Source organism: Diospyros lotus, chromosome 4 (genome assembly GCF_014633365.1).
Source record: "Diospyros lotus cultivar Yz01 chromosome 4, ASM1463336v1, whole genome shotgun sequence".
In the NCBI taxonomy this organism is placed as follows: domain Eukaryota; kingdom Viridiplantae; phylum Streptophyta; class Magnoliopsida; order Ericales; family Ebenaceae; genus Diospyros; species Diospyros lotus.
Window position 1 is genome coordinate 6,840,720 of NC_068341.1, and position 116,918 is coordinate 6,957,637.

The window sequence follows — 116,918 nt, forward strand, 5'->3', positions numbered from 1 at the left end:
AACCAATTAGATGGCCAATCTTGAAGGTAACGGTAGCAAACCAGCCTTGTGACAGTGATTAGGGGTTGTCCGTGGTTTGGAGAGCAATCGAAGAACACTAAAAGTAACTTGTACCATCCAACAGCAATTGGAGCAAATCAACAATCAATTGGGCGTCTTACTACGAGTTGATGATGACAGAAACCTGAATAATGGGGTAAATCAAGTCGGAGCGGGGAAGACCCACCCATTAATCATGTCCTTGTTAATTCTAGAAGACTAGTGATTGAAGATAGCGATGAAGAGGATGATCTTAGTCGAGCAATAGCTAACCTTGGTAGTAGAGGGGTTAGGAGAAATGCGTATTAGAACAACCATTAGGGCAATGATGAGTATAAACTAAAGGTTGATATTCTTACCTTTAGTGGAGATTTTGATATTGAGGGGTTCCTGGATTGGATCACCGAGGTTGATCGATTTTTTATACATGGAGATTCCAAAATGAACGACAAGTAAAGTTAGTGGCTTACAGATTGAAGGGCGGTGCATCTATTTGGTGGGAGCGATTGAGATAGACGAGATTGAGAGAAGGCTGATAGCTAGTTCAAACATGGAGATGAATGAAGTAGTTGTTAAGGGGTAGGTTTTTAGCCCCGACTATGAACAATACATGTTTGAAGCTTATCAAAGATGTGCACAGGGAATGAAGAGTGAATGAATATACCTCTTGAGTTTCTGAGATTGGTGGAGAGAAACCAATTGTCAGAAAGTGATAATCAACAAGCAGCTCGTTACTTGAATGGATTGAAGCCTGTTTTCGTGATAAAATTGGAGTTCAGATGGTTCTGAGTGTGCAAGAAGCAAGGAATTTAGCTGTAAAGGCTAAGTTAATGTTGAGTGAGAGAGCCCGTAATGAAAACTATCGCCGGTTATAGAGGAAATGAAAATAAACAAACAACTTTTGATAGAGGCAAGTAGATTCAGGAAGCCCAACCCCCAATCCACCTCATACAGTCAACCCTAATAAGGCTACAATGGGGGGAAATATTCGAGGTAGGTACTACTATAATCTTACAAAATCCCCAAATCTTTATGCAAAGCCTATTCTTTTAAAGTGTTTCAAGTGCAATAAGGTTGGGCATCGATCTAGTGATTGCCCAAGGAGGAAAACAATTAACATTGTAGAAAGGGAGGAAGATGTTGCTGAAGAGGAAGTATATTGCGGGCCTGATGGGAAGGATGACAAAGAAGAGTATGGATAGAGAGAGTATGCCTGTGTAGTGAGGAAGTTAATGCTATCTCAAAAGAATGAAGATACTACTCAACGACATAAGCTTTTTCGTATGAGATATACGGTGTGAAAGGAAAAATCTTTGACTTGATTATTGATAGTGGAAGTCAGGAGAACATCGTAGGAAGAGACGTGGTGGCGAAGATGTAGTTAACTCCTGAAAAACATCCAAGTCTTTACATGATTGGATGGATCAAATAAGTGGTAGCATTACGTGGTATGAGAGTTGTTAGGGTGCCCTTTCTCTATTGGTAAGTACTCTGACGTAGTTTATTGTGATATTGTTGATATTGATGCTTTGCATATTTTATTTGGGAGGCTTGGCAATTTGACGTGAATTGTTAAGTACTAGGGTAGGGAAGAACACATATCAGCTTGAAAAAGAGGGTGTGCGTATATTTTGTTACCCATAGTGAAAAGAACCAAACCAAAGCTTCTAAAGGGGAGGGCGAGCAAAATTTTCTTTCCATTACACTAGAGCACATGGAGTTGTAAGGGAGTGTAGGGATACCCGAGAGGTTCACTTGTTAGTTGTCAAGGGGGAGAGTGTGAGTGAGCCATTGAAGGTGAATTAAATTCCAGTGGAGGTGCAGGGATTGTTGGAGGATTTCACGATGTGGTTTTTGAGGAGTTGCCTAATGAGCTACCTCCAATGAGGGATATTCAACACTACATTGACTTGATTCCTAGTGCAAGCTTGCCTAACTTACCACACTACATGATGAGTTCTAGGGAGTGAGATTTTGCGTGAGCAGGTAGAGGAATTGTTGAGAAAGTGCCCTAGACTAGTATGAGTCCATGTGCAGTGCCAACATTATTGACACTAAAGAAATGATGGGAGTTGGAGGATGTGTGTTGATAGCAGAGCTATTAACAAGATTACTATTGGGTACAAGTTTCCAATTCCTAGGCTCGACGACATGCTTGATCAACTTGATGGGGTTGTGGTTTTTACCAAAATTGATTTTAGAAGTGGTTATCATTAAGTTAGAATTTGACCTAGAGATGAGTGAAATACAACTTTCAAGACGAGAGATGAGTTGTTTTGAGTGGTTAGTCTTACCTTTGGACTAACCAATGCATCGAGCACTCTCATGAGACTAATGAATCATGTATTATCTTTTCATTGATAAATTCGTTGTGGTGTATTTTGATGATATTTTGATATACAGTAAGTTTATTAATGAGCATGTGGGGCATATTTGGGAGGTGTTGAGTGTGTTGATGAAAAACAAACTTTATGCCAATTTGAACAAGTGTACTTTTATAAGTAAGAGCTTGTTATTCTTGGGCTTTGTTGGAAGCAAAGAGGGCATAAAGGTAGATGAGGAAAAAGTGCGAGCTATTAAAGAGTGGCCAACCCCTAAAAATGTCAGTTATGTGTGGAGTTTTCATGGGTTGACAACTTTTATAGGTGATTTATCAAACACTTTAGTAGTATTGGGGCTCCAATTACTAAGTGTTTAAAGAAAGGGAAGTTCCATTGGAGTGAAGAATAAGAACAAAGTTTTGCCTTGATAAAAGAGAAGTTATGTACCGCTTTGCCAAGCTTTGACAATTGTTTGAGGTTGAGTGTGATGCAAGTGGAGTGAGTATAGATGTTGTGTTGTCCCAAGAGAAGAGACCAATTGCATTTTTTAGTGAGAAGTGTGTGTGAAGCTAGAAGAAAGTGATCTACTTATGATAAGGAGTTTTATGCAGTGGTGAGGGCTCTTAAAACATGGGAACATTACTTGATTACCAAAGAGTTTGTTCTTTACACAGATTGCCAAGCTCTTAAGTACTTGAGTAGCCAAAGGCAGCTGAGGAGTGATATGCATGCTAGATGGTTTGCTTTTGTTGATAAATTTTCATATATAAAATTGTGCATAAGTCTGGACAACATAATCGAGTGGTGGACACTTTGAGTAGGCGTGTGGATTTGATCAAGACCCTTAGTGTTGAGATTGTTGGGTTTGAGTGCTTGAAAGAATTATATGCGACAGACGATGATTTCAAACATGCGTGGGAACAATGCATGTCTCAGCAACCGTCAGGAGATTTCTATGTGCATGATGAGTTTCTCATGAAGGGAAATCAGCTTTGCATCCCTTGCACATCTCTTTGTGAGAAAAAAAATATTTGGGATTTGCATGGTAGTGGCTTAGCAGGGCATCTTAGCAGCATCAGCCGAAATATCACTATTCTTAAAAGAATTCCTCACATATATTTTCTTCCTGCCAGGAATTGTTGGTAATGTATTAGGATTAAAATCCATTGTTCTTTTACTAGGCTTTCTTCCATCTGGCTGTGTCCTACTCTAGAAGATAAGAAGGGGGGAAATATACCCTATTGCCTATCGGTGACCGCACACGTCTTCATGCTGACAGACGCCATACGTTTGTGGTCAATTTTTTTTTTTAAATACTACAGTTAAGAACTTATTAAAAAAAATGCTACAGATCTTACAATCTGAGATTCCAGGATGGAGGCTGACCCAGCATGGCAGTTTTGCCAAGTGAATGTTGCTATTGGTAATAGCTAGATTTAACTAATCTCACTACTGGTAGTGACACTAAAATAGGGCTGTGGCAAGTTACACTGGAATACAGAAACAATAAAGAACACATAAAAATAAGTCTGCAACACAAAAAATTAAATAAATAAAAGAAAAAAATTGCTGCTACGCACAAGGCCGAATTTTACTGATTCTCACTACTAGCATTAGTGAGGTTCAGTCGTCCAAAATTGCCATGCTGGCCAGCCTTCATTGTGGAATGCCAGGTTAGCAGAATTGTATTTTTACAGATAGTTATAAACCTGTAGTATTTTTTTTAAATAAGTTTTTTAATTGTAATATTTAAAAGAAAAATTCCAGTCACAATGCAGTGTTTTCCATGAAGTTTATATTCCCTTTGAGATGTTCAACCAATCGAAAAAGCCCAAATGGTGGAGTCCTCCTGGTTGAAAGGGGGTTGGGGGTTAGACATTCAATTGAGTTGTTTCTGAAGGAAGTGGGCGCATAGATTATTTGATAGAAACATTGCATTGAGATGGAAGTTAGATGTTTTTGGTTGGCATTAAGATGGGTTTGGAAAAGTGGTTTTGGGATATTTGGTAAATGCGAAAGGGAATCTTTTTGTAACGTTCATTTTTCCTGAGTTAGTGGTCTCCATTGGCCTTTTTTTCTCCATAGTTGGTAAACCTGAAAAGTTTTGGGTCAGTTTGTTGGGGAGCTCAGCGGATTTGTGGGATGAGGTAGTATATTTATCAATGCATGAAAAATCAAGAGTCTTCTGGGGTTTGATGATTGTTCCAGAATAAAATTTGTTAGTTTATGATAAAGATAGTTTGGAATGGTTGGTGACTAGTTTGAAAGTTATTTATGGTTGGAGAAATAGTTTTGTAAAAGTTGAGAAGATATAGGACAATAGTGAAAGAAAGTGATAGTTGAAGACAACAGTTGTATTTAAGAAAGTTGGAGTTCACAAATACAATGGTCACTGGCAGAAGCTATTTATAGGCATTGCCACCTCCTTGATTCCACTGCCTAGAGTTTTCTAGCTTCATTAGTTTTCTAGACTTTTCTATATTAAACTAGCAAAACTCTTCTTTCCATTTTTTTCGTGTCTTGCATAAAGCTTTTTCTGCATTTTTCTACAATAGCGGAAAATATCTCTTGCCGTCTAGAAGTATCAAGAGACCATTAATTTTAACGCTCCTCCTTTCAGTTGGTTTGTTCTTGAGAATAGCCTTAATGCTACTTTTAGGTTCTGATCCATAAGGTAGGTACTTGTAACATTTCGGTATATTAGTCTTTTGTTAGAAGTGTGTATACACTTATGGGCAAGACACTACCTCTTAGAACCAGGGAAGTTGTCAGTAATATTGTGTCCTTATTTCAGAATGCGTGTGTGAGAGGGGCATTAAATTTGGATGCAGCTCTATTTTTTTAGCAAGTATAATGGTTCTAGAATTAAGAACTGGATACCTGGTCATGCTTGTAAGCTTGATATTGAGAAGGCTTGTGACCTTGTTAATTGGTGTTGCCTTCATTTTGGATGGAATGTGTTTTGGCTCTGGGTAGAGAGAGGTTGATTTTATTTCTGCATATCCTTTGTTGAATAACAGAATCCCAGTGGTTTTTTCCATAGCTCTAGAGGTCTGAGATTGGGGGACTAGTTGTCGACCTTTCTTTTTATTCTTTTTATGGAAGCTTAAAGTTTGGTGTTAATGTTAGGTAGGGCTAAGAGAGCTCACTGCTTCTCTGGCTTTTGTGTGGGCACTTTGGAGGACTATGTTTTTATTTCACACTTTTTTCCGATGATACTCACATTTTTTACTCTTAGGATTATTGAACCTAGATTTTTGAGATTGGTTTTGAGGTTGTCAGGTTTATATCTAACTTTTGCTAAAAGTGAAATAATTCCTATGCAGGTAGTGGATAATATTGCCTCTCTGGCCGTCTGTTTTGGTTGTAGGGTTGGATATGGCACATTGTGATACAGGTCTGACATTGGTGTTGGAGTTATTGTTTGCTGGGGGTGGGGGAACCACTTTCTCATCAAAGATATATGTGGGTGATACCTTCTTTTGTGATGTGGCATCGTTGGCAGGAATATAATAGGAGAGCCTTTGAGGATTTGGAGCAGTTGACCTTTTCTCTTTAAAACTTTAATATGATTTTGTTATATTTGTGGCATAATATGCCCATTTTTTTTTATTTTTTTCCATCTTTTGCTCATTTTCCTGTCAAGTTTTTGTGCTTTGTTTCTTCTGTTTAGCCTTTACGTAGGCCTTTTGCATATGGACTGGCCCCCTTTTGGTGGGTTTTTTTTCTTATCTATCAAAATATATATGGGGCTGTTTAGTTACAGAACATTTTCCAGTTTTTCATCTGCAATTTTCTACTTAATCTTTCCTTGAAGGAAATGAAAAATTGAAAGATATTTTCCGTAATTAAACAACTGTGAAGCTTTTTTTTTTTATTAGGAAAAATCTCTCGTCTGAACATATTTTCCAGTTTTCTGTTGTTTATTGAAAAACTTTCCAGAAAACAGGCTTTGTTTTCCATAATTCAACTGCCTCCATAAGTTATCAGAAAATGAAAATGAGTGAGCGTGAATGCATGAAATAAGGTCAATAAGATGTAGATAAACTAAGTCTTAACATTTTCTTGCTTTGTTTTCCAGTTTTTATTTATTTATTTATTTTTTTGTCTTAGATGATTTATTTATGTTTTTCTATTTCCAATTTCTAAATGTTTAAGCCTCAAATAATGGATGCTGGTGACAAGTAGTGTATCTTCATGGAATTAACGGGAGCCAACATGGTGAAGGCTGACCATAGGATAGGTTTTATATAGAGAGAAAAATGGCAATGGAACCAAACTTTGGAGGTTATTCCTTCCTTCTCTCATGTGGAGGTGGGGACCACCTATAAATAGGAAGTTGGGCCTTGCACATGTGAAGCCACTTGTGTTAGAGGGATAGGTGGTGCCTTCACTGTCATTGGCTTTCAAACTAGAGGGAATGATTATAGCATCCATATCCTTAGAGGCGGTTTGATGTTTGCCAAGACTGCAGGTAGTCTTGCATTCTATAATGGTGTGTTGTTGATAAAAGAGGACAGTCTTAGACTCTTAGCAAAGTGTATAATGTACCATCAAATATCCAATATGATTCAACAAAATTTAGTTTTAGGGAGCACGTGTACATCTTTTTGTAGAATCTCTTTACAAGTATGAATCTAGAATGCTATATTTTCCTGGAGGTTCTCTCAGTGGTTGCTTCATGCCCATGGCCATAGAAACAGTCCCATCCTCAGTTTGAGGTTCTTCTTCTATTCATGCTAATTGCATCATCTTTCTCATTTTACTGGATCCTATTCCTCCCATGTTCTTATGTATCATTATTCTCATTGAATTTTGTTTTTTATTTGGTTGGTAATTTCTGATTCAATGATTTTTTTGATTAACTAATTGAATAACTATGGTAACTTGTATTTTTTTATCTATCTTTGTTCTATCTGGGTTCTTTTCCTCCCAATGTTTGGACATCTCATTCTAACTGAACTATGTATTAATATGGTATGTAATTTTAGATTCACTTAATTCTTTCCTTGATTAACTACTTGCATCTTTGGAAAAATGATCTATTTTTTTGTATCATTGATAAATTAATATGTTTGTTTGCTAAACCAAAACTCAAACTGTCTGCTCACTAGTGGCTTTGAAGGAGTATACGCTGCCTGATGCTTTATATGAATATTTATCCTTTTGTTTTATAGCTTCTCTTGAGTTGAATGTTATTATATTTTTCTGGAATAGGTACTGTTCTTCCATGAGTTTTGTAGTCTGAGCAGGAGTTTGCAGATGGTCCAACAACACCGTTTTTACAGGTATGCATCAAAGAAGTTAAGTCTTTGGTCCTGAATATGCTTTATTTATCTATTGAACTTCTAGAATAGAAACTCTAATTTAATGCAGATCTTGGATTATATATTATTTCCTTTGGAGTCTTGTTTAATGATTATAGTTCTTATATTTGCTACACTATTATTATGTGGGATAATTCATATTGAATTTTTATTGTCTAGGGATCTGGTTAATGAAGGGATATTCGATATCATCTCTGATATTTTGCAGGGTCAAGATAAAAAGCTTGTATTAATTGGGTAATATCTTAGATTATCTCGTGCTTTTAGTATTTAGTTATGCCTTTTTGTTAGATTTTCTACTATTTAATGTTACTGTTTTAATGATAAATCATTCTGGTGGATGCAGGACAGATATCCTTATGCTCTTCCTCAATCAGGATTCAAATCTTTTGCGTTCTTATGTCTCTCGGCAGGAGGGGATACACTTGCTTGGATTTTTGGTATGTATGTTTTTCACCCCTCTCCATTCCCTTTCTTCAGGCTCTCTAGAGTTTACATGTGATGTATTTAAGATAATTTTCTTTAGATAATTAAAATATGTGACACCCCTGCTATTTTACTCATGTAGACATTTTAATGACTTACCAGATAGATGTAAAACAATTGGCTGTACTATGGCTTTTTCCATGATGAAGCTTTTTTATTTTGGATATTTTATATTCTTTACAAACTGGAAATAAATGGGTCTTTGTACACGAAGGTTGGATCATGTACGTGCATGCTTGACATGTGTCTTCTCATTTTGCTTTTTCTTATTAGGGAGTAAAACAAAATAGCAAGCTTTAGCATGGCCAGCCGTAATGTGGGTATATACATGCATGTGGGACCATCGTGAGATACTTGTCTAGGAGAATAATGTGTCTCCTGATGTGTTGAGCTCAGATAAGGGGCATAATATTTGCCTCATTTTTGTCAGAAAAAACACCCTTACATTTTTTATGCTCCATGGTAGTTCCTGCTAAGGACATAAGAGACATATGTTGAGAAATCAAATCCAAGTATGTCTGTTAGCCTGCAAATTGGAAGAAGTTAGGGGTTTTTGGTCGAAATACCTACGAGCTGTAACTAGTTGATTTGTCCCTGCCTATATTATTTTAGTTAGGCTCTAGTCATCCTTTTGTTACTACCTTTGCTGTTACTGCTGTAGCTGCTTCAATACTTGTCACTATGTGCAATGCATCAGCGTTTCTGATTTAGAATTGTTAGATATGCATTCCTTTTCTCCTCTTCCTTTTTCACTTCCTTTCGTCAAGAGAGTACTTGCCGTTGTATTTTTTTTGTAGGTTAAAGGTATGATGACAGATTTTGGGGATAATATGCATTGCCAGTTTCTTGAGATTCTTCGAAGCCTTTTGGATTCATATACATCAGCATCACAGGTGTGATATATTCAAGTTGCCTTCTCCCACCCCTGCCTATGTTTACTATGTATGATGGTAGCAGTTAAATTTTCTGTTGCATATGTTTCTTTATTAACTATGTTGAATTCTGTGCCAAATATGAGTGCTGATCCAGCACTTTGGGACTTGAATTTTGTCACATTTATACCCACTCAGTATTCATTGTTGAGTTAAAAAGAATGTACAAATTTCTGATAGAGTGAGCCAAATTTCAGTTCAAAACTAGTGAATGATTTCATATTTCAAGCTAGAGTAGTAAATAGCACATGCTGAAATAGTAACAGTGTTGAAGATGATGGTGAAATAATTTCTTTATGCAGATGGAGATTATGTATTTTCTTTTGTGTACGGTCATATACTTGCTCACTTATTTGTATTTTTTTCTTATCCTGTAAGCCATAAGAAATATATATACTTATATATTGCAGTCACCACTGCAAGTGAAGATGTCTTCTTTTTGTGCTTCATCAGCATCTCATTGGTGTTGTACCATGAGTTTCTTTTGATAATAGAAACTATGGATCCAAGTTGTCATGTTTCACATTGAATATTTTTAACTTACTTCTTTCTTCTGCAAAAAATGAAAAATTACCATTGATGTATACCTGGCTGTGCCGATCAATATTGTTACAACTCTCGGATAGAACTCACCCTCAAAAGTTAGTTGTTAAGGGAGAGGGTGCTCAAGAGGTTATAAACCCCACATCAGGAGCCTGAGCTTCCAATGTGGGTTGCGCTGGGAGCCATGGGGCCGACTCTGATACCACTATTACAACTCTCGGGTAAAATTCACCCTTAAAAGCTAGCTGTTAAGGGGAGGGTGTCCAAGAGATTATAAACCCCACACCAGGAGCCTGAACTTCTAATGTGGGACAAGTCTCATTCTCTGTAGTGGATCATAACAAATATCATGTATAATTGTTATTGAACTAGTTGGTTTGCAACAAAATATACTCTTGCAATTTGTACCAAATAAAATAGAGTTTGAATTTGAGTATATAGATTGTTTACCAAAAAAGAAACATGCTTAAATCGGACACTAAAATCTTCATTCCAAACAGACAAGAGCTAGCCTTTTATACTTTTTTTTTTTGACCTGGCTAGTTTTGGAGTTGTTTCCTTAGTTATCTTTTTCTTAAGGTACACATTTATTTACATTGTGCTCTAATATTTACTTTCTATCTTAAACACAGATTTGTGTTAAATCATGGTCATGGAATGTTTGACTTCTTTTGCTTCTTCTTTGCAGAGAGATGCTATAATTGAGATTTTCTATGAGAAGCACTTAGGTCAATTAATTGATTGTATAACATCATCATGTCCTCCTAACAGCATTGATCAGTCAGTCGGCAAACCTGATGGCTCCCAAGGAAGCACTGAAAATCGAATCCATGCGAAGCCAGAAATACTCTTAAACATATGTGAACTATTGTGCTTTTGCGTTTTGCACCATTCGTATAGGATAAAGTAATTTGTCACTGCTTTTCCTGGTTCCATTTACTTTCACCTATTGATGCTGACAATTATATGTGGATTCATGCCTTTCCTCCTGTTGCAGGTGTGACTTTCTTCTTAATAATGTGATAGATAAAGTTTTATCGCTGACTCGAAGAAGAGAAAGATACCTTGTAGTTGCCGCTGTTCGATTTTTAAGGACCCTTCTTACCCGTAATGTGAGTGACTTTCTTAGTACTTAAAAAAGCTTGATGGCTAAGTTGTACACTGCGAGTAACTTTATGCATATTGTACAGGATGAGCCCTTGTCGAATCATATTGTGAAGAACAACCTTTTGAAACCAATTGTAGAGGCTTTTATATGTAATGGAAGTCGTTATAACCTGTTGCACTCTGCTGTTCTAGAACTTTTCGAGTATATCCGAATGGTGACATTCTCTCTTAAACTTGTTAAATATTACTTTCCAAATGGATATATTTGGAAGAAGAATCTGCTGATAATTATGTTTCATCCAGGAGAACTTGAAGATATTACTAAAGTATTTAATTGATTCATTCTGGAATCAGTTGGTTAAATTTGAGAATCTGGCCTCCATTCAGTCTCTGAAAGCTAAATATGAGCAGGTATTACCTAATTATTATTGGCTAGTATTTCCATCTTAGTTCTGGGTTTTCTAGATCTTTGCTTGACGAATGCATTTGCAGTTCTTGGAGAACTCTGGAACTGAAAGCTCCATCAATGCAGTAGACCCAAAAAAGTGTGTAGACGAGCGTGCTCTAGAGAAAGAAGAGGGAAACTTCTTCAATGAGGACAGGTGTGTTAATTGTTTTCTTAATAGAGATTTACTTTGGAAACTTGAGCCAATGATCACTTAATGTGGATGCTTGAGCAGTGATGAAGAAGATTCAGCTTCTGCATCTTTGTTGCACACCCCAAGCATAAAAGCCCAACCTGTTCTATCCAATGGTTCTGCTGCAAACTATCCGTCATTAAGGTATTCAAATGGCCTCCCATGAGATATAATCTTTCTTTTTCATCTTCTAAATGAGGAAGGGTAGTAGGATGGCCATTTGTACTAGTGAGCCCGCCCTGCCTAAGTATGAACGTGGAACATGTTTTTGCATTACTTGAGAATATGGTGTGCTGTAATGTGTTGTATTTTCTTTTTTGCAGTTCAAGATCTGGTGGACTTGTTGATTATGAGGATGATGAGGATGATGAAGACTACAAGCCACCACCTAGGAAACAATCAGAAACTATCGATGAAAATGACAGAATAGTTGAGTCCTTTGGTATGAAACGGAAGTTGGGTGCAGAGGAGCCTGACCTGATAGAAAAGCAACGGATAGGTAAGAGTTCAAGATCTAAAGATACCATAGTAACTACCTCATGTTCAACACCGGCTCAGGCAGTGCTGACCAGCAAGAAAACAGCAACCACCTCAGAGTCTGAGGATGTAGAGAATCACTCAGAGAAGGAATCCGTAAACTGTTCTGGTAAGTATAGGAGCTCAGGTGAAGAGAACCATAAAGATAAAGAACCCGCTGATCCGAGAAGCTGCTCTGATACCTTGCGCAGTACTCCGGGTACTGGGCAAACGACTGGGGATGACTGCCCATTTATACCATCAAACTCAGCAGAAATGGCCGTAAATGGATCTTAAAACGATTTTTAGCTTGGCAACACCTCGCGCACTGGGCCACTGCAATATTCTAGCTGGCAGTCAGCTTCATGCTACTTGAGCAACTTTCTTCTCTGGAGGGGGAAGAACAGAGCTGACGGAACAGAGAAAACTGATATACAGCGTTACGGGTGTGTATGCTTGAAGAGGATATTGTACATTGCCATGGGAAGTACTGGGTGAAATTCTGCCCCGTTTTAGCTTTTCTGGTGCCTTGAGCCGAGTAATCCCTGTTGTAATACGTTGGTTCAGTAACAATAATTTCTCTCTTTCCAGTTTTCTCGTGCTTTGATAGTTGATCCTTGTTGCCTTTTGAACCCTAACACCCCCCTTACATAATAATATATAATATAATATATATATATATATTTATGTCATAGATAGGGCACTAACAGTTGGCCCTGTATAGTTAGTTTCTCTTCATTTTTGCTTTGCTTTTAATTTATGAGTGTGGGATGTAACTAACTGACAAGACATTTTAAATGAGCAGGTATCAGGTCAGTTTCTTTTTGAGCGTAGTGTAATCTTGAGTTGCAATTATAGAATTCATTCATGATATAGAGACTTCAATCAGGCTGCAACTGAAGTAGGAAATTTTGGTTGCTACTGAATGTTATGATACTCTGTTGATATTTGTGAGTGATATTGCATCAATTAACGTACGTGAGAGTGAGACTTTAATTCAGTTCTTTTCATTCTTCTTCAAGCATGATCCATTTCAAAGTGTAATAAGCTATGTAGTTTGCAGCATTTCATGTTCCTCGCTATAATTTTAATAATGAATTTGGAGTACATGACATATTGGGTGGGCAGATATCGAGTATTCAATCCAGATCATTTGTTTTGTTAAGAATTGCAGCAGATTTTGGTCCAATTTGGGTATATATGCTTTAATATTATGTTATTTTATACTCTCATAATAATTGTTTCCATTTTGTCGTTATTTTTATTTGAATAGAAATTAAACTACCAAAATGTAATGATAGATAGATCCCATCCACCTGAATTATTACGAGAAATAAAAAAGTCTCTTAACCATCCATCAAATTAACTTCTAATATATATAAAAAACAGTAATCAAGTTATCACTAAAATACAAGCACCTTCTCGCTAAAAGTTTATTAATTAAAATATATAATTCATTTAATAAAATTTTATATTACCATAGTTATATATTATATAGGTCCTATCAGTTTAATATATAAATTTCAATGACATAAAAAATATTTTACTTTTTTAATTAAGAATAAAGTATAAGCTTACTTAAAAATAAAACGCATTTTATTATTTATTTTTACTTTTACATTAACCTATGGCTATGAGAAAAATGAAATTAAAAGAACAGTGCAAGAAAGGCCGTGGTGGTGTTAGCATCATAGCTCTAGAAAGTGGCCACGACGAATCGCAGCTTCCGGCGTGATGGGTCAAATACGCAGAGATACGTAAGGCCACCCTCCCACGTGTCCCCCCCTCTCTTCCTGTTTGTTTTCTCCTTTCTCCCACTTCTACCTTCCTTCCTTTCCTTCTCCCCCCCCCCCCCCCCCCCCAACCATCTCTGCAGCTCCCTCGTCTCTGTCCTGTGGATACAACAACTTGCAAGGAAGCAACCAAGTCTAAGAAAAGAACGACAATGAGCGGCCACAATAGCAATATGGAAACCAGAACGCTGCTTGACGAGCTCCGCAGCTTCGACAAGGGTGGCCTCTTCGACCTCGGTCATCCTCTCCTCAACCGCATTGCTGAATCCTTTGTCAAAGCGGCCGGAGTAATTTAATTTACTTTAACACACTTATTACATCTATATATACATATATGAATATGAATCACTGATTTTGTATTTCCAACAGATAGGAGCGCTCCAAGCAGTATCGCGGGAGGCTTATTTCACCGCCGTCGAAGGTCCCATTCATTTCCTCTTTTTTTTTTTTTTTTTCTTGTGAATCGTGAATTGTAATGTTAAGAACGTTGTGAACGATTCGAATTTGCATGTTTATATGTAATGTTTAAATATGATGTGCGTATGTATTTATGAATGCTTGTGGTTAAATCAGGTGCAGGAATGGATTCGACGGGTGGCGTGCCACCGGAGATCGCTGGCGGCAAGAAAAATCGCTTCCCCGATCTCAGAGGTATGCTTGTTTTCCACACGTTGCTATTATTTGCATTTCATTTCATGGTATGTGTTGAGAAAATTAATGAGATTTTTTACTAAGATTTACTCCATAGCTTTGAAATAAATCATATACTTATCTTTGTAAATTAGTTACCACCTCTATAGCGTTGTTGCGGATTTTTCTTCTATATCATCAGCAACCTTTGAGTGAAGAAAATTTAATGTGCCATGTTTTTTGTGATAACATAAAAAGATCAGCATATCTTCCATATTACAGCACATTGAACGGAATGAGCATAGACACGGTCGGTTTCTAGTGGTTAAGACATCTTTATTAGAAACGTTTCCTTTCCAATTTAACATTCTCTCTAGGTGCAAAAAACTAATATTTTTGGAGATGGTGGCTCTTTCGGTTGCGTAATAACAGTAATGCAAAAAGAGTTTGGCATTGTTGATGCTATGCATAAAGAAAATTCTGTATTTGAATAGTCCTGTAGAATGATTTCTCGTACAAAAATTGCTTCGTTTAGTTATAAATAACATCCCTCCTATTTTAAAAAATTTTAAGATTTTATTGTTGTTCAAGCACGATTTCTATGTAATTAATTTGGTGAAATAATCTTTTTTATGACAGATCTATGTGTGTTTTTGTATTCCGCACACAAATTTTATTTATAATGACAGTTCATTTTTTCCAACCAGGACCTGTTTTTTAGTACCCAAAATGATGTGTCCATATTACCGATTACAAATTGGATTGCTGGGCTGTATATAAAGATATAGCAAATGTGGTGAAAATGTACTCTTATCATTTTCTAATAACATGTGTACTATGGAATAAAATTTGTTTACCAGAAAAGGAAATAAAAATATGTTGCATACTAGCTTGTGTCATTGAAACTTGGATGCCTGCCCTATCAGACAAACAGAAACATTTTAGAAATTTTAGTATCAACATGGATAAGACAATGATGATACTAAAACATAATGTTCATTAAAATCAGTGCAGCAGTCCTTTCTTTTTGGATAAATCATCAGAGAAATGTTCCAATTTTTCATTGAATATCTCATTCTGTCTTGTTTCTCATAAAAGAGAAAATGAGGTCAAGGAACAGTAATTTGAATAATTTAACACCCCACTATCCTTAGACTTCCCCTCATTTATATAAACTCTTCCCTTTATTCAATCCTGGGTTCTGATCTTTTCGCACATGGATCACAGTTCTATTATCTTTCCTGTTGACTGCCAGATGAAGGTATGGTCAGCAGATATATAAGAATAATAACATGCATACACTGCTAAGGCAATATATGGTCAGTAGACGTATAGCAAGAAGTATTGTTAGTCCTGCCCATGCTGGTGTGGGTAAAGGGATGTTCTTTTGGGAAGATTATGTAAGCTAATGAATCAAAAATATTGTACCACTTCTTAACCTCATGGATATTGATTAACATCATGGCACAATGGATTGAATCATGAGTTTGTCTTTTTCACTCATGTTGGATTGACTTCCTGTTTGATTACCAGAGTGAAAGGCCTGATAGCATAGTATTACATTCTTATGCATGGATGCTAATGCTTTTGAACATGGGTTTGTTAGCCATGTAATTCAAGCTCCATTATGTGCTTTGCAGGAGAAACCAACAGAAAGTCTCTTGATGCCTTGGTAAGATTTCTAGTAGTATTCTTAATTTCTTCTTTTAAATAATTAGCCCAGAAGAAGGAAGGAGAAGAGGCGTGCCTGCAGTCCTTTCATGGTGTCATGGACACGTGATGTGTTGGTGAAGTTCAATTTTATCCAGTTCTGGTTACTTTTATCTGTGGGTAGCCACTTACTCTTCGCTTCTTATGACAATACTTGAAGGTAAAGAACACTGGAAAAGAATCTCTACAATGGGGTAAGTTAATAGTCTGAATTGGATCTATTTCTTCCTTTTTTTCGGAGTCCTTATTCTGATCCAAAGATTTGTTGATGAATGGAGTCTGGCCACCAGCTTAAATGACTTTACTATATTTGTTGAGATGTCAAGTTGTACATGCCAAGTACGATATTCATGTTGAAGCAGTTAGTGAATTGATCTTTCGCATTCACCCTAAAAGCTTGGATGCCAAACAAAATAAAATGCAAAAAAGGTAAATGGAGAAGAATTAGGAGGAGACATGTAATGGACTTTTAACGGACTATCCATGTAAGCTTTCAGTTATTGAGTTGGGCATTGACCAAACAATAGAAGTGAATGTTAAATGTAAAGTTTGATATTGGTACCAGCTCAAAAATTGGCTATTCAAAGGAATTATCTTCGCTTCCTGAGAAAGATATCTAGATTGCTATTTGAATTGTTGATTACGTCGCGGTTACACTGACTCTGGTCTGTTTGAATGATGATGAAGGTGAAAAAGGTTTGCTAATCGTCATTCTTCTGCTCCAGGACTAGCTGCTGGAATGTATTCAGGTCTCACCTACGGGCTAAAAGAGGCTCGTGGAACTCATGATTGGGTAATGCCACTTATCCTGGCTTTTGACCTTAATTATGTGTATATGCGACTCTCTGTTTTTTCCCTTAATTTCTTAGAGAGGATAAAGAGCTTGTCCTTAGAGCTATTGTTATCTCCCATAATATTTTATTGTCTTACTTAGTGCGCATATCCTGCTTTTGGTACAGAAAAACAGTGCAGTGGCAGGAGCAATCACAGGAGTGGCGCTAGCAATTACATCAGAAGATTCCACACATGAGCAGATTGTGCAAAGTGCCATCACAGGTGCAGCTATCTCCACTGCAGCCAACCTTCTGGCTGGGATATTTTAAAGTTGGGCCCAGCCCAGGAAGTTGGTTTCTTTTTCTCGTTCTCTTTTGAATGATGTGATGATTAGAAGGTTTTCAAGGAGCCTTAGGTCCCGAAGTGTTTCAAACACCAGAACCAAACGCTTTTTAACTATTAGAAAGAGTTTTTTTGCATTATCTTCTTAGCTTATATGAATCTGATAGTTGAATGGATGTCAGTGTGTTATTTCTAATATTATTCATGTCAGCCTTCCAAGCAAATTTACTCATGCTTGTGACCTTAATCCTGGCCTGTGACCTTAATTGTGTGTATATACGACTCTCTGTTTTTTCCCATCAAATTATTATTTCTGGGCAGAGCCACATTTGTAAATCATAATATACAATAATCAATCTTTTTGAAATGGGTAAGCAAGCCAGCCCAATAATTGTTACAATTATACAATCATATTTGTTAGAGAATACATAAATCTTATTGTAGTCTTAACTCATACATAATCTCTTAAAGTAAAATATGAATATATTTTATTAGATGTAACTGTGATAACTTACCGTTGTAAATATTTAAACAGCACGAGAGTTACCTACTCAAATATTGCAATATCTTATATTAATTTTCATGAAATTGCCAAACTATAATTTTTCTCGTATTTTATGTTGAATTGAGCCTCTCTTTTTTTTTTTTGGATGAGATAGCCTAAAGTTCTTTTTAAGTTTAGGATAGGAAATTAATTTTTCAAACCCATCTTGTGAGAGTTCATTCCTTGATGCAACTGATCAATTTGGTCTTTAAACCTTTATTTTTCTAAATTGCCACTTTATTGGTGAGCCTTCATTTGGGTTTCGCAGATTTGAGTAGATTTGAACCAATGTCATTAGGTTACCTTTATTTAAGTTTCTTTTTAATACGACTCATTTATGATTCAATTCTTTTAAATTTAATTAATATGGGCCCTGATATTATCCTAGACCATGAAATTTTGTAGATTCAACCCAAATCCACTAATATAAATCTCATGATTTCTGAAATTACATTTCTTTTATAATTTTAATTAGATTAAATCTGTTTTTTTTCCAAAATTTATATTAAAATAAGTTTCATAAATTCTAATACTTTTGTGTATTGGTTTTAAATTATAACATTTTGTTGTAATTTTATGAACTTTGAAACCCCCCATGGCCTACTAACCCAAATATAATTATATTGACGTATCTAAAATTTACTTTATAATTAAACCAATTCTAATTTATAAATATAAATTTCAAATTTAAATCATAATATATTTAAGGGTCTGTTTGATTACAAGCATGGAACTCACGTAGAAAGAAAATAAATTCTAAGCAATTCAATTGTCTGAAACTTATTTACATGGAAATTATAAATTAGAAGTGTTTGATTAAATTTTATTTTTTATGTAATTTCCTCTCCAAACCCACCCTCGTCTTCTCCCTGCCTTCTCCTCTCTCTTTCTCCCCTTTTGCCTCCCAAACCTAGTTCTTCGCCTTGCCATTCTCTATCGCTGGAGAATGGAAAGATCCAACAGCACGAAACCATGCTGTCCTACCTTCTCCTATCGTTGCCATCACTGGAGAAAGCATCACCACCATCATTGCCTTCTCTCATCAGGACCTGGAGAATAAGAAAGCGCTATAGGAAGGAGATGAGGTCAATGAGGTGTCCGTTGACCGAATTTTTGACTCCAAGAAAGTGTCGCCATGGAAGGAACAACTCATTTTCAAAGCCTTCATGGTAAGCTACCCATCTCTTTCTCTCCCAAACCCAGTTCTTCTCCTTGCCTCCCCCAATCGCCACCATTGCCAGTTGTAACTGCCATCGTCGCCGCTGCCATCTTCATTGCCCATCGTCAATGGTCGTTGCAATTGCCAATGGTCAATTTTCACTGGCTGTGGCTACCATCGTCGACCACCCTTCGTGCTTTTCCTCGTTCCCTTCTTCTTCACTGGTCGTGGCTGCCATCGCCGCTGCCATCTTCGTTCCCTTCTTCTTCTCCTTCGTGCTTCCACTTTTCTTTTTCTTCTTCTTCCCTAAAATTTCTTTTCCAACCCCTCCCTAAGAATTGATTTTCCAACAAAAGTAGGAATTGGGCATCACATGAGCAAAAGTAAGAATTGGAATTATTTAGAAAATATGGCTAATCAAACAACACCAAAACTAGATTTTACATGAAAAATGACTATTTTTTTATGAAAAATATGACCAATCAAACAGGCCCTAAATTCATATTGATATAAAATTCAAGGTACATTAACCACAATACAAACTCCCTTAAATTTTAGTCTTCAATAGGATTTGTTAAAATGAATAAGATAAAATTATATCAAAATAAGATTGAAATATTTTTCGATTCAAGATATGAATATTAAGATAAATGTAAAAAGTATTTTAAAATTTTTATCAAATTATTTATTAAATTTTTTAAAATGTATTGGAGAAGACATGCATCATTTTTTTTTATATATAAGGACTAAGATAAATTTATTTGAAGCGAGACTTATTTTTTAATAATTATTAAATAAATTTAATAAATATAATAAAAAATATTTTTATTTAAAATATTTTTTATATCTTACTTTTTTTTAATCAATATTTTAATTAACAAACACTATGTTAAAATATATCTAATCTATAATATAAGGAAACATCTTAATAATATTTTTGTATATTTTAGTTCACAAAATAAAAATTAATTATGTGAATAAAATTTAAACTAACAAAACTTAAAAAGTTGTGATTTAAATAAATATTAAATATTAAAAGCTATTAAAAAATTATTAAACATTAATTGAGTGAGTACGGAAAAGCCAGTGGACTGGAGGCGAACGTTTTTCCATGCATTATAAGCCCAAGTCAGTCGTGTAGGGTATGCGACCGCATCCGAGGCGGCGTAGTCCACGCGACCCTCCCGGTTTGGGACGCGGCTTGCTCGTGTGGTGTGGTTTCAAATACCCGCCTTCTCTTTCTTTTTTCCTCTCTCTCTCTCTCTCTCTCTCTTTCTGCCTCTTGTATCGCCCGCTTCTCGCTCTCTGCTTTCATTCGCTTCGCCAATCCGATCTGATCTGAGACGGTATGTACCTTCCTCAAAACTCTGGGGGTTTCTCATTCGATCAAGCTTTTGCCCACCAAAAACCGTGTAAAATCTGTTCCTTGATAACAACCTCCGTAATTAGGGTTGGTTCTTTCCTCGCGCAAGATCTGAATCTAGGGTTTTCTATTCTTGCCGTGCTTTTGCCTTTTCGGGCTTGGGGGGTTTCATCAGAGATATTATGGTTTTTCTGCTTTGCTAATGGGAGGATCAATTATGACCTGTTATTTGCCCCTTAATTTTGCTGTCTGAATCGTTTTGTCAATTTTGGTACTTGCATTTTTCCTTCTCGTTGTGTTCTTTTTTTTTCCCCTTAAAGAAGAATGAATAATTGTTCTGCCTATCCTGGGTTGTCTTTTATCCGTAATTAAATGGTTGAATTTATTTGGGCTTGTATTTCTTGTAATCTGCCATCAATTTTGAGTATTATTCATGTTTGGTTAAGTCGGTTCTTTGAAGTTTCATTCGTATGCTTTTACATGAATGAGTTGGTGGGAAGTGACGACTCGCTGATTCCTATAGGGGACTAATTAATTTGGTTTTTGAATTTCAGTGTTTCAAGGGAGTATGAAGAACCCTACATTGATACTCGTTTAAGTTAAAGATTTGGGTTTCTTGGAGGTACATCTAAATATTCTGATCTTTTGTTGGTATAAAATGTCAAGTAACAAAGAAGAAAAAGGTGCTCAGGATGCAGCAGAAAGAATCAAGGCTGCTGCACTATCAGCGGCAAAAGGACTTAGCCGTGCCCAAGCTGAGCGAGCTGCTGCTGCTGCAGCCAGAAATGTCAATGCCTATGGGCAGAAGGAAGAAGGACCCAGTAGATGGCAGGAGAGAAAAGAAGCAAAGAGACAGATGTATCTTATGAGTACTGAGAAACAAGTAAGGCTGGGTGAAAGGAAAGACCCGAAGGCATCAATGTTGACCATTGGTGGGACAGCTTCACAATGCCAGAAATGTTTCCAGACTGGGCATTGGACATATGAATGCAAGAATGAGCGCGTTTATATATCGCGACCTTCTCGTACCCAGCAACTTAAAAATCCAAAATTAAGGATGAAGTTCTCAATTTCTTATGATTTGGATAACCCGGACATTCCAAAGGATGCGCAGAAAGAGAAGCATTCCAAGAAAAGCAAGAGGAAGCATAGGTCTGATACTGAATCTCGCAGTGATAGTGAGGCTTCGGTTTTTGAGTCCGACAGTGGGTCATCATCTGTTACTGGTTCTGATTATTCTTCAGAAGAGAGTGATTCAAGCTACAGCTCATCTACTGATTCTGAGGAAGAGAGGAGGAGGAAGAAGAAGAAGAAAAAGAAGCAGAGAAAGAGGAGGCACAGGCGGTACAGTTCCAGTTCCGAATCTTCTGATTCAGAGTCAGATTCAGAATCTGATTCTGAGGATAGGAGCAGCCGGAGGAAGAGCAGGAGGCATAGCAGAAAACGCTAGGCAGTCAAAAGAAGAGGAGAAAAGTTGTGGTATAATACCTTTATGTTGCCTTTCTACCTTTGTTTGTGTCTACAAGGTTTTCATAACTGTGGGGATTACTAGGTTGTGATATTAGACGTTATCCTTTCAGTCTTCTTAGCAATTATGTGGGCATGTAATAATTTTGGACAAGTGGTTGCTCTTCTTTATTAAACTTGTATTTGATGCTTTACTACTTGACTTCATAATGATACATCATGAGCATTATTATTGTGTGAAATTTTGGTCATTATCTACAAAAGGTAATATTTTGTCCACCTTCCACAATGTTATTGGTTTCTTGTTTTTGTTTTGGGTGAGACTAAGATCCTCAACTATCAGAGAATGTATTGCTGTAGGGAAGGGGGTGTCGTCGTTGTAGGAAGTTATTTGCCTCATTTGTTATTATACTGGCTAGCAGATCTATGAACGGGAAAAGGCAGGGAGCGAGAGGGTGAGCAGTGCAGAGGGATGAAGAAAGAAATTATGGTAAACATTAATTGTTTGAAGAACTCTCCTGCTAGTTGATAACTAAAGAAAAATGACATTGTTGTTTCTTTAGGTCCTGTTACCTGTTAAAATCATTTTCCTGCCCAATGAGAGAGAGAGAGCTTGAAGGAGGTAGATTGGACAAAGTCATGAAAATACTTCAAATAACCAATCATTGAGAATGCCTTTCATTTTTCTGGCCATCGCTTTGCCTTGGTTCCTTCTTTGTTTTGCATTTCCTGAGTTTTGCGAGGTGTCTCAAGTTTGCTAGGTTTGGACATTAAGAAGAAAACTGGCAACAAAAGAGGCCAAAAAAAAAAAAAACAACAGAGAGGATGGAACACCCTTAAATTGATGAAAATATTTTTAAAGTTTACCCATGAATATTGATGCATATTTTATGAATTACACAACCCCCCCCCGGAAATGCAGATATTACTCTTTTAAGTTCAAGCAGCACTGAATAACCAGCATATCCATATCATCAAATTTTACTAGAAATGCTAAAAAGATGATCTTTGGTATGGACCCAAATAGGTTAGAGACAAATTTTGAACATTTTCTCCTCTTTTTTCTTTTTTAAAAGTAACAATTCTAATTTTCTATATCTAATGTTCTAAAATCTATACACCAATTTCCTTATGGAAGCTTTTGCTCCACTAACAAGCTGATTCTCCTGTAAACTCTCTCTCTCTCCACTCTACTTGGAATTCCATAAGAACACAATTCCTAAATAGTTACTAGTAGAGGAGAAAAGAAAGATAAAAAGAATCAACAAATGGAAGAGGAAAATTATGTACAAGAAGAAGAACATCCAGAAGAGGGCTTGGTTAAAGCTCAAAGTGACTGAAAATTCCTACAAAATTGCATCCAAGGAAACAACCTACAAAGATGAGAACATCCGTCCGAACCAGTCTCCTAGACGCCTCATCTTTGAAGTAAGTTCTCCATTTCTTCCAAAATAAGCCTCAGCATTTGAAAGCATGACCGAAACATCATGCCTCATCGACTCCAGGCTTCGATAGTAGTTGTTCTCCAGTCTAGACTGAATGACGTCAAGTGACATAGGTACAGGGAACCTGCAAATTTTCAATAGAAACAAATCCAGCTTCAACTTCCTTAAATCAACATGCCACCCAAAAAAAAAAAAAATCAAACAGTGAAAAACATCTACAACTTTCTGCGGGCAAAAGGACAAGTCTCGTCTCGTTCATGAGGAAGAGATTCTTTCCTACTTAGCCATGTCCGATGCAGCATTCAAAACAAATAGGAATACGCTAAAGAAGTGCAATACATGCCTGTTCAAAAAACTTGACTTCTGGGACACTTGTTTTAAACTTCGAATCCCGCAAGGGTCCTGCAATTTTCCAAATAAGATCAGTGGAGTCCTTGCTGGAACACTCAAATAATGCAGTAAGTATGAAGCTTAAACAAGATTACCTCGTCTTCAGCCCCTGTTTCGTCCAATTCATCAAAAGAGCAGAGCAACTTTTCTCTGATTTCATCACTGATGCGAGGTGGCTCCCATTGAATCTCAGCATCATGAAGTTCCCAAGGACTATGTAGAATTTCTGCGGGATCACTTTTGTACAAAACGACATACTTCTCCCAAGGACTGTCTGGAAATTCTAGAGATTTAGGCTTCACTTGAATGATCCGACCTTCCCACCAGCTCCCATTTTCCTCGCCCTCATTTTTCCACCAGACTTGGCATTTATCCCTGAAAGTCCAATTTCTCTGCATAGCAGCGTCATACCTACTTCTTTCAACGAGGAAGTCTGGAAAACTAGTCAGTTCAGGCAGAGTCAATGTAAATGATTTCCCAGCAACACTGGAAGAGGAATCCACAAACTTCAGGCTCATTTTACAGCAACCATCCCCAGAACCTGAATGTGCTGTATACTCTAGAGCTGCTACCATACAAAATTCCACTGCTCTGATGTTTCCCCTTATTTTTCTCCAAGGGCGTTCATCTTTTGCACTACTATGGCTACTATAGTACTCCTCATGACCCTGAGAAACAGTAAAGGTTTCAACACAAGTTATTAAATTTTATCAACCAAAACAGTAGACCATCTGTAGCAAATTAAGTATGATGAATCATCAAATAAGCATACCTGTCTCAAGTATACAACTTCATCCCCCAATTGGGGAATATATCGGGAGCCCTCCTCGTGTGTTGACAACATCAACCATGAGTTTTTCGCTGGATGGTGCGATTTCCTTCGATCTGGCAGACTATAGTCATGAAAACGGTAGCTGCTTCTCCTATTCCTTGTAGACCTCAATCCAACACCAACGCCTGAGACCGATCTCCCTGATCTCCATTGTTCACAGGGAAGTTCATTGCAAGCACTCGTGGAAGATTTCTGGATACCTGCCAATGCATCTTTTGATTCATCACGGTCTTCCCTCAATATGATATTACAGCTGGCAGCATTTACATCATCAGAGGCTGCCCTCAATCCCATGGACCGTGTCCGGCGAACCCCATTACTCGTGGCTTGAGGGGATTCAACTCCAACGTCAAGATTATGATTGCTCACACTTGAGACCTTTGTGGTTTCCACACATCCACTGTCACCTTCAGGATTACTTCTATCCTTAGATAACTTTGATCTTCTATAAACAACATTGTACATTTTATCGTGTGAATTTGACTTCCACGATTCTTGTAAGACAGAATTGGAAGTTCCAACAATCTGAGCTTCTGATTTCTCTAGGCCTTTCTGGTCTCCATGATCTGAACTGGGTCCAACGTTTCCATCATCATCAGGGACTTCAGAATTTAGATTGTGCTTTGCATCTGGGCTTTCAGGTAAAGCATTAATTCCACCCTTTCTCCCATCAGATCTAATTTTCGCCTCGGGGCTTTCAACTTCCTTAGAAATCTTTTCTGACATTATCCTCAATAATGTTGAACTTGACAATGGGTTTTCTTGCAATTCTGGAGCACATATAACTGCATTTGTATAGGGGACTGGAGATGAGATTGTATCAACAACCTTATGGTCTTGCCTTGACAATCCATCATAATCCTGGTGTTCATTGAGGCTAGAGTGCAAATCTCCAGAGTTTGCATTCTCAACAAGTTGCTGGTTTATAGGAACCATCTCATCTGTCTGACTTCCAAAAAATTGGCACTCTGTACTAGTACAAACTTTGCCACACTCCTTTTCAAGAAGCAGCTGCCCATTGCCTACACTGTTGATTTTAGCATTGGAACCTGATCCAGCACATGCAGAGAGTTCCCCCATTTTCACTCGTTTGGCTGTGCGAGCCCTGAATCCGCCCCATTTAATTTTTTGATTGTATCCTTCAAACAAACGTGAATGACAGTTAACTTCAGATTTTTTTCCCCTCTCGTTTCTTTCAATTCTTCTGTGGTTCATTTCACCAGATGAGTAATCTGGATCCTGAGAGTAATTCTCATTTATGTCATTAGCTTCCCTTGGAGATTTAGATGATGATGCTAAAAGACCAGGTTTCTTGTCATCTTCTAGTTGTGCTTTACCTGTAGCTACAGACTTATTTAAATCACGAATTGGAAGTTTCAAGACCAATCTCCTCCTGTTTCCAGCATCAATACAAGATTCAGAGTGGTCAACAGTTTTGTCCAAATCCTCAGACTCCACCAGTACTTCTTTCCCTTTTGAATGATCCTGCCTTTTATTTTCCCAAGTTTTGTCAAATTCATCACTACTGATGTCAATGTCCTGTAATGTGGATTCACTTTCTGATAAATCACCTTCTGATCCATCTTCACCTTCTCCTTCCTTGGACATTCCTGTAATTCGGGAAAACAAAGTCAGAGCATTGCGAGCAGCAGCTCTCTGAGGTCTCATTGACTTAGACGACAAAGCCTTCTTTCTTGATGCTTTTCGTCCATGTCTTGACTTCCTCCTTTGATGATGTTTCTGTGACTCATCTAGGCACTCATCCAAAATTTTCCTCTTAACACGCCTCCCAGAAGAGGTCATGATCTCAACCTGAAAAGATAAAGATTAAAGATCAATTTCTGTATGAGCAAGACAACCAAGAGTCAAAACACTATCAACAAGAAAATATTTACTTCTATCTTCGGTTTTTTCCTTTTTGATCTGCGGAGGGCATCTTTATTAGTTCCCTCAACCTCGCTGTCTTCTGCACTGTATTCTAGATCACCAGATGAACTAGAAATAAAGCTTCCTTGCTCCCCTCCCGAAGAATATTCTTCAGTGACGTTATATTCTGAATCAGTATCTTCAGTTTGCACATCATTTTCTAGTTCCCAATCCATGGGCTCCACAAACTCTGGTAGTGGGTCAATCAATAAATCCAAGTCTGCTAGAGGGAGTATTTGGCGACCTTGGTCCAGATTTATGTCTGGTCCAACAGCAAATCTTACAGATGATGGTCGCCACTCAATACCCAGAGCTCCTAACCGCCGTTTCTGGTACATGCTCTGATAAGGTTCTGGATATGGAATCATGCCTGGCAATTCACAATGCATATACAGCACATACAAAAAGAAAATTATGGAAGGGCATTATCTCAGGAATAAAAACTCAATCAGAAAGTAAAGGAGCAAGAACAAACTTGCATCACAGAGGAGATCTTGCATATTTCTCCTATACGGCACAAGTTGTGATTCCTACATCCCAAATCAGACATTTGCCAATTGCTTCATTAAGAGGTCATCGAAAAAGTGCAAAAATAAACAATCTACATCCCACTGCCAGGACATCAAAAGTCACAATGAGATCAGACAAAATGAAAATTTTCATTAAGGTTAAAGGTAGAGAAGCAAGGAGTTGTTTATTTAAATATCCAAAGAGGTGAGATATAGCTCAAAAAATGCATTCTGCAGAACTTTTAAATTCAAGGTAACAGGAAGACCAAAGTTTCAAATATTGAAACAGGTAAAGAATAAACAGCCATCATGCACCTTAACAATTTCAGAATACATAATTAATTCCAGGTGAATCCTATAGGCCATAGCACTTTCATAAGCTTGACTCCTCATACATGTAGCTCCTTAACATGAATAGGTTATATAATAACTAACCTGGTCAAGAACGTTCCCATGAATATCTTGAATAATGGGGCGATAATCGCCAAGGAAGAACTGTCAAAGATAGGAATAAACACATCAGTAAAATGACTACTCATAGAACAAACAAATACTAACAGCATGTACAAGATACGCCTATCTTTGGTTTGCAGTACCTGATCATATTTTGCATCCTTTTGGGACTCACCTTGGCCTGTGCTTAATATATACAATTGACCAACGTGGTCAGAAAGTATAATTGATGTCCCATCCCTGCATTATAGAAAGTGAAATCAAGATGGAAAGCATGGGTGTGGCAAGAGAGTACACATCTATCCTATAATGAAATAAAGCAAGGAAAAGCAACAACAAGCCTTAATCCCACTAGGTGGGGTTGAGTACAAAAATTTTACATATCTAGTCATCTCTATCCATGACCATATCCTCTATAAGGCCATCATACCTTATGTGATGTTTTAGGGTTTCTATTAATATTGTTGGAAAGATCCCACAATCTATGAGATTGATTATAATCAATCTTAATTGTTGGGATTGATTGATTGATGTAAATTAGTAATTGATGTAATTAGGATTCCTTCCCTTTTTTTTCCTTAGTTATAGGGATTTGATTGTTTTCCTTCTCCTATATATATATTATAATCAGTCCTAGTGAAGAGAGTGAGAAATATACCAAGTTTTCAGTCTTGTTCTACATTTTTCAGTTTTGTTCTACATGGTATCAGAGCAGAAGATTTTGGCCTGATCCTCACTGTTTCTTCTGCAATCTTTTTTCTCTTCTCTAAGCCTTCATTGCTTCCTTCTTGTTCAACCGATCAACCCAGTGAACATGTCAGAACTTTTAGAGATTGCTTCCACCTTAACAACTGAAGAATCAACTCCGGTTGAACAAACCACCAGAGCTAGAGATTTGCCAGGGGTGCATCAATCCTACCATCTAGACGGTAGGAACTACTTGTAGTGGGCTCAACTCATCCGGACCTTTCTCAAGGGTCGTGGGAAGATCAGCCACCCAATTGCATCTCCACCTAAAGAATTAGATCCCACTTTTATAGCATGGGATGTTAAGGACTCTCTCATCATGTCTTGGTTGTGGAGTGCAATGCAATCTAAGGTGACTAAGAACTTTATGTTTTTAAGTTCTGCAAAGGAGATATGGGAAACAGTGAGGCAAACATACTCCAAAGTTCAGGATGCCTCAGTGATTTTTGAGATTAAGACTAAGATTAGCTCTACTAGGAAAATCAACGGTTATAGAGTATTATAATCAGATGAAGAGACTTTGGTTGGAACTTGATCATTATCAAGACAAAAAAATAGTATGCGGTGCAGATGCTACCACCTTGAATCAAATTTTTGAAAGAGACAAGATTGTGGAATTTCTTGCGAGCCTAAATCCAAAATTCAATCAAGTAAGAATCCAAGTTCTTTGGTAAGGATAAACTCCCTACTCTACACGAAGTATTTGCTATTGTTATGAGTGAGGAAAATAGAAGAGGGGTCATGCTCAATGAATACAGAAGGATCAACCTTGATGTCTAGCAACAAAGAGGGGGCAAAAGTGAGTGGGAAAGACAAAAGTTCAAACCAAGAACTCAAGTTGTGATGGACAGTGGTGTTCCTATTGCAAGAAACCACGACACACAAGGAACACTTGCTTTAAATTGCATGGGAATGATGCAATTTTAAACAAGATAGGAGGGTTCAGGGGCATGAAGCACCAAGCCTACATCTCCAACAAGGAGCTATAGGAAGTCACTGATAAAGGAGAGGCATCTGGAACTAATCTGAATCAATTAAATGCAAAAAAGATTAACAAGCTGAAGTCGTTTCTAAGGACCATCCACAATGGAGCAGCATCATGTTCTCTTGCACAACAAGGTAAATCCCTAAACTTTGGTTCTTTTTCAGCCTCCAAAACTTATAGGAATAACATGTAGATCCTGGATCCGGGAGCCACTGATCACGTAACCTCTAATCTTCATGTTTTTGAGACATATGAGCCTCTTGAAACTACTAAAGTGATCACTATTGCCAATGGCACTTCTATTCCCATTACTGGACAGGGCAAGGTCAACCTTAGCCTGAGTTCTTCATGTACCTAATTTGGCTACCAATATCATTTCCATTCATCAACTTACTAAAGACCTACATTGCAATGCTATTTTTTCTCCATATATGTGTAAATTTCAGACCAGAAACACGGGGAAGATGATTGGTGTGGCTAAGGAACAACACAGGTTGTATGTTTTACAAGGGGAGAGTACTTGTCCACAAAGAAAACAACAAAGGATTGCTTGTTCATCTCAATCAGCCTCAGACCTTTCCACCATTTGGCTCCATCACTTTAGACTAGGACATCCTCCTTTTATTCTGTTAAAAAGCATGTTTCCAGCCTTGTTCAAGACCTTACACCCTAGTAATTTTCAATGTGATGTGTGTAATGGCTAAACACCATAGTGTGTCCTATCCTATTAGCAATAAGCTTTCATCAAAACCATTTTATTTAATCCATTCTGATGTTTGGGGTCCATCCAAGATACCAAACTATTATGGGGCAAAATGGTTTATTTCTCCTATAGATGATTGTACTTGCATGTGTTAGATTTTCCTTTTAAAAGATAAGGCAGCAATTGGGACTGTCTTGCCTTATTTTTGCAAAATGATATCCACTCAATTTGGCACCTCTATCCAAATATTTAGGACTAATAATGCATCATGCGTTTCAACAATCACTTGCATCAATTTTTCCAACAAGAGGGGATAACCCATGAATCTTCCTACATAGATACTCCATAACAAAATGGAGTAGTTGAACGGAAGATAAGACATTTCCTCAATGTGGCAAGATCTTTTCTCCACCATCACCATGTCCCTAGACATTTTTTGGGGGAAGCTGTTTTCACAGCAACATATGTGATTAACAGGGTTCCCTCTAGAGTCCTCAACAACCAAAGTCCTTTCCAATGTCTAGCTTCCTTTTTTTCCAGATTTGAGTTTGCATTCTCCTCTACCTCTTAAGGTGTTCGATTGTGTGTGTTTTGTTCACATTCCTAAAGCCAATTGGGACAAACTTGAGACTAGAGCTCATAAATGTGTCTTCCTTGGGTACTCTCCTACCCAAAAGGGCTATAAGTGTTACAACCTTATCTTGCGGAAGTTCTATGTCTCCAAAGATGTCACCTTCGTTGAGTCTCAACCTTATTTCAATTCTCCCCAAGTTAGACCTCAAGGGGAGATTGTAGGAGGTGATGATCATGACCCTAAGCATTTCTTTCCATCCCTAGAATCAGCAACATCAAGCTCCACTGATACAAATTCTAACCTCATTTTTGTTCCCTCTCCTCGGCATATCTCTTTACCTAATTGCTCTCCTCAAAGTGAAGGCTGCAATGAACAAGCAAATCTGAGGCTGTCATCCCCGAGGAGATTTAAAGGCTCTCCTTACGTAATTAAAAAAAGACAGCCCGATGATGTACCTCAACCAGTCTCACCATCAACTCCTGACCCTGGACTAGAATTAACACCTCGAGTGGATGCCATTCCAGCACTGCCTACCCCTAAGTCTACTTATCTGAACCTACCCATTGCAGTATGGAAAGGGGTTAAAACCTGCACCAAACACCCTCTAGCCAATTACCTATCTTACCATCGCCTTTCTCGCAACCATAAAACTTTCCTCACATCCTTGGATATTATTGTTATTCCCAACACCGTGGAGGAGGCTCTGAATGATCCAAAATGGAAGGAAGCTATGTTAGAGGAGATGAAAGCCTTAAATAAAAATCAAACATGGGAAATAGTGCCTAGACCTAAGGGAGTCAAACCAGTGGGTTGCAAGTGGATCTTCAATCTCAAATACAAGGCTGATGACACTCTAGAGAGGTACAAGGCACGGCTGGTCGCCAAGGGCTATACTTAGTTCTATGGCATAAGTCATTTGGAGACCTTTGCCCCCATGGCAAAGATGACATCTCGCATTCTTATATCCCTAGCAACTACGTTCGGGTGGTAGTTGAAACAACTAGACATAAACAATGCCTTCTGATTAGTGGTTAATTTTGTAAAAATTTTGTTATAATTATACCCTTCTTTCGATCTTAAATATGGTTTAAATTAGATATTAATATATATTTTATGGTTATATGCAAATTTAAATTGAAAGATGAATGAAATGAAGTTCTAAAGTAAATAATAATAATATATAAAATTATATATAATACATATATATCATTATATGCATGCATGTAATATATATATAATATAATCTAATATATATATGTGCCATGTGTAATACATATATATAATATATAATTTATTAATAACATTAAATTATTTTTATTTTTTTAGGCATGAAGAATTCAAGCCCATGAAGACTTAAAGTCCATGAAGAATTCAAATCCATGAAGAAATCAAGTCCATGAAGAATTCAAATCCATGAAGAAATCAAATCTATGAAGAATTCAAGCCCATGAAGAATTAAGGCCCAATTTGAGCAACCCATGGAAAATATTATTTGGAGAAGGCCCAAGGATTATTTTTAATCCTAATAAAGATTAAAAACCAATTTATAGAAATCTATTTTTATTTTTTATGTGAGAGCTTTATTAGGTGTGTTTTTTAGCTAAAATCCATTTAACTATTAGGTGGATATTATAGCTAAAATCCATTTAACTTTATGAGTGCTTTATTAGGTATGTATTTTAGCTAAAATCCATTTAATATTAGGTGTATTATAGCTAAAATCCATTTAACTTTAAGTGTGTGAGTGCCCATTAGATATAATTATGTCTAGTTGAATAATTGAAATTGTGTGGTTTGTATTGCATCTTGTGGCCTATAAATAGCTCACTTGATTGCATTTGTAAGTGTGATTATTATTCTTGAATAAAAGTTTAGTTGTTTCCTTATAATTCTCTCTTTGAGAATTGTTCTTGTTCTTTCTCATTTTCTTTAGTACTTTCTCTTATAATCTTACTTTTTTTTTCTTTCTTCTTTTAAATTCTTATGTCATTTATTATTACTTTATTATTCACCGCCTAAATGGCCGGTTAATTTGTGCCTTTAAATTTCTGTAATTTTAATTCTTGTCATTTAATTATTCACCGCCTAAATGGCCGGTTAGTTTATACCTTTAAATTTCTGCAATTTTAATTCTTGTCATTTAATTATCCACCGCCTAAATGGCCGGTTAGTTTATGCTTTTAAATTTCTTGTCATTTAAATTCTGTTATTTAAATTACATTATTTAAATTTATGTCAATTAACTTTCAAATAAAAATGAGTAGTTAAATCTAATCTTGGGTTAAGGCAAGGACAGTGTCCAACGCCAATGATTCCCAAAGAAAGCTGCGCTTTAAATAAGTAACATTAATTTAAATTTCAGTATGAGTGTGTATTAATTATTAAAAAATCACTAGGTTTGGATTGGAGCGTAAGCCTAGCTTAGAGCTTTCATGCCATGTATGAGAGTTACTAGAACTGGAAACGCTATCATACCCAAATCAGGATGATTAATTTAGTTATTTTGTATATTAATTGTAATTGAATTTATGGTAGTTGCTTAAATTAGAATCCCGCATATCATGTATAGGGATTGCTTAACCTAGAACTATCATCATCTCTAATTGCATTTAATAACAAATCCTCATATCTGAAATTAAATTAATGTTGCTAATCTTTTATGCTAAAATTTGGGAATCAACGGGTTGGTACTGAAATTGTCTTAACTTAAGCACTATCCAAATTCATATTTTTACGTTTAATGTTTATTTCAATTTTTGCCTTACTTTATTTTCTAGTATCTGTTGTCTAAAAACAAAACCATAAAAAATCTTGTTGTCAATTTGTCCAAATGCGTGTGCGTGTGTGTGACATTCTTTTTCTTTTGCCATAAATAAATCTCTCAGTGGACGACCTGGATTCATCCAGAAAATATAAATATAAATTTGGACTACAACTGCACTCGTACACTGGCGAGTATAAACCTCTCACTAAAATAAAAAAAATATATAAAAGTTTTATTATGATTTGTTTTTATTGTGTTTTAATTGCAGGGTGAGAGTGCAGTCACCTTCCTACATGGAGATTTGGAGGAGGAGTTCTTCATGGAATTACCTCCAAGATTGCAACAAGGGGCAGGGAAAATCTGCAGGCTCAAGAAGGCTTTGCATGGACTCAAGCAGTCCCCTCGAGCTTGGTTTGGTCGACTCTCTAAGGCTATGAGATCTATGGGATACCATCAGAGTAGAGGGGATCATACCCGTTTTATCAAACACTTAGGAGAAAAGGTAACAACCCTACTAGTTTATGTTAATGATATTGTTGTGACAGGAAATAATGAAGAAAAACAACACCTACTCAAGGAGAATTTAGCCAAGGAATTTGAAATTTGAGGACCTTGGTATGCTAAAATATTTTTTTGGACATCAAAGTAGCATACTCTCTTAACTCCGCCCGGGGATGTTATCCACTACCGGTCCCAAGCCCGGATAAAGGAGGAGGGTTGTGTTAGGTAGCCGACAGCCAACGTAAAACTTAGTCGGATCCAAAACATGAACTCTAGACAAATTATGAAAAATCGTTTGGGCGTGGGCGTAACAAGGACATGTATCATGGTGTAGAGACAAGGGTCAGAACATGCGGAGGGGATACTGAACCATTTACAACTACAATAGGACTGCATCAACGTTCTGCACTAAGTCCATACTTATTTGCCCTAGTAATTGATGAACTCACTAAAGATATTCAGACAGATGTGCCATGGTGTATGCTATTTGCAGACGACATAGTGTTGGTGGATGAAACAAAAGAAGGAGTGAACACTAAGCTTGAGTTATGGAGAAACAATTTAGAATCTAAGGGATTTAAATTAAGTAGAAAGAAAACAGAATATATGGAATGCAAATTTAGTAAAAATGCAAGAGTGGATGATGTTATAATAAAATTAGAAGACCAAATCTTACAAAGAAAAGACCATTTTTGATATTTGGGATCAGTGATTCAAAAAGATGGAGAAATCCACGAGGATGTCACACATAGAATTAAGGCAGGTTGGCTAAAATGGAGAAATGCATTGGGGGTGTTATGTGATGGTAAAATCCCATTAAAATTGAAAGGAAAATTTTATAGGACAGCTATAAGACCAGTCTTGCTGTATGGCTCAGAATGTTGGGCAGTCAAATACCAGCATGAGCAAAAGACGAGTGTAGCGGAGATGAGGATGTTAAGATGGATGTGCGGACATACAAGAAAGGATAAAATTAGAAATGAAGTTATTCGTAATAAGGTAGGAGTAGTGCCAATCGAGGAGAAGATGAGAGAGACTAGACTAAGATGGTTTGGTCAAGTGAGAAGGAGACTAAGAGACGCTCCTGTGAGGAGAGTTGATGAAATAAAACAATTAGTCACAAAAAGAGGTAGAGGTAGACCCAAGAAGACTTTGGGAGAGACATTAAAATTTGATATGAAATATATGGATCTAAATGAGGATATGACAAAAGACAGAAATACATGGAAGTCTAGAATTCATGTAGCCGACCCCACATAGTGGGATAAAGGCTGGATATGTTTTTGTTTAAAGCAGCATACTCTTAAGGCAGGGATTTTCTTATCTCAATGAAAGTATGTACTTGATTTACTAGCTAAAATAGGTATGATAAGGGGCAAGGGTGCTGGCACACCAATAAATCCAAACACTAAGTTGAAGGAGAACCATACCGGAGAGACAGTGGATAAGGACAGATTTCAAAGGTTAGTAGGGAGATTGATATATCTCTCTCGTACTAGGCTTGACATAGCCTTTGTTGTCAGCCAAATGAGTCAATTCATGCATAGTCCCACAGAAGAACACATGCATGTTGTGCGGAGGATCCTGAATTATCTAAAGGCTACACCATTTAAAGGTATTCTCTTTACTCCAAGGATTGATTTACAACTTCATGGAAATACAAATGCTGATTATAGAGGGTCCCTAGTTGATAGGAAATCCACAACAGGTTATTGTGTGTTCTTAGGAGGTAACTCGGTGTCTTGGAGAAGCAAAAAACATGGAGTAGTGGCTCAATCAAGTGCTGGGGCAGAATTCAGAGCTATGGCCTTTGAGTTGTGTGAGCTCTTATGGATAAAAATCATCCTAGAAGACCTAAAGGTACAAGTGCATAGACCTATTGAGCTGTTGTGTGATGATCAATTAGCTCTTAGTATTGCCCAAAATCCTGTTCAACATGACAAGACCAAACATGTAGAGATTAACTACCATTTCATCGAGGGAAAGTTGGATTCAAGACTCATTCAGCTATCCTATGTACCATACAAACAGCAAGTGGCCGATATTCTTACTAAAGGCTTGGCACTCAATCGGTTGGAGGATCTGATCGGCAAACTGGGAATGATCGACATTCATTCACCAACTTGAGGAGAAGTATTAATATTGTTGGAAAGATCCCACAATCCATGGGATTGATTATAATCAATCTTAATTGTTGGGATTGATTGATTGATTAGTAAGTAATTAGGATTCCTTCCTTTTTTCCTTAGTTATAGGGATTTGATTGTTTTCTTTCTCCTATATATATTGTAATCAGTCCTACTGAAGAGTGTTTGAGAAATATACCAAGTTTTCAGTCTTGTTCTACATTTTTCAGTTTTGTTCTACAGTTTCCTACCAAGTTTTCTCTTTTCTTGTCTTCCTATCCTCTTTTGCTACAAAGTTTCTCTATTTCATCCACCCACCTTATATAAGTCTCCATCAGTCTTCTCCTCACGTCCCAAACCATCTTAATTATCACACTTGTATCTTATATTGCATAGGTGCCTCTCTAATCTTATTATGTATTATCTTGTTTCTTATATTGTCTTTACTTACATAGTTGTACATCCACATTAACATTCTCATCTTAGCCGTTATGTATTACACGTAGCCTTTTAAACCTCCTACACCTAACTTTGGTTCATCAACTAAATGAATGGATGCCCAGCATATATTAATCTCATCATCAGGTACATAGACAAAGTACATAACTTCAGTTTGAACAGATATTTAAATGTGGAAGAAAGATTTTTAAGGATTCAATCAGCAGAATTCAAGAAAGAAGGAAAAGCACACACTGATACATTTTCTGTGCACAAAATCAGGCAAAAATATAATAGAACTTCTATGTAAAACAGGGAAGAAACACCATTAGTGGCTATATAACCCAAGAAGCTGAAGATTAGTATATTGAGAAATAAACAATGACATAGTGAGTATAGCAGTCCATTCAACACATAAGACGGAGAACTATATAAACAAGTCCTCACACAACACAGGCAAACACAATCGTGATCATGCACACTTAGAAGAGAGTATTCCAATCCAGTAAAATCTGCATTAACTTACGGAGAAAATTTCCCATCAACCAACTTGAAACGTCCAACTTCATATGTGCAAATAGGGGTTCCTTCCCATATCTAATGCAGAGAAAGAGAGAAGCACTCAGTTAAAATGGAAGATAATCATTTAAGAAGAATAAAAAAGATGTAAAAACTCCATTGAACTTCACAAATTGAAAACTCACATCCCACACTATTGTTTTCCCATCATATCCAGCACTCATGGCTATTCGGGGATTGAAGGGATGAACATCCAGAACATAGGTCTACAAAAAAATTATGTAACATGGTCATATATATGGCCAAATAACAGACAATCCAAGACAACTAACTGTCTTGAATCTGATAATTGAGTTAAAATACAGTAGGGATAATAACAATAAGTGTCTACATCTGGTGAAAGAAATAGAGACCAAGGAGATGAAGGCTCTACCATCGGATGTATGACATATCCAAAGTGAGGCAGCATCCCACAAGATTGCTGAACATTAAAATATAGACCCTCTAATCACCTACTCATAAATCCACTCCATTAACCGTCGGTCTGAAACTATGGATTTTTCAATGGAAAGGAAAATGAAACATTGAAAAAGGATATTATGCATTGCATATAGCTTGGAAGAGCAAAGTAGAAATACGGACCCATCGAGTTGATCCCAGACAATTGCAAATAGGAGTGTGAATGAATTGGTTTGCAAAATGAGATTCCACCATTATAAAAAAAACAGATAATTTGTGATTCCACGTAAAATAAGTTATTCCTACTCAAATAGTGGCATCACTTCTTACTGATGATGGACAGCAAGAAGATTGCAGAAAGTTGGAGCAGAGAAAAGAAAATCAGGGGGGGAAGAGAAGAAATCTGGGGAAGAAGTGGGGAGAAGACTCAATAGAGAATTCAGCAAAAGGAATAAATCACAATTTTACTCCAAATCAATCACCTCTTCTTAATACTTCACTAATGCATATATTACAGGACAAAATTTAACTAAAAGATAAATCAAATTTCTAAACAAATCTTATCAAATAAAAGTAGATCAAATTTCCCATTGCTTGCTAAAAGTTACTGACCAGCCAAGATCCAATTCTAGTCACTAAAGCAGAAAACTAGATGAATTTCCTGTCATGATCTTTGAAGTGCACATAAAAATAAATAGGAGGAGGTAATGCCCAGTTCATGAGGCTCCCCACTTTCCAACTGTCCAAACCAGATCAGTTTTGTACACAACCTTACCCTTGCTACTAAGGCTCACCCTCAAAAAAGTTTTTGAATAGCACATCCCCTTGCCAAATTTCATCGTCTCATAAAGAAATTATTTATAACATTGATATTAAACAAAATGGATCAAATCAACTTATGGTGTATCCACTACAAAACATTATTAGGAACACAAATTTAATAGAAGTACTAATATATCCCCACAGTCTACTGCTGGCAAGAAAGGTGCAGGTACAATACAAAAGGCAACAATACAGTGTCCATGAGGAAGGATGATCACTGAACATGCTTAAAAGTATTCGGAATAAAAAGTGATATAATTAAAGAATTCAACAAACCAGTCATCCCATCTTGTAAAATAGAACCAGGACAAAATAACCTTTTTCTATTACCTTTTCGATAAAAATCAAAATGCATGTTTAAAACAAATGCGTAGACCACTTACAGAGTCACTATGACCAGTCAAAGAATGAACCAAACTGCCATCAACAGCATTCCAGACACAAATTCTGCAATCTGCAAAATTAGAAAAATATTAGCTGGAAATTTTCATAATGATTAAACTTAGATTTCAAACAAGTTTTAGTATTTTCCATTTCTTTTTTTATAAATAAAAAATATATTACCACTGAAGTGCCAGAAGGGGGCAAACCCTGTAAAGAGCTAAAAAGCCTGTAAAACTACTCAAAGATATGCCATAAGAATGGTTCCAAAATGATGCTATGAACCTCTCCATCCAGTCACTATTATACTAGTGCCATTAACACCACATTACCAATAAAGGACGAAACACCCAGGCAACACTCAACTAGGTAAGCCCAGCCACATGCACAAGAAACGTCCAAAACAGTAGCCAACATAACCCACCAACTGTACGCCAAAAATATAAAAGATGGGCTCCAAACCTCCCTAGCCACTGTACAACACAAAAAGGAAAGATGGTCAACTGATTCCTTACTCCTTTAACACAGAAAGCACCAATGACCAAGTCTGGGGGCCAGGGGGGTTATGAATAGTAAAAATGAACCCAAGAAAAGTTATCCAAGCAAGGAAGGCCAGTCTAAGGGAGTTCTCTTGATCTCAAATTGCTTGCCAAGCTAGGTCCCTTTATCACAAAAGTCTTATAAAACAAGCGAGCAAAGAAAAGCTCCCTCTCTAGATGACCAAAAAACCCACTTAATCTCCCCCTGCCTAACCAACATATGACCTGGTAACAAGCCAAAGAGAACAATCACTGCATCAATTTTCCTATCCCGAGCAACAACTAAAAGGGGTGACCACACAATTTTTTAACCCTAGTGTCACAATGCAATCATTCTGACACCCACCATTGTGATCAAAGCACTCCCCCAGGTTAGTTGTGAGGCACTTGAATTAGTCTGGTGCTAAGTCAGCCTTACCCCCTGTGTGCTTCTTAAGGAACAAGCCCATGTGTCCCTTCCCTTGGATTGGACCTCAGAAAGATATCTAGGCTCTAGAAAGAGAAACTATCAACACTCTAGATATCTTTATTAGAGAAGGGGGGGATTATAGCCTTCCACCTCCTAAACCTAGAACCAAGATTCAATGTCCTACAAAGATGACCTTCTATGTACTTAAACTCCAGCCTCTCATGTTCTTGACTCCTCAAATACATAGCCCTTCATATTACGTAGTAATCTAGAGTAACCTAGAGCATTCCAGAATATCCCAGTTTTCCAGAGAAGCAAGCCCAGGGCATTCCAATAAAAGAGAGCTCTCATCCCAAAAGTTTCCAAGTGGAAGGTCAAACTTCCTTGATTTTGGCACATTTTTGGCACAAGTTAGAGATAAATTTCAAAAAATCCTATATCCTTGTGTTATAAGTAAAGAAGTTCAAAAGAGGTTAGGATCTTAAGGAAGAGTTCAAAGAAATTATATGCTAGATTACCACAAATTAAGGGTGTTTCAACATCACATAAAACTTGTACCTGGGGAAAGTTTTACCCAATCTGGTTCATTACCTAATGAGCCTTAACGATACTAAATAAGAAGGTGAAGAAGCTGATGTGCAAAAAAGAAAACAAAAAGATAACATATCAAGGAGAGAATGAGACTGTATTTCTATACTAACACTAAAAAATACGATAATTGATAGAACCTTTAAAATTATTAACCTTTACCCATATTAGCCTTCACAGGAGTAGTAGTATCCATACAATGACTTCAACTCAAGGATGTGTTTTTCGCATGTGGAAGGGACTGATGCGGGGCCAACCTCATAAAATTTTGGTTATATCAATTATTATAATTTTAATGTTATTGATTATCAATTGGATAGGTATATACGTTTGAATAGCTTACTGAACAAGTCCTGCCAGTCAAATAAGTGTATCAATAAGTGTATCCCTATAGTCCAAGTTGAAGACAAACTAAATCTCTCTCTATAAATACCCTATATGTATGACAGAATTTACCATCAAATACAATTCTCATCTCTGAAATTCTTTCTAGTATCTTGTATTATCAAAATTATTTTCTCTTTATTTCTAAAAGACTAAGAGTTTAGTCGCGCGTATTACCTGTCACAACCCTAGGGTTAGTTAGGGTTGTGATAGGAATTGGGAGAAGAAATCAGAATTGTAGGAGGGGGGAAATAAGTAGAAAGAGGGAGAGATATTGAGAGAAAGGGGAAGGAACTTGAGGGAGAATGGAGAGAAATGTTAGGGAGAGAATTAGAGTTTCTTTCTGTTAGGACCCGAGGATTGGGCCTGACTCGATTGGTAATTAACAGCAAAGAGAGAGAGAGAGAGAACAAAAGGGAGGGAATACTAAAAATACTTCTTCCATTCGATGCCTTCTGCTTTACATGGACAGTAGTTATACAATCAATCCCTAACAGAATAACCATAGTTGGTTATGGCCAGCTTCCCGTCTTACAGCTCCTAACTAACATACAATGTAGGCTTTATTCCCTAACTACCCTTAGGGTCGTGACAATTGCCCTCCCCTTCAATCAATTCTTGTCCTCAAGAATTATAAGAGTCCAACAGCCCTGGGAAACTACTGCAACAGTTCTAGTAAATTTTCCTAAGTAGTATGCTCCGATGGCCGATTAGTCCATTGAACCAGTACTTGCGTAATAGGTAAACTGCCCCGGTATATGATCCGTCTCTCAACAATGGCGCAAGGCTCTACCTCCTCTTCCAGCTACTCGGCTATGGGAGGTAATTCTGTGCTGACATTGGCTAGGGGCCCTTTAACTGGCTTGAGTAATGAAACATGGAAAACAGGGTGAACTTGCACTCCTTCTAGAAGTTGCAACCGGTAAGCCACTGCTCTCACCTTGGCCACAATAGGAAATGGTCCAAAATACTTAGGACTTAGCTTGGAAACTGGGATTGTGGTGTAAGGTTGTTGGAGGAAACATCTGACCTTCAGATAGACCTGCTTTCCCACTTCAAATGATCTTTCAGTCCTCCTTTTATCCGCCACCTGCTTCATACGGTTCTGGGTAGTGGCTAACTCCCTCCTTAGGATAGTTATCAGCGACTGCCTTTGTGAGAAATACTCGCCCACTACTGCCATAGTAGGATTAGGGCCTGAAATTGTAGGTAGGAGGGATGGTTTGTACCCAAACATGGCCTCAAAAGGACTCCTCTTAATGGTACTATGGTAACTAGAATTGTACCACCACTGAGCTAGGCCTAACCACTTATTCCAGCTCTTGGGTTTTGTGAAACACATGCAGCGCAAATAGGCTTCGACACACTGATTTACCCGCTCCGTTTGTCTGTCCGTTTGGGGATGGTATGCAATTGACATATACAACCCGACACCTAATTTTTTGAATAATTCTTGCCAAAAGCGACTGGTAAAAATGGTATCCCAGTCAGATACTATGGATTTGGGCACCCCATGGATCTTGACCACCAAATGTAGGAAGATGCGCGACACCTCTGTTGCTGTAAATGGGTGAGTTAAGCTAATAAAATGGCTGAATTTGGTCAACTGGTCTACTATCACTAATATCACATCCTTCCCCTCCGATCTAGGTAGGCCCTCCAAGAAATCCATTGATATCTCCTCCCATGTTTGCTCCGGAATTGCTGAGGGCTACAACAACCCAGGGTAAGGGACCTGTTCATGTTTACACTGCTGACAGATCTCACATAACAACACTAATTGTACCACATCCCGTTTCAATCTTGGCCAAAAGAAGAGCTGCTTCACCTTTTGATAGGTGACCCTTACTCCAGAATGTCCCCCTATTGGTGAGCAGTGTAAGGCCTTTATAATTTGCTCTTTAAGCGTTTGGTCTTCTCCAACTACCAATCTGCCTTTGTAACGAAGCACCCCCTGAGTTAAAGTATATCCCTTAGGATTTCCTTGCTACCCTGTTGGTTACACTGTCAATTGGGCCACCCTCTCCTTAATTCAATCCGTTGTCTCATAACTTCGTACCAACTCCTGAATCCACATAGATAGAACAGTAGATATTGCATGACAAATGCCTTTCTCATCCCTCCTTAACAATGCATCCGCCACCAAGTTTTCTCTACCCTTCCGATATTGAATTGTAAAATCTAACCCCATCAATTTGGAGATCCCTTTCCGCTGTAATTGTGTGTGCAATCGTTGCTGTGACAAAAATTTAAGGCTTTGGTGGTCTGTTTTTATCACAAACGGAAACCCTTCCAAGTAATGTTGCCATCTTTCTACTGCTGCCAATACCGCTAGTAGTTCTTTATCATATACACTTGATCCTAGGTGTTTTGGAGCTAAAGCCTGGCTAATGAATGCCATTGGTCGCTCTCCTTGCATCAGTACAGCTCCGATTCCTTTGTCAAAAGCATCCGTCTCCACTACAAAACCCGTTGTAAAATCTGGTAATGCCAACACCGGGGCCTCAATCATAGCCTTTTTAAGCTGAACAAAAGCAGTTTCAGCTTTAGGGTTCCATTGAAAAGCATCTTTCTTAAGTAATTCAGTTAGGGGTTTGCTTATTGTTCCATAATTCCAAATAAACTTTCTGTAATACCCCGTCAACCCCAGGAATCCCCTCAATTCTTTTACAGCCGCTGGTCTTGGCCACTCCACCATGGCAGCCACTTTAGCTGGATTTGTCCTCACTCCCTCTTTCGACACAATATGTCCCAAATATTCTACTTCAGTTTCAGCAAAGGCACATTTAGATAACTTAACATACAATTGATGAATCCTAAGGACTTCAAAAGTAAGGTGAAGGTGAGCAACATGTGTCAAATCAGGGCTATAAATGAGGATGTCATTGAAAAAAACAAGGATGAACTTCCTCAAATAGGGCTGGAAGATTTGGTTCATTAAAGCTTGAAAAGTAGCGGGCGCATTGGTTAATCCAAAGGGCATGACAGTAAATTCGTACAGCCCTTAGTGTGTCCTAAAAGCGGTTTTGTGGATGTCATTAGGTGCCATTCAGATTTGGTGGTAACCAGATCTGAGATCCAATTTGGAAAAAACCTTGGCCCCATGGAGTTCATCTAGTAAATCTTCAATTACGGGTATAAGGAACTTATTTTTGACAGTGTGAGAGTTAAGCTGCTTATAATCAATACAAAATCTCCATGTACCATCCTTTTTCTTAACAAGAAGTACAGGGGAGGCATATGGGCTTTGGCTGGGACGAATTATAGAGGTTTTCAACATAGAATTGACTTGTTTTTCTATTTCAGATTTTTGATGGGAGAGTATCTATAAGGCCTAATGTTAATAGGGTCTGAATGTGGTTTCAAAGGAATGGAATGGTCCAAAGAAGTGGTAAGGAATGGGGCTCATCAAATAAGTCCTTAAAATCCATCAAGAGTAGGCGCAAGGTATATGAATTATGTACCTTCTTGGAGATTTGAGCTTCAATGGTCTGATCCGCTAGCTGTTGGCCATTCTGGGGCTTGCCGTCCTCTTTCACTGCCATAGCTTGTATAGAATATAGTTGTGCTATCTGTCCCCCTTTAGTGAGCATCATCTTGTGCAGCTTGCTTCCCATAATCATTCTGCATTCACCTTGCTCCAGGCTGCCCAACAAGGTAAGCCTCCTACCTTCCATTTCCACAGTCACCTCCAACTTATTGAAATCAAAAGTTAAGGGACTAACCGTCTTCATCCAGTCAACCTCGAGGACTATATCGCATCCTCCCAGCTCCAAAACGCTGAGGTCAGCCACAAATTCTTGATCCTGCATCACCCATTTGAACCCTTTGCATTTGTAATGGCTGAACATCCTACTAACATTAGCCACTGTTACGGATAAGGGAGTAGTTGCTATTAAGGCCCATTTCAAACTTTTGGCTGTAGTTTCACTGATAAAACTGTGGGTGCTCCCACTGTCAATCAACACCATTAGTCTTGTTTTCCCCACATGAGTTTCACTGATAAAACTGTGGGTGCTCCCACTGTCAATCAACACCATCAGTCTTGTTTTCCCCACATGACCTTTTACCTTAATAATTTGTCCCATGGGACTGCCTTTTAAAGCATGAAACGAAATCTCGCCCCCTTCTTCCTCTTGTAATTCCTCTGGATTCCCCTCTTCTTCCTCCACCATTGCTTCTTCTTCTTCTTGATCCCCTTCCATTTGCATTATTTGCTTCTTACATTGGTGCCCAAAGCTATACTTGTTCCCACACTTGAAGCAGAGCCCTATCTGTCGCCTCTGTTCCATAACCATATTATTGGGCCCATGAGGGTTGTAGGCCCCTTTAGGTGTTCCTTGAGTCACTAATGGAGTCATGGCCTTGAAATTACCCCCACCCGATTGGCCATTTCCCAATCCTGCTCTCAGGGGCACCCTGTGTTTCTTGAAAATTGCTTCCAATGTCAACTCTTGGAGCCTCGCTTTTTCTGCCACTTGACTTACAGTCGCTGGCATCATCATCTTCACCATTGGCCGAAGCTCATCCCTCAATCCACTAATGAAAATCGAGACTAGGTATTGCTCCGTTAACCCCGGTTGAGCCAAGCACATAATGGCTCTCAATTCCTCAAACCTTGTTTGGTATTCCACCACTGACCCTTCTTGTTTTAGTTTACTGAACTCTTCAATTACATCCCCAATGCTTCTTTCCCCAAATCTTACACATAGCTTTTCTGCAAAAACACCCCAATTCCTTTCCTGATCGTGATCTTGGGCCCACCCTTGGTACCAACAGTCAGTCGTATCGTTTAGATAGGCTGCGGCCATCGTAACCTTCTACTCCTCTGGTACCTTATATAACTGGAAGAATCTCTCACAACGTCTCACCCACCACCTAGGCTTAGTTCCTTCAAACATAGGGATTTCTAATCGTGGGCTAGGGGTATGGTTATGAGAATTATATGGAGGGTTTCGCACCTGAGTTTCTTGATTTGACCTCGACTCCTCCGCTCTTAGCTGGTCTCGATTGGGTACATAATCCTGGGTTGACAGTAAGGGTTCCGAGTTTCCCCTAGGAGGAAACTCTGGTGACAATCGGAATTGCGGCAAAGACGATAAGATGCCCAAGACGTTGTTCAGACTCTACCCATATTGTTCTAAAGCCTCACGGGCTCTTTCCGAATCCCCTTTTATCTCGTCCTTCATCGCAACCAGTTCCTCTCACGTCTGCGTCATCGCCTCTTGAGTCTGGTGCACCTCGAACTCCATCGCCTCCATCCGCGCTTCCATCTGCCGCGTCCGTGTTCCTTCGGCCATTTGTTCCAATCCGTCTGTCGCCCATCGCAGGCCTCTACTCACCCACAGTCGGTTTGACCGTCTCTGATACCACAATGTCAGGACTTGAGGATTGGGCATGACTCGGTTGGTAATTAACAGCAAATAGAGAGAAAGAGAGAGAATAAAAGTGAGGGAATACTGAAAATACTTCTTCCATTCAATGCCTTCTACTTTACATGGATAGTAGTTATACAATCAATCCCTAACAGAATAACCATAGTTGGTTATGGCCAGCTTCCCGCCTTATAGCTCCTAACTAACATACAATGTAGGCTTTATTCCCTAACTACCCTTAGGGTCGTGACACTTTCATTCAATTCAAGCATGCCTTCCATCCTCTCTAGCTGTGGTTTATATAGCCTCACAGTCTTGCACATGCACCCATGTGCAGTTACACAATGACTATAACTGCCTATATCTAAAACAATTAGCTATAACAGAAAGAAGAAAGGAAATTACAAAGTATTGTAATGCATGTAAGCTAAATACTCATATTTCCTACTCTATCCTTGGGGTCATGACAATTCCCCCGTCCTTCAGAAAGTTCTTGTCCCCAAGAACTTCAACAATTGGTTACTGCTCTTATCCAATACCAACTCTTTCAATCTGTTTTATTCTTCTTTCCTTCTTTCTCCTTCTAGGCCTCTTCATCTTCATTCTTAGGTTTCCAAGATCAATTCCAAGCCTAAGTTGACTCAAAACTTCCATAGAGAAAACTTCATCGAGTTCAAGCCCAAAACAACTACTTCCAATAATAGTTATCCAATCAAACTTGGTCTCCCATCAATGGACATAATCAGCAATTTTCGAACAAATATACTTAGTAGCTGAAACTTGGAGTCCAACGTAAAGACTATCCATGTCTGTGACCTCCATTAGTAGTTCATTATTGTCCAATACAAGCAAGGGTGGCAGATCGACATCCATAGTTGCAGTTATTGTCTTCCCTTTCAACCCACAGCCATACTTTGTTGCAGAAATATCAACAGCATCCTCAAAATGCAGCAATGAAGGATTGTAGACTTGCCTTGGATACTCATACCAAGGCTGTTTGTGAGCATTAGCATTAGGAGCTACTGCAACTTCAATTCTAACCAACAATTCATCCCTCAATGCAGTAGACAACAACTTGGATTTTCCAGTAGGAGCAAAAACCAACACAGCAGCGATAGTTTTGTTTTCTTCAGCAAACCCTTCGACTCCTTCCACTATATCCCTTAGTTTTCCTCCAGCTAGTGCTGTCTTCACCTTTTCGTTGCCTATTTTAACCCAAGTCAAATCCATATTTTGTTCCAAATTTGATTGTTTCTCAGATTTCGATAAGTCCAAAATCTGAGGAAAGGCTTTAGCACCATCATCCGCACCGATAGCTGGTCCTTTAGTTGGATTTGCCTGATCCAATGTTGTCCCATTTCCCACAAACTTCTGATCTGGAGCAGTCCCAAACCCTTCTGCCCATGCACTAGCTACTAGGGATAACGAGTTGGCTTTGGCTTCCTCTATAACTTCATCAATTGCTTCTCTAATATTTCCTTGTAGCCTTTTAGTAGGTGCATCTTGGGGTATTATTTCTTCTTCAAAAAGATTCGTGGGCTCCTTTTGATCTGCTGCCCTATCAGAATGATTCTTTTTTTGCCCAAAGTCTAGAATAGGCAGTGAATCGGTCATTCGTAATCTTGTCTCCTCCTTTGGCTGCTCCACTCCAAGGAATTCCTCCTTGTTAAAGCTTCCGTGATAATCATCAAAATATTTCACCGGAAAGTTATAATGATACTTCTTAATAAGTATCCTCGCAAACTCTTGCAACTTCTCATGTATCAAAAGGCCAAATTCCTTGCTCGTATCATATACCCTACTGCTTGCTCTCTTGTCCCATTGGTTAATCTCATTCTCAAAATTCTTTCTCCATGTTTGATGCTTCTAGTCAACTGAAAATGCAACATTTTTCTGCTGCCATTGAGGATCTAATTGTCTAATATGGGCACTGCTTCCCAAAACCTCCCGAGTAGGACATCCCACTAAAAATGCAGCACTGTTCCGCTGCAATTGAGACTGCTCTCTTGCTTGAAAATTAACCACTAAAAATGCAGCATCATTCGACTGCAATTGAGACTCTAATGTCCTTGTGCGTATACTACTCCCGATGGCCTCACAAGCAAGACATCCCCCTAAAAATGCAGCATCCTTCTGCTACAATTGAGATTCTCTTGGCTTCACCCTGATGTCATTCTCCATCAGAATTTAAATAACTAGTGGAATCGCCTGGACTACTCGCCTCCTTTGATTAATTTTGATGCAACCAATGGAATTCTCTGGAATTGAGAATCGCTGGTTGCAATAAACTATGAATTGGTTACCTAATCTACTGAAACTGCTTCACCCTTCCACTTCGAGTAGCAAACGGCTCGATCCAACCCGCAGAGAGTCATTGGCTCTATTGTAAACTTCCGAGAATCCACTTAACTCTGTTGAAGTAGCTGCACTGAATCGCTAAAATCTCCTGTGGAATTAGCTTCGCTTCATTGTAGCTATGATTCGCCCATCCGCTTCAGCTGCGTCACTCTGATCTGCCTTCAATTTCAGAATCGCAACTGCAGCGACTCGAAAAAATAACAACAAATCAACCTGCTTCTCCGGAATTCAATAGTCGAACCTTTCGCTTTTCTTCCATAACCGAGGTCGCCTTCCTTGATCGAACGACACTTCCGAATTTTTCAAGCCGAGAGCCACTCCTCCGTCGGACTAACTGGAATGCTGGAACTCGTTGATTCTGTCATCGCTGCTCGATCAATCCAAGTCCAATTCCTCCTTGCACCGGTCGCCACCCAATCACCGTCCACAGGCTCCAATCATGAATCCTCCTGACTTGCTCGCCTTCAATTCCTGACAAGATTGGAGCCTTAGCCGCGAGTCGACAGCCTCTTGCACTGATCGCTCTCCACACAAGATTACAGCGGATTCAAGATTGTCCAAGCTCTGTGTGCGATTGCTTCCACTTCGCGCCTTCCTTTCTCGCCAGAATCAACGCCTTTGTCTCACCCAATCCAAATCGATCAGCTGAGCCCTTGCACTATTCGCTATCTACTTGCGAGGAATCGCCTAACAACAATTATCATCGGTAAGCGGAATCGGAAGCCTCGAATCGTTCGTCAGGACTATTGGACTCGCCTCAAATCCTTCCTTTGGTTCTGCCTACTCACTGGTCGTGTTTGATAATGGTTGCGACACCTTCCTCGTCCGTGTCGCCAACTACAGCAAAGCTCTCGTACCGACCTTCTGCCCTCGTAGCGAGTCTCCTGGCCAACTTCTACACCCATCGTCCAACACTGTCGTCCCTATTGTCACCCTCTAAGCTCGCCTGGATGGCCGAGATAGGCTCCCTTACTGTCCTTCAAAGTCGCCTCAATCAGTTCCGAGGAGGACCTCACTTGGTGATGACCTGTCCTTGATTCCTTAGGAATCAAATTGGTTCTGTTCACCAAATCGTTGGAATTTGCCTAGCTTTGCTTCAACATACGAACAAATCGGATAAGAATTACTGAAATTATCTCCTCGTTTGATCGACACTAATCTGGCTTGCCGAAATCACTCGAGGCTCTGTTCGATCGATTCCACCGAGAGTCGTCGGTATCAACTGCTACCCATTCCAAGAATTATAGCCAAGGAACGTTGGCTCTGATATCATTTGTCACAACCTTAGGGTTGTGATAGGAATTGGGAGAAGAAATCAGAATTGTAGGAGGGGGAAAATCAGTAGAAAGAGGGAGAAATATTGAGACAAAGGGGAAGGAACTTGAGGGAGAATGGAGAGAAATGTTAGGGAGAGAATTAGAGTTTCTTTCATTCATTTCAAGCATGCCTTCCATCCTCTCTAGCTATGGTTTATATAGCCTCACAGCCTTGCACATGCACCCATGTGTAGTTACACAATTACTATAGCTGCCTATAGCTAAAACAATTAGCTATAATAGAAAGAAGAAAGGAAATTACAAAGTATAGTATTGCATGTAAGCTAAATACTCATATTTTCTACTCTATCATTGGGGATCCTCGGGGTCATGACATTACCTTTTTCACACTTCCTGCTGCATCACCTAGCCCCATTTTCGCTATACTCAAGTGCATGGTCCCTCTCTAAGAGGGTTATGTCTCAACAAAATATGTTTGTGGTTAGTCAATGTTAGAAGACCCAACAGTTTTTATGTGGTTGTCGGCTACCTAATGCAACAGTTATCTTTATCAAAGTTTTAGACCCAAAAAAATGCTAGAACACAACAGGGAGGATGTAGAAAGAATAAGCAAAATCTGTGTATATTATCAGCAGCATCTTGAACCCTACTATTTTTTATAAATGTCAAAACTATATATGAAAAGCAGGGGCAAGCCACAGCATGTGAGTATCAGTTACACATAGAAAAATTTCCAATTCATAATTGGTCATAGCAACAAGTATATGAGAAGCAAAACAAACAATCCCTACAGAAAATATATCCAGCTAATAAGTATGGATGTGCACACCAGCATCTTACCCATGATAGCAGCAAGTACAAAGCGATTGTCTAGACTCCACACTATCATATTAACACCACGTGGAGTTGGAAGAATCCTTTGGCGTGGACCTCCACGTGGAGGCTGAGGAGGCATTGGTGGTGGCGGGACTTTCAAATGATATGCACGTGTCCATCGTCCAACTTTTCCCTAAAACAATGTTAAACCAAATTAGTCAAGTTTGGAACAAGGCAAAGGCATACCAAATTCAAGATACAGCTAAAATCAGGTTATATTGAACCTATTTAACTTCTATGGGAAGGATAATGCACCGTAATGCATCCAAGAAGTGAGGAGCATTTATACATGAACACCAACTCCGAGACAGAAAAGCAAATGAGGAACTTACATGTGATCTGCGTGACCTTGGAATCCAGATGATTGCACTGCCATCCCTAGAACAGGTAACTATATTATCATGGTTAAACCTGAAATTTAGGTTGGCTCGTGATTAGACATTTTATAGATACGAAGCAAGTCGAGCAACCATAGAACATCTGGTAAATTTACTTCAAGAAGGGGAGAGATGGTCCATACAAGGTATTGGTAAAGTTGGAAAACTACAAACGCACCAAGTATTTTTAAATTTTGGAATATTGTCTTCCTTTGGGGTGTCAGGAATAGAAAACCTAGATGCAACAGTGCAGCCGCTGCAGCATCAGACAAGCATTGTCAGCATGCAAAAGTCAATCAATGAAGAAGTGAATATAGATTAACACACACTAACCTGAACTGCACATAATTAACATCATTCTCATGCCCAGCTAAAACATCAATTTCATGATTTGGTTCTGACTCATCTGCGTTTGATTTACAAGCACTCCAGACCTGCAAGGTAATAGCTCTCTGTTAGCATCTAACTGTTAATACATTTCACATGAACATTTATTTTGTTAAGTTTGCATGAAATCTTCATTTACAGGAAACAGAGACAAGATTAAGGGTCAAATAATGTATGCAAAAAACATAAATTCATAGAAAAATACTCAGATTTACCCTAGCAAGAGTATCTGAGCTGCCAGTGACAAAGACAGTTCCGTTGGCATTAAATGCACAGCAAAAAATCTGATGGCTCTGTTGACTAGTACTTGAAGATGCACCATTGTTTTTTCCTGCAATTGTTCCACATTGACAACATAAGTCATTTCACAAATAAATCAGTTTGTTAATAATAAGTCCAAACAAAATAAGCAACTGACCAGCTACAGAATCAAGAGGCCTGGGAACATATATACGTGGACTGAACTGAGAGTATCTGGCATCCCAAATCCTACATGTTCCATCATCAGATGACCTGGAAAGGAATAAGACGATAAAAATAATTAACAAAGAGAAAAGGTTTCTACACAATAACTATTACTATGGGAATACCTAACAAATAATTTATGTTTTCAGATGAGCAAACCCACCAATCACTTGTTAGTAGGTTCTACAAACTACAGCAGTATTGGCTATGATGTTGATCCCAGTTTTTTATTTTCTTATGTTCATTTCTATTTTATTTTAGACAGAGGGGGAGGGATGTATATGAATATGGGATGCCATGGTGGTAACTAATGAATGTAGATACTACCATAAAAAGAGGCCCAAGAATCACTTGTAAGCTTGAATTTGAGAGGACACAAAGCGTTGTTATTTAGGAGTGTTTCTTGTTTTTCACATATAATTGAGAGGACAAAATCTAGAGCAGAGTGGAAATAAAACCCATTATGCATTTTATAGCAGGGGACTATTATAGCAGACCGTCAAGAAAGGTGTTAAATCATTTGTCTTAGATTAGTTAAAAGGCTCAGGAGGATATTGGATAGAGATGTATTCAGTATTTCAAGGGTTAGTTTCTAGAAGGTTAGTTAGTATTGTAATGGCTACTATAACGTCCGGTTTGTTACGTTGTAATGTCCGCTCCTTATGTTAATAAATAGGGGGTCGGGGGGGTCTCATTTGAGACATTGATTTTTCTATCTTGAGTGGGAAGAGATTGAGTATATGCTGTGTGTGAGAGAAAAGTAGTCTGGCTTTATAAACTCAAAATTTTGTATAGCCTGCGTGTATAGGGCGTGAGAGAACTGTGAGCAGTGTATGTAATCATCTAATGTGTTTTCAAGTTAGTGGAAGAAAGGCCAAGGCAGTCTGGACGTAAGTTCTTCATTTGGAGAACTGAACTAGGATAAAATCCCGGCTTATTGTGTGTGTTTGTTCTGTTTTTATTCTTTTCTATATTCTGCGTTTTCTCTTTTGTGTGTGGAGTGTTTCCTACTATTCTTGCGGATTGAGGGATTGATTGTTTGAGGTGAGGCAGAAGACTAGGATTACAAAAGGGCAAACCCTTTAAGGAAATAGTTAAATACACACCATCTGAAAGAAAGAAGACTTCAAGGAACATCCTCTCTCAACTAGAAAAATAGGGAAGTGATGTAAAAAAATACTCAAATCATTTCAAAAGCTTTTCTATCCTATTCCCACCAAAGCCACATCACACAAAAGGACTGAGTAGCCAACCAAGTCTATAACTTTGGCCCAGGCATCCACAGCTCTTGGCAAACTAGACACCCATATTTCAAGCCAGATTCTTAGTTGGCATACTGGTTTTCCAGATTCTTTTTGAGGGAAGCTGGCTCTTCCTATCACCCACAATCTTAAAAATTAATAAGACTTAACCGAGAATCTTCAATGAACCTGATCTTATCCCTTCATATCTGGCCCATTCCTATGAACATAATCTTATATAGAACTGGAGAAAAATATTCCATCCTTTCAATCTTGCATAGGTGATAAGTCTAACAGAAATTGGCTATTGCACTATTCCAAGCATGAGAATGTCAAAAAGCCTAAAGGCCCTATTGTTAACAGCAATAGTATTTACATCAAGAAAGCCACCCATAAGGGAAAGACTATAATATGCATCTTTCCACTTTTTTCCAAACCTTCAAGAAGTTCATTTAGACATTTTGCATTCCTTTCCACATTGATCAAGCATGGTGACAAGGGATTTAAAACAGAATAAATAAGTAATTCACAAGCACTTTGAACTGTACAATTTCCAGAAAAGGATGCAGATCTTCACAGGTACAGGGTTTTTCTCTCTTCTCCTTCACGGGTATACAGAGACATATTCATAAAACGGAATTAAATAACTAATCCACATGCGCTTAAACAGATAGTCATAATAGTCAATGGGACTGGAAACAAAAGAAAACTTCTAAAGGCAATGGCCTTACGATAGAAGCTGGTATACAGAGCCTGGTCTAGGACTAAATGCAATAGCAGTAACAGCTCCAGTATGGCCACGCAGAACTGAAATTGGCAGTCCATCAGGTAAACGCCACTGTCAGAAACAAAAAGAAATAATCAGATAACAGATTACAGTAAATATTAATCAAGAAAAAACGAATAGAACTTACAATTCGGATGATGCAGTCATTTGATGCAGAAGCCACCAAAGTGTTGTTTGAGCTTACAGCCAGGTCAGTAATATCACCCTTTCAAGCATTAAATAATAAGATACTAAAATAATAGTAGCAGGCATGGACCAAAGTTGTATATTCAGATACTAATGTACATAGATATAAAAAAGCAATATAAACAGCATATGAGTTTCCTGTTTGATAGGATATTAACTCACTTCATGTCCACGGCAGCTGGCTAAACAATATGCTGTTTCCATTGACCAGATTTTCACAAGGCGGTCATCTGAACCAGTAATAACATATCTGCCCGATTGATCAAATATGGCTGCATGCAAAGCAATTTCAGATACAACATAAAGCCATCAGATTGTAATAGATTTATATTTACAAAATATGGACTGGAGTAAAGACAGGTCATGATAGCTGTAATCAATGCAGAATGGAAGGAAAATATATTATATGAGAAGAGCTACATGCTCCACATAAACAGGCATTTTCTAGATGACTTGACAAAAAAATTATGTATATTTTACTCCCAATTGCAATGCAAAAGAAAAAATATGCATACATGATTAAGGAAGCATGGAAACTTAGATGTTAAATTAATTTTTGTCCAGTCTTTTGCTCTCAAGCCCCTAACACTAAAAATTGCATTTTTCTCAATAACGTTAACTCTATACATTTATTGAAGCAAAAAACAGTTTGGTCACGCGCATAACAAGAACTTCATTTGTTGGAAACTCCTTCCCATGCTTTGTGCGGTGTCCAATTAAGTTTTAACTTTTTTAGAACCATGTTGGAGATATAGAGCCTGATTCGATTTATGACACTTACGTAGAACTGGTTGTCAGGTCCTCAGATCTGACAAGATCAATTCCTTGCTAATTGAGAGAATTAGGGCAGAATTTAGGGAGAAATGAGAGGAAAATTCAGAGAAAGAGAGGGAACTGATGTGAATGGTAAAGAAGCAAAAGCAAGGGTTGTCCAAGAGCATGTAAGTCTTGGGTCAATTACTAGTTCAAGGGCTAAAGAATTTCAAAAGGAACTTAACTTATTTATTAGGAAAACTCCAGCTCATTTGGAAGAGTTAGAATTCAAAATGAAAGAGTTAAAGTCTAAATTAATCACATTGCTTGTTTGCTTGGAAGCTCAGGATCAGAATGCAACCTAGGCACTCTATGATCAAACCCAAGCAATCAACCCATCTGCCAAGACCAAGTCTTTCCAACAAACCCAAGTATCATAACTAATGTCATAGATGATGTCAACCTTCATTTGTCCTTTATGTTTGAGAGTGTTTTGTCTTGTTTGTATCATTGTGTTTTATCATCATGATTCCATTTGTCAAAAGTGACATGATGTTGTTTTTCTTTATACTTTTGGTTTGTCTTTTATTATCATTAGCCCCATTTTGTCAAAAGAGGCAATCATTATTCTCTTTGTCAAAAGTGGCATGATGATGTTTTACTTTATGCTTTTGGTTTGTCTTTTATCATCATTGTCCCTCTTTTGTCAAAAGAGGCAATGATGTTGTCTATATTTAAATATTAGGTTTGTCTTTAAGACTAGTATTTATATGTGTGATCTTATAATATTTTGGCATGAACATTTTTATGAAGAAAGTGCAGAAAGCATTTTTATCCTAATTCTTATCTAAGCAATTCATTTGTTTAGTGGTGAATTTACTTAATTCTTATCACTCTTCCTTCTTCTATCTTAGAGTGTGGCGAATCAAAACTAATATTTTCTTATTTGTGGCGAACTTTCTTATCAAACAAGGGGTGCTAGTATTTCTTTTGTATTTCGGGCAAATCAGAAACAGAAGTAGGCGAGAGAGAAACCAAAATCGAGAGAGAGAAACAGAGAATTTCTGGAAAAATGCTTTTTGATCCCTTTGCATTCAGCTAGATTAGGTTTTTATACTAATCCGGGCAATTTAGTTTGGCGCCAACAAGGCTGCAAATACAAAGTACAACTTTGAGCAACTTGTTACAGTGCAATTGTTGTAAAAATACCAAGAAACCCTTACAAACATTAGGTGCATGACACTGGTACGGGGGTCTCGAAACCTAAACAAATTAGGAATTGGAATTGGAATATTTGTTTCCGAAATCCTAAACAGATTAGGAATCCTGTTTGAATTAGGAGTCCTATTTGCCCTAGTTTTCGTCTATAAATATGTGGGCATAATTCTTGTAATTATAATCTTCCAAAAATAGTGAAAAACACCTAGTGCGACCGTGGACGGACGCATTCTTTGCCGAACCATGTAAATTTTGTCTTGTGCATGGGCAATTTTGTTCTAGTTTTTTTTCCAATTGATTCATTCCCTAACAAAGCATACAAGGCTCAAACCATTCAGGTACAAATTCAGCCAGACCATGACCAAATAACAAGGATTGTCACGAAACCAAAGCCGACCCAAGCCTATTTTGTTGCAGATTTAATTACTCTTATTGTTTCTCTTTATTGTTTAATTGTAATTCTCTTTTTCCAGCTAGTAGTTAGTTAGAAGGAATATTCAGGTACAAAGGTGACTAGAATAGGACAAAATAGTTCGTTATGAGGGTTATGATCTGTTGTGACAACACCCTAGAGCAAGCTATATAAGCTCAGACTACCCCTATAAGCAATATCGATTATCTAATAAGAATTCAATCCATACTCTCTCTCTCTCTCCTTCTCTCCTTCTCTTCCAATCTCTCCCTTTCTTTCCACAGTTCTTTAGCTATCTCTTCTAATTCACATTGAATTAGAAAGATTGTTACTGTCACATTCCATAACTGCGACATTTGGTATCAGAGCATCGATCCTAGCAATCGGAGTAACAACGGCGAGAGAGATGGCCGAAGGGACTCGCATGAAGAATATGGAGTCACAACTCCAGCAAGTCACGTCGACCATGGGGGAGTTCCAGAATCGTGTGGATCGTTTGGAACAGGGATCTGAGAAGAATTACGAGGCAATCGGGGGACTAGAGCATAGGCTCGAAGGTGGTTTGAGTCGGATGAGGGAAGATATCAACCAAATGAGAGAGGAGCTGGGGAATTAGCTTTAGCGATTTATGCTAATGTTTACCCAGCAAAACCAGGTAAGAATGGCCCCTGACTTCCCTCCTAGAACTAGAACAGAACCTGTTTTACATAATGAAAGGATGAACCGGGGAAATGGTGCATCAAAGATTGGGGTTGAGCAGGATGATGAGGTTGAAACGGTAACAAGGAGGGGTCGGGAGGACAGGTTTACTCCACCTCAACCAGGATTTCCCATGCCACGGATGGAGATTCATGTGTTCGAGGGAGCTAATCCCAGGTGGTGGATTAGGAAGTGTGAGCAGCTATTTGAATGGTATAATGTGCCAGCAGAGACAAGGGTGGCCTTAGCTGCTGCCTACTTTGATGATATGGTAGATGCGTGGTTCCAGGGGGAGACCCGAACTAGGGAGAATTATACTTGGGGGGAATTCTCTGAAAAGCTATATGAAAGGTTTGGAGAGAGGACCATGTCAGATACCATAGAGGAATTCAATAAATTAAGGCAAGTTGGGAACGTGAGATCTTACTTGAGACAGTTTGAGGAGTTGAGGTCGTTGATGAGTAACCATGACCCCCACCTGTCAGAAGCCTACTTTGTTTCTAGCTTCCTTAGCGGCCTCAATGAGGATTTGCGGCCAATGGTAAAAATGATAAGACCTCAGACAGTGGAGCAAGCAGCGAAGAGAACCAAATTGTAGGAGCTAGTGGTTGAGGCTCTTATGAAAAAACAGAGACAACAATAGAAGGTGACGTCCGGGGGAAATTGGCAACAAGGGGTTTTATAGAGACCCAATTAAGGGAAATGTAGGGGGGAGAAATTTTGGTGGTCCATATCAAGGGGGACGACTCAAGGAGCCTAAAAGGCAGCCAGGCGCATGTTACAAGTGTGGTGATAGGTACTATCCCGGGCACCAATGCAAACGCCAACTGTTATTGTTGGAAGGAGATAGAGATGGTAGACTAGAGGTGGAAGAAGGAGAAGAAGTAGAAGATCTCGGAAATCAGAGGGGAGGATGATGGAGAAATATCCCTCCATGCCCTCAGGTTGTTGCAGCTAGGAGGGTGTAATGTCATGTTAGGAGTGGATTGGACGAAAGGGGTGAGCCCCATAAGCTTTGATTTCAACTGTATGGAAGTGTCCTTTGAAAAAGAAGGGAGAAGAATGACTCTTACAAGTGGGCGAGAGGCTGCTACCTGCAAGATAATTACTGGTAAGAGGCTGCAAAGGGTCCTCAAGAGCAAATGGAGCCAACTCACACAATTGTTTTCTATTGTGGAAGTGGAAGAGAGTCTTAAGGGAGAAGAGCTTGGGGAGCCACAACTAATTGTCAACAACCAGCAAAAAGGTGCTGACCAGGTATGCACACTACCCCTTATTGATGAATTGTTGGTAGAATTTAAGGACCTCTTTGTAGAACCAAAGACCCTTCCTCCTAGCCGAACTTTAGACCTTGCCATTAACCTAAAACCAAATGTGGAGCCAGTCAATGTCAAGTTATACCGCTATGCCCCCATTCAAAAAACTGAAATTGAAAAGATGGTAAAAGAAATGATGAACCAATCCTTCATTAAACCCAGCCAAAGCCCCTTTGCTTCCCCCGTCTTGTTGGTAAAGAAAAAAGATGGTTCTTGGCACTTTTTGTATAGATTATCGCCAACTTAACGCTCTAACCATCAAAGATAAATTTCCAATTCCCCTTGTTGAAGACCTTATGGATGAGCTACACCAAGCCAAATTCTTTTTCAACCTAGATTTGCGCTCGGGCTATCACCAAATAAGGATGAAGCCTAGGGATATCCACAAAATGGCCTTCCGAACTCACCATGGCCATTTTTGAGTTCTTAGTGATGCTCTTTGGCCTCACCATTGCCCCAGCCACTTTTTAATCTCTAATGAACCAGATATTTGAACCCTACCTAAGGAAATTCATCCTTGTATTCTTTGATGACATCCTTGTATATAGCCCCACCTTGGACCAACACCTTAACCACCTAAGAACTACCCCTTTGAGGTCCTTAGAAGAAACCAACTATTCATCAAAAAATCTAAGTGTGCATTCGGCCAGGACCAAGTGGAATACTTGGGACACTTAATTTCGAAGAAAGGGATCAGTATGGACCTAAGAAAGGTGGAAGCTATGCTTTGTTGGCCAAAACCCACTACAATAAGGGCTCTTAGGGGATTTTTAGGGCTCACTGGTTACTACCGCAGGTTTGGTAAGGGATATGGGGTCATGAGCAAACCACTCACAAACTTATTGAAAAAGGGAAACTTCGAGTGGGGGCAGGAGGCAGACTCTGCTTTTTGAGAAATTGAAGGAGGCAATGAGCAGGGCACCCACATTAGGGTTGTCGGACTTCAACAAGCCTTTTGTGCTTGAGACGAATGCTTGTGGGGCCGGTATTGGGGCAGTTTTGATGCAAGATGGAAGACCATTGGCTTTTTTAAGCCATGCCCTCAGTCCTAAACACCTCGGACTGAGTATATATGAGAAGGAATTCTTGGTTGTCCTAATGGTTGTGGAAAAGGGGCACCATTATTTGGAGGCGAGAAGGTTTAAAATCAAAACTGATCATGAGTCTTTGAAATTCTTGCTCCAACAAAAGCTTCAAACTCAACTACAAAAGAAAGGAATGGCCAAGCTGATGGGGTTGGAATACTCCATTCAATATAAGAAAGGAAAGGAGAACTTAGTAGCAGATGCCTTATCGAGATGCCAAAAGGAAGCAAGTGCAGCCGCTTTGACTGTTGTAATCCCTTAATGGTGTAAGGAAGTGGTGGACAGCTATGAGGGAGATGATCACATAAAAGGCCTGCTGGAAAAACTGGCTTTGGGAAACAGGGAGGCAAAAGGGTACACGATGGTGGATGGCCTGTTGAGGTATAAAGGCGGGATAGTAATAGGCCACAAGGAGGAGCTCAAGAGGAAAATTCTGCAGTCCCTTCATGAGTCCCCTTTAGGAGGACATTCGGGCATCCAAAATACCTACTTGAGGGTGCGGCAGCTATTCCACTGGCCTAGGCTTAGGGTGACAATCAAGGATTTTGTTTTGGGGTGTGATACATGTAAGAGGCGCAAACATGAGAATGTGGCATATCCAAGGCTGCTGCAACCCATACCCATCCCGGAACAGTCATGGACAAATGTGTCCATGGATTTCATTGAAGGGCTACCAAGATCCGAAGGTAAAGATTGTGTAATGGTGGTTGTCGACAGGTTGACTAAGTTTGCACACTTTGTGGGATTATAGCGCACCCCTACACAGCCCAGGAAGTGGCTAGGGCATTCACTGACCGGGTAGTAGCTATGCATGGGGTTCCTAAGTTTATCATATCAGACAAGGATAAGATCTTTACTGGTCACTTTTGGAGAGAGTTGATGAAGAACATGGGCATAGTTATTAAAGGCGCGCCTAGGCGCAAGGCGCCTTAAGGCGTCAGTTTGGCGCCTCGCCTGGGCTAAGGCGAGGCGGTTTCAACAAGGCCCTTGCCTTGCAAGGTGAGGCGCGCCTCATGAAACCCGTGCCTGCATCCTCTCTTCCTCTTCTCTCCAGCCTCCCCTCTTCTCAGTTCCAGTATGTAAACATCACAACTTATTTACATTTCTTTAGTTTAAGTAAATGTCCACATTTTCTTTAATTTATATTTTACCTTTCAACAACAACAACAACAACAACATATCCAGCCTTTATCCCACTGTGTGGGGTCGGTTACATGAATTCTAGACTTCCATGTATTTCTGTCTTTTGTCATATCCTCATTTAGATCTATATATTTCATATCAAATTTTAATGTCTCTCCCAAAGTCTTCTTGGGTCTACCTCTACCTCTTTTTGTGACTAATTGTTCCATTTCATCAACTCTCCTCACAGGAGCGTCTCTTAGTCTCCTTCTCACATGACCAAACCATCTTAGTCTAGTCTCTCTCATCTTCTCCTCGATTGGCACTACTCCTACCTTATTACGAATAACTTCATTTATAATTTTATCCTTTCTTGTATGTCCGCACATCCATCTTAACATCCTCATCTCTGCTACACTCGTCTTTTGCTCATGTTGGTATTTGATTGCCCAACATTCTGAGCCATACAGCAAGACTGGTCTTATAGCTGTCCTATAAAATTTTCCTTTCAATTTTAATGGGATTTTACCATCACATAACACCCCCGATGCATTTCTCCATTTTAGCCAACCTGCCTTAATTCTATATGTGACATCCTCGTGAATTTCTCCATCTTTTTGAATCACTGATCCCAAATATCGAAAATGGTCTTTTCTTTGTAAGATTTGGTCTTCTAATTTTATTATAACATCATCCACTCTTGCATTTTTACTAAATTTGCATTCCATATATTATGTTTTCTTTCTACTTAATTTAAATCCCTTAGATTCTAAATTGTTTCTCCACAACTCAAGCTTAGAGTTCACTCCTTCTTTTGTTTCATCCACCAACACTATGTCGTCTGCAAATAGCATACACCATGGCACATCTATCTGAATATCTTTAGTGAGTTCATCCATTACTAGGGCAAATAAGTATGGACTTAGTGCAGAACCTTGATGCAGTCCTATTGTAGTTGTAAATGGTTCAGTATCCCCTCCGCATGTTCTGACCCTTGTCTCTACACCATGATACATGTCCTTAAGGGCTTGTATATAGGCTATTTTGACTCCTTTCTTCTCTAAAACCCTCCATAATACTTCTCTAGGGACCCTATCATAGGCCTTTTCTAGATCTATAAACACCATATGTAGGTCTTTCTGATGATCTCGATACCTTTCCATTAGACGCCTCAGTAAATATATAGCTTCCATTGTTGACCTACCAGGCATGAAACCAAACTGATTTTCTGACACCTTTGTTTCCTTTCTAAGCCTCTGCTTTATTACTCTCTCCCAGAGTTTCATGGTATGACTCATTAACTTAATTCCTCTATAATTTTCACAGTTTTGAACATCTCCTTTGTTCTTGTATATAGGAACCAAAGTACTCTTCCTCTACTCATCTGGCATCTTTTTTGATTTAAGGATGGCGTTAAATAGTTGCGTTAGCCAGGAGATGCCCTCTTCTCCCATGCATTTCCATCCTTCTATTGGTATATTATCTGGTCCCACTGCTTTATGATTTTTCATCTTTTTTAAAGCTTGCCTTATTTCATTTTTCATCTTATATTTTACCTTTCATTTACTTTAATACATAAATGTAAATAAGAAAGTACTCCCCATTTGGATTCAATAAAAATATCTAAAAAATCAAAATCCATAACAATAAGAAAATAGAATTTTGGTTTTAGTACAAACTCAGGATTTAGCGATTTTACCACCCCCAAAATACGTACCTACTATTTCTTGAAAAATTCATTAAAAATCATTTTAACAACAATGAATATTAGCTATCAAAATGCCGGGAGATAGTTTTTCAAAATGAAAACATTTTCTTATATGTCTCCTTATAATGCGCTAATCTTCCAGACTTAGAAAAAATGCGATAATCTTCCAGACCAAGAAAAATAACATTTTTCAAAATAAAAATATTTTCTTGATTGTGGACTTGTAGTGTTTATTGATTGTGGAGAATACTAAAGATATTCCAAAATGTCCTCCATCAATAAAACAAAGAGATTGGAAAGTACATGCAAAAGAAGAAAAATAACAGGGATGAGCAAAATATGGCACCGTAAGATGATGATTTTCAATTTGGTAAAGGGTATGATGATGATGATGATTAAAACTTCTTTATTGATTGTGGACTTGTAGTGTTTATATGTTTGTTTAGAACTTTGCACGATAATTGGTACTTGTTTGAGTTTGAGACTGTAAGTTTGAACTTTGATGATGTTTCTAGTTTAGAAATTGCATGATGAATGAATCAACTTTGATGTTGTTAGTTTAGAATTTGAAGATAATGAAACATTAATGATATGCATGTGTTATTATTGATAATTTGATAGTTTTTTATGATTTTACAAGATTTTGAGTTTTTTTTCTAAAAGGTGCGCCTCACTTCGCAAAGGCGCGCCTCGCCTCGTGCGCCCCGCACCTCAGGCTCCAGGACCCTTTGCGCCTCGCGCCTTTCAGAACTATGAACATGGGCACGAAACTCAACCTTTCAACTACCTATCATCCCCAATCAAATGGGCAGATAGAAAGGGTGAATCAAAGCCTTGAAATCTACCTTCGATGCATGTGTTTGCTGCAACCCAAGAGTTGGCATAGGTGGTTAGCTCTAGCACAGTGGTGGTATAATTCCAGCCACCATGCATCTATAAAAATGTCCCCCTTTGAAGCTATATTTGGGTTTAAACCCCCTATCTTACCAGCCACTGAAGGGTGTACCTCAGCTACGGCAGTTGAGGAGTATTTCCAGCAAAGGAGAGGGATGTTACAGCAACTCAAGGAGTTGGCATCAGCCTAAAATCGGATGAAACAGCAAGCCGATAGGAGGAGGAGTGATTGCAAATTTGAAGTGGGAGAAAATGTTTACCTACGGCTAAGGTACCCTCATCTAAAGTCCATTTCCCAAGGACCAGTCTCTAAACTCAACCCTAAATACTTTGGCCCTTTTCACATAACAGCTAGGGTAAGCAAGGTGGCTTACCGTTTGCAACTACCCAAAGGGTCCAAAATCCATCTAGTCTTTCATGTTTCCTTACTAAAGAAGACAACTGGTCAGGAGCGAGTGAATCCAAGATTACCTATGCTACCCAAGGAGAAGGTAGTCATGTTACCTGTGTTACCCAGGGAGAAGGTAGTCATGAAGGAGCCAGAGGCTATATTGGATAGAAGAGTCATCTACCACCAAGGAGCCCCTCTTATTCAAGTGTTGGTCAGACAGCAAGGAGGATCTGCGGGGGAGGACACCTGGGAATGTAGTACCTTTCCCAGCTACTACAACAATTTCCCAAGATAGCCAACCTCTTAAACATTTCTTGAGGACAAGAAATTGCTGAAGGGAGGGGTATTGTCAAGAAACCAAGGCCGACCCAGGCCTATTTTGCTGCGGATTTAATTACTCTTATTGTTTCTCTTTATTGTTTACTTGTAATTCTTCTTTTCCAGCTGGTAGTTAGTTAGAAGGAATATCCAAGTGTAAAGGTGGCTAGAATAGGACAAAATAGTTTGTTATGAGGATTATGATCTGTTGTGGCAGCACCCTAAAGCAAGCTATATAAGCTTAGACTACCCCTGTAAGGGATATCGATTATCTAACAAGAATTCAATCCATACTCTCTCTCAACTTCTCTCTCTCTCCTTCTCTCGTTCTCTTCCAATCTCTCCCTTTCTTTCCACAGTTCTTCAGCTATCTCTTCTAATACACATTGAATTAGACGGATTGTTACTGTCACATACCATAACTATGACAAGATCAAGTGAAAAAAAAACAATATCACACGTTTTTTATTTAAGCTTTTTCTTTTAGGAATACTAAAGCACAAATTTCCAAATTTTATATGAATAAATACCTATAAAATTACATATTAGAATTTCCTGCTAACACTTTGTCTCAAATCATAGAACTTAGTCTATGTTAGACTCAGCTACCGGTGACAGGTGCAGGTAAATGTCTAGGAGTCTAATTCACATGTCCAAGGACACAAGGACAAGACTAAATTTTATTTTTTTTATATTCTTATTCAATTATTTAATAAAACTTACAAAACTGGAATACTACTTTTTACACAAGAAGATGAGATTTGTGCGAATATTTTTAACGTAACATATTTATTAAGCCTTTAGCTAAGTCCACCTCATGAGGTTAAGGCTTGTGATTGTCTATTACATATTTCTTGACCCATTATTCAACAAACCATGTGAGACAAATGTCTCGTACACATCTAGGATGCTAAATCTTTGGCACAAGTACTTCACTTATTTAGAAAAATCCATGTAACATAGAATGTGGTAAATAATCTACTACTGTTTATTGATAAAAATGTAAAATAATTTATTTGACTGTAAAATATAATGAGGAGTTGTTACTTCATGCACAAATGCAAGAGCTAACAATTAATGGCTATGTCCTGATCTTTTGATTAATGTGTGGGCACGTGCCAAGTTGTGTGTGTCCAAGTCATATTTGTGCTGGTTAATACATGCTAATACCCATAATTTTACATCTTTCAAACACAATTACAGATTTGAAAGGCCACCATTTAGAAGTGATCATATATATCTAATAGTGTTGAAAACTCTTAAATTTTAAATTAAATTACCTACTAATAATGACATAACATTACATTGTACAAAGGGTGACATGCCAAAAGAATGAAAGAAAAAATTTTCCAAGATACTATGCCTCATTCTTATTCCAACCATATCAGAGCTACTCATAAAGATAACAAAAGACAACTATTATAATGTTTATGCACATGCACATATTTGACCAAAACATAGAAAGCTAATTGCAATTTTGCTCAACTACCATGTTAAATGTTGTCTAGAGTATACGTTCATAAGATCAGTTATAGCATTGTATTTGAGGGCCAATGAAGTATTAAATAAAAGTTGTAACACAAACTGTAATTAGTGTTAAGTTGAGGGGTTAAACTGTAAATATTTTATATCTTCATTGGGATATCCACCCACTATTATAAATAGAGGGCAAAGGGTAGCAAATGAATAGAGAGTTCTTATTTTTCTGTTTGTAACGAGTGCTGATTATTTCTGAGAGAAAGGATAGGTGTTGTTAGCTTTGTAATCTTAGGGAAAACAATTGGGGCGTTCGAGAAATAGAAGGGAGAGAAGGGCCACTATTGTACTGATCGATTTCTGCAAATAAAGACTGCTCTCGGGAAGTTTTTAGAGGTTGGATGTAGTACCATTCACATGGCATGAACCAGGATAATCTCGGTGTTCTTGTGCATGTGCGGTTCGTGTTTCTTGTTTGATTTAATTTTGTTTCAGTTTATATTTTATGTTGATTCTATTAAATTTGTTCCTAAGATCTAATCCGTGAGTGTGTAAGAGGAAATGTGGTAGAATTCTTGTATAAGAAAGTAGTTCCAGCGGCCCTAGATATAACAAATTGGTATCAAAGCCTATTTCTAGTATCAAGATTTCTTCTGTTTTGATTCTCAGTCATAGAATAGTGTCAAATAATGGCTGCAACTAGGTATGACATAGAAAAGTTTGATGGTCAGAATGATTTCGGCCTTTGGAAGAAGAAGATGAGGGCTTTACTAGGAAATTTAGGGCTGGAAGAGGCCTTAGGCAGTGAGGAAAAACCACCAGAATCCCTTACGGATGAACAGAAAAAGGAAATCTGTGATAAGAGAAAATAAATCAACAAGAAAGCATTTAATACCTTAATTCTAAGTCTAGGAGACAAAATCTTGCGGGAGGTGTCAAAGATGACAACCGCAAAGGACCTTTGGAATAGGCTAGAAACCCTTTACATGACCAAGACTCTTTCTACCAGGTTATACTTAAAGCCCAAGTTCTTTTCTTTCAAGATGGTTGAAAATCAAAAGCTACAAGAACACATTGACAGCTTTAATAAGCTGTGTTTAGATCTTGAAAACATTGACATTAAGTATGATGATGAGGATGAGGCATTGGTCTTATTGCACTCATTGCCAAAATCATATGAGACTTTTGTTGACATCTTGAAACACGGCAGGGATAACTTGTCTTTGGATGATGTAGTAGGGGCTTTAAATTCTAAGGAATTGCAGCTAATAGTAGAAGACAAGAACTCAGTAAGTGATGCCCTTTCGGTTGGTTTTAGATCGGATAAAAATGATCCTAAGAAAAAAGGAAGGTCTAGGTCAAGATCTAGGAATGGCAGGAGGAAAATAAAATGTTTTCATTGCCATGAGGAGGGCCACATCAAGAGAAACTACCGAAACAAGAAGAAAGAAACCCAGGAGAAAACCAACCCCGAATGTTAAAACACCATGTGTGGTGTTGGCTATGAGAGTGCGAATGTCCTATAGTCTTTCTAGGTATGTAGTAAAATAGCATAGGTCCTAGGGTTAGGGTGTAATTCTCATAGGAAAAGGGTATTTACCCATAGAGACATGGTGGAGGGGGGAAATGGTTTGTCTAGGCATCAATTAAGGTCAAGGAAATTGGAGATGGGAGAAATTAGGATGCATGGTGGAGCTGTTCCAGATTATTAGAAGCTGTAAAATATGCCCATGTTTTAATAAGAAAGTCTAATGTCCTTAGGAATAATTAGATAGTGAGAATTGGAGTCCTAAGAGTTGGAGCTCTTAGAGAGATGGAAGCAACCCTCAAGAAAAGAGATTATGTGGTGCATGCTTACAGGTTCTGTGGATAAGCTGCAGCCACTACGGATAGCCTATGATAAGTTAAGTTAGGGCATTTCTTGAGGATGGCTCACAATGGTGAGCAATAACTAGGAAAGGTATCTAAGGCTAGGGATATTAGGGGAGGGGAAATTTGAAGGTGCAACCATGTAGTTTGGTAAGATCACCAAAGTAGAAATCTCAAAATCAGACCTTGTATATGTCAAAAGCCCATTAGAGATTAGTTCTAGGATCTAGGGTGACCTATCTAGGCTTTGTCTCATGGTGGAGCTATGTGAAGTGTACCTAGTGAAGATGGTGTGTTCCTAAGGAATTCCCAAGCGCATATGAGCTTGCTGGAATTTAGGAAGCTTGCTGGAAATTGCTTCTGGTGTGAAGGGTTAGGTGTGTGGAGTTGTGTAATAGGTATACCTAGGTCTCCTAAAGCTAGGGTCCTTACCTATGAGGGAAAAACACTACTAATAGGACATGGAATTAGTTGATTCCAAGGGCAAGGGATGAAATCTGGAATGCTGTGTAAAGAAAAACAGCAAGGAGAATCCTTTGGGAATGTCCTAAACTAACCTATGAACCAGGGAATAGTAATAGGGAAATCTGAAAAAAAAAAAAAATTGGTCATATTCATTGTGTAAGCTTGGGCTAGATTGTGAGAGGGAGGAAGTTAGTATAGCTTTGGCTCTTGCGTTGAGGGTCTTTGTGAACAGTGAGGGGAAAAGGGTGTGTGCAAGTGTTGTCTTGTATGGAGTAGCCCATGTTGATCAAAATCTGGATTAATCAAGGAAAGGGAAATAGAATCACCTTGTAGATAATGAGCAAGGGAATAGAAGGTCTAGTGTTGCCTAGGATGGGTAAAAGATAGAGCCACAAGTAATCTACCAGTGAGGTATGGAAATTTGGATTTATAAGATGCTTATGCACTGCCTTGAGTGCTAAGGACAGGCTGGAATATAGAGCCCCTTGTATAAGAAAGAGGGCTGCACTCATGACCAAATGAATGGCATGGAGCCATGTAAATTTGGGGAGAGGCTTGGACTTAAATGGAATATCCCTTAGGTTAAAAGGGTGGAGTGCTGTTGTAGTGTCTATTTGTAAATTAAGGAAGTGCTGGGAAATGGGAAAAGTCTAGGGAAATGGCTAGACATGGCCATTGGTTATAGCAGCACATAAAGGCTTAATTTGGGTCAAATAGGTGTCACTAATCAGCTAGTATCCATGGAAAATTAAGAGAGAAAAGTGATCTTATAGTGTAGCCAAGGGATAATAGGCTAGAGGGTAAGGTAAGCAAGGATTGGTTGCTTAGAAGCTCTCTAAGTGTGATTATAATTCCCTAGGTAAGATATAAGATTGTGATAGTCCAAGGGGTAAATTGAGTGCATGGGGTAGCTATGTCAATTTCAATGGTATGTCTAGGAAAAGTAAGGCAGCTTCATTGATAGTTATCCAATGGGAATCTCGAGGTGTAGCTGAGGTGGTAGTTCAGTGTTTGAGATTGTTGGAAGGAGGAGAAGCTGGAAAGATAAGGCATAGAGGTTGGAATAGAAATGGACAGCTTATGGAAGCCTAGGATTATCCAAATCTTAAGCATATCTTGGTAGACTGGTAGGTAGATAGAGCAGTTCTTTAAGTTTGAAACAAGCATAAGAGAAAGACAGTGGTAAATGTCAGCAGCTGATATGGAATGATTCAATCATTGATTGGTGATTGATTAATTGATGATTGATTGATTGATGATTCAATCATTGATTGGTGATTGATTAATTGATGATTGATTGGTGATTGATTGATTGATGATTCAATCATTGATTGGTGATTGATTAATTGATGATTGATTGGTGACTGATTATATATGTTTCCTAGATTGATTGATTGTATATATTATTTCCTAAAAGAAAAATTGTATCCTCTAGATTAGATTATGTTTCCTATCTTGGTTGTATCCTAAATTGTATAGATTCTAGGATTCTTTCCTAAAGTTAGTTGTTTCCTATTTTTGTAAAGAAGCTTGTATAAATCAAGCTTTTCTAGTGAATGAAAGGTTGAGACAGTAAGGTTATTTTTTTCCAAAACTTAACAGTAAAGCCTAAGAGGCCAGATATGGGAGCTAGGAGTAAGTCTAGCAGTGATAAGGCCTATCCGGTCGGGGTTCACTGTTGTTGTGATGCTGTATAAAAGTTTAGACACTTTGAGATTAAGAAATAACATTAAGTATGGATTTGGTTTATGGTGGAGTGTACTTAGATAGAAAGTTACGTATTAACCCTAAAAGGAATGTCTAGGTAGAGAAAGTTGGGATAGACAATGGGCAGTCCATTTGGCTTAGTCTTAAGTCCCACCATGGAGTATATCAATCATATTGATGTTAGGAAAAGTTATTCATTAGGAAATCCTTGAAGAGGATAATATCTAATGAGAGTTGCAGGTTTAGTTATTGCAGCTGGAATTTTATCCAAAGGTGGTCCATTATTATGTTTTACAGCATTGATTTGTTTCTTTGATGTGTTTGTGTTTTTGAGTGATCAGGTGCAGCAGGAAGAACCTATGAGAGCCGGTTCATTCCATCTATTGGAAGGCCAAAAGCTTGGATGGATGAAGATTGAAGTATACTCAAGACAATGGTGGAGAATTGTTAAAATGTTGTCTAGAGTATAGGTTCATAAGATCAGTTATAGCATTGTATTTGAGGGCCAATGAAGTATTAAATAAAAGTTGTAACCCAAATTGTAATTAGTGTTAAGTTGGGGAGTTAAACTGTAAATATTTTATGTCTTCATTGGGATATCCACCCACTATTATAAATAGAGGGCAAGGGGTGGCAAATGAGTAGAGAGTTCTCATTTTTCTGTTTGTAAGAGTGCTGATTGTTTCTGAGAGAAAGGCTAGGTGCTGTTAGCTTTGTAATCTTGGGGAAAACAATTGGGGCATTCAAGAAATAGAAGAGAGAGAAGAGTCACTACTGTACTGATCGATTTCTGCAAATAAAGACTGCTCTCGGGAGGTTTTTAGAGGTTGGATATAGTGCCATTCACATAGCATGAACCAGGATAATCTCGATGTTCTTGTGCATGCGTGGTTTGTGTTTCTTATTTGGTTTAATTCTATTTCAGTTTATATTTTCTGTTGATTCTATTAAATTTGTTCCTAAGATCTAATCCATGAGTGTGTGAAAGGAAGTGTGGTAGAATTCCTGTCCAATAAAGTAGTTCCAGCAGCCCTAGGTATAACATACCATAAAGCTTAAAAAGTAGGTGAGCAACGTGTAATGAGGTCAGAAGCTCTATAGGACAGTATGTAAAGAATGTTTCACAGCAAAGTTAATATAAAGTTAAACAAGACAACTTTAGTGTAAATAATGGCAAAGCTAGTAGATACTAACATGCACACTTTTTGAATCAAGTACATTCTTTGCATCCCCATGAGGTCCCTAATCCCTACAGAAGTCATGGTATTCATCGAGGATCAAATGAAAACAAAGGGCTAATTTGATTGTGGCTCCAAAAACTGTTTTATGGCTTTGGAATAGAAAAACTCAAGAAGATGTGTTTATAGAACTCATTCCAAACCCTGTTTTCAATTATTGAAATCAAGACACCACAGTTTTGGGAAATGAAAAATGAATGTTTTTTTTCAGTTCTATAAATTGATACCGTAACAAAATAAAAACTATATAAAATAAAGTTGTTTTAAAATATGCCCAAATTTTTTTGTTCCAAGAACAGGAAAAATAAAGAAAACAAAAACACAAAAATCATAAACTCCTACATGGGAAAAAAATTACTAGGTGTCAGCATCCCTATCATCACTATTCCCGATTGTCCAAACGAAAAGCATATGAGCAAAAAGAATCTGAAGGTATAAGCTATATAGAAACAACAGTTCAGAACTTCTATTTATTTATTGGGAAGGAAGAGTAGTAAGTTACCACAATAAACAGCATTGACATGTCCTCTAAGCTTTTTAATATTTTGCATCTTCTGCACCATAGTAGATGGCTTGGCAATTGCATAACATGCTGCACGAACGGAAGGTGCACGATGGTGTCTTGTGAAACCACCACCAATTTCCCTCAAATGTAGCCCACGAACCTGATCAGCTCGCATATGAGGCCAACGGAGGTGAGCAAGGGCCGTCCTACCATTATTTATCTTGCCTTGATCATCTGGAGATAACGGAAGAAGGGAGAGAAAAATAAAGTATTAGTGGCTAGCAGAACATGAAGAAGGGGAGAGATTGACAGTGGAAGCTCCTCTCATAACATTAGAAACCCGGAACAGTAATAACTAACAAAATACTGCAGGTTCTAATGTAGAAGAGACATTGAGGCGTCTTTTTCATTTGGCAATTGACATATGTATATGGCTTGGTGATTATTTAGTCAATCACCCAACAAACATATCTCAATAACCAAAGGTGTCCATGTAAAGATATATAACACAAAATAAATCATGTTGAATATAAGTCACTTACGTCCTAGAAGTGAAAAAGAACCAGTTCCCAAAAGAGTAGGAACCGCAGCTGCACTATAAGTACCCCCACCAACAACACCTCGTGATGGACTAGCTGAATTCAGAATCAGTCGCTTCAGAAGGTTTACCAAATGACCCTTTTCAACATGAGGATACCTAAAGAAACAAAAATGATGGCCTCAATCAAAGAAATATAATACCAAAGAAAGGAGAAGCAAGATAACTCAACAAAATCCTAACATCCTCCCAGCAGTATCCTCTGAAAAATCAGCATTTATAATCTCCATTAAATCAGAATGATGATGATTAGCCAAACAAAATTTGTACTGAGGGCCATGCACAGCTCATGTAACTAAATAACTAATTAACACAGAGATACCAGGTTGACCAAAAGCATACTGTATACCTCTCTGCCAATTGATTGTAACTCAATGGGAAAGACAGGCCATCATCATTTTCATCTCCGCTGCGCACCCCACTCCTGGAATACCAAGCATGATACCGTCTAGGTAAAAGTTGATGTTCAAGAAGCTCATTCCACAGCTGTCCATAGGTCCTGTGACAAGGCCCAGCTGATAGGAAATGCATAATCAGAAAATAAACCTCTCCCAGGTCAATATCTACATCAGTCTCTGAAGTATTTTTCTCTGGATTTGCAAGTTGAGCTTTCTCATTTCCCATATTAGGGAAACTCAGTGGTTTCATATTCACAGAACGTCCATCACAAGAAGGAACATATTTCCGAAGAGCCATATTTCCTACAACACCACAAAGGGAAGCATAAAGCACTTGATTTACAGCATATGTGGCACACATAGCATGAGTAAATCTAAAATACAATACAAACCTATCAAGCTTGAAATTTGACCAAAACAATTCTTAATGCAGACCCAAAGATAGTGAAGAGTCATTTTCCATGTTGAACTTTGTACCACAAAAGAAGAAGAATCAACTTTATAGGTATAATAATAAATTTTCTATAGGAAAGGAGAACTAGAGATGGAAAAATGAAAAAATGTTTTCTGTAACTAAACAGCCCCTAAGTATTCCATAGGCTGACTAGTGCTCATAGAAAAAGTAACCATATTGATAGACTGTTAATAAAGGTAGTTCAAACTGGTGAATATGTAGTGGTACTAGAGAGGTTTATAAGAATCTTAGGAGGGAGATTGGAGGCCTGATCAACCAGACTTCAAGTTTAAATCCTTAACTGATGAACCAGCAAACCCAACCTGGGAATCTTTTTCTGAAGATGAGGTGTTAAAAGGCACTTCATGGTTCCAAGGGGGATAAGGCTCATAGGCCGAATGGTTTCAGTATACTTTCTTGTGTGCAAGGGTGTTATTAGTATCATGATTATATAGGTTTGGAGTTTCTTTCTTCACATTTTTGGTATTTAGTGGGTTAGCCCAGCCTCAATGAGTTTCTTTTTTTTTTTTTTTTTTTTTTTTTCTATTGGTGGGCTGTCTTTTCCTCTTGCCTGCAGCTAATATTCCTGATTTCAGGGCATAGAAGTTCAAATCCTGCAATCTTACAAAACAAAGGAATGCAGGTAGCTTCGCTTTCAGGAAATCATGCATAATAGCACATCCAAAGCCTCCATTGGGCTTAAAGCAATTTAGAACCTCCAGTATTAGCCTGAATGGCAATACCCATGAAACCACCTCTTACTCCCCACATCACCACACATTGAAAATCAGCAATCCTACCCACCTCAAAATTATAAGAACCTACTAGGGCAATGAGAATCAAGTGGAAAACCAATTCAGACAAGGATGCTAAACGAGCGGTCATAGATGCCTTCAACTTTATTTATGAGCTTTGAGCCCCTGATAACAGACAACTGGCCAAGAGTGGCTCAATCGAAACTAAAAAGGAAATTTGGACTGGACCTTTGCAGTTTGGCTCATACAACCCTTTTTTGAATTTTCCACGTACTCTCACATCCAATCAGCCAAATTTCACCCCTTGCAGAATGGCATCAAGTGCCACAACAAATTGTCCCTAACCTTTCTAATAAGTACAAAAAATTGGTTTCTGGTTCCTTCCCCCATCCTGACCAATGAATGACTAAGATTCATTTGCAACAGAATTTTCTGCATTTAAAGGTTCCATCGTTCCCATCACTCCCATTGCTTCTTGTTGAATGGTTAGATCTGAATTCTATGACGGTGCTGTTAATGGAATTTGTTCTTGAGTCAATGTTCTCAGTCTTTATTACCTTGAGGCCCCTTTTCTTTTTGGCAGGGGTGTGTTCTATTCTAGAAACAGATTCATTTAATTATGAAAGAATCAATATTGACGCCTTATTACATTTCCTTTTAAGATATGACTCATAGACCTTACATTCACATATTGAAATTCTATATTGGCGCTTTATTACATTGCCTTTTAAAAGACGACTCATAGATCTTACATTTATAGATTGAAATTCTATATCATTGTTATTGTTTTTCTCTCTTTCTCTCGCCCTTCTATCCACACTTTTTTTCCCTAGATTTTGCTTCACAACTTAGAACCATATTGATTTTTCTTTTGTTTATGCAAAACAGATTTCAGATGTTACAATGATATGACTGCTATATCATATCTTGACTCGTTTTGGGGATCCAGATAATGCTAAGTGACGAGTTGGTTATTAGTTTGATAATTATTAGTTCATACTTGAAGGACGTGTTTTTTGGATCCTAACCCTAAAAAATAGAAAAACCAACTAGTGATGCACTAAGCATAAATTTCCTGATTGAACCAACACAGTTGTTCCACTTACCCCTGCCCAGCTTCCCTAAATGAGCTCTATCTATCCATTCCCTTCCCTTGCTTCCTAAGCCTGTGTTTGGATGGAGGGCATGGAGGGGGAGGGGAAGGGGAAGGAATCTCCTTTCCCTTGTTTGGTTGGAGGTTTCATAATGGACAGGGAGGCGGGTATATGATGCCTTCCCGTCCCATTCTATATCCCTATATTGTTTACACCCCAATTTGGGGTGTTAAGAAGGGGGGGAAGGAAATATTTTTATAAATATGGTTATTATTTTTCCTATCTTACCCTTGTTATTTTTGTTCTTGTTTATTTATTTTGAAAGTGAAGGGATACAATTGTAACTTTATTTTCTTTGTTAACCGTTCCATCCCCTTCCAATCTCTATCCAAATAAATTGAAGTTATATTATGTTCATTTAGATTTCATTCTTCCCAAATTATAGAAGGGTAATGAACTTTCCATTACTTCTTTTGCCCTTACTTTCCGTTCCATTATGTACCATTCCATTCTCTACCCCCCTCTCTTACAAAAATAGTGAAAAAGTTGGATCTGACTCTTCATCCAAGTTGTGCCTCACCAAAACTAGTGATTTTCTAACAGTCATGATATCACTCTACTAGGCCCAGTATGGACCGGGAGTATAGTGGCACTTGTCATTCAAGAGAAAGGCGATCGATCAGCTTTGCGAACCACTGCAGTTGACAAGTCTCCTTGATGAAAGAGAAAGGGTCACCAAGGGGCCGAGCATGAGCTTTGTCCAGAGCTTGACCAGGGGATGGTTGAATGAGCAAGAAAGAAACTAAAGCAAGAACCAGATTGATCCACCAACCAAATCAGGGAAAAAGTTTCTCCATTTTCACTTGGCTTGAAGGCAACCACAGGAAACAAAATTTCGACAGGACTGAAAGCACCAAGTCAGAAAGAAAAGAAAGGAGCAGGTGGCTTGCAAGAACAAATAAGACCAGATGGACCCATTAAAAGAAAAAAAATTACCTGGTGGTCCTCATGATAGTCTATCCTCTTTCACTAATTGACAATCACTATCTCAAACCGAAGAATGACTACTAACAACCATGAAACTCGATGAATGCAATGCCTATACTAAGAAAAGATACAGCTTAAACCAAGCAAGTATGAACCAATTGAAGAGCAATACAACAGAAACTAAAGATGAAAAGGAAAATCAAAGCCGGACAAAAGAGTGGACCTTTCAAACTGCGTGAGGAAGTTAACCGGCCGGACGATCACCAAAAACCCAAAATTCGCCTCTACAATTCCAGAAACCTAAGCGACCACCGCCCATAAGCGTTCACTGTAACACCTAAAAAACACTCAAGATATTAATCAAAGGCACATTCGAAGCAGGAATTGAAAACCCAAATACGATTCACTGTCAGAGAACAAACAACAAAAGTTCAAAAAAAAAAACAAAAACAAAAACTACCCCATTGAATTTCAAAAGGAAACACTGTTTTTCTCTCAAATTGGGAGAGCAGAAACAGACACGCTACCTGAGATTGAGTCCGGTTTGGCAACACAACGCCCACCTTTTTCCGGGTTGAGTGAATCTGAGGAAAGGGCGAATGGGGATCGAAGGGTCTCAGAATTCGAACAAATTCAGTGAACGAACAGCAATATATACACGTTCCTTGCGTAAATATAGAGAGAGATAGAGAGAATGAATGAATTTAGATGTGTTGGAGGGAGCTCGGTGGTTTTGTCTCGGGGCTCTCTCTGTGTAGTTAGAAACAGAGAGAGAGAGAGAGAAAGAGATTGGGAGAACAGCGAGACGCGAAAGGTGCAATCGTTCCAACGAAGCGTTTTAAATCTTTACGCCCAGCCCCAGGGCAAATTTTAGACCCAAAAAAATTTATTAAAGGGATTAAATGGATGGGCTAGAGATCTAATCATATGCGGGACTGTGTTGCGTGGACGCGCACATTTACACTGCCAGATCAGCGTGTTCCGTACGTCTTCTCCCTATAGCTGCACAATATATGTAAAATAAACGGTATCACACCACCACACTATTTTGAATGGGATAATTTAGTCATATATCTCACCTTCTCATCTTATCATCTTAGATGATGAATATTTTTATTATTTTATATATATTATTATGTAACTAAATGAGGTATCAATAATATTTTGCCACGAAACAAACAATCAAATATGATAACAACTTACTTACGAATTTTGCCTATTTCTACTAAAACTATTGAGGGACAAATTTTGAATCACAATCAAAGCACTCTATATGGTAAAACTATATTTTTAAATCAAATTTATTGAATTCAATTAAATGTTAATAAATTCGGATGATAAAAGTAAAATTACAATATATATATATGGCTAAATAAATGGGTAAGGATTAGGGTAGTTACACGGGTAACGACGCTTAAAATTAGTGTAAATTATACATATTTTTGAATAATTTTATTAAAAGTATCAAAAAGTATGAAAGTTGATCATGTTCTTGGGTAACAAGATCAACACTAACTTATCATTCAAGATTTTTGACAATATCTCGATAGCCATAGTGACATTACAAATTCATTAGTCACAAACTTTAAAAGAATGAATAAATTTAAATTCGAAATTTTCTCTCATCCAAACACGCACCTAAGCGATCACAACTTACTCCATTAGTGAAATGGCAAGAAGATATGTTATCTTAGCCTAATTATTGCCAGAAATAAAATATCTCCATCACTAGTAAATTAGCTAATTAATAAAATTACTATATCCAGCTGATATCAAAATTTAATAAAATTTGCTAACTATAAAGATAAGGAAAAAAAATACCTTAACTAATCCTTTATTTATAAAAATAATGTTATTTATTTAAATTGGAGATATATCTTCAGTCTAGTTGGCATAATTTTATTAGAAACCTGTATCTTTTCATTTTCTAATGGAATTATACCAATTAAATTGGAGATTCATTTTCAATTTAGATAAATAACATTATTCTTTTGATAATCAACATCGATTGACAATATTAAAGTGACACATTTATTAATTAATAAGAAAATGTGTATCGATTTTGAGAATTGGTCGACTGTGATTCGTAGACTCGTATTGAGATGATGAACACGAGAGGGAGGAAGAGAATGTGCACAAAGGAATGTTGTGTGAATTGGTCTGCGTTCTCCCTGTTGGCCTGTCTCTGCAAGTACTTCGAAGTTCCAGTAATTAAGAGAGTAAGTAAAAGTTGTATATCAATATGTTAACAGAAATATATATATATATATATATATACATTGGCTCTGAAAAGAGCTTACTGATATAAGAGGAGTAGATATCCCTTCGTATGCCTACCTCATGCATCCGCAGGTGATGGGATTGAATATCCGACACCAGTGAAGGTACCCAGGTAACGGCAAGGTGCCGACGAGACGTCCATTAATGTGGATAGAATCTGCTATTAATAAGAATGAAATCTAAGGCGAGCGCACGGATACCCAAAAGATGCTACAATGATGTTATTTGCAAGCTGATATAGGGTCAGGATAGGACCGGTATGGGCCAAGAGGGGGAGCCAAATTGGGCCTGGACGGTTCAGCTAGAATAACGCATAGTCCACAACTATTCTCTGGTTATTTCGTGGCCTTCTAATTATGCGAGCTGAACAGTTTGTCCAGCGAGCTGAAAAGCATCTTTAGGAACTCGCTTGGCTAGGTCAGCGAGTTGGAACATCACTGAGAGCTCACTTGATTCCTAGAGTCTGAACTCAGGCATCAACGAAGTGTAACCTTGTTCTGACAAGCTCGGCCTTGGCTCAATTGGGTTTCAAGAGATTGGGCGCGTCCTACTAGGTTGAGTTTAGCCCATAAGAATGAGTCCAAAAAATATTCGTAACAATGTGCAGGCAAAAACTTTGACAATTATAGAGAAAAATGAAAAAAATGGTTAGTTAAATATTTTGAATGATAGATTTGATTGTTCGTTATTAAAGTAATGTTGGCGACTGTAAAAATAGTTAGTAACAAAAAAATATTGACAACTATCAAAATAAATGAGAAAAAAATATTGTAAGAATCTAAATTTAACCTAATAAACACATTCTTATTAAAGTTATCGATACATATTCCTAACTACACTCATGTTGACCAAAATAATCTAATAAAGAAATTATTTTATTTTAAACCTTACAAAATAGAAGTATTTTATACCAATTATCATATTGAATTAAAAAAATCATCAATGGGGACAAAAGTGGCATCTTACATTAACCTTAGCCTAACTATTGGTAAACATGAAAATTCCTTTAACCAGCAAAGTAACTAATTAGCAAGATAATTATATCAATCAAATGACCAAATTTAAGTACGCACTGTATTTATAAAAGTAAATACCACAGTCGTAAAAAAATAAAAATTAAATTTAAGACATTTAGGATGATTTATTAATGAATAAATTTAAAGATGACAACTAAAGTTAAGTAATGCCAAAAAAAACGTAAAATGAGTTGACAATTATAGAAATAAATGAAAAGTTAGCCATCTATACCTTTTTAGTAGCCGATATTGACCGACAATAAGATACAAAATAATATATTTATTAGTTAAAACAAATATATAAATAAAAAAATATTGGCAACACATAGCCAAAGAGACAAAATACGTGTAAATTCCAACGTAATTTAACACGTCAAAATATTTAAATACATAAAGTAAACTAGTGACATAGTATGGATGCATTCTCCATCTTACCTATCCAAGTTCTCAACTTCATTAGATGGTCACTGTGCTCTCTCTCTCTCTCTCTCTATATATATATATATATATATAATTTTAATTAATTTAAATAGGGATAAAGAGGGGATCGTGGGTGTATGCTCGACCCAACATGCTATTTTAGGTACATCTATAAAGGTATTATAGATTTTATGGATTAAATCCATAATATGATTTTTCGTGTTATTATTATCAAGTTGTTATAAATTTTAATTATATTTATAACACTTTAATCTATTGGTATTGTTATAATATGGTTATATTAAACCTTGAATAGTTTTGATTTTTTTTTTTTTTTATGTTTTGAATTGATTTAAATGGTTGTTGAACTTAATTTGATCAATAGGTTATTCTTATAAAAATAGATGATGTTGGATCCAAGTATTGTTTCTTGTTTATAAAAATTAAAATTTTATAAAATACAGGAACCAACGTAAGACGATTGTGGCTGCTGGGATTCGAGCCCAGGTCTCCACGGCCACAACGTGGAATTCTTACCACTAAACTACAGCCACACGGTTACCGTACTCGCTAGTTAAAAATATTTTATCATTCTTCTATGCGGTTTTGAATGAACTCCATTTTGATTCTAAATTAAATGCAGTTTTAATTCTGTTTTTCATGTCAATTTAATCACCAATAAAAAAAACTCAAGAATTGAATCTACATAACGAGTTGTATCATTTTTAAACTCGGAATTGAAAATTTTATAATTTTTTATTATATATAAAATAATTTTATGAAAAATCACAATTAAACAGTCACATTCTTTAAAAAAAATTGTGCACCCAGTAACAGTAAAACTTCAGACATGCGGTTTTGATTTCATATTTTAGAATTCCATTGCTGCTAATTGAAAGTCCCGTTATGTGAACCATTTGCGTGCCAAATTCCATTTCTTACTCTCACATATGGAGTGATAATTCAGTGGGCATGAGTTGAATATTTTTTTACACAATGAGATAAAATTTTATGTTTGTGATTTATCTCTCTCGCATAATTAAGGGCACGAGTACAGGATCATGGAAAAACGATCATCCCAAATACACAAGATTTTGTCATATTTCAGCGAAGAGAACTGTATAGATGTTGTGACAATTCCTTCACCCTCCCGCCAACGAATTTATTTGATAAAAAAAAATGGAATTAAGTAGGCCCTTCTTGTTTAATAGCTTTATTATTGATAAGGCAAAGAAGTCTGCATATTTTTGTTTTCCTGCCAATTGGACTTAATAGAGACAATTCACTCATTGTAAGTCCAACAGATGGGCCAAGTGTCCATTAATTCATCAAAGAAAATGCCAAATCTTAAGATGGAAGAAGAGATACGTAGAGATGCTTCTCAATGCTCTCAACCAATAAACAAATTTATATTTACAATTAATTATAAGTCTTAACTTATTAATTAGATCGATGGATTCTGAGACAAATTTGAGACTTTTTATCTGTATAATTATTCTATCTTCTTCTGTTACGTTTACAAGTTTTTGTTCATCTTTCTCGTATATTTTATTTTCATCCGCTGATTAATCAAGTTGGTTCACGGGCACATCTTCTGCACTCTGTTGCAGATTAATTTTTTATGAGAAAATGGAAGAATGGATAATAAAACTCAACCAGATTGACGCAAAAGTCTTCATGCACGTTTCCCTTTGATTATTCTTAAAGTATTTAGTGGGTGGATATCACTAATTGAAGTCCAAGTAGTCGTCTACAAAAGGCTTGCATAAAGCAAAAGACAAAAGAGAGTGGATAGGGTAAAAATAAAAAATAAATGTATATTTTTTTTTCTTGCTCTGCTTTTGGGGTTTGCAAGTACACCATCGGTGTGCTTTCCTGTGATAAAAGACGAAGGCAAATCATCTCCAGAAACAGCTATTCCAAGATATGAGCAAAATGAGGATACGTAAACAGATTTCTGGAATCTTCTTGGAAAATTACAGGTTCATAAAGTTGATGGTTATCCGAGCAAAGCCATCTTCTTGCTGTCAATTTGGCTGCGGTTTTGTCTTGCAAAGTCAAGAAATGCCATGCCATTGCCAGATGTTCTAACAAGGAGCATTCGTTGCACCAACATAAATCCTATAAATGGTATCACTCATTCACAGCCACCCTCATCATCTTTGCTAGTCATAGCCCACCAAGTCTGGTTTTTCTGCTGCTTCAAAGCTCTTTTGAAGTTAATTACTGGCCATGGTTTCTCGGCTTTCTCCTTGCGGGATAAGCCATAGCTGATCCTCTTCATCATATGAGCTCTATATTCCTCCTTGTTCAATCCTTTTCTGTTGTTTTCCTGTACTGGTTTTATGTTTTCTCCTGAAGTAGCTCTTCTGTAACCTCTACAACTTCAAAGATCCAACCAAAATGCCACAACTAGCAAGCTTGTTATCAGAAGGGGACGATCAGTATGCAATGGTGGATGAGAAGAAGAGGAAGAGAAAGATCTCAAATCGTGAATCAGCAAGGCGATCAAGGATGAGAAGAGAACAGCACATCAAGGATCTCAATCGTGAAATCGCTTTTCTAGGCAAGAGAAACAACGAGATTGTTCAGAAAATCAGTTACCTCAAGCGAACATCCATAACTGTGGAGCTGGAGAACCAGATGTTAAAAGAGCAGCATGACAAATTGGCGAAGAGGTTGGAGTCCCTGGAAATTGTCTGTAGCTATGTTTGCGGGTATCAGAGAGACATTCCTCGGTGTAATTCACAGCCATGGCAGGTTTCTCACCAGCCTCTGCCTCTTATAACAACTTCCGTTGGCATGCTCCAGTTTGACTACAATCCAGTATTATAGCAAATCGGGGACTCAGAGTTCATTGAACGTAGATAAAATGATCCTCCACAGCTTACAAACCAATTCAGATCAATGGAATGCTTCTGTACTAAGTTGAGGTTGAATTTCAATCACAAACTAAAAATTGTTAGCTACAGCTTGATAAACCATGCATATGGGCAAAATATAGATTCAAACTTGTCTACTTCATGCAAATAGGTAAAAGACAACTCAAGAAAGCATGAACACAGCTGAGTCTCTCAACATTCTCCACAAACCCTTACCAGCCCAACACAAGAAAAACAAAGATATTTATCCCTTTTATTGATTCACAGCAACGACAGCTTAATCATGTTATATCATGTCTATGATAGGAGTACTCAAGTTCCACCACAACTCATATTCCAAAATTCAACTTCATGTTTGAGAACACGAAGAAAAACCACCTCAGCTTTCGAGACCAGGTCATCTGGTGCCTTGGCTAGGCAGCGATTAGCTATTTGCTGGAGGGAAAAACAATATTGACCAAAAACATCATTGCCCCATCTTTCACAGGCTTCCTTCAACTCTGCTGGAGTATTAGAGTCTTCTTCCAAACAGTGGGAATAACTAGCTTGATAAACAGCTTCAATGGCCCAATAGGCTGTTATGGCTACTGTATATTCAACATCCGAGCTCATTAAGCTCTCAACAAAGCTGTGACAACATAAAGATCCTTCAACATGACAGGAACTCAAACAAATCAGAAATTCTACCAGCTATTTCCAATGCCCTCGTAGACTTTCTGTTTATAATATTAGGAAGCAAAGGCAAATAAGAAATGCTTTCTATGCAAGTGGAGTAAAAATCTTTTCAGCTTAGCAAAAAAAATCTTTTCAGCTCAAAGTTTCAAACAGGCTCCTTAATGTTCTCTTACTCACGTCCAAGTTCTAAATTAATATTTTATCAACAAAGGGAATGCTTTAGGTATATATGCATAAATTTTGAGAAACAAGACTAATTCTTTAGTATACTCTTAGCTAGGAGTCATTATAAACTCAGAAGAACAGAATAGAGATTATTGAACATGTATCATATAAACTCCAATAAGTATGTAATTTTCAATTAATGGGCATCTAAAGCCACTTCCAACATAAAGGATAAACACATTAAGATTTGCATAAACTTTTATCTTCTATCAATTGAAAAAAATATTTGGTAGATGTAATTTATTTTGTAGGTTTCAGAATCCAGACAATCAATGAATGAAAAAACAGTGGAAACTCCAGCTTATTAGTGATTGGAATAAACAAAGAGTACACAAAACAGTAATAGGTCCATCAAAAATTTTCAAAATTTGGAACTGTATCTACATAATTCAGTTTTTTTATGTCTGAATTCATAACCCATGCCAGCACTTAGAATAGTATATTGAAAACTAATTCCTCTGTTGAAGTACAATGTGTTTTGATACAAAACTCTTACTAAGAATATGGGTGAAAAATATTAGATGTCTTCAATGACAATTGACATTCAAATTATTTGGTAACTGATAGAACATTACTATTAGAAAATCATCTTTACTAGTCCACAATAGGCCATAATTTACAAATTCAGAACATTAAATCTTAGTGGTGCTCAACTCTAACGACTGGACAATTGATAAAATACATGTTTACAATTGTCTTTACCAGCCTTCAACAAGATATGGTTTAGGATTTTAAAACATTAAATCTTAGATGTGTTCCTGTTCCATGAACATAGCACTTAAGTAATTCTCAATAGGCCATATGTGTAGAAAATTCATCTTTACTAGACATGAGCCACAAGAAAAGTCCACAAGTTAGAGGGATTCTGAACCTGCAATAGTCAAGGTTTGCCTTAAGAGGAACACTGCTGGATAGGCTAATACCCCATTTGGAGGCCTCATTCTTGAACCACTTGAGCTCACCCTCCAAAGTGGCCAGACCATTCAATATGATTTCCATATCAGAATTATCATCTGACTCTTTCCAAGCTTTCAATAACACGCTTGCAACAAATGGCACAAATGCACTAACAAATATATAATCTTGTTCCTACAATAATCAAAACTTCCCATGAATTCTGCATTCAAATCAAAATTTAAATGTAAAAAAATACTGGATATGATCAAGCAGGTGATTTATGTCACAAGTGCTATAAAACCCATGTGGTCTAGTGATTCCCGTTCAGTTTAAGTATCTTGTTTTTGGGATTCGAGTTTAAGGGTCCTCATGTCACGGCAGCCATTCATATTAGCGGTCAATTTTATTTTTTACTGTAATTCATAGCTATTTACTGTTTGCATTTACTAGTTATTGCTGTAATTTCTAGAGAAGTTGTTAGCTGTTTGTTAGCCTTAGATTGCCACATGTAAAGTGGTTAAAATAGGACAAATCATATTGTTACAACCGTTGGGAAGGAGGGAATCCCCTGTGGCAGCGCCTACCTTGCCAAGTATATCACCTCCCAAGTCCCTCTTGGAAAGAGAACTTGAATGAATATCAGATTTCTGCATTCTTCCTTACATCTCTCTGTCTCTCTCTCTCTCTCTAAATTCTTCTAGCTATCTCTCTTCTTTCTCTCTGTTCTTCTACAAACTCGATTGCATCCTCCTAATTCTCACTAAATTCAGAGTGCAATCCTCTTGTCACTTCATTTCTGTGACACCTCATAGTAGTTCTTTTTTTTTCTTCTTTTCTTATTATTGTGATTATTCTTTTGAACTAACTTCTTATTATGATGTGATATGCATCGGACATGTCCACACATCAGGATCACATTATTAATATCAGGCTTTAGTTTGTGAAACACATGCTGGATTTATGGTCCAAGCTTTGCAGCACAATCCTTTACAAGTTTATAGACGAGCCTATGCACAATTCACTAATTTCGCATGGGGGCAGAGGGGTATTAGGCTTATTACATTAGTATAAATTGGTTCCGTTCATAATTGGGAGAAGGGCAGAAATTCAGAGAATTATCAAAATATGCATAATCTAGATAAATTGGCTCGGACACGTCTATTCAATATAATATAAATACAGAATTGAAGTTCAAACCTTATATGCATGATCCTGGACCATCCAATAAGGCAATCCACAACACTACAAGAAAATAAAGATCAACGCTACCAACACAATAGAGTGTAACGATCAACCTAATACCACAAGCAACAGCCAAGAACACAAGGCAATAGTTGAGAATTCAGCTTAATGCTCCTATTTACACATGATATCATTCAATAGCAAAACAAGAAATATATATGCAATAGACACATGTATAGACGCAGATAGGGCAAAAGAAATGAGAAAAGAAGAAAGTGAAGAGAGAAATACAAGCCAGCGCTTGAAGGCAGAGAGGTGAAGGGTGCCGTCTCGGATGCTCCGAATGAAAGGGTGTCGGGTGGCTCCGGCGAAGAGCAGAGAGTGTTTCATCATCCACGTCTCGATCGTTCCCATTTTCGAATCCTTTTCAGTAGGTTTATGAGTTCTTGGTTGCTTTCAAAGTCGTACCGCTCGAGGAAAGTATCCGACTATCTTCCGTCAGCTAAACCTTTACATGTCTCTCGGCCCGCCTCTGCTTGGCTCACCCATTTGGTGGGCCGACCTAAATTTAGCCCGCAAAAAAGATGGGTCGGGTTGAGGCAATGAATATTGGGGCTTGACATGGCCATGTAGCTCTTAATAAATGAGCCAAGTGGGCCGAGTCGTGGGCTTATTGGGTAGGGCTGGCCTGTGGGCTTGGCAGTCTGGGCCAGCCCATAGGCCATTTATTTATAATTTTTTAAAATATATATAATTTTTATGTTTGTATAATTTTAATTATTATATTTAAAATATATTTAAACATATGTTTAAATATTTAATAAACATAATTTTTTAAATATTTTTTTTTATTTTTTGGCGAGCTGACCCACGGGCCATTTTGGTGGGTCAAGTCGAGCTGAGCTACGGGCCAGATATCCCTGGCCCGGCATGGCCCGCATTCTGTGGGCGGGCTGGCCTGGCCCATTTGCTACAATAGCGGGCCGGCTCGGCCCATGGGCCACCTGACCCATTTCTCATCTCTAATGTCTCCTAATAAATGTGGGTAATGCCAAAAAGTGTGTGAATAAATATATATATGTGTGTATATATGTGAAAAAAAATCAATTTGACCTCGAATTTGTTTATTTTAGTTAATTTAATTTTTGAATTTTTTTCCTCCAATTTAGTTATAAGCTTTTTAAATAATTTAATTTAAGGATGAACTTGAGTCCAAAAATTAAAATAGTAAGGGCAAAGTGAACAAAAATTAGCATACAAAATGAATTATTTGAAAAGACTTAATATAGTTATTTAATAATTAAAAAAATATAATATTTGATACTTGAAGTATAAAATATTAAAATTTAATATTTTAATTATTAAAAATTATTATTTTAATTAGTTATCATGATTGAGAATAAACGGAGTCATTATTTACGTTACATATAATATTACGTCTCATAAAAAAAGTGATATTAGTGAGACATGTCAAATTAGGCTCATAACATTTGACCATTCAATAATTAAAAAATTTAAAATTTGGTCCCTAATATAAAAAAAAGGACTAAATTTGATTAAAAAATATAAATTTCATAAAAAAACTTTAAAATATTTAAAAATTTAGGTTTTTTTTTATATTTTTAGTTATTTTTTATAAAATTTAGATTTCCCTCTTTTTTTTCTTTCCATCAAATTTGATCATTTTTTTTCATATGAGAGACCAAAAATCAATTTTTTTAATTGTTGAGGGATCAAATATCATATTTATGTATTAAGTTTAATCTGATATGTTTCGCTAACGTAACTTTTTTTATATAACGCAACATTCTATGTGATATAGATATCAATTCTGTTTACTCTCAGTTACGCTAAAAATTTAAAATAATAATTTTTATTAGTTGGAATACCAAATCTTGACTTTTTTTTGCTTCATGAATCAAACACTAAATTTTTTAATTATTTTTTAAAAAAGTTTAGAGACTAAGCTAACCAAAATTGAAACAAAGACGTTGTGATCTTCGAATTTTTTAAAGTTTTTTTGGGTTTTATAGAATATTACCAATAATTGATGTATCAAGATATTTATTCTATTTTAATTTTTAAAGAGACAGAATAGGTGTTATTTTTATAGCTCTTACTAGGATATTTTCATATAGCCCTCTTGTTAGGGTATTTTCAAGGACATCCTTTGTGATCCCAACATGGCACGATAGCTGGTCTTATGGTTTTCCTTTTAATTAGCAGGTTTTGTTTAAGTTACAAGTTAATACCTTTGGTAGGTGTACATTCTAAGGCACGTCATTTTAGCATCATCTACATGACATAAATGTGGATGTAAACACCAAAATAACTTATTTTATATATAATAAATAAATTCACTAACAGAGCCAACTTACAACTAACAGAAAGCACCATAAAAAGAAAACAAGTGGTAGGCATTTATGGTGCCAAATTCAATAACAAGGAAGTTCATAAAAATAACCCAAATAAAAAAAGGGGTTTATATTATATTATTTACCCTGTTGGGCAGAGAGGCAGAGCCATGTGGTTTCCAAACCCGAGGAATCAAAAGAACAACCATCAAGGAATGATCGTGCCTGATGGCTGGCACCATACTCAATACAGTACAGCCCTTGCACAACATGATTAGCAAAACAACAAAAGCAACCTTTTAACAAGACCATTTCAATGTAAAAAATAAGACTAAAGGTGCAGCATGAGACAGACATGAGCGACTATTGCAGCTATTCTGCTCTGTACAAAGACGCAGTTGTTGAGGCATCAATATATGGGGCTTAAGCCCACCACTCAAACACCACGTACCTTGATTTGGTCCCTTTCATATAAATTTCCAAGCAGAAAGAGAATGGAGTGGTGTTCCCTTCCATCCTACAATCAGGCATTTGCCATCCATATGTAATGTGCAAGAACTACCAGAAGCAAAATTCTTAATCACCAGACTCGCTTGATACAACGACGATGTGCTCAGTTCTTCCTCCACCATCCCATACCGAGCAAAGAACGCCCTCCACACACTTATAGTCACATTCCGGTTTATCCTCTGCTCTCCTTCAGCAGCTATAATATTCCGGATTCCCTGATTGAAGTTCACTGATTCTGCAGTTTTTCTGTCTGGATCGTTACAGTCCATACAGTCTTCTAGACAATCAAAGTAAGCACCAAAGAAGAAAAGAGCTTCGATGAAACGGTTCACAAAGACAGGTGAATTATGACTTGCCTCAACTTCTGCAACCACCATTATACGTGGGTTTATATTTCTGAGCACTCTCATCAGAGATTCTAGGCGATCCGGCATTGGAAGCATGGCCCTTAAACAATATCTTGCATTAATTGCAACTGCTTCCTCATCTTCTAGAGGGAAAAGATCTGGTTTCAGATCTAGCATGTCTGAAACCATTACTAAACTGAAAGAGAAGGGCAAGTTAATGGTGCGAGCAAAACATTTCAATCGTTCACTTGTCTCCTCAACTGTTGATTTTGAGTTCGTTGCAACAGCAGATATCTTGAGAAGCTCAACACTGCATTGAGACCGACTTGCAAGAGCTTGCATCAAGACCGCACAATGCACTCCAGTCCTGAGATCGAGGTCTATGAAATGGATCTTTTTTGCTTCTGCTACATGTTCTATGATAGCTTGAATTCCAGTGAATTGGCAGATTTGAGAGAAGGGCACCTTTTCATGAAATCCAACTGTGGCAGAGTTGGCCCTCACCATTAGACCCTCAAGATCTGATAATTGTTTCTTCCCTAAACCCTTAGACGTGATTCTTCCTGTTTCCAGATCAATCTTCTCTCGAAGAGCTTTAGAGAAATAGTAAACCACTCTTTCAACAGGGTTTCCGGCATCAGAGGACAAATCATCGCATAGACTGAGGAGTTTGCTTGCACGGTCATACTGTTGCTGGCCTATTTTCTCAGCTGAAGATAGAAGATTCTGTACTAGTTCTACATCTTTAGTCTCACTATCAGAGAGATTAAAGAATGAACTACCAAAGGGATGGCTTAGAATGGAGAGATCACCAGCCCCTTGGGAAGGAGATTGGATGAACCTTTCTCCAGCTAGACGTAAAACATCTACAGTTGATAATTTTTGGCCACCCATCACCCGTGTCTCAGGCTTTGTCCATGTGGTGCCATTGCTTGGCACTTTCGTCTTCTCCCCAGTCAATCGTCTGAACCCACTTCCATGGTTCTTCAAGATTCCAAGCGAGGTTAGAGGAATTGAAAAGGAGTTTTTCTCCTTGGGTTCATCAAGCCCATGATTTCCAATCCGAACATCGGACAGATTTGCAAGCTCTTCATAACTTGGTTGCAGTGGAGGGGGTACTATTTCATCCGAAATCCCAAGATCTGAAAACAATTGGTGCTGCTGATATTCTTGCTGAAAGTTGGACCATAGAAGTCCATCGTCAGCTGTGTTATCCACATAAAAACCGAAGTCAGAGGGAAATGAATCAATGCCCCGCATTTCTCTCTCGCCTTCGTTTTGGTACAAATGGATCTGCTTTCCTGTGATTCGTTCTTCCTCACCGTCAAATCCCTTCAAAAACATACGGTTATCTGGAACCCCACCAAAATTGAATTGCTCCAATGAGAACATACTCTCGTTGTATCAAAGTGAAAACTCGTGCAATATATTCAGAATATGGTTTCTCAAATTCTAGCAGTCCAATAGATATAAAAGTTCCAGTTTTTGCAAAAGTTCTGTAGGCTTTTAACCTGTCTTGCTGGAGGTTCCTTTTTAATAACGACCATCTTCAACAATGCAAATAGATTGACATGGTATTAGCAATAAATACACAAATGAACAATAAAAAAAAAAAAATTGAAATGTTCTGCTACATAATTAAGAAACATCACTTTCAGTTCTTTGATGTTGATATGTTCAATGCATCACTTGGCCTGCACTTGGCGAGGAACACTGGACCTGTGTGAATATCGTTTGGTTTTTCCAGACTGTAAGTGAACATTAAACTTCCCTACGTGTATATTGTGATGAATACAATCCATAACAGGCTCAATGTGATTATGATGGAGCACACAACTGTAAAGCCAAGATTTTGTTGAGAAGTTCTAAATCAAAATCCTCTTTTATATTCAGCCAGGATAAGAACAACAATATACTAAAGTGTTTATCCCACTATGGGTTTGTACATGATCAATTCTATCTCTCCAGTCATTCTTATCAATCGTTAACACCCTTATAACTAATGTTGTATCCAAATATCTCCCATCCATCGATACAAAAATGAAATAAAGTAACTCAATAATTTTCCTACCCTCCAACCAGAAGAAAGAAACATTATATAATAGATGTCTTCTTCTTCTTCTTTATCACAAGGAAACTTAATTAACAATAGGAATAGTCCAGATACACGAAATTTTATTATGCCTTTGTCCTTGATTTCATGGCAGTTAAAGAAACGAACAAGAAAGGTTACCTCACTTCTGAGCGAAGTTTCAGCTATAGGCACCCAGATAAAGATCCAAAAATTAAAATATTACCTCCAGTCTGTTCAAGGAAAACAAGAAGGTTACATCACAGATGAGCACATACACATAACAAGAAGGGAATGCAGCCGGAAAAAGGAAGCAAGAACAAGAATCAAAACCCTATTTGTTCTTGGAAAGTCCAAATAGAGAAGACAAACTGAGAATAATACAAACGCAACAATATATAACAAAGAAGATGTAATAAGAGGAGTGTATGGTTATGGTTTGGGGCATAATTTTCTCCAGGTTCCATACAGGGGAAGCCCATCTTGTTTTAGACGTCGAGAGGGGGACCCAATGAACTTGGAAGATAATTGGTGCCGCCGCACCGGGTGGATGACAGGGCTTTCGAACGCGCAGGATATTTTCTCGAAATTACATTCAGGCTCCTGAGGTCCTGGCAATTGCAGGCCGACCTTAGCTATTGGTTTTCTTTACAAATGTCCCCTTTTTTTCATAAATTTGACTTTACCAAATACAGTCAGTTTCCATAAATTTTTAAAAAAAAATCAGTTTCAAACATCATTTTAAAAAGAATGATGATAATTTTGGAGAATTATTAGTGTCCTTTCGGATATCTGATCTCCTTGGTGGATTCGTTAATAATATTATCTTCTTTTTGCGTAAGGTCATTATATTTTATGGGTGAAAGTTTATTTTTAAATAAATTTAAATTTTAATTATGAAGAAAACAACTATAATCTACCAATTTTTAAAATTTTCATGTTACACGAGTCAATTTCGGTAGTCGTGCCCCTTTTTTATTTGATGAATTATTCAATTACAGAGAATATTAAAAAGACTAAATATTGATTTGAATGAACCCTTAATAACATTATATCTGTTTGAGATGAAAGAAAATGTTTTATTAAGGATATTCAAAGACAAAAGGAATACTTTTCTATCCAGAGGAAAACATGGTTTAAATCACATACAATTACAAAAAAATAAAAATAAAAAATTTTTATGTTTTTTTGAACATAATAACGAAGATAGGAAAACTCACAAGAACACACCACCACAGCAGAAATTTAAATCTATTTTACCCTAAAAAATGTCAAAAATCCTAGCTAAAGGGTGTCAAGTCTCAGGCCATGCTTCTTATCATCAACAAAAAGTTAGAAATTGGCGTTCTTGACGACGGTAACAGGACAGGGAGCATTGCCCACCACATAGTTGCTGACGCTGCCCATTATAGCCCTGCAAACAGCAAACAAAACCCACAACTAATCACTCTCAAATACCTAATTTCACAGCCTTAATATTAATTATTCATTTGCTGGTGCAACCCAAGAACCGATACGCGATGGTGGCTTCTGATCATTACAAACAGAGCAGATTGTTATTGTTAATGTTGAAGGAAAACATCAAGTTGGTAAATTGCAGCTCTATTGTGAGTACACCAGATACATCTGTTCTCACTAGTAATTTTCATAACTGTCTTTCTGAATCCATGCACATGGAGCCTGATAACAAGCAAAGCATGTGATGAACTCATCGAAGCCACCCCGAAGACATCTATGGAGATTTCTTATGGGAATACTGTCTTATGGATGTACCTCGTCCGCTCACGATAGAGCTAAGATTTACAGACTTGACGCTCAAGAAATTAAAAGCAGCCCAAACAATCCACACTCTGTTTGGCAGTGATCAGAAACTCACCTCTTCTTGTTTGGTGGAATTAGAAGAGAGTGAGAAGGGAGAAGATGGAGATCATGCATCCATATGAATAATAAAATTGGGAGCATTAGCAATATATAAGAGTAAGGGGAGAAGATCAACGTTCGACATGTATAGAGAACTGATTAACACCATTCATGTTCCCCCCACCTTCTGTGCTAGGCAAGTCACAATTTTTTTGGGTAAGTAGCCAAGCTAGTCTTTGCAAAAGAGAATAATAGCACAGAAAAGCAATTCAAACACCAAAATTAAACTTTTGAACACAATTCCAAGAAATGTTAGTCCTATTAGATAGAGCTAAGTTATATGAGTTTTAGTTCCTCAATTATTTTATCCATTATAATATACAATTTGACGATCGATAAATAAATAAAGCAGAAAGGGGAATGAAAGAAAAGAAAGAGACCTCTTGATCTTGCCAAGGCCTCTACTGCCTACAACAAGAGAGCTGAGAGGAATGGTGTCAACGGCCTCACAGATTTTCTCGCGTGGATCTCCCCAGAAAATCTTCATAACCACCACAATCTGTTCTTGTACATCCATCTAGATCTTTAATATATCGTAAAAAGTCGACTAAAATGATATACAGTTAATAATTATATAAAAAAAATAAAGTCATAAACTGAGAGGATTAGGAAGCTAGCATCACCTTTTTCTTCTCAACAGCCTTGTTGACAATTTCCAGAGTATTAAGATCAGGATGCACTCCGTATTTCTTCATGATCGTCGGGTCAGAAATCTCATTCAAAGGGATTAGAGCTGCAATTAATTGTTGTTAAGGAATTTTATTTTTTATAAAATTAACACATTTAAAGTAAAAAATTTATAAAAAGAATCTAAGTTTCAAAAATAATAGTTTTTAATCAAGTTACATTCAAAACTCTGGATCCATATGACCATTTCGTTCCGTAGTATAACCCAAAGCATAAGGTAAGGTGTGGGTGAAACTTATAGAAAGAAAGAAAGAAGAAAAACAGTGAGAATTAAGGAATGAGAAATTAAAGAAAGATAAAAGTCCACGTACGAGAGCCGGTGGTTTCCCAGAGCTGCATCTCGCCCTCCTCGTAGTAGATATGGGGGCGGATGGTGACGAGGATAAGGTAATCACCTTCCCGGACAACGTTTTCCACCGCCCACTTCACCGCTTCCAAGCTGCACGTCGAGAAATCTACTGCCACCCCCACTCTCCTTTCTTCTCCGGCCATCTCTCTCTCTCTCTCTCTCTCTCTCTCAATATGCAGAGATTAAAGTTAAACGCTTTATGGCATGTGTTGCGAGAGAGAAGGCAATGGAGATGAAGATCAACGAGAATGGAGCGGACCGATAGACCCGTTTGTTTTTCATTCTCAACCGCTTGATACGCAAGACTAGAAAATAATCCAATCCCACGTATATAAGCCTTTTTTTTTTGTGTGTGTGTTTATTTTCTAATATTTATATTTTCTCTTATCAAATTTAAGTCTTATCGCTAGTGGTGAACACGAAAGAATTTAATTTAAAAATAAAAAAATAAATTTATTAGAATTAATAATTATAATTTTTTAATATTTAATCATTTATCAAAATTTAAATTTAATTAATTATTCACTATTCAATATGCTAATGAAGAATATTTTTAATTCAATGTACTGCCATTTAATATATTAAAAATTAATTAATACGTTACGTAGATCACTTGATAAAATACTTATAATTTTTTTATTTATTATATTATATTTATTTATAAATAAATATTATAAAATCTATAATATATCCCTACATTCGATATTTTCTATTTATTATATTATAGTTATAAATATAAATTAAAACTCTTAAATATGAGTAAGAATCAAGTTTTTCAATAATAACAAAATTTAAAAAATATGAATTTTGATTTCTTCCATAGTTTTAAAAATATGATACCTTAAATATTAATTAGCATTGAAAAACCTAACATTTGACAACCTTAAATAATTTTTTATGAATTTGTTAAGATATCATATTTTCAAGACTATAATATAATTATTAAAATTAATAATTAATTAATCACTACATTTAATTTAATGCAAGTTTTTGAGAGAAAAAATTCACCATTGATTGACACTTGGCAACTTTGTTTGACTATTATATTTTAATATTATATAAATATATATAGAATAAAGATATAAATATAATATTTTAAATAAATGACTAATTTTCTATGACTTAATTAATAGTTTAAGTTGTTCATTAATATTTCTCATAAAACCCATGCAAATTTAATACAAATTTTAAAACCAAAAAACAGTACTTTTGCAGATTTTTGAGGGAACAAAAATTTGCAAACTATTCTTGCTTTAATATAATATAATATATATTATTATATTATACAAAGATAATAATTTATTTAATGGATAATTTTCTATAATTTAGTTAATATTTTAAGTGTCTATTTATATTTCTCATAAATAGTATTTATTTTTTGTTGATTGACGAATTAATTGATGAGAAGATCTAACAGAAAATATTTATTTTTGATTAATTAATAGCATTGAAAAATTCATGCAAGTTTAATACAAATTTTAGATGTAAAAAATGGTTTGATAGATTTTTGGAGGGAAGAAATATTTGCATACTATTTACTATATTATATAAATATATAATTTTATATAAATGAACAATTTTCTGTGACTTAATTAATAGTTTAAGTGTCTATTCATATTAGTCATAAATAGTATTTATTTTTGATTGATTGAAGGATTAATTAAATATTTAATATTCATAATAATGTATTGAAAAACCTATGATTAGAATCTATTATTAATTTTACAATAATTAGTATATATTATTTCAAAACAATTGAAAGATTTAAATTATTAATGTAAATTACAAATTATAAATTTTTAATGCAATAAGTACTAAATGTAAATAATTGATGCAAGTTTTTGGAAAAATTTTATTACTATTTATTATTTCAAAGCAATTGAAAATTTTAAATTATTAATGTAAATTACAAAATATAAATTATTAGTACAATAAGTATTAATTACAAATCATTAATGCAAATTTTGAGGAAAAATTTCTTTTTTCAAGACTATCCTACTTTTATATATATAAAGATAAAGATTATATATAATATATAATATTTATATTATATTATATAAAAATAAAATTTTATATAAATAAATAATTTTTTATGACTTAATTAATAGCTTAAGTGTCTATTCATATTCCTCATAAATAGTATTTATTTTTGATTGATTGACGAATTAATTAAATATTTAATATTTATATAATAATATATTGGAAATTCTATAATTAGCATTGAAAAACTCATATATTTAAAATCTATTATTAATTTTACAATAATTAGTACATATTATTTCAAAACAATTGAAAGATTTAAATTATTAATGCAAATTACAAAATATAAATTATTAATGAAATAAGTACTAAATGTAAATCATTAATGCAAGTTTTGGGAGGAAATTTTATTATTACTTATTATTTCAAAATAATTGAAAGATTTAAATTATTAATACAAATTACAAATTATAAATTATTAATGCAATAAGTATTAATTGTAAATCATTAATACAAGTTTTGGGAGGAAAATTCTTTTTTTAAGATTATCCTACTTATATATATATATATAAAGATATAAAGATGCTTTGATTTATCAAAAGTGTTTTATTTTTTAAATTTCAAATTTACTCTATTTACGGGATGTGTTTTTTGTATCGTTTTATTTTTTTCGTTTTTCTAAATTCAGTAACAATCTAAGATATTGAAAATTCATATATATTTAGTGAAAACAAACAAAGTGAAGTGATTGAAATACAAAATAATTTTATAATATTTTAATTTTTATAAGAGAATGAATCATCATCTATTGGAAGCTCTGTTTAACACCATAAACATATATATATATATATATAAATACAAATTTAACTCAAACTTTAATGTTTGTTCTGAAATAAGTTATGTACTTAACAGCACTTTTCAAAAGTCACAAACAAATGCACATGCTCTCAATTCACTGCGCAATCTACTGAAAATCTGCCATGAAATTAAGAAGCTTGAACGAGACCAGTAATTAAGCGCAAAGGAACATCAAATGTGGTGACGTGAGAACGATAGAACTGAAAACAAGGTCCCAATGAAAATGAGAACCAGAAACAAAACGGCCAGAACGAACCCTGCAATCCTCCACGGCGTGCTCGGATACCTCTGCTTCATCATCTCCCACCACACCCCTGCAACTAGTTCTTCTGTATCCGCTCACCTGCTCGCAAACCTCCCAGTAATAGAACTCTTTGTCTTTCACCTCCAGATGCAGATTCTTCAGCAAACCGAGAATCTCTTGCCTTTTCTCCAATCCGTTGGTGAGAATCCGCGATCTGTACAGCAGCCTAACGTCCTTCTTCGTCTGGATGAGCTTCGCCATCAGGAACGCGTATGACGTAACGTACTTCGTGCGGTCGCTGTAGCATTGCTCGATCGCCAGGAGGTTCTTCAGCACCGTCTCTGTGTAGTCGTTCACTTTCAGAGGCGGAATCTCGAGAAATCCATGGGCGAACTTGATATCCAGCAAGCTCTCGGCGCTGGCCCTAACGAATCCGATTCCCGCCTTCCGCAGCTCCATTGCCGGCTTCAGATTCTTGGGCGGGAACTGAATCTGTTGAACCTGATGATGATTCTCCGGATGCGTCGGAGCGTAGCAATTATGGACAAGATCGAGGAGATGTTCGCAATCTTGCCTGAACTTTCCGGGATCGATCTTAATCTCTTCCGGAATCGCTTTGTGCAAGAATACCAAGGCCAGCTGGATGAGAGTCTGATTACACTGTTTCGGAATCGGAACTATGTCGAACAGCTGCCGGAGAATGAAGAACGGGATCTGGTTCTCGAGCAGGATCACGTCGCTTCTCAGCTTCAAGAATTCCGATTTTTTGCTGAAGAAGGGGTCGTCACGGCGCTTTAGGCCCTTGAAGGAGTACTTTAACAGGAGCTCGATGATGAAACAGCCATCGACGAGCATCATCTTCACCAAATCGTCGCTACCGAAAGCGTCAATGTTCTCGGCGTAGCATTTCCTCACCTTGTTTTCCAGATCCTTCAGCGCGCTCACGCATTTGTCGAGGATTAATTCCAGGTTAGGTTTCCGGCTCAGAAGCGTATTGAGATATCTCCATTTGTGATCCTCCATGGCCTTTAGATGCTCTTTACCATGGTGAAGCGGGCCGATTGAGACTAGCCTCGGCGTGTACTTTTCTCCATTATTTTCCTTCATTTTCTCGGGGACCTTGCAGATGCAATGTGAGACCGAAGTATCTTCCAGCTTTTCTTTTATGGAGGAGACAAGAATATTGTCGTCTTCATCTGGTTTAATTTCGACCGACACGTAATCTCTGGCTTGCAGTGTTCTACTGTCTCTCTCCATCGTTTTCTTCAAAACAGCACCAGTTTCTTTAAATCTAATTCGAGATAAAAAAAAAAAACAAGCAATAAAAAACGAACAACAACATTAGAACTTACGTGTTGGTAATGGAAGCAATAGTAAGTTCACATTTCATTTTGAAGATTGAAGTGTTGGGGTCGGCTAGAAATTAATGCCGATATCTTGAACACAGATTCTACCTTAGCTAGTTCGGCGTTAACAATATCCATGGTGATTTGGTGAGCTTAAGAAGAAGAAAGAAAGAAATATATAAGCTAATGCATGTCGACACAAAAGCAAGAAGCCAAGTTATTCGGCGCATGGCCATTAATTAATCCCGTTTGAAAAGAATTTTGTGGACTCAAAGAGAAAGCAAAGGTTTATTCGGATCGAGTAAAGTTGAATCCATGCTTCTTAGAGAATTCAAGAATGAAGCAAGTACGTACATTAGCCCTGATGGATTAGGAAGTAAAATTTGTTGACTGGGGGGTCAGCTCAGCTGATCAGCTTGTTCTTTGATTAAGCTTGTGCTTCTATCTAGTACTAACATGCTATTATGGCTGAGAATTCAACCGGCCGTCCGCCCTTTTGTTTAGATTGCTGGTGAATCCAAGGAAGATATGGCTTTACCTGAGAGACCAATCAACGTTGGGAGATGACTGTAAATAAAGTGATCAACAGGGAAAGCATCAGAAGGGCAGGATTGTGCTGCACCATGAAATTAAGAAAAGAATTGTCACAAAAAAAAAAAGCATCTACTAATGCCATACGTACGTACTCATTCTACAACTTGACGCTCACAATCTGTCTGCGCCAAATAATATACTTACACCAATTTTAAGTGCCCAAGAAAAAGTCTCCTGTCCTGTTTGAATTCTTCATCATCAGCCATCTCTTTTTTGTATTTTAAGTTGTTTATTATGAGATAATCTCAGGCTTAAGTGTAAAAAGGTTATTGATGTTGTCCTTAAAATTCAATAATTAAGAATACTCTTGGTATTATAAAAAATACTTGAATGAAATAAAAAAAAAAAATTACTTTAAATCCTAAACTCACGATCAACCCTAAAAAAAAAAAAAATACCTTTTCACTTAAATTCTAAACTCATTGTTAAATAATTAAACTTAATCTTTATTTTTTTTTCTCAAACTATAACACTATTTATAATGGAGAGGGTGTTATGAAAATATTAAGAAATACACAAACTTGTTGAAGAAAAACAATAGGAATATATTTAGGCAAAAATCTCAAACTATATAGAAGGTGCCAAGATATATAATTTACTCTTTTATAAAATTACAGAATTCAAACATATTCAGGATAGATTTAAAAAGGCACATAATACATTTATATATATGTTGTATATAATGTTATTTATAATTTAATCATAATAAAAATTATTTATTATTTTTAAATTTATGTGAGAAATTAACCAATCACAAAAGTTACATTGAAGGAAAAAAATATATCAAAATCATAAATAATCATCAAAATAATTAAACTTTTGTATTGAATGGGCTTTTTCGCATTAAACTGATATTAAAGTTAAGCTAATTTAACATAAGTATAATTTTTGTAAAAAAAAAATATTTTTATTTGTATGCATGCATTAAAAAAAACAAAAGAAAAAATAAAAACAAAATAATATCTCTGCTAAAATAGTATTTTTTTTTTTTAAATTCACCACTGATAATAATGAGTTCTCCTCACGTGAATTTCACGCTAATTTTTTTTTAAAAGCTGGGAGCACTTAGGTGGTCCATTTGTAATAATTTAATAAAATATAATATTTTATTAAATTATTTGAAAATTATTAATATTTCTAAGAAAAATTGTGTGATCACGTTTCTCACCCCTTCTCTACTACTACGTGCGGTTCCTTCATCTGACGGGAATACCCCCTTAACAGCACTTATTCACGACCTATCAGCTTAAGATGTGCCATCCCGGAAAGATCAATTGTTAAAATTCGATGGTCGTGGAGCAAGAAAATATATATATTTATAGAGAGAGAGAGAGGGGAAAGCGATTAAAGCGACTTCGAATTTGTGTTTTCCTCTCTGGATGTCGTTTTCTCTTTTCAAGAAATTAAGGCTTGCTTGCCCTACAGCAGCGATAGAGTCACTCTCGGAGCAATTGTTTCTCTGAAGATAAGCTAATGAGAAGATTCTTCAATTCCTAGGGTTCAGAGATTCTCTGCTGCCTGAAGCTCTCGGAAATGGCGTTCTGGTGGCCCTTGCTCGTTCTTGGATTCGCTTTTGCCATCTGTAAATTCTTGCTAATGCTCATTCCTCCCAATGTGCCTTCGATCGACGTCGACGCTTCCGATAGTTACCTCTCTCTCTCTCTCTCTGAAGATATGAATATGTGTTTGTGAGTGCAAATTCATTTATCAATGTTTTGATGTGATAGTGATTCACTATGTTTGGTGACAGTGTTGGATGATGGAAATCAGACTAAGGACAGCAGCTACATATACGTGAGTGTCTGTGAATCTTCTCATCGCTTACTGAGTTTGTGACATTTTGTCACTGTATTTGTGTATCTTCATCCTGTATGATCTCAGATCATTCATGGATTTGTGTCTGCGCGTGCAGTTATCATCATATTTTGTACCTTGCATGGGGATTGCTGCTTTGTTGAGATTCTTTTTGTTAGTTGAAACTGATCAGCATGAAGAAAGGATAATCGACTTAGACTTGTGATAAGTATGGAACAAGGATAGTGATAGTAAAGAGACGTTACAAGATGGAAAAAATATATGAACCGATCGAGGCTAAATTTGTTTTTTATCTTTTGGTTGGATTAAAAAATTAGAAGGAAATGAATTGATATTAGTCAACAAATTATTTCTTCTCTTTTTCTTTTTTCATTATTCGTAAAAATTGAAGTATAAGTAATTTCTTGTTCATTTCCTTTCCCTTGATATATTCTATTTCGGTGCATAGTGTTACTGTCAATATTTATTGCTTTTAATGTTTTTTTATGTAATTGATGTGATTTAATATATATATATATTGTCTTCTGAGATTTAGAACTTTGTTATTTCTTTAAATTTACCATGATTCTGCTGAAACCTGACTGTCACACCTTAATTTTTTAGTATAAGCCACAAGAGAATTTGTTGCTCATACTTGGGATTACCTTGCAGATACCTTCCAAAAGACACACAGACAAAATTCCGTGCTATGAGCCTGCAACAATGAAATTCCTAGGATACTTACCTGCTTTGAAACCTGATGAGGTTGGTGATGTTATTGTTGCTGTCATGGCAAGGGATTTGGAGCAATATTACTTGTGAACTGTAACGTATCACACTTCTGTAATCTTGTGCTGGGATATAAGTTGATTAAACATTTGTTTTTTTTGTTTTTTTATGTTTTCAAAATAGAGATGAACTTTGCATATTTTTAGAAAATTATGATGGTGTATCCTTCTTAGTTGCATTTCTTCATTTTTTGTTTATCTATGAGTGTGTTCTTCCATGAATTTCCCTTTCAAGTGTCAACTTTTCTTTTTCTTACTTTTGTTTTGGTTTCTTGGAAAATATTTTTCATGTATTCATGTTAAACTTTGTCATTCAGTCTTACAAATTTCATTATGTGCTTATCTTTCAAACACTTTGAGCAATCCTTTACTTCAACTTTCTATATTAGAATTGCTACTGTTGAGCTGTTCTGTTGCCCTGTCTGATGGATTTTATTTTTTGGTTAAGAATTATGCATTTCTTCTCTTGTGGTCCTTAAAATATTTTTCCCTGAAATTGCTGATCACTGGCTGCTTTGCTGATATTTTGATAACTAGATTCAGATATCCATTGAACATGCATGGTACTTTGTCTGGCCATGTACACCTATGTTTGGATGTATGAACATGATTACTGGCTGAAACTATGATCAGTTACATGCATGCTTGATTAATCATATATATACTCAGGTCAAGGAGCATGTAGCCCTGGCAAGGAAGGCACAGAAAATATGGGCCAAGAGTATGTTCAAACAAAGACGCCAGTTTCTGCGTATACTTCTGAAGTATATTATCGAGCATCAAGAGCTTATATGCGAGTAAGGACTAAGGTTTCCCTGTAAATGTTGATTTTCTTCTTTTTCCTGAAGTGTAGCTAAGAAATAGTGGGCCCACCAACTTGGCAAGTAAAGTGAGTTTGGGCATCAAGAATAGTGCTGTTAGCTATAAGGGAACACCTAGCTAAGAGTGATTGCCTTAGTGTTTTTTTTTTCCACTGTTATCATTGTTATTGTCCCTGTTATTTTATTTCTTTGGGATGGAGTTCTCACATATTATTGATTGATCATATTTGCTTCATTTTTTATTATTACTTAGATATTATTATTTATCTTGTTTGTTTAATGTCTCACATAATTCAGGATCTCATCACGTGATACTGGAAAGACTATGGTAGATGCTTCCTTGGGTGAAATAATGACAACGTGTGAAAAGATCACTTGGCTACTTTCAGAGGGGGAGCGCTGGCTAAGGCCTGAATACAGGTAGCTTTTACCAACTTTGCTTGTTTTTTCTTCATTGATCAATTCAAGAATGACTATATAAGGCAATATGTTGTATTATTGTTGAATTGTTATTATGTAATTAACTTATCTAAAAATTTTGTTGCAATTCTAATGGTCTCTTTTCTATAGTTTCACTATAGAAGCTTCTGTCCTTGAATTGATCAGTGTATGACTGCCAATGTGCCTTGTCGAAGCTCTACCTTTTCCTTCATTTAATGCATCCTAAGTTACATGCCCATGTCAAAGATGTCAATATGTTTACTCAGCATATCGTTCCTCAAAAGGAATGAACATTTCAAAAAATCACCTTTAGCGCCTTCTGAAGTTAAGATTGCATTTTGGGTGAAGTACACATAATCTTTGTACCTCTTTCCAATAGTCATTATATGCAGAAAATGAATGCAATCAGACTTGAGTAAGCATTGTCATTTTGCCTTCAGTTTGTGCTGAATGATTAACCATGTCTTTTTGCACTTCTGAGAAGAATGTGTATTGTGAAAATATTGAGTAAAATGTGGGCATTATCATCATGGATGCAGGTCCTGTGGAAGATCGATGCTTCACAAGAGATCTAAAGTGGAATTTTATCCACTTGGTGTAATTGGTGCCATTGTCTCATGGAACTATCCATTCCACAATATATTTAACCCAATGTTGGCTGCCATCTTTTCAGGGAATAGCATTGTGATTAAGGTGTGTTTTATTTTGGTCCATGAAAAGTCATACTTTCATTTTCAGATACCAACCCCATATATAAGAGTTTGTTCCTTTTTGTTTAAGTACTGATTGTCTGACATATATACACCTTACTGCCTTCTTATTGAGATGTAAATTCTGTGTGGCTCCATTTTTGTTATCATTTTAATATTTTATTGGCGAAATAACAGAATGCCTACCCTCAAGGCCCACAGTACTTCCTACTTATGTTTGAGATCTTGTATCCTTGTTGAAGGATGAAACCTGGGTGTCAATACATGGTTACTATATTCAGACTTTTCAGCTATTGATGTAAGAGAGCTTGTTTACATTGTACCGTGTTAGAATCAGCTGTAGGTCATGCTTTAACAAATAACCACTCTTTAGGACTTCCATTTTAATTCCTAGTGTAAACGAGTTAAAAATCAATGTGAATTTGCTTGAAAAGATAATTCATGTGAAGGGGCGCAGACATTGATTAGCTATTGACAGAAGTATTTTTGTGTCTACTTGCAGGTTTCTGAACATGCAAGTTGGTCTGGATGTTTCTACATTCGAATTATTCAAGCAGCCCTTGCTGCTGTAGGAGCTCCTGAAAATCTAGTTGATGTAATAACAGGGTACATGCTTGTGACCTTGTTTCTCTGCTTGTTTTTAATTTCCTTTACTTGATCTTGGTAGTGACCAATAAACTTATCTGTCAGGTTTGCTGAAACAGGTGAAGCTCTAGCATCTTCAGTTGACAAGGTCATATTTGTTGGATCCCCTGGTGTGGGAAGAATGGTATACACTTCCTTTGTCCTGCCAAGTTTAATTCCTATAGTGGAATTTCACTTTAATATCATCTCTAATTTCATTCAGTAGATTCCCTTGCCTAAATGGTAGTAAGCATGAACAAATGGTGTTTAGTAATTTGTTTTGAAAAAAGCAGGTCAGTTTTCTCATGAATCCAAATCTTTGACCTGAATGGAATTTTTGCAGTGTTAATTGAGATATGTTATGTTAAAGAGGTTACTCATACTTAGAAGAAGATTATAAAGGTTGCTGTGCAACTTTTTTATACCTCCTATGTCCGTGCATTTTAATTTTTCTGTTGGTTTTGTGTCTGCAGATTATATTTATATTCAGTCATTTGGACTCTGATTTATATGAATTGTTTACTATGTTGATATTTTTCTTTTCCTGCAGATAATGAGAAATGTTGCTAGGACACTGATACCAGTTACACTTGAACTGGGCGGGAAAGATGCATTTATTGTATGTGAAGATGTAGATGTACCTCATGTATGTAGCCTTCCCTTTCACATGAAGATTTCTTGTAACTGAAGCTTCAAAGTAGATATTCACTTTTGATTCGTAACCCTAAGCTGTATTTTTTAATGCCATGGCTTATTAACTAAAAAAGTAAAATCCTGAATAGGTTGCACAAATTGCTGTAAGGGCTGCTCTTCAGTCAAGTGGACAGAATTGTGCTGGGGCTGAGAGATTTTATGTTCACCAGAAAATTTATTCTTCATTTCTTGCCGAAGTAGTCAAAATCGTAAAATCTGTTACTGCTGTAAGTACTTTTGACATGTTTTATTGCAGATATCTTCCTCTCATTGCAATCATGCTGTTTGGATTCAAATTGACTTCAAATTCAAATTTTACTTATGTTTTTGGGAAAGAGGGCTAAGGAGGTCTATATGTTGCAATACTTAAGTGTTTCTGCGTAGCAATGAGGTCATCAGGAATAATATGTACAATAAAAAATGAACTGGAAATGCTGTTAAAGATTTTTTTTGACCTGAAAATGTGATGATGTTTAGAATAGATAGCTGTCTCGATTGTTACTATTATTTGGCGTTACTAATCGTTCTTCTGTGGATGAACTGTGACCACTCATAGACTAATTGTTGTTTGGTTGCACATTGTTATTTCCATGGAGCTCTAGAACAGTTATGTTGGAATCTTAGTCACCTTTCTGTTTTACTTTTATGCATACTAATGCTAGGCTGGCCCTGAAGTTTGTAATTATGTAACCACATTCTTGTGGAAGAAACTTTTGGTCGATGGTAATAAACTTTCTTCCTACCCCCCCCAAATCAATGAATAAACCAGAAAATGTAAAAAAGTTTGAGACCATGGATTGTTGAGAATACAGGGTAGTCCTTCAGAGATCTGAGACATGACTAGCTCACTCCTGTCTACTACAGACCAAAGTGCTTCAAATTAAATATTTTTAATCCTTTTATTCACAAGGAGCTGGACGAGAAGAAACTCACACCGGACAAAATAGTGTTTAGATATGTTGTATAAATTGACTTGTACATTTTACTTATCTTATAAGTTTATGTTTTCAGTGATCTGAATGTTGCTCTGCTTTGAGACTAAAAAAAAAAAAGAATGTTGCCCTGCTTACCAAGCAGTTTCTCATCTTGTTTGTTATATCACCAGTTCTTTTGACATAAAACTTTTGCAGGCATAAAATTTGTATAACTAATATGATTACTTTTTACTGTGTTTAATTTCAGTTTTACTACAGATTGAGAAATCATTTTAAGATATTACTTTTTGCAATTTCAAATTATATTCATTAACATGGCATAGGTCAAAATAAGGCTCTAACGTTTCAAGTATATTTTCACTGTGGGTATGATGGATCTGATGCTTTTGGCAATTTGATTATGTAAATGCATGGCTGTTGATGGCTATCTGTGAACAGACTTGTAACTTGGGAAGGGATAGAGCAGTCACCTATGTTCCTCACATATATTATCTCAACTGGTTGTGTTGATGGTTAGATTAGAAATTCCGAGTTTATACAACTTCAGGAATGAGCTCTCTTAAAACAAAAGATGGTCAGGGGCCAAAAACTCAGTGCGACCTGACAACCTGCCATGTCTTAATTTCTACTTGATCTTGTGTAGGGTCCTCCGCTTGATGGAAAATATGATATGGGAGCCATATGTATGCAAGAGCACTCAGAAAAGCTTCAAAACCTTGTCAATGATGCCAAGGACAAAGGTGCTGAAATTGTTGCTCGGGGAAGTGTTGGCAATATAGGTGCAGATGCTGTTGATCAATACTTTCCTCCAACTGTAATTGTGAATGTAAATCACACAATGAAGCTGCTGCAGGAAGAGGTGGTTGGATTACTCTGCATCACCTATTTTTGTCTTTACTTGTTTCTTTTTTAAACAAGCCAATGGCACCCTTCCAACCAGAATCAATCAGTGCCAGCACTAGCATTTAGAATCATTTCCATTACAATAAATGTTGCAGGCAGAGAGAGTGATAGAGAATTATATAGTCCAAACTTCTCTCATCTTTTACTCATATTATTGTATTATCTGACTTGCATTTACCACGAAGATCTGTTTCTAGGGTTACAAATTGTTATTTTTGGTATTTTTGCTGGTTCATTAACTGCTCCTCGGTTAACTTTGCAGGCTTTTGGACCAATCATGCCAATAATGAAATTCAGCTCAGATGAGGAGGCCATCAAGCTTGCAAATGATTCAAAATATGGGCTTGGATGTGCTGTGTTTTCTGGCAGCCAGCAACGAGCCAAGCAGATTGCTTCCCAGATACACTGTGGAGTTGCTGCAATCAATGACTTTGCATCGACTTACATGTGTCAGGTAATCTATTTTTCCAGTGGAAATGCATGCGTTGCTCAGGCAGTGTGGAAATGCATGTTTAAATTTGAGGGTGGCTTCTTTGTCTCAAATAATGCTGCCACATTTCTATAATATACCCGAGAATTGTTGGTCTACTCTACCTTTATAGTGAAACATCTAATATTTTAAGCTTGAAAACAGAGGATTTTAAGGTGAGAGCAGAGAATTTTACCCCTACTTTTTGGGGAAGTGGGCCAGATCATCACCTGAAGAAAATGTGCACATGAATATCTTGGGATTTCTGTATAAGCACGTTGTATGAATATAAAATGGTACAATTTTAATATAGCAGTTAAGAGTATCCCGTTCTTAAATGAAGTCATTGTATGTTTTGCAGTTTTGGCATGAAATTTTGGTTTGACAAGTTTACTTATTTCCATTATTATATAGGTTTCTGACACTGTCATGTCAAGGTCAAACGATAAGTTATTTAACTTTTTATGTATTAACCATAAATCACATTGCAAGTGTTATTCATTGTTTTCTCCAGTCCCTGCCATTTGGTGGCGTAAAAGAAAGTGGCTTTGGAAGGTTTGCTGGCGTGGAAGGATTGCGGGCTTGCTGTCTTGTGAAATCAGTTGTTGAGGATAGGTGGTGGCCATTTGTTAAAACTGTAATACCAACGCCTATCCAGGTCAGCTATGATCTTCCACACATCAAAATTTGAAAATTCCGTACTTCAAAAACTGATTTTTTTCTCTTCCAACGGCAGTATCCTGTTGCAGAGCATGGGTTCAAGTTTCAGGAATCGCTGGTAGAAGCTCTTTACAGCTTAAATATATGGGACCGGTTGAGGGCATTGGTCAATGTCTTGAAGTTCCTCACAGAAAAGAACATTCCTGCTGGCAATAGGAGAAGAATCGATTAAAGGATGATCCTGTTAGGTGGCATCAGGTTGTTTCTGCTTACCCGTTCTTTTTGATCGAGGGTTTCTTGTATGACTTGTAAGAAACTTGGAAGCATACTCGAGCATTAATTTCTGATTTGCTGCTTACACTCCTTCTATATTGTTTTGGAAACCCTATTTCCACTCAGTTTTTTCCCTGAAACATTTGTGAGCTGACAAGAATGTTCCAGTAAGCTGAATTTCAAAAGGTTCTTTTTGAAAATAAAATTTTGAAATGGTAACAAGTGTATTACCGTACATATAAGAGTATCACTTTCTTGGAATTCGGCTTCAATCCCTTGGCAAACAAAACCCATAGTTAAGATCTTTGCGCAAGATGTTAATGTGATCAATTTTTTTAGCCTTGGATTTGCCTTTAATGTAATCAGTAATTATTCCGCTACTATGGGCAACACATAGGTACGGTAGAGTTCTGCAGGAAGAGAACCGGAACATACATACATCTTGTTGCATTATGTATTTCTGGAAAAATACATTTAGCCACGTGAGCTAACGTTTTGAATTCTAATTCTAGTACACTGATTTGGTGTCCCAATTGCAACGCAGTTGCGAGTGCATATTTTTACAATGTAGTTGTACAAATCCTGCAACTAGTAAAATGGTTGGTAAAGTTACAAATTTACTCCGTACACTCAGATCAGTTGCCTTGAATCACAAGCAGAATGATTTAATTCATAACTTAATGGGCGAGGGAGTTCCGTGCTCCAGCCGCCATGCCCTGCTCCTTGTCTGTGATCGCCTTTGGAATGGCTTTTGGGATGTTCCAAATTGAATCTCCAGGTCACCGGGGTCCAGCGACAGCTTCTCGCGAATGAAAGTGTCTAAATCAAAGCCAGTTTCGCTCTCCACATTGTCACTGTTAATGTAATCAGAGGAAGACACGGCTGATTCATCTCCTGACAACCCGGCTCTGGAAGGATCCTTGGACTTGTAAAACGAGTTCTCATCATCGAAGCTCAAGAATCGCTTTATGCTATCGATTGCTGGATCGATGATGTCTAGGAATCCCATCACCCATGAAGCATCATCCACAACTTCTGTACGCTGTTGCAAACCACAATAGTGCATGTCTTAGCCTCAGTGTTTGTACAAGTTTCTGAAGGAAAGTGAAAGTAATAGGGTTTATAGAAAGCACCTGCTGGAAGTAGAGGTTGCGGATCTCCTCAGCACGCACAGAATTACCTTGATCCTCCTCTAACGATGCCCATGTCATCCACGTAACATAGCTTTGAGAATTTATGTTCAGAGACGATCTAAACAGTCTCCGAGCAGCCGATAGGTTGCCCACTCTCTGCTCTAGAACGCCCCAGGCCTGCACAATCAGACAATACATTGCAGCATAATTAACACCAATATGCATAATTGGGGCTTATGCTTCAAATGTAGTCATAAATGCCACAGGTAATTTATTCACTTACCTGGAGGCAGCGGGCAGCGCTTTCACTGGTGGAATCAATAGATAATGCCCTTTGGTACATCTCCCTCGCTGTAGCTAAGTTTCCTTCTTTCCATTCCATCCAACCCCAAGCCTGATGCCACCGCAAAGCACAAATTATCAAGGATCCATTACTTGGTGTGCGTGTTTTTATTACTGCACATCCAAATGGTAGTGACAACGGGCTTTCATTGACTAAAAGAACAGAGGAGAAAGGAAGACGGAAAGTACTTACAATCCACACTGGCTGGTGCCTCGGGTCCAATTCAGACGCTTTCCTGAACAGTAGCCGTGCGACATTTGCAGTAGAGTATCTATATTCTAACAATGCAAGAGATTGGGGTAGAACAGGATCCCTAGGATTCACTGCATGCCCTATCTTCAGAAGTTTCCTTCCCAACTCAATGTTCCCCCTATTCGCTTCAAAAACTCCCCATACATGCCACGCGAACCTGTTTTTGGGGCTGGCCTCGACTGCTTTCTACACTTCAGAAGACAGCAAACTTTATAAACCATCCAATGGGGCCAACGACTACTACTTTACACAAATCAATCTATGAAACTAACCTCAAAAAGTTGCCGAGCAGCACTGTTATTTTCCAGTTGCATCTCTAGCTGTGCCCATGCCTGCACCAAGAAAAGACTTCATTCAAACCTTGGACATGAAACAGAACACATAATCAGCTTCACAAACAAGGTTTCCCGGATAAGAAAGCTTACAAGCCAGCTGGCACAGCTTTTGGGATTACATTTGGTAGCCTGCCTGAACAAATACCTGGCCTGCTCGTAACGCTTGGCTCGAGCTTCAAGTAATGCAAGTGTCTGGTATACATACTCGTTTCCACCACAGTATTTGAGACCTTTACGAAGGAGGCTTCTTGCCTTCTTTATATTGCCCTGTTTCAGCTCCAAGACTGCCCATCCGTGCCAGGCTGCAATATGTCTCTTATCAGCAACTGTGGCGGCATCAAATAATTCTCTAGCTCTCCTTATATTTCCAATCTTAGTTTCGAGAACAGCCCAGCACTGTTCAAGGAATGAGTCCAGGTAAACCTCAAATACAAGCGAATTGAATGACAAGAAGTTATGAAGCCTGCATAAACATTATCACATAGAATGTATTTGCAGAGTTCAACACGATATCCAAGTCAATCTAGGACCACCGAAACGAGTTTCACAAATTGTTCATTCATTCGAATGAAAGGTTGGCTCTTTTGGAAGCAACCACTGAAACGGTTTTGAATTAGACTTTACCGGTAGCCTCCCTTAGATGACCCTAGGACGTTTCCAGAATGAAGTTCTTCAAAATTGCTTGTTAGATATCCATTAGAATTCATAGCGCAGATCTTGGATTTTAATCCAGTTTGTTGTTTCCTTCTTGTAAGATTTCAATCCATTGCCTACATACACATAATACTCGGTCGGGGGGTGGGGGGTTGTGTGGGGGTGGTCACCTGATTTAAGTGGGATTCATAAAGTATACACACTGCTAATTGTTTTTTGCGTCCCAAAGTGTAAAAAGGAACAGCAAGACAGTTTGGTTCAAGCCCAAGATGATTGTGCATTGAGGAAACAGAGTAAAATTGCAGGAGAGGATGGAGGAGTAAAAGTTAACATGGTTTAACGCGAAGGAGAAAATAAAGCTGAAGAGGCAACAGTGAAGACACACATGAATAAATACCTGCCAAATGTAGGGATTTTCGCCTTGTGTTGCCTGGCAGCCCTTCTCATACACGGCTCTTGCTTCGGCTCTCTTTGATTGCTTGCTCAGTATCTTCCCCAACGCCACATATGGCCTCCCATCCTCCGGCCAAATATTTATACACTGCAAATATACAACACGCATTCATTCAATAATTAATGTAACTTCTGCACTATTTTGAATCCTGTAAGTACATAACATAATTCTCTCAAGAGTTGGCCTTGTCGTTTGAAGCTATAGTGGCCTCTTCTGAGATTAAAGTTCAATTTTTTTTTGTGTACTTAACGCTCATGGTTCTTGATCTATTAAGCTTATCCAAATTTATCTCGTGCACTCGTGAAGATAGTGGTTAGCCAAATCAAACCAGAATTTAGAGAAAAAGAAAAAACAAGTTTAACCGAAACAACCAAAAATGATTGAAATTCGCCGAAATAATCGAAATTAATCAAAATAATGATACAACTGAATCTCAAAGGAAAATGCACCTTCTCAAGAATTTTCTCTGCTTCACTGTACTGAAAGTTCCTCGCCAACACCTTAGCTCGGTATAAAGCTAAGTCCAAATTCACCGCAAGCGGCTTCATCTCACCGGGAGAGCTCGATTCCACCCTCTCCGGCTCAAAGATCGGCATCTTCTTTGCGAACTCCGAGAGCCCCGCGTCTATGATCGAGGGCGAGGCCGATGAATCCACCTCCCCACCTCCATCTAATTCCACGGAATACTCCTTAACCGGCCGCCGGACCACCAGTAACTCCTCCAAAGACTCCTTTTCGGTCCTGAACTTCTCATCATCTCCATTTCTGGGGCTTTTTTCTTCTTCCGGCGGTGGCGCCTTGGAGGGGTGCTGCTTCTCTTGGAGAAGCGGCGTGGAAGATGGTGGCTGAGAGCAAACGGTGGCGGGCAGGAGCTGCCGTGAAGGCGAGTAGTGGAAGAGTGCCTTTACTGGGACGTTGAAATGGTAAAGTAGTTTTGCAGAAGGGTTAGGGTTTTGGAATAGAGTGAAGGTTGAAGAAGAGGAAGAAGAAGGAGAGAAGAATTTCATTTCCAACTGATAAAAACTGTTAAAGGTGTACATGGGCGGTGTTAAAAGGCGGGCTTGTTCGGGGAGGAAGACAATCTGCAATTACAATAATACCCTTGTCATTCTGTTTTATTGAATTATTTATTTTCAAAGAAAGTACTCTTTATTAAAATTTTATTTATTTGTTTTATTATTTAAGCAAACAATGAGCAAGACTTAACTCAGACTTCTCATATTTAAAATAAAATTAATTATACCTCTTCATCCAATATTATCTTCGTAAAAATATTATTTTAAAAAATAAATTTCAAATATCAAATATTTTTAATTTATATGAACTTAACGGGTATTAATACAAATATTAATGAAATATAACATGTACACATGATCAAATATAAAAAAATTAGGTATATAATTTATAAAAATTTAATAAAAAAATAAGATAAAGATCATATATAAGTCATCAAAATATTATTATTGTTGTTTTAATATGGTCGTAAGATCATTTTTATTTGTATTTTCTAATGATTAGAATGTTTTGAGATAATTCTTCTAAAATGATTTCTGAAACAAATTAAATATCCCAAACAAATAATTTTGATACTAATAATAAATGATAACAAATTATTATTAAGTTCAAAGAAATGCGAGGGCCTTTGAGTAATTACAAGCAGAGACGTGACTGGTGCGAAATCGGACACGTCGTTCGGAGTTTGGGTGGCCTTGCACCATAACCTGGAATGAGGATTTTTGAAGGACACGTGGAATCTTTCTATTGGTTGAAAACACCAGAAGGAGTGAGCTTTCACATCTTTACATTGCCAAGTCACCCTACGCTGTTATCCTGCAGGCAGGCGATGTTCTTACCGTTAAATTATTGGTGGAAAGCACGTCATTGTAATATATTAATTAATACTAAATTTATATTATAAATTTCATGGTAATGTATAATTGTATTTTGTAACACAGTCTTAGTGTGAATTATTATAAAAGTTTTTAACGGATTTAAACTTTTATTACGTTTTTAATTTATATTAATTTTTGGGTTATGTTAACAAGTGTTGTAAGATCAATGTATTTAATATATTTTATTTTTAATTAAAGTATAATTAAATATTAATTCTAGTCTCCAAGGAAAATATTTTAAAGTACAATGTATGTATTACTAACCAATACAAGCTTTTGAACGCTAAAAATAATATATAGTTATTACCAGTTATATAAAAATAAAATATATTAAATACAGCTTAAAGGGTGTCTCTTATTAACGTAATTTTTTTTATTTTTTAATAATTATATCTAAGTTTAAAGGACAAAGAGGTAATGGTCAAAGTGTGGTAAAAATATACCTTATTTTAAGATAATATATATTTATTGGACTTTATTTTTAATTTCAGAATAATTTTATTAATTGATTTAATATTACAAAACTCAATACCTTTACCCTTAGATGATCTTTAGATTAATTACCAAACCATAACCAATTAGTTCTTTTACAAATTGACAATTTGGGTCTATTTAATTTGGTTAATTTAAGTAATTTAATTTTTTTCTTATCCATGCCTAATTACTTTTACAAAAGTCATTCCTACTCCCCCAATTGTATCTAATATAGGCTTTATGATATTCTTATAAAAAGTAGAGATTTTTTTTCACTACAACAAAGATCCATTTTTACTTATAGAGATGTGGACATACATATCTTAGGGCATAAGTTGAATGGTCAAGCAAACGATATATTAGTATTAATTTAGTAGGTTGTGAGCTCAATTCTCGACCTGTACAATGAGATGAAGCCTTACATTTATTATTTACTTCTTCTGATATAATCAAGAACATGAGTATCAAAAATTGATCGCACAATAGTGAAATCTCAAGATATGGGCATACATATATAAATACAATATTAATGTTGAAATGGAGGGAAAAAATTCTACCAATGAGAATGGATGGATATTGATATTGTAAAATCTTTATATATATAAAAGTAGAATAGTGTTGAAAAAAAAAATTTCCTCCCAAATACTTACATTAATGATTTGTAATTAATATTTATTGCATTAATAATTTATATTTTATAATTTACATTAATAATTTAAATCTTTCAATTGCTTTGAAATAATAAGTAGTAATAAAATTTCCTCTCAAAACTTGCATTAATGATTTACATTTAGTACTTATTGCATTAATAATTTGCATTTTGTAATTTACATTAATAATTTAAATCTTTCAATTGTTTTGAAATAATACATACTAATTATTGTAAAATTAATAATAGATTTTAAATACACAAGTTTTTCAATGCTAATAATGGATTTTCCAATACATTATTATGTGAATATTAAATATATAATTAATCCATCAATCAATAAAAAATAAATACTATTTATGAGGAATATGAATAGACACTTAAACTATAATATATAATAGAATAGTATGCAAATATTTCTTCCCTTAAAAAATCTGTTAAACTATTTTTTACATCTAAAATTTGTATTAAACTTGCATGAATTTTTCAATGCTATTAATTAATCAAAAATAAATATTTTTTGTTAGATTTTCTATCAATTAATTCATCAATCAATCAAAAATAAATACTATTTATGAGAAATATAAATAGACACTTAAAGTATTAACTAAGTCACGAAAAATTATCTATTAAATAAAATCTTATTTTTGTATAATATAATAATATATATTATATTATATTAAAGTAGAATAGTTTGTAAATTTTTGTTCCCTCAAAAAATCTGCCAAGTTGTTTTTTGCTTCTAAAATTTGTATTAAATTTGCATGGATTTTATGAGAAATATTAATAAACAACTTAAACTAATAATTAAGTTATAGAAAATTGTCCATTTATTTAAAATATTATCTTTATATCTTTATTCTATATATATTTATATAATATTAAAATATGATAGTCAAACAAAATATTTTGTCAATTGTCAATCAATAGTGAATTTTTTTCCTAAAAAACTTGTATTAAATCAAATGTAGTGATTAATTAATTATTAATTTTTTTAATAATTATTATATTATAGTCTTAAAAATGTGATATCTTAACAAATTCATAAAAAAATATTTAAGGTTGTCAAATGCTAGGGTTTTTCAATGCTAATTAATATTTAAGGTATCACATTTTTAAGACTATGGAAGAAATCAAAATTTATATTTTTAAAATTTTATTATTATTAAAAAAACTTATTCTTACTCATATTTAAGAATTTTAATTTATAATATAATAAATACAAAATAACGAATGTCTTTGAATGGATATATTATAGATTTTATAATATTTATTTATAAATAAATATAATATAATTAATAAAAAAATTTATAAGTGTTTTGTCAAATGATCTACTTAATGTATTAATTATTCTTTAATACATTAAATGGCAGTACATTTAATTAAAAGTATTCTCTATTAGCATATTCTCAATAGCGAATAATTAATTAAACTTAAATTTTGATAAATAATTAATAATTAAAAAAATGTAATTATTAATTTTATTAAAATTATTTAAAATAATAAATTTATTTTTTTATTTTTAAATTAAACTCTCCGTGTAATACACGGAGTCATGACTAGTAGAAATGAAGGCTAGACAGCCACGATTGTCACTGAAAGGACACTTTTTAACACTAAATTTAAATTTAGTATAGCAATCTATTTAACACTTTATTCTTAATTTTTGGATGAACTTTTTTGTACAACGTTTTTGGTTTTTAATTAGTTTTGTGATGAGATGTATAATTTTCGTTATCTATTTATTCAACTTACATAATATATTTTAATTGCAATATATGTGAAATATGAGATAATATGTTTTAACACTCTTGTTGATATTCTATTAATTAATTACTAATATATTTATTATTTAAATTTTAATTTATAATTATCAATATACCCCTCATTATTAAAATATTATAGATTGTGAATTAAAATTTAAGTGAAAATTATATTGATAATTAATTAATAAATTATCAATAAAAATGTCACAAAATTTTGTCATTTTGTCCGACCAATCCGACTTGTTCTGACGACGGACGGACGGACGGACGGACGGCCATGCAAAAGAAAGGAGGATTGAAACTTTTGCATACACTTGGCAGTAAACAGTAGCTTTTGGCTCTGAACATTCAAAATCTTCAAAATATATGGGAATGACTAATCGGTCAGTAATATCCATCGACGCCCACGACAAATGTCAAGTAAAAGCCAGCATTAAGACCGAAGCTTTTATCAGTCTTTGAGCGCTTCGAGAATAAAGAAAGAAAGAAAGAGACTCAGCTGCAAAATGGCTCAACCAGCGGTCGCTTTTCCGGGCATCGGCTTCGCAGTTTGGGCTATATATTATATATATCAAAGCTGTACAAGCCACGGAGTTTGGCCGGTGGGTCGGAGATTAATTCAGCAGAAGTGGGCGGACTTGAATCCAAGTGGGTACATGAAGGAGTTTGAATAAGTGAATCTCAGCACCTGACTGGTCTTCAATGGCTTCCCTGCGTTCACCAAGCAGTCATCGTAGTCCAGCCTCTTGAAGATTCTCGGGTTCACCATTCTTGCTGAGGCGAACCATCCACAGTGGAGATGGATATTGGAAGGGGCGCACCCAGAAACGCAGGTGTTTACGATCTGAACTATGTACTGTGGGATTCCGGTTGAAGTGACTCTGCTCTGCGAGATGCTTATGTCTCTGTTTGTGCAACTCCCTTTCAAGGAAAACGAAAAGATGACGGAAAGGTAGAAGCAGACGCCATGGCCAGAAGGTGTTTGATAAAATGATTATAATGAAACCTTTATAAACTCAAAATAAAAAGTTGTTTGTTTAAACGATGGTAATAATGTCCATTATCTTTATTCACCGCCATCTCATAATTTTTTTTTTATATATATGAAGATAGTGCTGAAATTTTATTTCATCTTTCCCTTGTCAAGCGGTTGCATCATGAAAGGTAGGGAGTTTTTGCTACATTTTTTTTCTTGCATCAATTTGTATTCTCATTATAATTTTGAAAAGTCAATTCACAGTGAGAATGCAGTTGATGAGGAGTGTGAAAAGGTTTTTAAAGATTTGAAGTTATAGATGCAGAACTTTGAGAACAGAGGGACATATATGTGTGCGTATATATACAAGCAACGACCAGTCTAGTGTCTTACCATGGGCCAAGTATGCTTGCTGTAATTGCAGGGCCGGTGCTGTGGTTATGTTGGGATCCTTATCAGCTTCGGCTGATGATATTCCTGCCAAATGGGGACACAAATGGAGGCCACGATAAGAGTTGGATGGAATAAAGAAAGCTAAAAGATGATGATTGAGGTTGAAGAAGACAAATTAAGAAGCAGGAAGAGAAGCAGTACCTGAACATAGTCGTGAATTGCAAGGTACAATGATGAGCATCATCAAATAGAACAAGACCATAACAACAGTGATCATGATGAATGATGGCTTAGAGTTTGAGAACAACCCCTCTTCTCAGACTCTTCTGTTTGTTTTGTTTGTCTGTTTGTTCTACAGAGAGAGAGTGAGAGAGGTACAGAAGAAAAGATCAAGGAGAGAACTATGAGAGAGGACCACCAGTAGCTAGCTCCATTAAAACAGTCTCTTGTAGCAGACTTGCATAAAGCTAGTTCTCATCTGTACTAGTATTCTATCCATTTCAATATTATTCAATTCTCTCTCTCTTTTTTTTTTTTTTTTCTTTTTTCTGTTTATGTTCTCCCCTAGAGATTGAACTAATTTGTAAATTTTATCATAAAAAAGGTTGCACATTTTACTCTGTTCGGTTGGAAATTGGAATGGAGGAGCTCCTAATTAGTCATATAGTTTCTG

General features: G+C 36.7%; 12 protein-coding genes and 1 non-coding gene across 25 annotated transcripts in view; 5 read left to right on the forward strand and 8 right to left on the reverse strand.

Annotated features, from left to right (window-relative positions):
- LOC127800020 (uncharacterized) overlaps window positions 1-12,734 on the forward strand; it is a gene marked incomplete in the record, with an annotated part of 17,142 nt that extends 4,408 nt beyond the window's left edge. Inside the window, 11 exon segments of the mRNA XM_052334391.1 lie at window positions 7,578-7,648; window positions 7,847-7,924; window positions 8,034-8,127; window positions 8,971-9,066; window positions 10,337-10,554; window positions 10,646-10,760; window positions 10,839-10,970; window positions 11,059-11,166; window positions 11,248-11,357; window positions 11,436-11,537; window positions 11,717-12,734. Of these exon segments, the coding sequence (XP_052190351.1) occupies window positions 7,578-7,648; window positions 7,847-7,924; window positions 8,034-8,127; window positions 8,971-9,066; window positions 10,337-10,554; window positions 10,646-10,760; window positions 10,839-10,970; window positions 11,059-11,166; window positions 11,248-11,357; window positions 11,436-11,537; window positions 11,717-12,206 (1,614 nt within the window).
- A 1,046-nt stretch (window positions 12,735-13,780) lies between these two features.
- Window positions 13,781-17,347, forward strand: LOC127800370 (outer envelope pore protein 16-2, chloroplastic). The gene is made up of 7 exons (XM_052334949.1): window positions 13,781-13,989; window positions 14,072-14,123; window positions 14,276-14,353; window positions 15,973-16,004; window positions 16,203-16,236; window positions 16,768-16,835; window positions 17,002-17,347. The coding sequence occupies exons 1-7, from the start codon at window positions 13,855-13,857 to the stop codon at window positions 17,143-17,145; spliced, it is 543 nt and encodes a 180-aa protein (XP_052190909.1). The 5' UTR covers window positions 13,781-13,854; the 3' UTR covers window positions 17,146-17,347.
- A 2,690-nt stretch (window positions 17,348-20,037) lies between these two features.
- LOC127800734 (uncharacterized) lies at window positions 20,038-21,933 on the forward strand. The gene is made up of 2 exons (XM_052335521.1): window positions 20,038-20,207; window positions 20,779-21,933. Exon 2 carries the CDS (start codon window positions 20,883-20,885, stop codon window positions 21,672-21,674), a length of 792 nt encoding a protein of 263 aa, XP_052191481.1. The 5' UTR covers window positions 20,038-20,207; window positions 20,779-20,882; the 3' UTR covers window positions 21,675-21,933.
- A 772-nt stretch (window positions 21,934-22,705) lies between these two features.
- On the reverse strand, window positions 22,706-75,811 carry LOC127800733 (uncharacterized). Its single transcript, XM_052335520.1, has 25 exons — window positions 75,504-75,811; window positions 75,200-75,313; window positions 71,638-71,989; window positions 71,233-71,387; window positions 70,688-70,924; window positions 53,677-53,786; window positions 53,456-53,533; window positions 53,273-53,379; window positions 51,254-51,348; window positions 51,051-51,166; window positions 50,782-50,882; window positions 50,627-50,704; window positions 50,404-50,482; window positions 50,036-50,204; window positions 38,268-38,338; window positions 36,789-36,869; window positions 36,611-36,681; window positions 27,390-27,486; window positions 27,229-27,288; window positions 26,760-26,814; window positions 26,254-26,654; window positions 24,299-26,170; window positions 23,622-24,194; window positions 23,480-23,538; window positions 22,706-23,260 (listed from the first exon to the last, which is right to left on the reverse strand). Exons 3-25 carry the CDS (start codon window positions 71,982-71,984, stop codon window positions 23,065-23,067), a joined length of 5,208 nt encoding a protein of 1,735 aa, XP_052191480.1. The 5' UTR covers window positions 71,985-71,989; window positions 75,200-75,313; window positions 75,504-75,811; the 3' UTR covers window positions 22,706-23,064.
- A 3,363-nt stretch (window positions 75,812-79,174) lies between these two features.
- TRNAH-GUG (transfer RNA histidin (anticodon GUG)) lies at window positions 79,175-79,246 on the reverse strand. The gene has a single exon. It is a non-coding gene; the product is annotated as a tRNA-His (tRNA).
- A 1,106-nt stretch (window positions 79,247-80,352) lies between these two features.
- Window positions 80,353-85,048, reverse strand: LOC127800440 (probable bifunctional TENA-E protein). Of its 4 annotated transcripts, XR_008022812.1 has the most exons (5): window positions 84,845-85,048; window positions 84,569-84,613; window positions 83,346-83,563; window positions 81,297-82,202; window positions 80,353-81,112 (listed from the first exon to the last, which is right to left on the reverse strand). XR_008022812.1 is itself a non-coding variant. In XM_052335052.1 (4 exons), the coding sequence occupies exons 1-4, from the start codon at window positions 84,965-84,967 to the stop codon at window positions 81,887-81,889; spliced, it is 702 nt and encodes a 233-aa protein (XP_052191012.1). In that variant the 5' UTR covers window positions 84,968-85,048; the 3' UTR covers window positions 80,353-81,886. The 4 variants fall into 4 exon arrangements, 3 of the variants coding, with proteins under 3 accessions (XP_052191012.1, XP_052191014.1, XP_052191013.1); XM_052335052.1 differs by having other exon boundaries at window positions 80,353-82,202; XM_052335054.1 differs by having other exon boundaries at window positions 80,353-82,202; window positions 84,569-84,666; window positions 84,845-84,974.
- LOC127800441 (bZIP transcription factor 44-like) lies at window positions 81,096-81,711 on the forward strand. The gene has a single exon (XM_052335055.1). The coding sequence runs from the start codon at window positions 81,096-81,098 to the stop codon at window positions 81,525-81,527; it is 432 nt and encodes a 143-aa protein (XP_052191015.1). The 3' UTR covers window positions 81,528-81,711.
- Window positions 85,049-86,951: 1,903 nt separating the features above from the next.
- On the reverse strand, window positions 86,952-90,315 carry LOC127798745 (DELLA protein RGL2-like). Of its 7 annotated transcripts, XM_052332324.1 has the most exons (3): window positions 90,169-90,214; window positions 89,998-90,068; window positions 86,952-89,116 (listed from the first exon to the last, which is right to left on the reverse strand). In XM_052332324.1, the coding sequence occupies exon 3, from the start codon at window positions 89,106-89,108 to the stop codon at window positions 87,375-87,377; it is 1,734 nt and encodes a 577-aa protein (XP_052188284.1). In that variant the 5' UTR covers window positions 89,109-89,116; window positions 89,998-90,068; window positions 90,169-90,214; the 3' UTR covers window positions 86,952-87,374. The 7 variants fall into 7 exon arrangements, with proteins under 7 accessions (XP_052188284.1, XP_052188287.1, XP_052188283.1 ...); XM_052332327.1 differs by having other exon boundaries at window positions 86,952-89,096; window positions 90,062-90,315; XM_052332323.1 differs by having other exon boundaries at window positions 90,062-90,315.
- A 744-nt stretch (window positions 90,316-91,059) lies between these two features.
- Window positions 91,060-92,934, reverse strand: LOC127800633 (universal stress protein PHOS32-like). Its single transcript, XM_052335351.1, has 4 exons — window positions 92,754-92,934; window positions 92,379-92,488; window positions 92,136-92,254; window positions 91,060-91,249 (listed from the first exon to the last, which is right to left on the reverse strand). Exons 1-4 carry the CDS (start codon window positions 92,932-92,934, stop codon window positions 91,168-91,170), a joined length of 492 nt encoding a protein of 163 aa, XP_052191311.1. The 3' UTR covers window positions 91,060-91,167.
- Window positions 92,935-95,646: 2,712 nt separating this feature from the next.
- Window positions 95,647-97,423, reverse strand: LOC127800239 (UPF0481 protein At3g47200-like). 2 transcript variants are annotated; one of them, XM_052334746.1, is made up of 2 exons: window positions 97,328-97,423; window positions 95,647-97,164 (listed from the first exon to the last, which is right to left on the reverse strand). In XM_052334746.1, the coding sequence occupies exon 2, from the start codon at window positions 97,128-97,130 to the stop codon at window positions 95,784-95,786; it is 1,347 nt and encodes a 448-aa protein (XP_052190706.1). In that variant the 5' UTR covers window positions 97,131-97,164; window positions 97,328-97,423; the 3' UTR covers window positions 95,647-95,783. The 2 variants fall into 2 exon arrangements, with proteins under 2 accessions (XP_052190706.1, XP_052190705.1); XM_052334745.1 differs by having other exon boundaries at window positions 95,647-97,136; window positions 97,226-97,387.
- Window positions 97,424-99,051: 1,628 nt separating this feature from the next.
- LOC127800043 (aldehyde dehydrogenase 22A1) lies at window positions 99,052-107,146 on the forward strand. The gene is made up of 14 exons (XM_052334436.1): window positions 99,052-99,458; window positions 99,564-99,607; window positions 100,280-100,372; window positions 101,065-101,192; window positions 101,514-101,636; window positions 102,197-102,350; window positions 102,870-102,973; window positions 103,058-103,136; window positions 103,542-103,637; window positions 103,774-103,911; window positions 105,263-105,478; window positions 105,785-105,976; window positions 106,506-106,649; window positions 106,728-107,146. The coding sequence occupies exons 1-14, from the start codon at window positions 99,347-99,349 to the stop codon at window positions 106,881-106,883; spliced, it is 1,779 nt and encodes a 592-aa protein (XP_052190396.1). The 5' UTR covers window positions 99,052-99,346; the 3' UTR covers window positions 106,884-107,146.
- Window positions 107,147-107,339: 193 nt separating this feature from the next.
- On the reverse strand, window positions 107,340-111,113 carry LOC127800041 (protein high chlorophyll fluorescent 107). Of its 3 annotated transcripts, none has more exons than XM_052334435.1 (8): window positions 110,545-111,113; window positions 110,039-110,182; window positions 109,078-109,383; window positions 108,925-108,984; window positions 108,593-108,838; window positions 108,341-108,451; window positions 108,058-108,234; window positions 107,340-107,966 (listed from the first exon to the last, which is right to left on the reverse strand). In XM_052334435.1, exons 1-8 carry the CDS (start codon window positions 111,100-111,102, stop codon window positions 107,595-107,597), a joined length of 1,974 nt encoding a protein of 657 aa, XP_052190395.1. In that variant the 5' UTR covers window positions 111,103-111,113; the 3' UTR covers window positions 107,340-107,594. The 3 variants fall into 3 exon arrangements, with proteins under 3 accessions (XP_052190395.1, XP_052190393.1, XP_052190394.1); XM_052334433.1 differs by having other exon boundaries at window positions 109,078-109,410; XM_052334434.1 differs by having other exon boundaries at window positions 110,027-110,182.
- A 4,142-nt stretch (window positions 111,114-115,255) lies between these two features.
- Window positions 115,256-116,655, reverse strand: LOC127800244 (TPD1 protein homolog 1-like). The gene is made up of 3 exons (XM_052334752.1): window positions 116,447-116,655; window positions 116,246-116,329; window positions 115,256-115,797 (listed from the first exon to the last, which is right to left on the reverse strand). The coding sequence occupies exons 1-3, from the start codon at window positions 116,520-116,522 to the stop codon at window positions 115,496-115,498; spliced, it is 462 nt and encodes a 153-aa protein (XP_052190712.1). The 5' UTR covers window positions 116,523-116,655; the 3' UTR covers window positions 115,256-115,495.
- Window positions 116,656-116,918: the final 263 nt, after the last annotated feature.

What these genes read in the sequence shown, in the direction of transcription:
- LOC127800370 (XM_052334949.1), top strand. Translation starts at nt 13,855, where the DNA reads ATGAGCGGCCACAATAGCAATATGGAAACCAGAACGCTGCTTGACGAG. An exon ending in TCGCTTCCCCGATCTCAGAG is followed by an intron (nt 14,354 to 15,972) that starts GTATGCTTGTTT and finishes TGTGCTTTGCAG; the next exon opens with GAGAAACCAACAGAAAGTCT. An exon ending in AAAAGAATCTCTACAATGGG is followed by an intron (nt 16,237 to 16,767) that starts GTAAGTTAATAG and finishes CTTCTGCTCCAG; the next exon opens with GACTAGCTGCTGGAATGTAT.
- LOC127800734 (XM_052335521.1), top strand. Translation starts at nt 20,883, where the DNA reads ATGTCAAGTAACAAAGAAGAAAAAGGTGCTCAGGATGCAGCAGAAAGA.
- LOC127800733 (XM_052335520.1), bottom strand. Translation starts at nt 71,984, where the DNA reads ATGGCTCTTCGGAAATATGTTCCTTCTTGTGATGGACGTTCTGTGAAT. An exon ending in TCTGTATACCAGCTTCTATC is followed by an intron (nt 51,349 to 53,272) that starts GTAAGGCCATTG and finishes ATTCCTTTCCAG; the next exon opens with GTCATCTGATGATGGAACAT. An exon ending in TGACTGGTCATAGTGACTCT is followed by an intron (nt 36,870 to 38,267) that starts GTAAGTGGTCTA and finishes ATTTTTTTGTAG; the next exon opens with ACCTATGTTCTGGATGTTCA.
- LOC127800441 (XM_052335055.1), top strand. Translation starts at nt 81,096, where the DNA reads ATGCCACAACTAGCAAGCTTGTTATCAGAAGGGGACGATCAGTATGCA.
- LOC127800440 (XM_052335052.1), bottom strand. Translation starts at nt 84,967, where the DNA reads ATGGGAACGATCGAGACGTGGATGATGAAACACTCTCTGCTCTTCGCC. An exon ending in CTGCCTTCAAGCGCTGGCTT is followed by an intron (nt 84,614 to 84,844) that starts GTATTTCTCTCT and finishes ATTTTCTTGTAG; the next exon opens with TGTTGTGGATTGCCTTATTG. An exon ending in TCCAGGATCATGCATATAAG is followed by an intron (nt 83,564 to 84,568) that starts GTTTGAACTTCA and finishes TGATTATTGTAG; the next exon opens with GAACAAGATTATATATTTGT.
- LOC127798745 (XM_052332322.1), bottom strand. Translation starts at nt 89,156, where the DNA reads ATGTTCTCATTGGAGCAATTCAATTTTGGTGGGGTTCCAGATAACCGT.
- LOC127800633 (XM_052335351.1), bottom strand. Translation starts at nt 92,934, where the DNA reads ATGGCCGGAGAAGAAAGGAGAGTGGGGGTGGCAGTAGATTTCTCGACG. An exon ending in CTGGGAAACCACCGGCTCTC is followed by an intron (nt 92,489 to 92,753) that starts GTACGTGGACTT and finishes AATTAATTGCAG; the next exon opens with CTCTAATCCCTTTGAATGAG. An exon ending in GGCCTTGGCAAGATCAAGAG is followed by an intron (nt 91,250 to 92,135) that starts GTCTCTTTCTTT and finishes TGCTGTTTGCAG; the next exon opens with GGCTATAATGGGCAGCGTCA.
- LOC127800239 (XM_052334746.1), bottom strand. Translation starts at nt 97,130, where the DNA reads ATGGAGAGAGACAGTAGAACACTGCAAGCCAGAGATTACGTGTCGGTC.
- LOC127800043 (XM_052334436.1), top strand. Translation starts at nt 99,347, where the DNA reads ATGGCGTTCTGGTGGCCCTTGCTCGTTCTTGGATTCGCTTTTGCCATC. An exon ending in AAGATGTAGATGTACCTCAT is followed by an intron (nt 103,638 to 103,773) that starts GTATGTAGCCTT and finishes AATCCTGAATAG; the next exon opens with GTTGCACAAATTGCTGTAAG. An exon ending in TAATACCAACGCCTATCCAG is followed by an intron (nt 106,650 to 106,727) that starts GTCAGCTATGAT and finishes TTCCAACGGCAG; the next exon opens with TATCCTGTTGCAGAGCATGG.
- LOC127800041 (XM_052334433.1), bottom strand. Translation starts at nt 111,102, where the DNA reads ATGAAATTCTTCTCTCCTTCTTCTTCCTCTTCTTCAACCTTCACTCTA. An exon ending in GCGCTGCCCGCTGCCTCCAG is followed by an intron (nt 108,235 to 108,340) that starts GTAAGTGAATAA and finishes CTGATTGTGCAG; the next exon opens with GCCTGGGGCGTTCTAGAGCA. An exon ending in GCAACCTCTACTTCCAGCAG is followed by an intron (nt 107,967 to 108,057) that starts GTGCTTTCTATA and finishes GGTTTGCAACAG; the next exon opens with CGTACAGAAGTTGTGGATGA.
- LOC127800244 (XM_052334752.1), bottom strand. Translation starts at nt 116,522, where the DNA reads ATGATCACTGTTGTTATGGTCTTGTTCTATTTGATGATGCTCATCATT. An exon ending in CAATTCACGACTATGTTCAG is followed by an intron (nt 116,330 to 116,446) that starts GTACTGCTTCTC and finishes CCCATTTGGCAG; the next exon opens with GAATATCATCAGCCGAAGCT. An exon ending in GCAAGCATACTTGGCCCATG is followed by an intron (nt 115,798 to 116,245) that starts GTAAGACACTAG and finishes TTTCCTTGAAAG; the next exon opens with GGAGTTGCACAAACAGAGAC.